Source organism: Stomoxys calcitrans, chromosome 5, assembly GCF_963082655.1.
Source record: "Stomoxys calcitrans chromosome 5, idStoCalc2.1, whole genome shotgun sequence".
Taxonomy (NCBI): domain Eukaryota; kingdom Metazoa; phylum Arthropoda; class Insecta; order Diptera; family Muscidae; genus Stomoxys; species Stomoxys calcitrans.
The window spans coordinates 151791823-151913718 of record NC_081556.1 but is presented as its reverse complement, the minus strand read 5'-3'; the positions used below and the strand labels follow the sequence as shown (position 1 = coordinate 151913718).

The window sequence follows — 121896 nt, the reverse complement described above, 5'->3', positions numbered from 1 at the left end:
GTTACGCCCACCCCTCAAAAACGCCATTAGGCCCTTATGACTATATGATACTTGGCCAAACCGATTTTCTTAAAATTTTCATAGATTGTGTACGTTTGTCTGGAAGGAAACATAGGCTATATAATTTTTAGATATCGGGTGGAGGCGGACCCTACCCCTTACCCCAAAAACGCCACCCATACCCGAAAGTGATCCGATGGCACAATAAGGGTATCCAATGAAAGGTATTGGAGACCGGAAAACGAATATGGTATTCCAATTTGGGTCCAAGTACCCATTTGAGTCGATATGTCTGAGGTGCCATCCCTGGCATTGTACCTCGCAAATGTCGCCAACATTAAGAGGGGATAAAGCTTTGTCCGATGTTCTCGCCAGAAATCGAACGCGTTCTGCGTCATAGGCTACAATGGGACGAATTCGATATCCACATTCAGGGGGAAGTGTCCCCACCCTAAAAAGATATTAGAAAGTTAAAGAAAGCGCAGCGGAGCGGGCCCGGTTCGGCTAGTTTTAATATACCGCTTTGTCCGATGTTCTCGCCAGAAATCGAACGCGTTCAGCGTCATAGGCTACAATGGCACGAATTTGATATCCACATTCAGGGAGAAGTTTCCCCACCCTAAAAAGATATTAGAAAGTTAAAGAAAGCGCAGCGGAGCGGGCCCGGTTCGGCTAGTTTTAATATACAATTGTAATTATTTCAGTGAGGTTTATATCGATTTTTGGCCCACAATTTTTTGTGATCTCAATGTTAAATACAAGCAAGATCAGCTGTACTTATATCAAACAATGAAAGAGTTTGGCCGGAAAAAGAAATGGGACAAAAATAGTTGACTGAACTCGTGAGCTTACTGAACGAACTAGTTCAGTGCGGCGAAATGTATTCCCACTGTAATGAAAGACATTGTCCAACACTATGCTCGACCTCATAAGGGTTCAGTATGGGGTTTGATTTCATCATTTGTTGGCAAAAAAAGTTTTCGACAAATCCTACTAAACAAAGGTTCTGAACTAACTTTTCAAACTTCTTACCTATAAACCTCCATATTGTCATACAAACTTCCAGCTATATTTTAATCTTTCATTTATGCCACACAATCACTAAACATAACTAATACCCATTAGGTTCTTTCCATCGTATTCAAAAACATTTTTACAAAAACAATTTGAATTCTTAAGTAACTCTTATACATTTGCATTTAGCAAAAGTTAAAACACAAATTTCTTAATTAACTTCATTATCGAAACAAAATGCCACAACAGGAATTTCAATTAAACTAATTTAGTAAATCTTATAGAACAAACTAAATTACCTTTTATAAGCACATGTTAACATATACATGTGTGTGTGTATGTGTGTGTGTGTGTTTGTATTTGTTAAGGAATCCTACTTGAGTAAATAAACTTAAAAAAAAATTACACAGACACTTGTCAAACAATCTCAGAAAGAGAAAAACAGGGGGAAAAAATTATAATTACATCCTTTTACTGGTAGGCCATGAGGCAAACATTGCAAGGATAAGTTGATTGCATATCAAAGGAATAGAAAAAAAGCAAAAAAAAAAATAAATGGAATTAAAATTAAAACGACTAAGCTCTAAAATCATCACCACATAAAAAGCTCTGAAGGCTTATCCTTAGCACTAGTCTAGACATGAATCCACCCTGGTGATTTATGATGGCTTGGTGGTGGGTATTTCAATTGGTTGGCATGCAGCATAGGCTTATTATGGTATAGATTTTTCGGAGAGTTTTTAAAAATCTCATCGCAGTCGACATCTGTCGGAATATTTTCAAAGTCTATACCCTGATTGCTGTATATGCCTGCATTTGAAAAGCTTAGAAAGCTTTTTCTTCTTTTTCCAACACACCCATTGAAGCTCAAAAATCGCTCTGGGGAAATCCATAATCAGAAAAGCTTTCAAAGCTTTTCAACAAATTTCAGTAGACCGAATTGTGGTGTTCGTAACTGTTGTGAGCAGCGGCGGCGTGATGCAAATATGTCGGTATTCCTGTGGTGGCATTCAACTCGGAAGCTCTCCGTCGCAGGGCAGCTATACTATGACCTCGCCACACATCATCCTCGGGTGAGCCATCTGTTGGCGACTGCATGGACTGGTGACAATGGGGCAAAAGCTGCTGTTGCTGCTGCTGCTGCTGTTGTTGGTGGCCACCCCCTTGGCTGTTGTTGTTCGAGTCGGAATGCTGAGACTGTTGCTGCTGCTGTTGATGCGGTGGTGGTTGCTGCTGATGATGTTGGGGTTGTTGGTGATTTTGCTGCTGTTGTTGAGGGGGTTGTTGTTGTTGTTGTTGGGGCGGTGGTGGTTGTTGTTGATGATGTGGCTGGGCACTCTGTAAACGAAAAACAAAAACACCAGTTAATAAGGATCCTGATGAAGCTAACCTATGAAGTAGTAACAAAACTCACCATATCACCATTCAGTTCGTTTTGACTAGGATTTGGCTGATTCGAAAGGGGCGGTGTCACCGAAGAACACGAATTCATATTGGGTGGGGTGGTGGCTGTGGGTGAGCCATTGCCACCCCCACCACAGCCTACACCACCAACGCTATGCTGATACATCATTGAGTCACCTGGAATATCAAAAAAAACAAACACAATCAGCACAAGGCAGTCTTAGTTTTTTTTTTTTGTTTATTGGAAAGAGAAAAAATTCGGGAGTCTCTGTGTTTTTCGGATGTGTCTCCGAATTTTTAATTAACAACTTTAAGTCATTTTTGGCATGTTAATAAAAGCAAGCAAAAATTCGTCACCAATATGTTAATTATACGTGTAAATCCACAGGAAAAAAAAGACCACAAACCATTTCATCAGAATGCAGGGCAATCCACAAAAAAGCAATCGATTTTCAAGATTGCCAGTGAAATCGTGCACTACAATTCCAACATTATGACCATAATGATGCCAAGTGTCTTATGGGGAATGGGGGAAAGATTTTTATTTATTTTTTTTTTTAATGAACACATTTATTGCGAATATATTATTTTGCATGTTGGTGATGTTGTTCCAAAATTTTCCAATAAACACGTGATTGATTAATAATGAATCTAATGAAAAATATCACACTTTTGCTTAAATAACAAAACAAAAATTAATTTTTTTTTTTGAGTTGGCGTTGGAGTTGGGGAAGGGTGTCGTACTAAGTTGTTGAATTTTTTCATAACAAAAAAAAACGAAAGCAATTCTCTTAAAATTTTATTAAGGAGCCACGATGGGGCAGATGCTAGCATGTCCGCCTCTGACTCTCCTGTCCTAGTGAGAACATCAGAAAAATAAGTCCGCGGTGGTTATCCTACTAATGGTGACTCTCTACTTAGTGGTTTTGCTCTGTGCCACACCTTTCGGACTCGGCAATTAAAAAGAGTTCCCTTAACATTGAGTTTAAAACTGGAATCAGATAGCACTTACTGAAATGAGAGAATTTTCCCCGCCATCCTCCCTATACCGCAATGGTGTAAAAGTCGTTGCGTATGCTAATAATGTGGTTATTGCAGCTAGGGCAAAGTTTTCCATCACTCTAGGGGTCAATGAAGTGAACTGAGGAAAATGGTCAAGACATATGTCTGTGTAGAACTGCGATGCCCAGCCCTTTACGGTAGCATTGATGGTAAGTTTCATCTATTCTTATTCTCTTTGTTTCAGTTGTTGTTAAGACACCAAGGAATGAACATGCGCAGGGGTATACGCGCGTCGTATACACCACCCCTGTGGTACAGGGTATTATAGATTCGTGCATTTGTTTGCAACGCTAAGAATGAGAAGAGCTAGACCCATTGATAAGTATAGCGATCGACTCAGAATCACTTTCTGATTCAATTTAGCCGTCTGTGAGTCCATGTATTCTTGTAATCAAAGTGCAGGTCGTATTTGTTGTCCAATCATAACGAAATTTTGCACATATCACTCTTTCGGCCCAAGGAAGAACGCTGTTGATTTTGATTAAAATGTAGATATAGCTCCCATATATATGTATCGCCCGATTTGCACTTAAATTGCCGTAGTTAGGACAATTTTCAACCGATCTGCACAAAATTTGCCACGGATTGTTTAGCTACTGATTTTAACATATTTCCAAAATTTCATCAAAATCGGTTCATATTTAGATATAGCTCTCGTATCTACGTATCGTCCGATTTGCACTTAAACAGCTATAGTAGCTACAATTTCAACCGATCTGAACAAAATTTAGCATAGGTTGTTTTGTTACTGACCTTAACATATCTGCAAATTTTCATCAAAATCGGTTCAGATTTGGATATAGCTCCCATATATTTGCACTTAAATTGCCAAATCCCGATTTGCACTTAAATTGCCGTAGTAGGGACAATTTTCAACCGATCTGCACAAAATTGGGCATGATTTTAACATATCTGTAAATTTTCATCCAAATCGGTTCTGATTAAGACATAGCTCCCATGTATATATATCCCCCGATTTGCACTTAAATGGCCGTATTAGCTACAATTTTGAATCGATCTACACTAAATTTGGCACGGATTGTTAAACCCCCCACTATAGGATGAGGGTTTACTAATTTCGTCATTCTGTTTGTAACTACTCGAAATATTCTTCTAAGACCCCCCATACAGTATATATTGGTTGCCCAAAAAGTAATTGCGGATTTTTCATATAGTCGGCGTGGAAAATTTTTTCACAGCTTGTGACTCTGTAATTGCATTCTTTCTTCTGTCAGTTATCAGCTGTTACTTTTAGCTTGCTTTAGAAAAAAAGTGTAAAAAAAGTATATTTGATCAAAGTTCATTTTAAGTGTTATTAAAAATGCATTTACTTTCTTTTAAAAAATCCGCAATTACTTTTTGGGCAACCCATATTGCCCGAATTTAGATTTTTGTAGGGTAGGTGTAGGATATTATATAGTCGGCTCCGCACGACTTATGCCTTTTCTTTGTATTAAAAGTTGATGGCAAAGAACTTGTTGTCACTCAATTCCTTCGCCAATTCATTGAAAATCTCTCATTTTATAAAGGAAATCTGCTGTCTTTAGTGACTTTTCTAACGTATCGAGTGACAATAAGAAAAAAATTAGTGGTCTAGGGTGTTATTCCTCTGTAGTAGACACGTTTTTATATCCTATCTTATTTAGAGGGTATAATATGTTGAGGTTCTAACGTTCTTCTAGTACTACGTCTAGTTCGCGCAGAAGAGCTGATGCGTGTCGCTTACGATTAAAAACCGTTCAACCAGCAACCCATCGGTTCCTGCTGCTTTGTTGTTTCCAGACGAGCAACTGCTCATTCTGCCTAGTAAGTAAACATATAGTAAACAAACTAAACCATCATCTGAGACAGCTTCTGTGGTATCCTCTGTCTGGCGGCTAATTTTAATTTCATCCAGTGGTATAAAAAATCGCATTACAACTCAAACCGGCCCACAAAATATTGGAATGATTTTTAATCTATAGATTGCAATATGCACAGTTTATTTATGATTTCCACAAGATAAAAACATGGAAAAATTTTACAAACAATAATTGAAATAAATATTTTTATAATTTATAGTGAATTGCGATTAAATTATTTGTTGTTAGTCATCACAAAATAATGCATGCATATACTTTTATCTACAAACAATATTCTTAAACATAGTTCGTTATAAATATTTACCTAAAGCATTTAATCCATAATGTTGATAACTACCAGCACCCATGGCAGAGCCTAAATTAATACCAGAATTTAGACCACCATTCAATGAAGATGAAAGCGTTGAAGATTGATTTAGTTGACCAAAGCCTTTGGTTATTTTAATTTAGACAAAAAATGGGTTAATTAAAAATTCAAACAAAATACAAAAGTTAGAAAGAAGAAATATAGAAATTTTTAGAAAATACCCAAACATATTAGTCCATAAATGTATTGAAAACTACTAAGAAATTGTCTTTGCTTACCAGCTGTCATGGGATTCACACCCACACTCCAACGATCTCCGCCAAACATACTGGACCCACATAAGCCCTCACCCATGGCTATATTTGTTATATTGGCCCCAAATGGTGGCAGGCCATGTGAGGGCAAGAGGGCACCTGGGGTACGGAAGACATTGGTGGTCTTCTTGCGTTTCTTCCATTTGGCACGGCGATTCTGAAACCAAACCTGCAAGAAAAAAAAAGGAAATTATTTGCTTTAGTATATTATAAAGAAATATTTGTAAATATTTTAAATGTTATCAAATTATTCTTAAGGCCTTGCCTAATTTTCAAATATGTTAATGAAACATGTTGCAACATGGTTTAGACATGCTCAATTATTGCCACACCACTTCTCGATCTGGCCCTCTTTGACCACCATGACACTACGATTTGTTTATTACCGGTGTGATAGCAGCAACATTTGCCGGAAATCTGCATATTGTCTTGCAGTCATCAGATGAGAAACCAAACTATTCAACGAACAACAGTGGCGGAATACAAAGTGTCAAAGGCCCTTAACTACAACATGTTTCTTCAAAACAATAACCATATGTTATATGATGTGCTGATACTAACAGAGCGCATCTAACTAAGTCATCGAACAAGTCTATTGGACAGTGCTTGTAGTTCGACCTAAGTCGATACTTTTAATCGTCCAACGAATTTTAGACACAAACACAATTCTTCAATAATTCCAGCCTTTTGGGCGGTATGGAATAAGGCCCCAATGCAGTAAAGCCCAAAACGGAAAATGAGAAAAGACCCCAAATTTTTATATTTGCCAAAAAAAAAAAATGCCTTCGACATTCTTTTTCAATTTGGCCCTGATAGGTTCAGGTTTGGATATATCTGCCATATAGACCGATACGGCCAATTAGGGTCCTAGGCATAAAAGCCACATTTATTATCCGATTTTGCCTAAATTTGTGTCAGTGAGTTGTGTTAGACCCTTCGACATCCTTCTTCAATTTGGCTTAGATCGGTCCAGATTTGGATATAGCTGCCATATGGACCGATCACTCGATTCAAGATTTTGGGCATCTAAAAGGCGCGTTTATTGTCCGATGTCGCCGAAATTTAGGACAGTGAGTTGTGTTTCGACAGTCGACATCCTTTTTCAATTTGGCGCAGATCGGTCTAGATTTGGATATAGCTGTCATATAGACCGATCCGCCGATTTAGGTACTTAGGTCCATAAAAGCCACATTTATTATCCGATTGGAAATTGGGAAAGTGAGTTGTGATAGGCCAGTCGACATCTTTTTTCAATTTGGCCCAGTTCGGTCCAGATTTGGATATAGCTGCCATATGGACCGATTTCTCGATTTAAAGTTTTGGGCCCATAAAAGGCACATTTATCGTCCGATTTTGCCAAAATTTGTGGCAGTGAGTTGCGTTAGACCCTTCGACATCCATCTTTAATTTGGCTCACATCGGTCCAGATTTGGATATAGCTGTCATATAGACTTATTTCTCGACTTAAGGTTTTGGGCCCATAAAAGACGCATTAATCGTTCGATGTCGCCGAAATTTGGGACAGTGAGTTAAGTTAATCCCTTCGACATTTTTCTACAACTTGGCCCAAATCGGTCCAGATTTGGATATAGCTGCACTATAGATCGATCTCCCGATTTAAGGTTTAGGGGCCATAAAAGGCGTATTTATTGTGCGATTTAGCCGAAATTTGGGACAGTGAGTTTTATTAGGCTCTTCGACATTTTTCTGCAACTTGGCCCAAATCGATCCAGATTTGGATATAGCTGCAATATAGACCGATATCATGATTTAAAGTCTTGGCTCCATAAAAGGCGCATTTATAATCCGATTTTACTAAAATTTGACACAGTGACTGATGTTAGGTTTTTCGACATCCCTGTCGTATATGGTACATATCGATTTATTTTTAGATATGGCTACTATAAATTCCAATATTTTGTTATACACAATTGAACAATGACTTGTACTTATTAGTGTTTGGTCCAAATCGGATCATATTTCGAAATAGCTGCTATGGGGCATAAGGTATGCATTTTCCCCGGATTTCGACGAAAGGTCGTTTACATATATACCCGAGATGGTGGGTATCCAAAGTTCGGCCCGGCCAAACTTAACGCCTTTTTACTTGATTCATTTCGTTGTGTCCTCATTTCATTTTTAATGTTAGGGTCTTATTTCATTATAAAATAAAGCCCCATTTTGTGGTCTTTATTTCGTTTGGGGCTTTGTTGCATTGGGGTCTTATTTCGTAAGACTCAATCAATATTTGATTGGATTCTTACAAAATAACTCAAATAAAAAGGCTATAGGAACGTTTTTCAAAAAAAGCACACAAAATTCATGAAACCTTTATTTGAGTCGATAGTACCATCCATATAATTTAATATTTGTAGTTTATTTCATGCAAATGTTGACCGTGACAGCGCCTCAAATGTTCCATCTGCATAGTGTAATATTGGCATACTCTTTCCAACATTTCGGATGGTATCTCACGAATAAATGCTTCAATGTTGACTTCCAATGCATCAATTGAAGCGGGCTTGTCGGTGGGCTTTAAAATATCACCCCACAAAAATAGTCTAAAGGCGTTAAATCTCACGATCTAGGAGGACAATTGACCGGTCACGAACGTACAACAAAATGTTCACCGATCTCGCCTCTCAATAAGTCCATTGTATGGCATGTGGCACCGTCTTGTTGAAACTACATATCATGCAGGTCAAGCTCTTCCATTTTGGGCAAAAAAAAGTTTCATATCATCTCACGGTAGCGCTCACCACTCACAGTTATGTTACGATTCGCATCATCTTTGAAGAAGTACGGTCCAATGATGCCACCAGCCCATAAACCGCACCAAACTGTGTCTTTTTCTGCAATATTTCTGGCTGATCCTGATCACTCCAAAATCAACAATTCTGCTTATTTACGTACCCATTGAGCCAAAAATGAGCTTCGTCGCTCAATGGAAGAAGCGCGCGATTAACTCTCTTAACAGAGCACACATCTTGATAATAAAATTCAATAATTTGCAAGCGTTGTTTGGTTGTAAAACGATTCATGTTTAAATTATAGACCAAACTGAAGATGTTTGACAGTGCAACAAAACACGAAACGTGTGTGAGCTGATTAAACCAGTGTTGCCAAAAAGATAAAAGCTTAAAAATCACCCTTCACAAACTGAGTAAAAATGGTACATTTTTTGCAAAGTTCATGGATTTGGTGGAAGCCACCGTAGCGCAGAGGTTAGTATGTCCGTCTATGACGCTGAACGCCGGGGTTTCGAATCTAAGCGAGACCATTAAAAAAATTTGGCAGCGGTGATTTTCCCCTCTTGATGCTGGCAACATTTGTGAGGTACTATTCCATGTAAAACTTCTCTCCAAAGAGTGTCGCAGTGCGGCACGCCGTTCGGACTCGGCTATAAAATGGAGGCCCCTTATCATTGAGCTTAAATTTGAATCGGACTGCACTCATTGAGATGTGAGAAGTTTGCCCCTGTTCCTTAGTGGAATGCTCATGGGCAAAATTTGCATTTTGCATGGATTTGGCGTGATCGAACTTACCCCTTTTTTATTTGTCCAGCATAGGGTGGGGGTATACTAATTTAGTCATTCCGTTTGTAATACATCGAAATATGGATCTGCGACACAACAAAGTCCATATATTCTTGCGTTCCTTGACATGATTAGTTTATTTAGCCATGTCCGTCCGTTTATCGAAAGCATGCTATTTTTCGTAGGAATAAAGCTAGGCACTTGAAATTTTGCACAAATACTTTCTGTTAGTGTAGGTCAGTTGGGAGTCTAAGTGGCCTATTTCGGTCCATGTTTTGATGCCACATATAGAAACCGATCTTGGATCTTGATTTCTTAGGCCGCAATTATAATTCCAATTGACTGAAATTTTGTATGAGGTGTTTTGTTATGCCTTCCAACAACTGTGCTAAGTATGGTTAAAATCGGTTCATAACCTAATATAGCTGACGTATAAACCGATCTCGAATCTGGGCTGCTTGAGCCTCTAGAAGGCGTAATTCTTAACTGATTTGGCTGAAATTATGTATGCGATGTTTTATTGCGACTTTCAATAACTGGACTAATAATGTTCTAAATCGGTTTATAACCTTATATAGCTTCCATGTAAGCCGATCTCCCGTTTATACTTCTTGAGCCTCTAGAGGGCGCAATTCATATCCGCTTTGGCTTAAATTTGGTACAAAGACTTCTACTACGAACTTTATTATATGTGCCAAATATGCTCTCAATCGCTTCATAACCTGAGGTAACTCCCATATAAACTGATCTCCCGATTTTATTTCTTAAGCCCCTATAGGGCGCAATTCTTATCCATTATACTTTGTTTGCATATAAAGATTTACCGGGAAAAGAACTTGAAAAATCTGATCCATGTTGGATGGTATATAAGATTCGGCCTGGCCGAACTTAGCACGCTTTTACTTGTTATTACTTATAACACGTTTTAGTTTCGATTCCCCTATAATACTTTTAAAGGCCCCTTAACATGTCAAACAACCCTGCATTGCTAGACCATATCTTAATTCAAGATACATGTTCCAATATTGTAAAGTTAATGGTCCTAAACCAAAACATCAAACTAACAACTATACACACACACATACACACACGCATAGGCAGGATATTCCGACAACATTTTACAACATTTTCTTGTTCTTCTTCTGTAAAAGGGATATAGTGGTTTGAGTAACAAGTGTAAAATGCCTCCCCCTCTGGTTGGTTTTAGTCTCTTAGCCATATTTCAATATCTTTACCTGGTAGTCAATAACAGAATTCTGCATTGGAGTATGGAGGGTTAACCTCAACATTTGCTTTAAGATTTATGCATTTAGCAAAAGTGAAGTCCAAAATAGGAAGGAAGGAAATAGGCAAATTGATTGAGAGTTTTGAGGTTTTGTGAGGCAAATAAGAGATGCCTGTCATCTAGGCAGAAATCTAGACAGGTACAAGGTAACTTTATGTTTGTGGTAGAGGGGAATCGGTCTAAGGCAGGAGTTAACATCGACATATGACACAAATTGCTGCCGTAGTTTCTTGAGCACAAAAAAGGATATGAAAAACATTTGGAAAGGGGATTGATGTTTATAGAGGGGTGGCTAATGAAAAGAGGTAAATTATTACAAATTTAGAGATTTTTGGTACTGGGTTAAATTTTGTATACCCTCCGCCTTCAGGATTGGGGAATGCTAATATTGTCATTCCGTTTGTAACTTCGAAATATTGTTGTGCGACCCTAGACTAGCAATGTCCGTCCACCTGAAAGTCTATCGCAGTGACGATAGCGGTTAAAAGAAGAGAGCTAGCCACTTGAAATTTTGCACAGATTCTTCTTATTGATGTAAGACGTTATATATCTTCCATATAATCCGATTCATTAATATTACTTCATAAAGCCCAACAGGCCGCAATTATTATCCAATTTGGTTGGAATTTTGCACAATAACTTCTCCTTTAACCTTCAACATACTTGCCAAATATGAATAGGTCCATAACCTGATTCAGCTCCCACGTTAACTTACCTGCCAATTGTTTTTTTAAGCACATAGAGGAAAGAAGGCAACATATTGATGGCACTATCGATATTTCAGTTTTTGGCAGAATATCGATTGATAAATTTACTATCGATTCCATCGACAAAGTTCCACCTTTTGCAAAATTGAACAAGTAAAAAGGTGTTAAGTTTGGCCGGGCCGAGCTTTGGATACCCGCCACCTCGGGTATATATGTAAACCACCTTTCGCCAAAATCCGGTGAAAAATCGAAATATATTCCGATTTGAATCAAATACTAATAAGTACAAGTCATTGTTCAATTGTGCATAAAAATAAATCGATCTGAACCTAATACGGCACGGATGTCGAAACATAAGTCATTGTGACAAATTTCAGTGAAAACGGATTATAAATATGTCTTTTATGGGGCCAAGACTGTAAATCGAGATATCGGTCTATATTGCAGTTATATTCAAATCTGAATCGATCTGGGCTAAATTGAAGAAAGATGTCGAAGGTCCTAACACAACTCATTGTCCAAAATTTCGGCGACATCGGACAATAAATGCGCCTTTTATGGGCTCAAAACTTAAAATCGGGAGATCGGTCTATATTGCAGCTATATCTAATTCTGGACCGATCTGTGCCATATTGCAAATGTATGGCGAGGGGCTTAATTTAACTCACTGTCCCAAATTTTGGCGACATCGGATAATAAATGTGGCTTTTATTGGCCTAAGACCTTCATTCCGCGGATCGGTCTATATGATAGCTATATCCAAATCTGAACCGACCTGAGCCAAATTGACGAAGGATGTTGAAGGGCTTAACACAACTCACTGTCTCAAATTTCAAAAAAATCGGATAATAAATGTGGCTTTTGTGGGCCTAAGACCCTAAATCGGAGGATCGGTCTATATGGCAGCTATATCCAAATCTGAACCGATCGAAGCCAAATTCCTGAAAGATGTCAAAGGGCCTAACACAACTTGCTGTTCTAAATTTCACAAAAATCGGATAATTAATGTGGCTTTTATTGGCCTAAGACCCTAAATCGGTGGATCGGTCTATATGGCAGCTATATCCAAATCTGGACCGATCTGAGCCACATTGACGAAGGATGTCGAAGGGCCTAACACAACTCACTGTCCCAAATTTCAGCAAAATCGAATATTAAATGTGGCTTTTATTGGCCTAAGACCATAAATCTGCGGATCGGTCTATAAGGCAGCTATATCCAAATCTGAACCGACCTGAACTAAATTAACGAAGGATGTCGAAGGGCTTAACACAACTCACTGTCTCAAATTTCAGCAAAATCGGATAATAGATGTGGCTTTTGTGAACCAAAGACCATAAATCGGCGGATCGGTCTATATGGCAGCTATATCCAAATCTGAACCGATCTGGGCCAAATTGAGGAAGGATGTTGAAGGGCCTAACACAACGCACTTTTCCAAATTTTAGCAAAATCGGATAATAAATGTGGCTTTAATGGGCCTAAAACCCTAAATCGGCGGACCGGTCTATATGGGGGCTATATCAAGATATAGTCCGATATAGACCCATCTTCGAACTTAACCTGCTTATGGACAAAAAGTTTCAGCTCAATATCTCTTTCAGCTCAATATCGCTATTTTTAAAGACTGTAGCGTGATTTCAACAGACAGACGGACGGACATGTCTAGATCGACTTTTACTCTGATCAAGAATATATATACTTTGTGGGGTCGGAAATAGATATTATGATGTGTTGCAAATGGAATGACAAAATGAATATACCCCCATTCTTCGGTGGTGGGTATAAAAAGTAAGGCTTCTCCTATGACCTTTATGGTCTGTAGCTCTCGATTTTTCTTTTCAAGCCCCTAGAAGGCGGAATTCCCATTCGATTTTTTTACTTTTAGATGGACCTCTAATATCTGCACCAAGTATGGTGAAGGGTTATAAAAAATGTTAACTATTATCAGGGGGACTTTTTATTATGCAGCTTGTTGCCTACTTTTAGGCACTTTAACACTTCAGACACTTTTTAAAACACCCATATTTCAATACCTTCCAAACTTAAATGACATACTTCTTTTTTTATGCTTTTCAGCATTTTTAAATGAACCATTAAAAATCAGGCTATCCCACGATCAAGCAAAAATTAACAAAAAGAAAAACATTTCTCTTCTTTTACAAGCTTTGCGTAAATCATGGTGAGGCGCAGTCCGAATGCAAGGAAAACAAGTCATTACTCATGACGACGACGACCCCATGATTGCTTTTTCATGTCTTGTTAACTTTTTCACTGACTTTTTGGCATTGTTGTTTCGGTTGTTCGGTTGACTGTGGCATTGTTTTGTTATCATCCATTTTCCATTTATTTATTTTTTTTTTTGTTTTGGTTTTTCATTTCGTTTCGCTTGTGTTGACGTTGACTGGGTTTTTTATTTGTGCCATTTCATCATTATCATTACTTATGCATGAGCGATGCCCCGTCATGAGAGAAAGAAGTGTGAAATCTTCGCTACAAGGACAATGGAACACATTCAAGCCATATAATGTGGCAGGAGCAGAAAATAACAAAAATAACTAGAAAATGTTACAGCCAAAATACTCGTAGAATAACACGAGCCACATGGATAACCACAAAAAACAAACGGAGAATGAAGATGATACAAAGAATAACAATATGTCCAGAGATACAGCGTGCGGGTCTTTGAATTAGAATTCATTTAAAATTTTGGAATTGCATGGGGAAATTCGCAAAATGGAGTTGAATCAAAAGGCAAGGCAATAACCGTGGCCATCGTGAAAAGTAAAACTAAAACCCTGTTTACACTGCTCATTAAATCCGGATTTAAGGCTTTCGTCAGCTGATTTTAAAAAGGGAAACCAGTAAGGAAGGGCAAAATTCGGGCGGTGCCGACTGTATAATACCCTACACCTATCCTATAAGTACAATGTGGGACCTCTATCCAATTCTGAACCAATTTTGATGGAACTCGGCGAGCAAATATGTTCAAACTGTAAAAACTACGGTTGACAAATGACAACATTATTGCAAGTTACCCAAAATCGGACGAACGTATATATGGGAGCTATATCTAATTCTGAATCGATTCCGAGCAAACTTCTCAGATTATGTGGTAGTCATCGAGGAAAGCGTTGTGCATAATTTTGGCAAGATTGGTCAATAAATGCGCTTGCAGTGGCTCTAGGGATGAAAATCTGACGATATACATATACGACAGCTATATCTAAATCTGAGCCGATTTCTATAAAATTCACCAGTAATATTGAGAGCCATAAGAAAATCCTTCCTGCAAAATTTCGACAGGATCGGTTAACTTTTTTACAATATTTCTCAAAATCGGACGAACATAAATATAATTTCTATATCTAAATCTAAACCGATTTCCAGCGAACTCCTCAGATACTGTGGCAGTCGTCGAGGATAGCGTTTGGAAAAATTTTGGCAAGATGGATTAATAGATGCGTCTGCTGTGACTCTAAAAGTTAAAATCGGAAGATATATATATATATGAGAGCTATATCTAAATCTGAACCGATTTCGATGAAATTCACCAGTAATATTGATAGTCAAGAGAAAATCCCTCCTGCCGAATTTCGAGAAAATCGGTTAACAAAAAACCATTTTATTGCAATATTACTGCAAATCGGACGAACATATATATGGGAGCTATATCTAAATCTGAACCGATTTCGAACAAACTCCTCAGATACTGTGGTAGTCGTCGAGGAAAGCGTTTTGCAATATTTTGGCAAGATTGGTCAATAAATGTGCTTGCAGTGGCTCTAGGAGTGAAAATCGGGCGATATATTTATATGAGAGCTATATCTAAATCTGAACCGATTTTGATGAAAACTTGCAGGTAGCTTAAAGTCAGTAACAAAATAATCCGCGCCAAATTTTGTGCAGATCGGTTAAGAATTTTAGTTACTACGGCCATTAAAGTTCATATCGGGCGATACTTATATATGGTAGCTATATCTAAATCTGAACCGATTTTGATGAAATCCTGCAGATATGTTAAGATCAGTAAAAGAACAATTCACGCCAAATTTTGTGTAGTTCTGTTGAAAATTGTAGTTAATAAGGTAATTTAAGTACAAATCGGGCTGTACATACATAGGGGAGCTATATCTAAATTTGAACCGATTTTGATAAAATTTTGCAGATATGTTAAGACCAATAACAAAACAATCCATGTCAAATTTTGTGCAGATCGGTTAAAAATTGTATTACTACAGCCATTAAAGTGCAAATCGGGCTATATATGTATGTGGGAGCTGTATCTAAATCTGAACCGATTTTTACTAGATTTAGATTTTACCGATTTTTTCGCCCTTGAGCCAAAAAAGTGACACATGCAAAATTTAGTGACGATTGGACAACAAATATGACCTGTACCTTGATTACAAGAATACATGGACTCACAGACGGACTTTGCTAAAACGAATCTGAAAGTGATTCTGAGTCAATCGGTAGACTCATCAATGGCCCTATCTCTTCTCCATCTTTGCGTTGCAAACAAATGCACAAACTTATAATATCCTGTACCACAATGGTGGTGTAGGGTATAAAAACGCACGGTACTTTGAAATTATTACTTTCACTACTGAGGGGTAGGTTAGGGTATATTCATTTTCTCATTCCGTTTACAACACATCAAAGATTCGGTTTTCGATCCTTGTATATTTTCTTGCTCCTCGTAAAATTTCATGACGATCAGAAGTTATAACGGATGGCTCAGCGAGTTATGTTTGAACTCTCGACATCCATACCAAATATGGTTCAGATCTGAACATGTTTGAATATAGCTGCCCAATATACCGATCTCCTAACTTAAGGTCTTGGGCCTATAAAAAACTCATTTGGTTCCCGGTTACGCTAAAATTTGGCACCGTGCTTTATGTTAGACCCCTCGACGTCCGTACCGATATCGGTCCATATCTGATATAGCTACCATATAAGCCGATCTGGAATCTTGACTTTTTAAGTCTCTAGAGGGAGTAATTATTATCCGATGTGGCTGAATTTGATTTTGTGCAACGGCTTTTTCCATGACATCCTACATATGTGTCAAATGTGGTCTGAATCGGTATATAGCTTGATACAGCTTCCCTATAAACCGATCTCACCATTTTATTTCTTGAGGCCCTAAAAGGCTCAATGTTTTATTCGATTTGGTTGAAATTTTGCACATAGACTTCTACTGTGGTCTCCAACATTTAATTCAATAAGCATAGCAATTCTTTGCTTTTAACCTTTGTTTTTCTAAAAAGAGATAACGGGAAAGAACTCGACAAATTCGATCCATGGTAGAGGGTATATAAGATTCGGCGCGGCCGAACTTAGCACGTTTTTACTTGTTCAATACTATTTGGTATTGATTACATGCCAGACCAAAGAGACTATTAGGAATTAACGGCGTCACATTTATAGCCATCGCCGCAAAAGTTTAAATCTAATGCCAAATGGTACTTATCTTGTTATTGAAGCTAGCTTGTTCGGCTATGGCGCTAAACACCTGCATTCAAAATCCGACGAGAACATCAAAAAGAGTTTTCAGTATAAGTGAGTCTGGTTGGAAATAGGTAGGTAGAAAGAGTAAGGCGCCCAGTTGTGCGTTCTCCTCGGGGTTAGGCTCGCAAACTCGCCTCTGCTATTGTATTTTCAGTCATCACTTTTCGACGAATTCTCCGATTCACCGATCTGAGCCAAATTGAAGAAGAATCTCGAAGGGGCCAACACAACTCATTGTCCCAAATTTCAGCGACATCGGTCAATAAATGTGCCTTTTATGGCCCAAAACCTTAAATCGAGAGATCGGTCTTTATGGCAGCTATATTCAAATCTTGACCGATCTGGCCCAAATTGAACAAAGATGTCGAAAGGTCTAACACAACTCACTGTCCCAAATTTCGGTGACATAGGACAATAAATGAGCCGTTTATGGGCTTAAAACCTTAAATCGAGAGATCGATCTATTTATATGGCAGCCATATACAAATCTGCACTGATCTGAGCTAAATTGAAAAAGGATGTCGACTGGCCTAACACAATTCACTGTCCCAAATTATGGGCCCAAGACCTTAAATCGAGAGATTAGTCTGTATGGTAACTATATCGAAATCTGGACCAGTGTGGGCTAAAATTGCAGAAAGTTTTTGAAGAGCCTAACACAACTCACTGTCCCAAATTTTTGCGAAATCGTACTATAAGTGCGTCTTTTATGGACCCAATGCCTTAAATCGAGAGATCGGTCTATATGGCGGCTATATTGAAATCTGGACCGATCTGAGACAAATAGAAGAGGTCTCTCGAAGGGCTTAACAAAACTTTCTGTCCCAAATTTCGGCGACATCGGACAATAAATGCGCATTTTATGGGTATAAAACCTTAAATCGATCGGTTTATATGGCAGCTATATTGAAATTTGAACCGATCTGAGCCAAATTGAAGTGGGATGTCGACTAACCCAACACAGCTCACTATCCCAATTTTAACCTAAATCGGATGAAAAATGTGGCTTTTATGGGCCTAGGACCCGAAATCGGCGGAACGGTCTTTATGGGGGCTATATCAAGATATAGTCCGATATAGCCCATCTTCGAACTTAACCAGCTTATGGACAAAAAAAGAATCAATATCTGTTTTTTAAAGACTGTAGCGCGATTTCAACAGGCAGACCGACAGACAGACGGACGGACAGACGGACGGACAGGCGGACGGACGGATAAACGGGCGGACATGGCTAGATCGTCTTAGATTTTTACGCTGATCAAGAATATATATACTTTATAGGGTCGGAAATGGATATTTCGAAGTGTTGTAAACGGAAGAACAAAATGAATATTCCCCCATCCTTCGGTGGTGGGTATAAAAATTAGTCAATAATACATTTGAATCTTAATCACTATACTATAATCTCAACTTGATATACTAAACAGTGATCGGGCAATCTTTTCGACATGTCATGGCCTATACCAAAATCCTCAGCACACTTCGGCGTAGTTCGAAAAGCACTTCTTCTAGGGTATTTTATAGATTTTATCCTAAAATAGTTTTATTTTCCTAGCCTTCTCAATTCATTTCCCGATGCTGTCTATACGCCAGAATCCTTATATGTATCGTTATACCCTCTAAGGCAATGTTAACAGTTGTCTACCAACATTAATAATAAAAAATTAAACATAATTGGGCGCAACGAAAAAAAAAGGCGCGATCCTTGGTATGACACCAATGCCAACAACAAAAATAACACTAGCTTCGCTTTGCTTTGTTAAGAGGGCACAATAACCTTGTGGTGTTGGCATAATCAAAAATCCATTCAGCCATCTCAACCCCTATTAAAAGTGGCTGCCAGCAAAAACAACAAAAAACAAACACACACTCACTTAAGGCAAAACAACTTAAATGTTGTGTAAAACCGCCCTATTTAACGCCTATTTGTATGTATGTCTATGGCATGCCATCATATCTTATGGCGCTTCTTATAAATTGTAGGGCAATTTATATTTTTTGCCTCAACGCCTTAAAGTAGGCATTGGCCCACAAGCGGAAGTACACACCTAAAAGTATGCATGCAAATCACGTTTTTATGACTGCTTATGAATTATAGAAAAATCGATTTTCCCTTCATGAAATGAGCATTAAATCGGGTAAGCGAAGAGACATGAGGGCAACCAAAAGACGCCCCCAACAACAAGGCGCCAGACAAGGCTAAGGAAAATTCTAAAGAAAAATATATTTAGTGCATATCATATTTATTTACTTTTTGCCCCCATACCCCATCAAAAAGGTACATCAAGAGAACAAGTAAAAAAGTTTCTCAATGTCAATTAGATGTGTTAAGCGAAAACGCCAACAAACAAGCAGTGTATAGAAACTGCCACTGTAAACACAACAAATTTTTAATGATTTTGGCAAACAAGTCAAGGTCGTCACATTGCTTTCGTACCTCGTGTTTGCCATACCTATGGGTAGGACACAAACATCAAATATGCGTAACAAACAACAACCCTTAAGGTATGCCATTCGATTTCATATTAAAGAGGAACTTTTGCTTTGTTAAACTTGTAATGGGAAAGACAAGCGAATGAAATCTACAGCAAAATGCACTATTTTGGGGCCTTCTGGCAGCAAAGTTGAAAGACAGGCGGACCGTCGCACGAACAGACAGCTAGACAGCCAAGAAAGGTTATGGAACAGAGCCACGCTACAGATCCCCTACAACAAACGAACGACAATGATGAAGGCATGAAATATAGAGTGCCATGGCTATGCCATTTCGTACATATGACAGTGATAAATACCCCAGGGACCATCGTCATCACCAGCAACAGCATCAGCATCATCATCATGAGCAGCAAAGTACAAGGAAAGTTACTTAACGCTCGAGAAATCAGAAAGCTTTTCTGTTTTAGTTTTATTTTGCTTTTCAAGGGTTTTTTTTTTTTGATATCCTTTTGTTCTTCCTTGAATGCATGAATTCTATGTCACTGAGAACATAGAAAAAAATATTTCCTAAACCCTGGCAGGAATATAAATTTTTCTTTGGTAAATTGATCGATCGAAACACTTTTTGCACAGATTAACTTATTTCTAGTAGAGATACAGACGATATAGGATAGAGTAACTGAGTTTTTCAAGCAAAAAGGTTACCCTTTCTGAAAAAAAGTATGGAGTGGAAAAAGTCGGGACAACCGACTTTTACTCTCAAGCTGAGCTTTGAAATAAAACATAACGGGCAAACTGTTGTCAAAATTGTTGCTAAATTTTGGCTACTACAGCCATAGAAGCGCATATAGGAAGAATATTTTTGGAAGGTACAGAGTAGCTGACACGAAGTGTTACCTAGTTCATACTGATGTACTTGTTAAACTAGAAATGGCAGCTACATGATATTTATTTATTGATATCATACTACAGAGGTTAGCATGTCCGCCTATAACGCTGTACAACTTGGATCGAATTCTGGTAAAAACATCAACAACAAGTAAAAAGGCGTTAAATTCGGCCGTCCGAAAAGCCTACCATAAGTCACTGTGTCAAATTTCAATTAAATTGGATTATAAATGCGCCTTTTATGGGGCCAAGACTTTGAATCGAGATATCGGTCTACATGGCAAATATCGAGGAGCCAAACACAAAGCACTGTCCCGAATTTCAGCAAAATCGGATAATAAATGTGGCTTTTATGGGCCTAAGACCCTAAATCGGAGGATCGGACTATATGGCAGCTATATCCAAATCTGGACCGATCTAGGCCAAACTGAAGAAGGATGTCGAAGGGCCTATCCCAACTTACTGTCCCAAATTTCAGCAATATCGGATAATAAATGTTGCTTTTATGGGCCTAAGACCCTAAATCGGAGGATCGGACTATATGGCAGCTATATCCAAATCTGGACCGAACTGGGCCAAATTGACGAAGGATGTCGGAGGACCTAACACAACTCACTGTTCCAAATTTCAGCAAAATCGGATAATAAATGTGGCTTTTATGGGCCTAAGACCCTTAATCGGCGGATCGGTCTATATGGGGGCTATATCAAGATATAGTCCGATATAGCCCATCTTTGAACTTAACCTGTTTATGGACAAAAAAAAAAAGAATCTGTGAAAAGTTTCAGCTCAATATCTCTATTTTTAAGGACTGTAGCGTGATTTCAACAGACAGACGGACGGACATGTCTAGATCGTCTTAGATTTGTACGCTGTGTTGGATGTAGGATGTGTTGCAAACGGAATGACAAAATGAATATTCCCCCATCCTTCGGTGGTGGGTATAAAAATGTTCAGCGGTGGTTATCCTCTCCTAATAATGCGTGGAAAATATATCGTATTTAAGTTAAGTTCGATGAACCTTAAAGTCGAGTGCGAGGCACTGCTGCCATCGGCACAGTCTTGGATTGACGGATCCCTAGCATTGCCATCTGGAAGATCATGTTACACGGATGCATCAAAGCTAGAGGGCAGAGTGGGCCTGGGGCTTTACATTGAGAACACAGGGACTGACATCTGTTTTAGACTGCCTGACCATAATACGGTCCTGCAGGCGGAGATCCGGGCGATAACGGAATGCATAAAGTGGTGCGGTGCTAACGCTAGGACCTCGAGTGTGAACATCTTTACCGACAGTAAAATTGCCATAAGGACAAAAACAAGCAGGACGGTAAGGTCACGAACAGTCTTGCAGTGTAAAAAGGAGATTAACGCCTTCTCTGAGGATGACAAAATTCGCATCGTTTGGTTGCCGGCCATAACGGAGTAAGGGGAAATGAAAGGGCAGACGATTTGGCGGTGAAGGCCAGAGGACTGCCGTCAATTAACTTGGTTAACCCGAAGCCTTTCGGGTCGACGCAGTCCGAGTAAGGGAGTGGGCGTGCAACATTGTGGAACAGCGAAACGGTGAAAATCCTGTCTGGGGATCCACATCGCGAGAAGACGAGGCTATTACTGAAAGGAAGCAAGAAGTAGGTCAGTATAGCTATTGGTATCATAACGGGACACATAGGACTACGACCTCACTTATGTAAAATCGGTGCGGCAAGTGATAGCATGTGTAGGGCATGCGGGGAAGATGACGAGACGTTGGAGCATTCCTTAGTCATTGCCCGGTTTTCGCGTCCAACAGATACACCGGTACTTAGGTGGAGACCCAATATCAGACATGAACCAACTTAGGGGAGTTGGATTGAAAACAATTAAGAATTTTGTAAGTAGCACGGAATTAATTTAAAATTTTCTTTTTAGAGGTTACTTTATAGTTTTTAGAGCTCACAACAAGCCGATTACTGGTCTAGGTGTATGTTCATAGTGGCATGGGGTGGATCAATATCTGCACCCTCTTTTCAGCCTAACCTAAGTTAAGTTTTCTCATCTTTGGCTTGATTCTTTAAAACAAGGACAAACGATTTCATATCCACCACCGAAGGATGGGGGTATATTAATTTTGTCATTCTGTTTGCAACACACCGAAATATCCATTTCCGATCCTTTAAGGCCATGTCCGTCTATCTGTCCGTCTGTTTGTTGAAATCACCCTACAGTCTTTAAAAATAAAGATATTGAGCTGAAACTTTGCACAGATTCTTTTTTTTTTGTCCATAAGCAGGTTAAGTTCGAAGATGGGCTGTATCAGACTATATTTTGATATAGGCCCCATATAGACCGATCCGCCGATTTAGGGTCTTAGGCCCATAAAAGCCACATTTATTATCCGATTTAGCAGAAATTTGGGACAGTGAATTGTGTAAGGCTCTTCGACATTCTTCCTCAATTTGGCCCACATCAGTCCAGAATTGAATATAGCTGTCATATAGACCGATCCGTCGATTTAGGGTCTTAGGCCCATAAATGCCTTATTTATTACCGATTTACCTGAAATTTAGGGTAGTGAGTTGTGTTAGGCCCTTCGACATTCTTCTTCATTTTGGCTTAGATCGGTTCAGATTGGGATGTAGCTGCCATATAGACCGATCTCTTGATTTAAGGTTTTGGGCCTATAAAAAGCTCATTTATGGCCCGATTTTGACGAAATTTGGGACAGTGAGTTGCGTTAGGCTCTTCAACCACTTTCTGCAATTTGGCTCAGGTCGGTTCAGATTTGTATATAGCTGCCATATAGACCGATCTCTCGATTTAAAGTTTTGGGCCCATAAAAGGCGCATTTATAGTCCGATTTCGCCGAAATTTGGGACAGGGAGATGCGTTGGCCACTTCAATCTTTCTACAATTTGGCCCAGATCGGTCCAGATTTGGATATAGCTGCTATATAGACCGATCTCTCGATTTGAGGTTTTGGGCCCATAAAAGGCGCATTTATGGTCCGATGTCGCCGAAAATTGGGACAGTGAGTTGTGTTAGGCTCTTCAACAACTTTCTGGAGATTGGAACAGATCGCTTCAGATTTGGATATAGCTGTCATATGGACCGATCTCTAGATTTAAGGTCTTGGGCTGATAAAAGGCGCATTTATTGTCCGATTTGCCGAAATTTGGGACAGTGAGTTATGTTAGGCTCTTCAATAACTTTCTGCAATTTGGTTGAGATCGGTATCAGATTTGGATATAGCTGCCATAAAGACCGATCTCTTGATTTAAGGTTTTGTGGCCATAAATGGCGCATTTATTGTCCGATTTTGCCGAAATTTAGGACAGTGAGTTCCGTTAGGCTCTTCAGCCACTTTCTGCAATTTGGCCCAGATCGGTTCAGATTTGGATATAGCTGCCATATAGACCGATCTCTTGATCTAAATTCTTGGTCCCATAAAAAGCACATTTATAATCCGATTTCGCTGAAATTTGACACAGTGACTTATGTTAGGCTTTTTGACGTCCGTGTCGTATATGGTTCAGATCGGTCTATATTTGGGTATGGGTACCAAAAAGACCAATATTTTGTATTGCAAAATTGAACAATAACTTGTATTTATTAGTTCTCTCAATATGCGGGTCGAATTTGGTCCAAATCGGACCATATTTCGATATAGCTGCTACGGGGCATAAGGTATGTAGTTTTCACCGGATTATGACGAAAGATAGTTTACGTATATACCCAAGGTGGTGTGTATCCAAAGTTCGGCCTGGCCGAACTTGACGCCTTTTTACTTGTTTCAGTGAAAATTTTCCCTATTACCAATTTTCAGGTTTAAGAGTTATACCAATTGGATTATTAGACCAACCATCATTGATACAACTTAACTTACTGATTGGTCAAATAATAGCATCCTACGTCGTTTTTACCTATATTCAATTACCAAACACAAAATGTCAGTTGAACTCTTTTGACTTTATTTCCAGATTTGGTTCAACAGAAATCATATTTTAACAGCAAAACCTACTACATTACATATATGAAAAGGAAAACGATTTCATACTTATAAGTTATTATACCTTGGTTTTGGATTGCATATAAAATTGATATAAATCTCCATGCAAATACGCTTTCGCAATATTTATGGAAATTGGCATTTCATAGGGGAAATAAGAGAACCTCAACTTAAAACATAAAATAATGAAAAAGGATTTTGGGCTTTTGCAAATATTTGTTCAAATAATAGAACAAAGCAGAGCAGAGTCCTTCCTTTACCCCCATTTCATTTGAATGTTAATAAAAATAGGAAAACAATAACACTCCACTTACAGTTGAGTGGCAAGAAGTGCAGCACAATACATTTTTCAATCAAATTTCCATTAGTTTTTACAACAAGCATTCCATAAAATTGGAATATTGGCATTATGGAGCATGATAAGGGGTATGTGAACAGGAAGAGCGACTGGGTCGTCACATCACACTGCTATCATAAACAATTGAAAATGTAATAAAAATCAAATACAGATCCAGATTCTGTGGAAAAATTCAATGACAACGTTATTGGCCCTTCGTTGGCTAATAAAAACGTATTCATTGGGAATAATAAAAAAAAAAACGAGGATGAAATTTCCAATCTTCTTTTGTCTAAGTGGGCTAACTGTTAGCTGTTAGGAAGGGAAGAGCAAAAAAAATCAATATGTATTGAATTGTCCATTGACAGTTCCTTTGAAGTGTTTCGATATTCTGTTGGCAATAATGTTTCCACGCTAAGGATATTTTCTTCCAAACAGTCATTCTATGAAAAATTTACCCAATCAAGAATCAATTTCATATGTATCTATGTGTGAAAGGGGAAAATGCACAGTGACAAACCTGGTGTACACGTTGAAAAAATTGATTTTGCAAGGTAGGGTAGATCGTTCAAACAGTGGCTTTCGGGGAAACCAGTAAGGAAGGGCAAAATTCGGGCAGTGCCGACTGTATAATACCCAACACCTACCCTATTAGTACAAAGTGGGAGCCATATCTAATTCTGAACCAATTTTGATGGATCTCGGCGGATGTTTTAAGATGGGTTATTAACCAATCCGTATCAAATTACGAGCAAATATGTAATAACTACGATTGACAAATTCTTTACAACATTATTGCAAATTACCCAAAATCTGACGAAAATATATAAGGAAGCTATATCTAAATCTGAACTGATTTATATAAGGAAGCTATATCTAAATCTGAACCGATTTAGAACAAAATTCTCAAATACTATGGTAGTCGTCGAGGAAAGCGTTGTGCAAAATGATGCACAGATTGGTAAATAAATGCGCTTGCACTGGCTCTTCGAGTGAAAATCGGGCGATATACATGCATGGCAGCTACATACAAATCTGAACCGATTTCTTTGAAATTCACCAGAAATATTAAAAAACATAAGAAAATCCGTTTTGCCAAAATCGAATCAAAAAGTGATTCTGAGTCGATTCGTGTAATTATCAATGGGTCTATCTCTCTTCCTTCTCTGTGTTACAAACAATTTCACTAAGTTATAATACCCTGTACTACAGTAGTGGTGTAGGGTAGAAAGAGTGGAAGACGAATTTCCAAAAACCCAAACCAATATAGTTGGTCAGGAAAAATTATGATTTCATGGGATGAAATAATGGGATGCCAAACAATGATTTTGTTATATCAGGGTGTCGTCTTCGGTGTTGTTGCTCAGCCGGCAACCCTTCGGCTTTAGTTTAGGTTAGCTTGAAACGAGGGTGCGGATATTAATCCGCCCCATGCCACTATGGACATACACTAAAGCCAGTGATTGGCTTGTTGAGCGCTCTTAATACTAAAAAGTAACCTAAGAGGGGTACTAGAACTCGTTGTGCCAAATCGAAATAGAATGAAAAAATGCTCCTTTTATAGGCTCATTACTCTATATCCGGAGTTCGGTCTATATGGCAGCTATATCAAAACATGTACCGACATGGCCCATTTAAAATGCCAACCGACCTACACCAATAAGAAGAATTTGTGCAAATTTTAAGTGGCTAGGTTAGCTTCTTCGAAAGTTAGTGTGCTTTCGACAGACGGAAATGTCGGAAATGAAACATGTCTTTCTTACATTTTTTGCCTCTAAAAAAATTGGGACGACTCTAGCCAAAGTTTTATACCCTACACCTCTACTGTGGTACAGGGTATTAAAACTTTGTGAAATTGTTTGTAACACCCAAAAGGAAGAGAGAAAAAGACATTGATTAGTATACCGATGACTCAGAATCACTTTCTAGAGACGAGGCCCATTGAAATTTGGAAAAAATCGTTTGAGAGTTTGGATATAGCTCCCATATATATGTTCGCCCGATTTGGACTAAAATTGCAATTATATCGTTATTTGTATACCGATTCTCACGAAATTTTGCACCAGCGTTTCTCTTAGAAGTCTCGATATTTTTTGTAAATTTCATAGAAATCGGTTCAGATTTACATATAGCTCTCATATATATATTCGTCCGATTTGGACTAAAATTGCAATAATTTGGTCATTTGTTAACCGATTCATATGAACATTTGTACAAAAGATTCTGCTATGACTTCCCGTATTACTATTGAATTTTATAGAAATCGGTTCAGATTTAGATGTAGCTCCCATATATATTTTCTTCCGATGTTAAATAATACTCAATAATTTTTTAATTTGTTGACTGATCATTACAAACTTTGGCCCGAAGGTTTCTCTTATAACACTTCTGATGACTGATGAATTTTCCCATGCATATAGCATCTCCCGATTTTCACTTTTAAGGCCTTTGCTAACCCATTTATCAATCGAACTTTTCAAAAAATCAAATTTAAGCAAATTTTAAATTCGACGACTTAGCCTGCATATCCAATATGGTATAGGGTATCAAAAGGTTGGCTTCGCCCGACTTTAGCCCGTCCTTACTTCTTTGAATTATGTCAAGATGCACTCGAAGAGCTTATTAAAAAAAAGCGAGGGCTATTTTGGGTTTATTTTTTGTATTTTCCATCAGAATTGAAAAATAGGGAAAAATTGGTACTTTTTAAATAGTGATTTACCTGGAAAAGCTCAAAGAAATCATTATTATTTTAGCGAACAATTCTACACTTATTGAGTATATCCTTCCATAGACAAAATAAAAAATGAGAATCCCTTTACTAGTTTTCGAGATATAACTCTAGAAATTGGACAATTCCTGTACAGTCCCCTTCAATCCCTTCCTCAGATTTTACTGTTTCTAGTTCTATTCCAAAGATTTTTTTCTGTTTTTTGCCACAGTTTAATAAAAGGTTCATTTTCTTACTTACTTTGGCTATTATTGTAAGCCATATTATGAGGCTGACTTTAGCTACCATGGTATGTGGTGTACTGTATTGTCAATAACGTTTATGTTTTTTAACAAGTGCTAAAGACCATCATCAAGCGTTTGTTACTCTTTTGTGTGAGTGTGTCTGTGTTTTGTATTGCAAAAAAACTGGGGGCCAACTAAAACAGCAACAGTGTGTATGTGAAAGGACTCCCCAGCATCAAAAACATCAGAAGAAACGAAAGAAAAAACCAAATGGTTGAGAATACATTGAGTGGTTTATGAAAATCGCTTTTTGGCCAATATCTTTTCATTTTCACAAGGATTTTTATGATTATATTGCAGCATAAAAAAAGGACGCCTAGCCTGTCACATGGCACATGGACGTGTCTATGCCAATAGCAATGTGTGTGGGAGAGTGTGTTTGCTTGAGAGATTTCAAATGTAAATGGGCTATGTGTTGTGTCTGCATTATCATCATTGGAATTCACCCACTCACTTCCTCCTTCTCCTCTTTTGTGCCATTCAGTTTTTTTTCTGTTCTCCAACAGACATAGTAAAAGCCTTACTGTTAAAACGATTTATTTTATGTTATCCTTTAAATCCTATTTTACGACTAAAGGCAATAACAAACAAAAGCAAAACCAGAGACCAATTCCCAACAACAACAAACTGAAAAGAAAAGCCCAATGACTGACCGAGCCAGCTATTGTTGGATGTGCCATTCCTGTGTGTGAGATGCTGGGCAAGCGAGCATCGCGCTATTGTTGTTGACAGCTTTGTTTCGTCTATAATACGCCCTTTCAATAAAATGGAAACCCCACCATTTTCTCTTTGCTTAACGGGGGAGGAGTTTGCTTAAGGGCTTAAGTGCAATATCCCATAGACATTTGAAATTTTTTAATTATTTGAATTTAAATTTTGATTAAATAAATTGTAGAATTGTAGCCGACTTTTATCCCAGAAACCAAAAAAAAAAAAAATATTTTAAAATTCAGTTAGAGAAAACTTGATATGAAGTATCCCCCAGTAATTCCAAACCATAACAATGACCCAACCGAAGACAGGGATGCGGAGCAGAAGAATTATTACACACCAGCGTCTAGAAAGAGCATCACCATTGTCATAAAAAATATTATTGGAGACTTGCTGTGGAATATGGGCACCGCAAAGGCTATCTCCATTACATACACCGAAAAAATAGCTCTAAGAAAAAACCAACTACCAAATTTGTATGTGAAACAGTTAATTCTCAACGAATTTTAGCATTGAATTTATGTAGGTTTGTGGAGACTTGACAGACAAAAAAGTTGAAATTCTTTTCTTGAGTCAGTTGTCAAAATAGTCGCCCTGCCATGTAGCACACCATTCATGCCATTCATTATTTGCATACCCAGGTTCGCGTCATATCGGTCCATGTTTTGATATAGCTGCCATATAAACCGATCTTGGGTCTTGACTTCTTGAGCCTTTAGAGGGCGCAATTCTTAACCGAATGGAATGAAATTTTGCGAGACTTATTTTGTTATAATATCCAACATCTGTGCCTACTATAATTCAAATCGGTTCATAACCTAATATATCTGCCATATAAACCGATCTTGGGTCTTGACTTATTGAGTCTCTAGAGGGTGCAATTCTTATCCGATTGGAATGAAATTTTGCACGACGTGTATTGCTATGACTTCCAACAACTGAGCTAAATTAGGTTCAAATCGGTTCGTAACCTGATATAGCTGCCATATAAACCGATCTTGAATCTTGACTTCTTAAGCCACTAGAGGGCGCAATATCCGATTTGAATAAAATTTTGCACGACGTGTTCTGCTATGACTTCCAACAACTGTGCTAAATTAGGTTCAAATCGGTCAATAGCACACCAGACTCCCATGCCATTCATGATTTGCATACCGAGGTTCGGGTCATATCGGTCCATGTTTTGATATATCTGCCATATAAACCGATCTTAGGTCTTGACTTCTTGAGCCACTAGAGGGCGTAATTCCACTCTTTACTAGGAAATCCGGTTGAAAAAAATATGTATTTCGTATCGAATCAAAATTTTTAAAAGTGTTTTTTTAATTTTTTTTTACCCACCACCGACGGATGCGTGTATATTAATTTTGTCATTCCGTTTGCAACACATCGAAATATCCAATTCCGACTCTATAAAGTATACATATTCTTGATCAGCGTAAAAATCTAAGACGATCTAGCCATGTCTGTCCGTCTGTCTGTTGAAATCATGCTACAGTCTTTAAAAATAGAAATATTGAGCTGAAATTTTGTACAGACATAAGCAGGTTAAGTTCGAAGATGGGCTATATGGGACTATATCTTCATATAACCCCCATATAGACCGATCCGCCGATTTGGAGACTTAGACACATTAAAGCCACATTTATTATCCGATTTTGAAATTTGGGACAGTGAGTTGTTTTAGGCCCTTCGACATCCTTCTGCAATTTGGCCCAGATCGGTAAAGATTTGGATATAGCTGCCATATAGACCGATAAGCCGATTTAGGGTCTTAGGCCCATAAAAGCCACATTTATTATCCGATTTTGCTGAAATCTGAGACAGTGAGTTGTTTTAGGCCCTTCGATATCTTTCTTCAATTTGGCCCAGATCGGTTTAGTTTTGGATATAGCTGGCATATAGGCCGATCTCTTGATTTAAGGTCTTGCGCCCATAATTGGCGCATTTATTGTCCGATGTCGCCTAAACTTGGTACAGTGAGCTGTGTTAGGCCCTTTGACATCCTCCTTCAATTTGGCTCAGATCGGTCCAGATTTGGATAAAGCTGCCATATAGAGCGATGTCTCGATTTAAGGCTTTGGGCCCTTAAAAGGTGCATTTATTGTCCGATGTCGCCGAAATTTGGGAGAGTGAGTTGTCTTAAGCTCTTCGACATCCTTCTTCAATTTGGCTCAGATCCGTCCAGATTTGAATATAGCTGCTATATAGACCGAACTCTCGATTTAAGGTTTTGGGCCAATAAAAGGCGCATTTATTGTCCGATGTCGCCGAAATTTGGTACAGTGAGTTGTGGCTAGCCCATTATAAAATTTTCATCGGTGGTTATCCCATCCTAATGCTGGTGACATTTGTGAGGTGCTATGCCATGTGAAAACTTCTCCTCAAAAGAGGTGTCGCACTGCGGCACGCCCATCCGACTCGGCTATAAAGAGGAGTTCCCTTATCATTGAGCTGAAACTTGAATCGGACTGCACTCATTGATATGTGAGAATTTTGCCCCTGTTCGATAATGGAATGTTCATGGACAAATTTTACAATTAAAAAATTTTTCTATTAAAAAAATTGCATATTCAATTAAAAAATTTAATTTTTTTATTCCAATTACAAAAGAATTCAAATTTTCAATTAATTTGTTAATTGATGCAACTAAACAATTATTACAATTTTTGCAAAATTCGATTAAATTTCTATATTTGGTAGACAGATGTTTACCTCTTGGAACGTGAAATTGAGGTGCGTTGTTGTTCCAAAGGTCCGTGGACAACCGTATAACAAACCTCCCGGGGTTCTCAAACATATTCGGGTCTCGAGTAGGGGTGCCCTATACATATTTTTTGCTGTTGTAGTAGCAGTGTATTGTGCACTGAGGCGGTAGCACTTGGTGGATGAAGAACTCTATTGGGTTAATCTGGCACGTGGAACCGGCTGCCAATGGTATTTCTTGGATTTGTCGAAATGTGGGAGGCATGAGTCTTGGAAATCTCCTTCCCTTTGTATTGTAGGGGCAAAAAATAGACTTTAATTGAATTTACTTAAGCACTATATTGGAAATTTTTTTAAACGATTAAAAAAATGAGTCAATCAATTAATTTTTTAATTGAAAATGGCAAAATTTTCAATCACAGTTGTGATTAAAACAAGTAAGAGCGTGCTAAGTTCGGCCGGGCCGAATCTTATATACCCTTCACCATGAATCGCGATTATCGAATTCTTTGCGCGGTATCTCTTTCTATGCAATCAAAGAATAATGAATAAGAACTGTTATGCTGTTGGAGCTATATCAAGTTGTAGTCCGATTCGGACCATAAATGATTTCAATGCTGAACATTGTAAAAGTCTTTGTGTAATATTTGGGTGCATTCGGATAAGAATTTCCCCTTGTAGGGGCACAAGAAGCAAAATTGGGAGATCGGTTTATATGGGAGCTGTATCAAGCTATAGATTGATTCAGACCATATTGAACTTGCATGTTGAAGGTCATGGGAAAAGCCGTTGTACAAAATTTGTGCCAAATCGGATTAGAATTTCGCCCTCTAGAGGCTCAAGAAGTCAATATCCCAGATCGGTTTATATGGCAGCTATATTAGGTTATGTACCGATTTACGCCATACTTAACCCAGTTGTTGGAACCAGTCATAACAAAACACCTCATGCTAAATTTCAGCCAAATCAGATGGGAACTGCGCCCCCTAGCGGCTCATGAAGTCAAGTTCCAAGATCAGTTTATATGGCAGCTATACCAGGTTATGAATCGATTTGAACCATACTTAGCACAGTTGTTGGAAGTAATACCAAAACACCATGTGTAAAATTACAGCCAAATCGGATAAAAATTATGCCCTCTGACAGCTGAATAAGTCAAGACCCATAGTAGTGGTGTGGGTATAAAAATCATTCAAAGGATGCGATTCAAGGTAGTGGGAATATAAAATTCCGCCCAGCCAAATTTAACGCACTTGTACTTATGAACTTGATAATACTTGGAGTCAGCTAACCTGTGCGTATGAATATACCCCCTCCTCGGATAATGTTATCGGGCGTGAAGTTCAGTAATCACAGAAAAGTTTGAGTTCAAAACTGTCTCAACCTTATATTGCTTCCATATATACCGATCTTCCGTGAAGAGAGATTCTTCTTCGATTTGGCTGATGCTTTGTGTGATGCATGGTTTATTGGCAGCAGACGATATCAGCAAGAACTCTTTAGTATCTAAAAAGAACTAAAATATAGGTCTTTATCCCTCCCCGAAAACCATCACCAATTTTTGGAAATTTGTCACCAAGGTACAATTTACCAATATAGCCACATTCTATTTTCAGCCTTTATTTGAAGTTGCAAAAACTGATGAAGCAACCTTCTACCATCCTCAATTTCAAAAGAAAAAATGACAGGTGTTTAATTTTGTATTTTCATAATGCACAATTAATGTTGTCTAACGGGCCCAATGTCACACAAACAGGCGATTACAGAAAACCATTCAGCCGCAACCAGGCCATTAACACCCACTCCACACTAAGGCCACAGATTACAACACCCGGCGTATCATTGGCAGTGGCAGCGGGATCAGCATCGCATCGCATCATCATCATCACCATTATCGTAGTTGGCGGTGTCATCCTCATCATCAGCAGCAAATGATTCTTTAATAATAACAAAATCAAATGGCAATATTATGCTTCATTTTCAGCTTCAATTGCTAAACACCAGATTGTGGATGAGGCAGACAACAGGTTCAGCAGACTTGGCCTGCGGCCTGCTATTCCCCGGTCAGACATTATTAGGTTTACTGACTTTCTTATAGCGCCCGCCGCCAGCTGTAACTGAGCCTCAAATGCAAAGTCACAAATCACTTCGTCCTTATTTGCTTTTTTTGTGTGTGCGTGTGTGTGTGTGTGGGACTACACCCTTCCCCCCTTCGTTCATTTATTAGAGCATAAGTTTCGTATTATGCGTTATTTGAACAGATTTTTTTGCTGTTGTTGTTGATGTTGACTGGTGCTGCGTGTCCTTTAACACCATAGATGAACAGGAGGAATGGAAGCAATGTGCACCCCTTACGATTATTGTTGTGGGAAATGTGGGTGAACAACAAAAGCAACAAACCTCCCCTTGTCATATAGGACATGTTGGCTGGCTGGCTTGGCTGACTGGCTGGCCTTCAATGTTTGCAATGCTTTGAACATTGCTGGTTTGGTGATTCCTTTATCCTTGGCATAAGAAAGAGCAGCAGCAGGAGCTGCTGTAAACCACAGCGGACACAAATTGTCTTTTCATGAACTGAACTTGACTTTTATTTATTAAAAAGTTACTTTATTATATTTGTCTTCTATTTGTTGGTTGCGTTTGCCATTGTTGTTGTTTTTGTAGTCCTTGTTCTTTTTTTGGCTGTTGTACCTTTGTTTTGCTGTCTCACTGTCTGCCTGTCGGTCTTTGTGTGGTGGCGTTTCTTTTGCTCTGGCAATCAATGGTGCGGTTTAGATATTTTTATTTCTACCACAAATCACAGCAAAACTTCCATCTAACATGAAAAATGTTTTAAGGATCAATTTTTTATTTTGGGTTGTTTGTTTTGTTTGGTTGTTGTTTTCTTTTTTTTGCAAAATATTTGAAATTTGATACCTAAGGGGGTTATGGTAAAGAAATTTGGAAATTTCAGCTTATATTGAAATTAAAGCATATATTTAGGCTGATCATAAAAAAATATATTTTAAAGCATGTTTTTGGAGGGCTAGGAGTGAGAAATTCTTTGGTATACCTTAAGGTGAATTTCTATACAAAAAAAAAAAACTATTCTGTTCTTCATTCAAATTTCATTCAAAATTTGTACATAGGTACGGGTAATATTTGAATATGATCCTTGCTTGGGGCACCTTAACATATTAAAGTTTGACCCTCGATTTTCTTGTCCGATTTTGATGAAATTTCATATATTAAATATTTAAATAATTTATATGCAGGTATTAATTATTACGTCCGATATTAGTTCGATTTGGACTAATATTGCAATAATGTGGTCATTTGTTAACTGATTCTCTCAAAATTTGTCGGAAACACATTGACTCTAGACATTGCTGGTAAATTTCATATAAATCGGTTCAAATTTTGATGAAGCTCCAATACATACATATATCGCCCGATTTTCACTTTTAGAGCTACTACAAGCGCATTTATTGACCAATCTTCCCAAAATTTTGTACAACACTTTCCTCGAAGACTATTACAATATCAATGAAATTTGGTCGACATTAAATATATAAATTACATATATTCCTAATAGTCTCGCCGTTCTGAGTCAATGTCCATGTCCGTCCGTCCGTCTGTCGAAATCACGATAGCGGTCGAACGCGTAAATCTAGCAGCTTGAAATTTTGCACGGATACGGATATGGATATATAGATGTGGGTCATTGGGGAATGCAAATGGGCTATATCGGTTCACATTTGGATATAGCTCCTATATAAACCGATCTCCCTATTTGATGTCTTGAGCCCCTGGAAGCCTCAATTTTAATCCGATTGTGCTGAAATTTTGCATTTGGTATTCAGTTACGACTTCCAACATCTGTCCCAAGTGCGGTCAAAATCGGTCGATAACCTGATATAGCTTCTATATAAACCGATCTCCCGATTTGAATTTTTGAGCTCCTGGAGCTCCAACAACTGTGCTAAGTGAGGTCAAAATCGGTCTATAACCAGATATAGCTTCCATATAAACCGATCTCCCGATTTGAATTCTTGAGCTCCTGGAACCTTAAATTTTTGTCCGATTTAACTGAAATTTAGCATGCGGTGTTCTGTAACGACTTCTAACATCTGTGCCAAGTGCGGTGGAAATAGATTGATAATCTGATATTGCTTCCATATAAACCGATCTCTTGATTTGACATCTTGAGTCCTTTCAAGGCGATTTTTTTTATCCGATTTGGCTGAAATTTTGTATGATGTATACAGTTACAACTTCCAACAGCTGTCCCAAGTGCGGTCAATATCGGTCTATAACCTGATATAGCTCCCATATAAACCGATCTCACGATTTGAATTCTTGAGCTCCTGCAAGATGAAATTTTTGGCCGATTTGTCTGAAATTTTGCACGCAGTGTTCTGTTACAACTTACAACAACTGTGCCAAGAACTGTTGAAATCGGTCTATAACCTAATATAGCTCCCATATAAACCGATCTCACGATTTGAATTCTTGAGCTCCTGCAAGATGAAATTTTTGGCCGATTTGTCTGAAATTTTGCACGCAGTGTTCTGTTACAACAACTGTGCCAAGAACTGTTGAAATCGGTCTATAACCTAATATAGCTCCCATATAAACCGATCTCACGATTTGAATTCTTGAGCTCCTGCAAGATGAAATTTTTGGGCGATTTGTCTGAAATTTCGCACATAGTTCGGTTATGACTCCCAATAACGGTGCTAAGTACGGTCCAAATCGGTCTATAAACTTATATAGCTCCCATATAAACCGATCTCCCGATTTGTCTTCTTGAGCAATTTTTGTCCGATTTAGATAAATCGCACGTGGTGTTCTGTTGTGATTTTCAACAACTGAGCTGAGTACGGTCTGAATAGCTCTATAACCTGATACAGCTCCCATATAAACCGTTCTCCCGATTTGATTTCTTGAGCCCTTACGAGCCCAGTTTTTGTTCAATTTGGCTGAAATTTCGCACATAGTGTCCTGTTACAATATAACTTCCAATAACGGTGCTAAATACGTTCCAATTTGGTCTATAACATTATATAGCTCCCATATAAACCGATCTCCAGATTTGAGTTCTTGAGCCCTTACAAGCCGCAATTTTTGTCCGCAATTTTTTTCGCACATAGAGTTCTGTTATGACTTCCAATAAGGGTGCTTAGTATGGTCCAAATTTGTCTATAACCTTATAATGCTCCGATATAAACCGATCTCCCGATTTGAGTTCTTGAGCCCTTACAGACCAAAATTTTTGTCCGATTTGGATGACATTTTGCAAGTAGTGTTCTGTTGTGACTTTCAACAACTAAGCTGCGTACGGTCTGAATCGGTCTATAACCTGATACAGCTCCCATATAAACCTTTCTCCCGATTTGACTTCTTGAGCCCTTACAAGCCGCAATTTTTTCCGATGTGAATGAAATTTTGCACGCGGTGTTCTGTTACGACTTCTAACAATTGTGCCAAGTACTGTTGAAATGGGTTTATAGCCTGATATAGCCCATATAAACCGAACTGCCGATTTGACTTCTCGAGTCCTTACAAGCCGCAATTTGTGTCCGATTTGGCTGTATTTTTACATGTAGTGATCTATTATGACTTCCCACAACTTTGACTTCCAAATCAATCTATAACCTGATATAATAGCTTCCATGTAAACCAGTCAATCATATTTGTTCGGTTCCTAGAAGAATTAAATTTTGTTTATTTCACAGAAGTTCGGTATGTAGACTAAAATTATGCCCTTTAGCAGCAATTTTTAGCAGAATCCATGGTGGTGGGTTCCCAAGTTTTGGCCCGGCCATTCTACGCTTTTACTTGTTCATATTCTAGTTTTATAAAACAGAATATCTGGACAGAAAATTCTTTTAATATTAAAAATGTAGTCTTAAATTTTCCCAATAAAAAACAATTCTGCTGCTCTCATCTCCTATTCCATTTTTAGTCAATTCATAACATTTCATTGGTTTATTTAGCTATAAAGGCCATAAAAGCGAAGTGGGAGTACTAAACGGCCATTTCATGATACGCGAGATGAAAGCCAAAGTAGCAACCCTCTAGCAAGGATATGCTTAACAACTACTCTGCTCTCCCCCTATAACCAAAAAACACACTTTGGCATTCAAAGGATGCCAGGATAGCTGATAGCACAAAGTATAAGGGCTTGGGAAGAAAACAAAAAATAAAAAAGAATCCATGACATCGTATTTTAATTTAATTTTAAATTAAATGTCAACATAAAAGATAATGTTATGCTCTGTCTCTCTAACGCTCTAAAACTCTATCACCCAGGGTTGGGGTAAAAAGAAAGACAAACCAAGGAAACCAGATTGTAAACAAAATAAAAGTTTATGAGCTTAGAAGAAGGAAAAAAATTTAATGTATTTCTCCTTACAAAACAAAAACATAGTTTTAAAGGATGTCAAGGATACACATGCATGATTTTCTTAAAGAACGAAAAATCTTTGGTTAAAACTCTTACACTATTCTTCCCTATATTTGATTTTTTATAAAAAAAATACTACACCACAATTTTCGTAGGTTATATATAAAAAAAAACTTTTCAAAGCAAAATATTTCGACTTATTTCATTACAAAATATCTTGGAGCAGCATTATTGCATGCTCACAACACAAAGGCATAACTCAGAGTTTAATATAAAACGAAAATAAAATGCAAACAATAAAACAAAAAAACCTCTGGCACAGAAACCCCTAGACTCCCCGATTTTGTTGGTAACACAAAGCGCTAGTATTGCAAAAAATTCCTGAACACATTTTTGCTCAATTGCCAATGAGTCTTCGCAAAGCGCAGGTCTCTCATTTTGTAACTCCATTTAAGCGAGACGGTGGTTGAAAATCTCCCCAGCATGAACAGCTATTGATGCTATTGTGAATGGTTTCTGAGAGCTAACTAAGGCTGTTACTCTCTTTTCGAAATACTCGTGCAGGTTACTCCTCCCATTGTAAAAACGAAATTTCATGAAATCAACAAACAAGAGATGTCAGGGCACAGTGAAGCCAGAAAAATGTCTCAAAGTGAAACAACAGCAGCAGCAGCGGGAGTATCAAATGTCTACCCACACACACAAACAACCCCCCAAACACAATAAGGGTCCAACATTCAGGCAAAAAGGAAAATCCCCAACGAACCGTGTGTGGGTGCACTTTTACAAATATTTCACTTCCGGTTGCCACTGACAATGCACACCATAGACTTGAGCTTTATGCCCGCCCCCTGCTTACCATCATGCGAGCATGTGGAACACAATTTTCGTAGCTTAGGGAGATTGAAATTGAAAATTCCAAATATCAAAACGACAACAGCAACAGTAACGGCAAATACAACAACTTTTCAAGATGGATGAATGAAAGTATGTGTGTAACAAAGAGGAATGTTTTTGTTACAGATCTAAACATTGCCAATAACAACAACAACAACAATTATAAAGGTTTATGCAACAGCATCAAAAACAACAACAACAACTTTTCAAATACCAGTAACAATTCAATTGGAATTTTGCCTCCCATTACACACACCAACTCGACAAAATTTCTGCACTTGCTATTCTCGATTTAAGGGCCTTGGTGATGGGGTCCATAATTTTTGGGTATGGTATTTTATATGTTCGCATGTTTCATGATTCTTTTAGCGTAGTCAAGGTGATCATTGGCATCATCACCATCATCATCATCGTGGGAGTCCTTTTGAAAACAACCAAAGACAATAACATTTTTGAAATTCATAAAAATTCCTTTTATATGGAATTCTTGTTGCCAAAAATGTTACATTAAGTACAGAGAGGGAAGGCATTTCATAAAAGGTAGAGACTTCAAGAGAATGGTTTGACTTAAAAACAACAAAAGTAAATGGAACTTTAAAGTTGGCACAGCATATATTTTGCGGAAAAATGGAAATAGTTCATTTAAATTTTGGAAAATTTTGCTAAAAATATTTAGAAAAGTAAATGTAATGGTGCAGAATCGAAATAATAAAGCCAAGAGTTCACTATTTTACTTCCAAATGAAATTCGTAAGCCATTTTTGAGCCACCAAAGAAGTGGGACTTCAGGCACTGTAGAATATGTATAAAACGAGTAAAAACGTATAAAGTTCACATTTGTCGCTGGTTGCACGGTTTCTCTTCAAAGACAGAAACTAAACTAGTAAGGAAGGGCAAAAGTCGGGCGGTGCCGACTATACCCTACACCTACCCTATAAGTACAATGTGGGACCTCTATCCAATTCTGAACCAATTTTGATGGACCTCGGCGAACAAATATGTTCAAACTGTACTAACTACGGTTGACAAATGACAACATTATGCAAATTGCCAATAATCTGACGAACATATATATGGGAGCTATATCTAATTCTGAATCGATTCCGAGCAAACTTCTCAGATTATGTGGTAGTCATCGAGGAAAGCGTTGTGCAACATTTTGGCAAGATTGGTCAAACAATGCCATGGCAGTGGCTCTTAAAGTCAAAATCGGGCGATATACATATATGACAGCTATATCTAAATTTGGGGCGATTTCTAAGAAATTCACCAGTAATATTGAGAGTCACAAGAAAATCCTTCCTGCAAAATTTCGACAGATTCGGATAACAAATGATACATTTTTTGCAATTTCTCCCAAAATCGGATTAACATATATATGAGAGCTACATCTAAATCTTAACCGATTTCGAGCAAACTCCTCAGATACTGTGGCAGTCGTCGAGGAAAGCGTTTTGCAAAATTTTGGCAAGATTGGTCAAACAATACCCTTGCAGTGGTTCTAGGAGTGAAAATCGGGCGATATACATATATGACAGCTATATCTAAATCTGAACCGATTTCCATTATATTCAACAGTAAAGTCGAGAGTCGTAAAAAAATCCTTCCTGGCAAATTTCGACGGAATCGGTTAACAAATAACCATTTTATTGCATTATTACTGAAAATCGGACGAACATATATATGGAAACTATATCTAAACCTAAACCGATTTTGACCAAACTCTATGTATATTGTGGTAGTCATCGGGGAAAGCGTTGTGCAAGATTGGTCAATAAATGTGCTTGCAGTGGCTCTAGGAGTGAAAATCGGGCGATATATATATATATATATATATATATATATATATGAGAGCTATATCTAAATCTGAACCGATTTCTATGATATTAATCAAGAATGTCGAGAGTCGTAAAAAAATTCTTCGAGCCAAATTTCAAAAGAATCGGTTAACAAATGACCATATTATTACATTATTACTGAAAATCGAAAGAAAATATATATGGGAGCTATATCCAGATCTGAACCGATTTTTTCCAATTTCAATAAGCTTCGTCTCTAGGTCAAAAAACATGCCTGTACTAAATTGGAAGACGATCGGATGAAAACTGCGACCTGTAGTTTGTACACAAATTAACATGGTCAGACTGACAGACAGACAGACAGACGGACAAACGGACATAGCTAAATCGAATCAGAAAGTGATTCTGAGTCGATCGGTATACTTATCAATAAGTCTATCTCTCTACCTTTTGGATGTTACAAACAAATTCACTTAGTTTTATTACCCTGTACCACAGTAGTGGTGTAGGGTATAAATACTGTAGTGGAAGCGGCCATTACACTAATGCCGATACATTTTCTTTATATACTTCGATAAGAAGTCAAATCGAGAGATCAAAGCCGAAATCATCATTGACAATTTCAGTCAAATAAAATAAAAATTGCGTCCTCTGAGCTCAAGAAGTAACATCAGGAAATCGGTTCACTTGGGAAACAAACAAGCTTAAGCTTAAATTCCGATTTGGACAAACTTGACACCATTATTGGAAGTCATATCAAAACACCACATGCCAAAATTCTGCCAAATTGGATAAGAATGGGAGATTTGGAGACCGATTTGGTATATTCTAATCCCCACCGACCGTCTTTGTTAACAAGCATGTGTACAAATTTCAATCGGCTATCTTACGGATGGGCAGACAGATAGACGGATAGGAAGTCAAGAATAATAAGTAAGAGCATGCTATGTTCAGCCGAGCCGAATTTTATATACCCTCCACCATAGATAGCATTTGTCGAGATTTTTGCGCTGCACCTCTTTTTAGGCAAACAAAGAATAATGAATAAGAACTCTTTTACTATTGAAGTTATATTATGTTATAGCCCGAATTGAATGCTGAACATTGTAGAAGATTTTATAATATTTCAGTCCATTCGGATAAGAATAGCGCCTTGTAGGGGCTCAAGAAGCAAAATCGGGAGATCGGATTATATGGGAGCTGTATCAAGCTATAGATCGATTCAGACCATATTTGAAACGAATGTCATGAGAGAAGTCATTGTACAAAATTTCTGTCTAATCAGATTAGAATTGCGCCCTCCAGAGGCTCAAGAAGTTTAGATCCCAGATCGATTTATATGGCAGCTATAACAGGTTATGTACCGATTTGAACCATACTTGGCAAATTTTTGGAAGTCATATCAAAACACATCATGCTAAATTCACAACAAAACACGTCATGCTAAATTTCAGCCAAATCGGATAAGAATTGCGACCTCTAAAAGCTGAAGATCGGTCGGATCGGATCATAACTAAACACGCCATGCAAAATGTCAACAAAATCGGATAAGAATTGCGACCTCTAAAAGCTGAAGAAGTCAAGACTAAAGATCGGTTTATATGGCAGCTATGACAGGTTATGAACCGATTTGAACCATTTGTACAGTTGTTGAAATTGATACCAAATTCAATGCTTAATTTCAGCCAAATCGAATAAGAAATGTGACCTCTAAAAGCTGAAGAAGTCAAGACCCAAGATCGGTTTATATGGAAGCTATATCAGGTTATGAACTGATTGGAAGCATAGCACAGTTGATGGAAGTGATACCGAAACACCATGTTCAAAATTTCAGTCAAATCGGACGAGAATTGCGCCCTCTAGAGGCTCAAGAAGTCAAGACCCAATATCGGTTTATATGGCAGCTATATCAAAACATGGACCAGTATAGCCCATTTACAATCCCAACCGACCTACACTAATAAAAAGTATTTGTGCAAAATTTCAAGCGGCTAGCTTTACTCCTTCGAAAGTTAGTGGGCTTTCGACGACAAACGGACGGTCATGGCAAGATCGACTTAAATGACATGACGATCAAGAATATATATACTTTATGGGTTCTTAGACGCATATTTCGAGGTGTTACAAACAGAATGACGAAATTAGTATACCCCCATCCTATGGTGGAGGGTATAAAAAATCCCCCCTACATTTTTATACAGCAAATCGGGATATCCTAAGATTTGGCCAAAGGTGTAAAGTTTTCATATCTAATATCAATGTTAGTTATGATCAAAATCGGTTCCAGCCTGATATAGCTCCCATATTAACAGAACTCTTGATTTAGCTTTTTTTGGCGAACACAGGCCACAATGCCTATCCAAATTAAACAAAATTTAATGGTACTGCCTTTTTAAGTTTGATGGCGAATGCGATTTTTGTTTCACGGTTCGTCCCAATTCGGCCTTCACTAATTTCTATTTGATTTCTCGTATACTTGCATTTCTTCCATTCAAAATTGCAAATTGTATTAAAGAATAAATGATGGTAATACAACAATCCCAACACCCAATCCTGCTAATTTGAAAGTCATTTATATAATTCCAATACATACAGATTAAATATTTGCTATACAAACCAAAGTTGTATAGCTGGGGATTACTTTTCGCCACCCCAGGAGTAAACCTTTCAGATGGTGCGAAGGGGGTTATAAATCTATCATTGATTTATGGTGGTGTTCAAATAGACACTGTTCTAATGTTACATTAGGACAACAATGACTGCAAACAATTCATCATTCCAACACCAAGCACATCGCCAGACAGCGAAGGGTAAACCAAACAAGGAAAGGAAGGAAAAATCTGTGATAAATGTCTCCTTGGACACAGTTCATATGAAGAAGGGCAGAAGGGGGAAAGCAAGTTTATCAAAACCAACTAAAGACTGTGATGTGAAAGAAGTTGCCTAAACAAAATAGTTTGGTAATAGCTAAGGGAATTCTAATCTCTTGGCTTTAACTAGGAAACCGAGAAAATAAAATGAAAAAGTAACTTTGGTTTTATAAGGCTAAGAGAGAGAGAAGAAAAAATACAAACAAATTTAGCCTACTTCTCTGTCTAACTACAATAACATATGGCACAGGTAAGTTTTCATATACTTTTGCAAACAGGACATGGTAATAAAGTGAAGCATATGCATAGGCGTAGTAAAGAAATTCAGTAATAATTTAAATCGTTTAAAGAAAATTTCAATGAAATTTTTCTTGAGACAAAATTATTATAAAATTTTCCCTGAAGACAAAATTTCAATGAAAATTTTACTAAAAACAAAACTTCTATAAAATGATGTCTGAGGTATACATTTTAAGAAATTATCTCTAAAAACAAAATTTTAATGAAAATTTTTCTTGAGAGAAAATTTTCATAAAATTTTCTCTTACCAACAATTTCAAGAAATGTTCTCTAAAAAAAGGTTAGTGAAATTTTTTCAAAAAAAAAAACTGTTTTAAAAAGTGAACTTTATTTTGCTTTCTATTCTAAATAGACACAAAAACAAGCTCTATATTGGTTTCACCCGGTCTGATAAATCCAACAACAAAATGAAACAACCAAAAAAAAGGTAGCGCAAATACAGATGAATGAACGGAAGGCACGCCGATAAATGTCTATAAACACATTAAAAGATTACGCTTTGGCAAACGAAAATTGCTGGGTAATAGGTTTTTAGCATTTTATGTGTTGCTTATGAGTTAGAGATATTGGCGGTTGGTGGATTACCTTTCTTACTGCGCTCGAGGAAAGGTGCCCATATACGATCCAATGTTTGTCTCAAAAAGCCATGGTTCTACCATTGCACAGCTCACTAATTAATGAGTGGTGGAACCATGTTATCTTTTTGGGGCAAAGCAGACTGATGATGGAGCTTGGTAGCTTTGAAATCGCGATCTCTGTAGCCTGCCACATGCATTAATCGCAACCACATTTTGCCCAAAACTTGTTAAATAAGGCAGAATATTAAGAAATTTTTTGAAGATAATTTTTTTATGAAAATTTTGTATTTGAAGATATTTTTCCTTTAAAAAGTACAATTTTTCGAAAAAACAACTAAAAAGGCGTTAAGTTCGGCCGGGCCGAACTTTGGATATCCACCACCTCGGGTATATATGTACACCACCTTTCGTCAAAATCCGATGCAAAATAAATACCTTATGCCCCATAACAGCTATATCGAAATATGTTCCGATTTGGACCAAATACTAATAGGTAAAAGTCATTGTTCAATTATGTAGAACAAAATATTGGTCTTTTTAGCAGCTATATCCTGAAAATAAAAGTGTCTAAGAGCCTAACACAACTCACTGTGACATATTTCAGTGAAATCGGAATGTAAATGCGCCTTTCATGGACCCAAAATCTTAAATCGAGAGATCGGTCTATATCGCAGCTATATCCAAATCTGGACCGATCTGTGCCATATTGCAAAAGTATATTGAGGGGCTTAACATAACTCACTGTCCCAAATTTCGGCGACATCGGACAATAAATACGCCTTTTATGTCCCCAAAACCTTAAATCGAGAGATCGGTCTATATGGCAGCTATATCCAAATCTGGACCGATCTTTGCCAAATTGAAGAAGGATGTCGAAGGGCACAACACAACTAGCTGTCTCAAATTTTGGCAAAATCGGACAATAAATGCGTCTTTTATAGGTGCAAGACCTTAAATCGAGAGATCGGGCTATATGGCAGCTATATCCAAATCTGGACCGATCTGGACCAAATTAACGAAGGATATTGAAGGGCCTATTACAACTCACTGTCCCAAATTTCAGCAAAATTGGATAATAAATGTGGCTTTTAGGGGCCTATGACCTAAAATCGGCGGATCGGTCTTCATGAGGGCTATATCACGATATAGCCCATTTTCGAACTTATCCTGCTAATAGACAAAAAAAATATCTGTGCAATATTTCAGCTGAATATCTCTATTTTTGAAGACTATAGCGTGATTTCAACAGTCAGACGGATGGACATGGCTAGATGGTCTTAGATTTTTACGCTGATCAAGAATATATATTCTTTATAGGGTCGGAAATGGATATTTCGATGTGTTACAAACGGAATGACAAAATGAATATACCCCCATCCTTCGGTGGTGGGTATAAAGATATTTTTCAAAAAACAAGTAAAAGCGTGCTAAGTTCGGCCGGGCCGAATCTTATATACCCTCCACCATGGATCGCATTTGTCGAGTTCTTTTCCCGGCATCTCTTCTTAGGCAAAAAAGGATATAAGAAAAGAGTTGCTCTGCTATTAAAACGATATCAAGATATGGTCCGGTTCGGACCACAATTAAATTATATGTTGGAGACTTGTGTAAAATTTCAGCCAATTCGTATAAGAATTGGGCCAATTGGGGCTCACAAAGTAAAATAGAGAGAACGATTTATATGGAATCTGTATCGGGCTATAGACCGATTCAGACCATAATAAACACGTTTGTTGATGGTCATGAGAGGATCCGTCGTACAAAATTTCAGGCATATCGGATAATAATTGCCACCTCTAGGGGTCAATAAGTCAAGATCCCAGATCGGTTTATTGGCAGCTATATCAGGTTATGAACCGATTTGAACCTTATTTGACACAGTTGTTGAAAGTAAAAATAAAATACGTCATGCAAAATTTCAGCCAAATCGGATAGGAATTGCGCCCTCTAAAAGATCAAGAAGTCAAATCCCCAGATCTGTTTATATGACAGCTATATAGCTGTCATTATGGTCCGATTTCAACCATACTTGGCACAGTTGTTGGATATCATAACGAAATACTTCGTGCAAAAATTTATTCAAATCGGATAAGAATTGTGCCCTCTAGAGGCTCAAAAAGTCAAGACCCAAGATCGGTTTATATGGCAGCTATATCAGGTTATGAACCGATTTAAACCATACTTGGCACAGTTGTTGGGTATCATAACAAAACACGTCGTGCGAAATTCCATTCCATTCGGATAAGAATTGCGCCCTCTAGAGGGTCAAGAAGTCAAGACCCAAGATCGGTTTATATGGCAGCTATATCAGGTTATGGGCCGATTTGAACCATACTTGGCACAGTTGTTGGATATAATAACAAAACACGTCGTGCAAAATTTCATTTCAATCGGATAAGAATTGCGCACTCTAGAGGCTCAAGAAGTCAAGAGCCAAGATCGGTTTATATGGCAGCTATATCAGATTATGAACCGATTTGAACTTTACTTGGCGCAGTTGTTGGATATCATAACAAAACACGTCGTGCAAAATTTCGTTCTGATCGGATAAGAATTGCGCACGCTAGAGGCTCAAGAAGTCAAGACCCAAGATCGGTTTATATGGCAGCTATATCAGGTTATAGACCGATTTGAACTATACTTGGCGCAGTTGTTGGATATCATAACAAAACACGTCGTGCAAAATTTCATTCCAATCGGATAAGAATTGCGCACTCTAGAGGCTCAAGAAGTCAAGACCCAAGATCGGTTTATATGGCAGCTATATCAAAACATGGACCGATATGGCCCATTTACAATACCAACCGACCTACACTAATAAGAAGTATTTGTGCAAAATTTCAAGCGGCTAGCTTTACTCCTTCGGAAGCGTGCTTTCGACAGACAGATGGACGGACGGACGGACGGACAGACGGACGGACATGGCTAGATCGACATAAAATGTCACGACGATCAAGAATATATATACTTTATGGGGTCTCAGACGAATATTTCGAGTAGTTACAAACAGAATGACGAAATTAGTATACCCCCCATCTTATGGTGGAGGGTATAACAATAAATGGCCAGACATCTGAGTAGTAAAATAAGTATCAATCAGCGATTGAGTCTTGAAACGGATGGTCGTGTTGGTAAACGGGAAATTAAATTTAAAGATAGTATCTCAATTTTAAAGTTTAGGTTCTTTGGCTCGTCTTCTTTGCTAAAGACCTACAAATAAAGGAAAATCTTAAAATTTGGCTCAACTTTTTTTCATGTGTAAAAAAAATTTTTCAACGAACTTTGAGCTCTAGAGAAACTTTTATCTAGAATGTATCTTTAGGAAAAAAAAATTAAATGTTTGCTTCAGAGCGAATATTGCATTGAAATTTTTTATTAGAAAAAATGTAATCGAAATTTGTCTTTGGAAGAATTTTTGGTTAATTTTTGTTTAATAACATTATTGAAATTTTAGTTCCCTAATTTCTACGCTCATGTTCCATTTCAAACCTGCAGTTACAATGGCAACCACAGTCACTGAGCAATAAAAAAAAACTCCAAATCTAAATTAATCATGAAAAATTCATAAAGTTGTCGACACATTCCAGGAGGCTGGTTGGCCAACCATTCGGCCATATGGAGCACACGCAACGGCTGGTCGGCACGTGACACTGCAAACTCGTCGCTGAGCAACATGTTGCAAAGTCACAAGGAACTGAGCTGAACTGAACCGAACAACGCCTTCAACACCAAGGAAATTAATAAACAAACCAATAAATATAAAAACAGGACACAGATTTCAATCTTAAATGATCCGTCAGCATTATAAACTACATCACAGGAATCCAAGTAAGGAAGAGGAATGTTAAGGGGGCAACAGAAACTTTTTTTTTTTTTTTGCTGTGGAATCATGATAAGTTAATTTACACACAAGTCTAATATGGGCATGTGTTTGCAGCAACACAACAAATAAAAGTCGTAGCTTTCATGGCACGAATTGGCATTAGCTGAGCCGTATCCCACTGTGGTAGAAGGGGGTGTTGCCCATGCATTTAAATTCTAACTCACGTGTCAACATTAACTCCTCTTTAAGGTCTTGTACTCCGCATGGGTTTCCTTTGCTTGGGAAATGACTAAAGGATTCGTCAGCCTCTGTATGCCTGCTATTTTATTGTAAAATTGGAATTTAGTTCGTTTTGTTAATGTCATGCCAGTTTATTGTTGTCTTTGCTTTTCTTGTGGCTTCTAAATGGCCCATGGCAGACAAGAATGACATGAAATTGAACAAATTAAATATTTGTAATATTTGGTCATGTTAATGTTGCTACCACCCTAGCTCCCCGTCCTCATATATCCCGCTGAGTGTTTATTGTCTATTGTGGGTGTTCAATGTTGTAGACAGGCGGGAGGTCTTGCTGGCAGGCAGTTGGATAGTCAGTTAAATTTTAAATGCTATTTTTAAGCATTATAAGATCGAGCATTTTTATATTCAATGCAAATGGGAATGGGGTATACCCTCCCCAATATGCTGGGTCAAACAAGTGGTTGTGATAATCGAAATCTACTATGAATTCTAATAAAAATTGGCCTAAGTTATGGAAGAAGTTACAATCCTTGGATTTTAGATAAGAGTCAATATTGGTGCGAAGTTGCGAATTAAGGCGAAAATCGTTCATTTGTTCCTTATAGACTCAGAAACGGCTAAACCGATTTCCTTTCATTTTCACTGATAGTGCATAATGATCCCGTGGTGAAAATAGGGTACTAAATTTTTTTGATATCTGAAGGGGGAGCGGACCCTCCCCCTTACCCTAAATTTCAGAAACGCCAGATCTCAGAGATAGGTGGTGCGATTTAAGCGAAAGTTTGTGTGCTCTCTTATAGTAACCTACAAACAAAAATTTGGTATTCAAATTTCGGAAGGGGTATCTAGGGGGGGCGCCCCACCCAACAACCTACGAAATATATATATACACCAATCACGACAATATGGGACTCAAATGAAAGGTATTTAAGATTAGAAAACGTATCTGATATCCAATTGTCGGACCAAGTGTTTGGGGGAGCACCCCAAACCCCCAAAAGACCCCTAAATCGGACATATTTACCGACCATGGCAATATGGGACTCAAATGAAAGGTATTTGAGAGTAAAATACGAATCTGATATCCAAATTTGGGACAAAGTTTCTGGGGGTCCACCCCTTCCCCAAACATGACTTTTTTATTGACCACGGCAATATGGAGCTTAAATAAAAGGTATTTGAGTGTAGAATACGAATCTCTATCCAGATGTGGGGCCATACCCGAGAACATAACTACAAATTTACGACCATAGCAATATGGGACTCATATGAAAGGTCTTTGGGAGTAAAGCACGAATCTGATATCAATGTTGGGGAAAAGTGCTTATGGGGCCACTCCACCCCCATAAAACCACCCAAATAGGAGGTATTTGCTGACCATTGCAATAGGAGACTCAATAAGAGGTATTTTAGAGTAGAACATGAATCTGATATATATTTTCAAAGCCAAGTCACTGAACGTCGGCCCCATCCCCTAGAACACCCCCAAACCGGTCATGTTTGCCGACTATGGAAAAATGAAGCTCAAATGAAGGGTATTTGGGAGTAGACCATGAATCTGACATCAACATTCGGGTTCAACTGTCTGGGGGACGTCCCACCTCCATAAAAACCCTCAAGTAGGATGTATTTGCTCACCAAGACAATTTGGGTCTTCATAGTATTCATAGTTTTTAGGGCCCAAACCCTTAACCGGACATATTTGCTGGCTTTTCGAATTAAGGGTTTAAGTGAATGGTATTTGAGATTAGACAACGAATTTAATATCCATTTTCCATATTGCCAATGGCAAATATATGAGAATATAGCACGTTGCTGATATATTTTCAGGGCTTTGTGATTGGGGGCCCACCGCACTCCCCAAAACATCCCTAAATAGGGCATATTTACCGACCAAGTCAATGTGGGGCTTAAATAAAGGAATTGGTACCACAAACTATTTAGATATTCGGTACTATTCCCATGAACACTCCATTAAGGAACAGGGAATATATCTCTCATATCAGTGAGCGCAGCGCGATTAAAGTTTAAGCTCAAATATACGGGACTACCCTTTTATGCCTAGTCTGAATGGAGTGCCGCTTAGCGAAAACCCTTAGTAGTGAAGTTTTAACATGACAGGATACCTCGCAAAAGTAATCAGCATTTGTAAGGGGATAACCACCGCTGAAAGTTTTTCTTTTATTCACGCCGGGATCTGAAACCAGGCGTTTATCGTCAAGGAAAGACATGCTTTCCTCTGCGGCACGGTGGCCTTCAAGTCGAAAATCAACTTTCGAAGGAGTAAAGCTAGCCGCTTGAAATTTTACACAAATACCTCTGATTAGTGTAGGTCAGATGGTATTGTAAATGGGCCAAATCGGTCCATGTTTTGATATAGCTGCCATATAAATCGATATTGGGTCTTGACTTTTTGAGACTCTAGAGGGCGAAATTCTAGACCGCTTTGACTGAAATTTAGCACGTTGTGTTTGAGTGGTGACATGTACCTAGGGCCAAATTTAAACATGTGAGTTGTGCTTTTGGGTTACCATTGAGATGCAAACAAACATCAAAAAATGAGAACCCATTATCTTCTTTTCTACATCAAATAAAAGGGCCTCTAAAGTCGTGTGGCCCAAAAATTCTATACCCTTATGTGGTATTGTTATGCTGACCTCATACCATCACCTAGATTTGGAATTTTCCACACTCTTACCCTTAAAACTGTTCTACAGACTTGCTATTCTTGAATCTGCGGCTGGAAGTAACGTTGTAAAGATAGACACTAGACCGAACACAATAAAGCCAATTGTGACAACCAAAAACTATTGACTAAACAAAAACTAAGAGAAAACCACAGATTTGCATGACAACATTGTCGAATGTCACAAAAGAACAGTAAAATATACCTGTGTTACATGTTACAACATAACAACATTACATGTGCCCCCGTCTAAATTATTGAAAGGTACACTGCCATTTTGCCAAAGTTAGCCGCAACTAAAAGGCAGACAGATTTTTTTCTAGACACCAACAACATGTTTTAACATTTAGCTGGTGCATGGATAGCTTCCTTCCTCATTCCTATTTAAAAATTTTATAAATGTTGATTTTGTACACTTTTTTGCAAAATGCAATAAAATAAGCTTTTATTATACTTTACAGTTAAAGCCTAAAAGTATACTTTATGCAGCACTCATAAACTCAAATTTAAGCTGGCTGGCAACAAGCGACAGAAACCCCCAAAATTACTATCCAGGGTAAAGGAAAAGAAAAAACAAACACACACACACTCGCAAAGTTTATAGTCAGTGTTTTTTCACCATATTCTTGCAGAATAATTCCTCCCAAAAGTGTGAAAGAGAGCACCAAAACGCAAGTCATTGGAAGCTGGAAGCTATTTGGGGGGTGATATTGCCCTTTTTTGTATGTATGGTTATTTTGGGGGGTAACCTTTGTTTATGCGACAATCAAATTTACTGCTTCATTAAATTTGTTTTTCCTTTCTCATGAAGCCATTTCAACACAACTTTTGTAACGAAAAGACCAGCGGGAACAGAGTTGCCGCTTTTAATAGTTGCTACCCAAAGGTGGTAGTTTAGATATTTGGCATTAACTTAAAGGCAGTTTTCATATAGTATTGCCAAGTAGCCAGCGAATTTTTTAGTTCACGGCATCTCTGGCTTCTGCAACGGTTTCCCTGATCTTTAAGGTTTTGTTACTGTTGCTGCTGACTTTAGCAAGGATACCAAACACTTTCCTGTTTGAGTGTATAAAGGAAGCCGTGCATGTTTGTCTACTCGTACGTGTTTTTATGTCATACTTAATGTGCACACCACTGTGACCGTTGAACTAAAGTGTGAAAGTGGGAGTTTTAATGCTGCTTTTTCTTGTGGTTTAAATAAATGTCCAAAGTTTTTTAGGTAAATAGTTTTTCCCCTGTACCCTAAGGACTTGTGTGTGTGTGTGTGTAAGAGCAAGAGGTTGTCGGATATTTATCTGCACGGTTATTGAGCCTAGCAGCAAACAGGTGGCTAATTTTGCCAGACTTGCAAAATGTGTTTCCATAGAACCGCTTTGTTTTAAGAAATCAAATGTAGCATTTATAGCTTAAAGGCTGTAATGTTGGCATACAATTTAAAATCGTCCAGAATTTTTTTCTATTGGGATAAGAATTTCGCCCTCTAGACGCTTAAGATCTATAATCGAGAAATTGGTTTGTATGGGAACTATATCAGGCTATAACCCAATTCGGATCATACCTGACCAAAATCTAAAATCGTGCAAAATTTCAGCCAAATCGAAAAATTCGAGGACATTGTTTTACAATAAAATGGCGACAATAAAGCGATTTTAATAAAAAGATATAGTCCGATTCGGACCATAAATCAATTGAATGCTGAACAACGTAGAAGTCATTGTGTAATATTTCAGTCCATTCGGATAAGAATTGCGCCTTTTAGGGGCTCAACAAGCAAAATCGATAGATCGGTTTATATGTCAGCTGTATCAAGCTACAGATCGATTCAGACCATATCGATATTGCTGCCATACAATCCGATCTTGGGTCTGACTTCTTCAGTATGGTTCCAAGTATGCTTTAAATCGGTCCATAACCTGATATAGCTGCCATATAAACCGATATTGGGTCTTGACTTCTTGAGCCTCTAGAGTGCGCAATTCTTATCCGATTGGAATGAAATCTTGCACGACGTGTTCCGTTATGATATCCAACAACTGTGCCAAGTATGGTTCAAATCGGTCCATAACCTGATATAGCTCCCATATAAACCGATCTTGGGTCTTGACTTCTTGAGCCTCTAGAGTGCGCAATTCTTATCCGATTGGAATTAAATCATGCACGATGTGTTTTGTTGTGATATCCAACAACTGTGCCAAGTATGGTTCAAATCGGTCCATAACCTGATATAGCTGCCATGTAAACCGATCTTGGATCTTGACTTCTTGAGCCTCTAGAGGACGCAATTCTTATCCGATTGGAATGAAATTCTGCACGACATGTTTTGTTGTGATATCCAACAACTGCGCCAAGTATGGTTCAAATCGGTCCATAACCTGATATAGCTGCCATATATACCGATCATGGGTCTTGATTTCTTGAGCCTCTAGAGTGCGCAATTCTTATCCGATTTGGCGGAAATTTTGCATCGTATTTTATTATGACTTTCAACAACTGTGTCAAATAAGGTTCAAATCGGTTCATAACCCGAAATAGCTGTTATATAAACCGATCTGGGATCTTGACTCCTATAGCCTCTAGAGGTCGCAATTCCTATCCGATTTGGCGGAAATTTTGTACCACGGATCCTCTCATGACCATCAACATACGTGTTTATTATGGTCTGAATCGGTCTATAGCCCGATACAGCTCCCATATAAATCAATCTATCTATTTTACTTCTTGAGCCTCCAAAGGGCGCAATTTTTATTCGAATTGGCTGACATTTTACACAGGTCTCCAACATATAATTCAATTGTGGTCCAAACGGGACCATATCGTGATAGCGCTCTAATGGCAGAGCAAATCTTTTCTTATATGCTGTTTTACCTAAGATGAGATGCTGGGAAAAGAACTCGACTTATGCGATCCATTGTGGAGGCCCGGCCAAACTTAGCACGCTTTTACTTGTTATATATAAGAAGATATGAAAACATGGACCGATATGGTTCATTTACAATCCCAACCGATTTATACCCATAAGAGGTATTTGTGCAAAATTTCAAGCAGCTGGCTTTACTCCTTCTGACGTCAGCGTGCTTTCGACAGACAGATGGACGGACGGACGGACAGACGGACGGACAGACGGACGGACGGACAGACGGACGCACGGACAGGCGGACGGACGGACGGGCGAAGAGACAGACGGACGGACGGACAGGCGGACAGACAGACGGACAGACAAACGGACGGACAGGCGGACAGACGGACGGACGCACGGACAGACGGACGGAAGGACAGACGGACTGAAGGACAGACGGACGGAAGGACAGACGGACGGAAGGACAGAAGGACAGACGGACGGACATGACTAGATCAACATAAAATGTCATTGATTAAGAATTTATATACTTTATGGGGTCTGAGACGAATATTTCGAGATTGACGAAATTAGTATACCCCCATCCTATGGTGGAGGGTATAAAAAAACTATTCTTTTCGAGGCTTTTAAGCAATATAATGGTCTGTCAATAAACCAAATATCATATAGCTCTCATAACTAGTTCGACAGATATATCACCGTAAATTCATTAAACTTCATGTGAGCCACCCTGTGTGTAGGCCTGATTTAAAATTACAATCGGATTTGTGTTCTAGAGGAGATAGAAAAACCTCTCCAAGGACTTTGTAACTGCGTTGCATGACAATGGCTATGTAATTTTCCGCCGAGACGAACTTTTAACAAACTTTCCTTTGGTCTTTTTTAATATATGGAAATTTTAATATTTTACTTGACCTCCAACAATTCAAAGTCCATTAATCTCCAGAATGTTCAAAAACTCTCAAGCAAAAATAATTGCCACAAAAATCGCCTTAAATCCAAGTTTCATTGACTTTGGCAATTTGATAAATTGTTGTTAATAATTGTAAATCAATGTTAATTTTCGATGTTGTTACAATCTTCTAATCGCCATTGTCTCCAGCAACAAGAAAGCGGGTAACCACCCCTCCAAGCCCACTACTGCAAACGAAATCCACACAGCTTCCATTCCCCCCTCAACAATTGGTAAATTTTGCAGGATAAGCTGAGAAAATGACAGGGTGTTTACTACAATGCACATAAAGGGTCACATAGAGTGGGGTGGGGGGTAGAAGACAGACTACACTGAATTTGGGTGTTGTTCGGCTTGTGAGTCACGGTGCGTGTGTGTGTGTGTGTTACGTTTATTAGCACTATTATAGACAAAAAATATGTTTGATTTTAGGCTTAAAATGTCATTCCAAAGGCTTTACACGTATTATCCTGATGGCAGCAGGGTGTCCCTTTTGTCTAACGTTATGCTTGCTGTTATTGGTGTTTGGGTGTTTCTATTGCTGTTGCATTGTTAATAAAATTAGCATATAAATTAACTCGACTATAGCATATTATGCGGTCAGGTTATATTAATGCCTTTATCATTGCCGCTGTCTATGCTGATTTTGCCTAGCTATTGTGGCCACAATGTAATAACAAAAAAAAAAGGCTTGCTTCCAGCAGCAACACAAATTATTGACATATTTGTGAAACACATTAAGGCCATTTCATTTCGTTTAGTGGCCTCATCACTTTTTTTTTCTATTTTTTGATTTTTGTCTATGACATTAAACCCTGTTTGCCAGCAGCGTTGATGTCTATGAAATGATTTTAGTTGAGTTCTGATTTAAATAAAATTTTATTTGCAATTTAATCCCAGGATTCCCCTGGCAGTCTTCTAGCCTTTGTTGCTCCTGACTCATTAGTATGCCTATGCACGTTTGTCGGTAAATCAATCTGTAAGGATTTGTGGCTAATGACAGGCTTCCCAACGCCTGGAATAGCAAATAAAAACATGTGTTTTCGTATTTTCTTCTCCGTTTTCCTATCTTTAACACACATATTAGAATAGAAGTTTAACCCAAGAGCTCTTCTGGGCGTATATGCTTGGAATTATAAGTAGTTTAAGAACTTTTTGAAAGGATGTCCTTTTAGTGTCCTGGTTTCTTTTCTACTACACTACACCACTAACCTGTACTCGGGATTCGGTTAATCCTATACGCATAGCAATCTCTTCACGCATAAATATATCCGGATAATGGGTCTTTGAGAAACATCGTTCCAGTTCATTTAGCTGGGCCGGTGTAAATCTTGTCCGATGCCGTTTCTGTTTGTTTTTATCCAAAATCTGTAAAAGAAAAATATTGAAGGAAAATTGATGTTGTATTACTTAGCTTTGAAAACTGGTGATTTTTTAAAAACAATTTGAATTGCAACTAAAAAACTTAGTCATGTTAAAAAGTTAAAAATCACATGCATACATTTGTTATTTTTTTTTTTGAAATTTTAATATGAGTGCAAAAGTTAAAGTATTTTTTTTAAACTATTAACAATTTACATGTGTATTCTGGGGATCTAAGGTATGATGAAGGGTAAACAAGACATGAAAAAAGCCAATATTGCAATTACAAATTTGCCTATAATCATTCTATTGAGGAACAGGGGCAAACTCCTAACATATCAATGAGTGCAGTCCGATTCAAGTTTATAGCTCAATAATAAGATACCTCCTTTTTAAGCCGAGTTCGAAAGGAGTGCCGCAATGCGACACCTCTTTGGTGAGAAGCTTTTACATGGCATAGTATCTCACACATGTTGCCAGCATTGGAAGAAGATAACCACCGCTGAATATTTTTTTTAATGTTCCCGCCAGGATTCGAACCCAGGCGGATATGCTGACCTCTGAGCTACGATGGGTTGCCAGCTGAACTTAAATAGGCTGATGCCTCATCTTGTCTGAGGCATATGGCTAAAACAAAAAGCATACCCGATATTTTGAAATCTGAACGCCTCGTGCAGACACTACACTCGCATTCATCTCTAGTGTAGTGTATGAAAGATAAAATTTTAAGTCAACGAGATGTGGTATGGATTGCGACCATGTCGTTTAGTTTGGACATGTGATTTTGAAGGTACCCGTATATTCATTTTGTCATTCCGTTTGCAACACACCGAAATATCAATATAAAGTATATATAATCTTGATCAGCGTAAGAACCTAAGCCGATCTAGCTATGTCCGTCCGTCTGTCAGTTTGTCCAATGAAATTACGCTACAGTCTTTAAAAATAGAGATATTGAGCTGAAACTTTGCACAGATTCTTTTTTTGTTCAGGTAAGCAGGTAAAGTTCGCAGATGCGTCTATATCGGACTATATCTTGATATAGCCCACATACAGACCGATCTGCCGATTTAGGGTCTTAGGCCCATAAAAGCCACATAAATTATGCGATTTTGCTGAAATCGGGAACTAACACTTAATTTGGCCCAGATCGGTCTAGATTTGGATATGGCTGTTATATAGACCGATCTCTTGATTTAAGGATTTGTGTTCATAAAAGGCGCATTTATAGTCTGATGTCGCCGAAATTTGGGACAGTGAGTTAAATTAAGCCCCTCGACATACATTTGCAATATGGCACAGATCGGTCCAGATTTAGATATAGCTGCTATATAGACCAATCTCTCGATTTAGGGTCTTAGGCCCATAAAACCCACATTTATAATCCAATTTTGCGGAAATTTGAAACAGTGAGTTGCGTTAGGCCCTTCAACATCCTTCTTCAATTTTTCCCACATCGGTCTAGATTTGGATATAGCTGCATATACACCGATCTCTCGATTTAAGGATTTGGGTCCATAAAAGGCGCATTTATTGTCTGATGTTGCGGAAATTTGGGACAGTGATTTGAACTAAGCACCTCGACATACTCCTGCAATATGGCACAGATCGTTCCAGATTTTGGATATAGCAGTATACAGACCGATCTCTTGATTTAAGATCTTGCGACCATAAAAGGCGCATTTATTGTCCGATGTCGCTGAAGTTTGGGACAGTGAGTTGTATTGGGCCCTTCGACATCCCCCTTAAATTTGGACCAGATCGGCTTAGATTTGAATTTAGTTTCCATATAGACCGATCACAGTTTTAGGTTTTGGACCCATAAAACACCCATTTATTGTCCGATGTCGCCGAAATTTGGGAGAGTGAGTTAAATTAAGCCCCTCGACATATTTCTGCAAATTGGCCCAGATTAATCAAGATTTGCTGCCATATATACCGATCTTTCGATTTAAGGCCTTGGGCCCATAAAAGGCGCATTTTCTGTCCGATTTTGCCGAAATTTGGGACAGTAAGTTGTGTTAGGTTCTTCGAGATTTCTCGGCGACTTGGCCCTAATCGGTCCAGATTTTGATATAGCTGCCATATAGACCGATATCCCGATTTAAAGTCTTGTTCCCATCAAAGGCACATTTATTGTCGGATTTCACTGAAATTTGACACAGTGACTTCTGTTAGGGTTTTGGACATCCGTGTCATATCTGGTTCAGATCGGTCTATATTGGGATATGGCTACCAAAAAAACCAATAATTTGTTATACAAAATTAAACAATGACTTGTACTTATTAGTATTTGGTCCAAATCGTAATATATTTCGATATATCTGCTATGTGGTATAAGATATGCATTTTTCACCGGATTTTGACGAAGGGTGGTTTGCATATATACCCGTGGTGGTGGGTATCCAAAGTTCGGCCCGGCTGAACTTAACTGCTGGTTACTTGTTAAATCAAACTAACCATGTCCGTCCGTCCGTCCGTCTTTCTGTCGAAAGCACGCTAACATCAGAAGAAGAAGTAAAGCTATCCGCTTGAAATGTTGCACAAATACTTCTAATTAGGGTAGGTCGGTTGGGATTGTAAATGGGCTATATTGGTTCACGGTTTGATATAGCTGCCATATAAACCGATCCGGGATCTTAACTTCTTGAGCCGCTAGAGGGCACAATTCCTATCCGATTTGGCTGAAATTTTGCATGAGGTGTTTTGTTATGACTTTGGGCAACTGTGCTGAGAATAGTTCAAATCGGTCCATAATCTGATATAGCTGCCATATAAACCGATCTGGGGCCTTGACTTCTTAAGCCACTAGAGGACGCAATTGTTATCCGATTTGTTTGAAATATTGCATGACGTGTTTTGTTATGACTTCCAACAACTGTGCTAAGAATAGATCAAATCGGTCTATAATCTGATATAGCTGTCATATAAACCTATCAGGGGTCTTGACTTCTTGAGCCACTAGAGGACGCACTTATTATCCGATTTGGGTGACATTTTGCATGAGGTGTTTTGTTATGACCTTCAACAACTGTGCTCAGAATAGTTTAAATCGGTCCATAATCTGATATATCTGCCATATAACCCGATTTGGGGTCTTGACTTCTTGGGCCACTAGAAGGCGCAATTATTATCCAATTTGGCTGAAATTTTGCATGAGGTGTTTTGTTATGACCTTCAACAACTGTGCTCAGAATAGTTTAAATCGGTCCATAATCTGATATATCTGTCATATAACCCGATCTGGGGTTTTGACTTCTTGGGCAACTATTATTATCCGATTTGGCTGAAATTTTTAACGACGTGTTTTGTTATGACTTCCAACAACTGTATTAAGAATAGTTCAAATCGGTCCATAACCTTATATAGCTGCCATATAACCCGATTTGGGGTCTTGACTTCTTGGGCCACTAGAGGGCGCAATTATTATCCGATTTAGCTGATGTTTGGCATGACATGTTTTGTTATGATTTCCAACAACTGTGCTAAGAATGGTTCAAATCGGTCCATAACCTGATATAGCTACCATATAAACCGATATGAGATCTTAACTTCTTGAGCCTCTAAAGGGCGCAAGTATTATCCGATTTGTCTGAAATTTTGTACAACGGCTTCTCTTATGAACTTTAACATACATGTCGGATATGGCATGAATGAAACCGATCTCTCCTATAAACCGATCTCCCTATTTTACTTCTTCAGACCCTAAAATGGACAATTCTTACTAGATTTGGCTGAAATTTTACACAATGACTTCTGCTATGGTCTCCAATATTCAGTTCAATTATGGTATGAAATGAACCATAACTTGATATTGTTCCAATAACATAGCAATTCTTTTCGTTTATCCTTTGTTCGACTAAAAAGAGATACCGTGGAAAGAGCTCGATAAATGCGATCCATGGTGGAGGGTATATAAGATTCGGCCAGCCCGAACTTAGCACGCTTTTACTTGTTTTTCCTAGATTTAAAATGACACCTCAGCTCTAACCATTTCAAATTTCAATGAGCTGTCCCTATCCGTTTTCAAATGGTTGGTTTTACTGGATTTTTTTCGATTCTATTTCACTGTGGGACGTGCTTAGGAGCTATTTTGATGTTAATAAATATGACCCAATTGAACACTTGGTGTCTGAGGATTCGGAACCTCTCCGATCAAGTTAACCTTAACAAGGTATCTATCATTGGCCTTCTCAAACCTATCGGCAGAACGTTCCGAAGGGTTCCGATGCAAAAAACACCAAAAATGCAAATTGTTAATAGTTTATAATATTTTTTTTTAAGTTAACTAAAAATACTGTGCAAATTCCAATTTTCTACATACATAACATTTTAACTATTTTTATGAGGAAAAAACACATAAATATGAATATAAACAAAATCACACTTACTTTTTTTGGTTAATGATTGATTGTATGTTTCATTTGATTTTGATTGATTTGGAAAGAGTATTTGTTTACAAAAAAAGGTTCGTTTAGTAATTCGGTTTTCCGTAATAATCGATTTGAAATATGCAATCAAATGTAAAATATTGTTTTTTTTAATATTTGGTTTGATTTGTTGCATAGAAATCCACATCACACATCATAGTACATAGATCATCATATTTATGTATGGGATGCATAGTTTATTTAATATTGTTGTATTAAGATTTATTCGATTTTTGTTTTGTTTTTGTATTAAAAGTAGAAAAATACACCGAGGAAGAAAAAACGAAAAAAGGAACATTGATTAATATGGATTGTAGATTTCTTTTTTTTTCTTTTTGTTTAATTTAGCAAAAATTTTCTATTCCAAACCTCAAGCTTTCCCACGTAATGTAGAGTCTGCGAATTATGGTAAAGAATGTCTTATAGACACGTGTTCTCAAGAAGACCTTCAGTTTAGAATATAAAATTTTGCCTCGAGTATATTTGGACTACATATAGCCTATATGTACTTACCTGATCCTGTTGTTGCATACTGTTGTTGTTATTGTTGGTGTTATTATTATTGTTATTGACCAAAGGATTTTGGTTATCGCATAAATTATTGGAGACATGCAGGCGAGGACCACCGCCACCGCCTCCTCCTCCTCCCCCAACACCGTTTAGCGAAATATCGCTAGGGTTGGGTGGACCGTTTGTTAATTGGCCGAAACTATTGACGCCGGCATGTAAGGCCGACAACGCCGCCTTGGGTATATCACAATCTTTGGGACCTGCAAAAAAGAGAAAGAGATTTTTTTTTGGATTTGTTATTTTAGTAAAAATATAAATAAAATATAATAAAAATAGGAAAAATTATGAAAATACGAATATATAAAACATTTAAATTTGGTACATAGCACAAACACAAATATTCCATTTTAAATGTACATATTTGGGTGAATATCAAAACTCACCAGTACCAACTTCAATAAAACCTGTCAATTAAATCCCATTTTGGCTTGAAATGCAAAGAAGACAGATCAGTCTACTCGTTTTTCAAAGAAAATCGTTTTTTTTTTAATTTGAATCTTGACCAATGTAGTTTATATAAAGGACTATCCGAACCGGGCCCGCTCTGCTGCGTCTTCTTTAACTCTCTAATGTCTTTTTAGCGTGAGGACACTTCGTCCGGAATGCGGATATCGAATCGTGTCATTTTATGCTAAGACGCTGAACGCGTTTGAATCCTGGCGAGAACATCGGACAAAGCGGTGTTTTGCGACATTTGCGAGGTAATACAACACCATGCATTGTCATTTAAAACATTTTCTCCAAAGAGGTGTCGCAATGCGGGACGCCATTTGGATTCGCCTATGAAAAAGGTCACTTATCATTGAGTTTAAACTTGTATCGGAAAGCACTCATTGATGTGTGAGAAGATTGCCCCTGCTCGGCTCTTGGTGTTTTTAAAAATTAGGGTAATGAGAAGTGCTTTTTTGGTGCCTCAGACATTTCGACACAAATATGGATATCAAATTCGTGCTGGACTTCCAAATCCCTTTAATTTGAGCCCCATATTGGCATGGCCGGTAAATATGAACCGTTTGGAGGGTGTTTTGGGGCTGGGCGGCCACCGGCACTTTCATTCTTTATTCCCAACGGAAATGAAGTTCAGCTTAGGGGGCGCTTTAGGGCGCACCCCAAAACACTTGGCTCCAAAATTGGGTATCAAATTCGTTTTCTACTCTCAAATACCTTTCATTTGATTCCCATATTGTCATAATGGGTCAATAACCCATTTGGCGAATTGTTAGGGGGAAAAGCGTCACCTAGACTTGAACACAAATTTTAATGTCATATTCGTAATTTACTCCCAAATACCTTTCATTTCAGTCCCATATAACCATGGTAGGCTAATATGCCCATTTGGGGGTATTTAAGGGGGGGGGGGGGGGGGCGACCTCCCATTATTTGGACCTAATATTTTATGCCATATTTGTAATCTACTGCTTAATACTTTTCATTTGAGTCTCATATTGACATGAGCTTCGAATATATCTGTTTGGAGAAGTTTTGGCGTTGGGGTGAGTGGAGGGGGGTAAACCTGCTGGATACTTGGACCCAAATTTAGTACCACATTCGTTTTCTGGTCTCCAATAACTTTCATTTGATACCCTTATTGAACCCATCGGACCACTTTCGGATATGGTTGGCGTTTTTGGGGTACGGGGGAGGGTCCGCCTCCACCCGATATCTTAATATTATATAGCCTATGTTTCCTTCAAGACAAACGCTCAATCTATGAAAATTTTAAGAAAATCGGTTTAACCAATTATCATGTAGTCATAATGAGCCTAATGGCGTTTTAGAGGGTTGGCGTTGGGGTGGTCGGAGGGGGGTAAGCCTGCTGGGTACTTGGACTCAAATTTACTTCCACGTTCGTTTTCTGGTCTCCAATAACTTTCATTTGATACCCTTATTGAGCCCATCGGACCACTTTCGGATATGGGTGGCGTTTTTGGGGTACGGGGGAGGGTCCGCCTCCACCCGATATCTTAATATTATATCTTAATATTATATAGCCGATATCTTAATATTATATAGCCTATGTTTCCTTCAAGACAAACTCTTAATCTATGAAAATTTTAAGAAAATCGGTTCAACCAATTATCATGTAGTCATAATGGGCCTAATGGCGTTTTAGAGGGTTGGCGTGACCCCCTATACTTCGATCTGATTTTGTATGCCAGATTCGAAATCTACTCCCGAATACCTTTCATTTGTGCTCCATATTGAATTGAACGTCCAATATGTCTGTTTGGGGAGTTTTGGGGGTGGGGCAGCCCGATGGGTACTTAGACTCAAATTTTAATGCAATATTCGTATTCTACTCTCTAATACCTTTCATTTGATACCTATATTGTCCCGATCAGTCCACTTTTATTTTTGGGTGGTACTTTTAGGGTAAGGGGGAGGGTCCGCCCCCCTGACGATACCGAAAAATTATATAGCCTATGTTTCCTTCCAGACCAACCTACATAATATGCGAAAATTTCGAGAAAATCGGTTCTGCCGTTTTGCTATTATTTTTGGGTAGTACTTTTGGGGTAAGGGGGAGGAGGATACAATTTTTATCCAATTTGGTTGAAATTTTGTATATGTTGTTTTGGTATGACTTCCAACAACTGATTCCAGTAAGGTCTACATCTTACACCAAAGTAGTGAAAAGTTTGATTTGAAAAAGCTTACACATACATGGTAAATTACCGAACATCTTCAATTGGACAGATGACAATCCGAAGGTCTTTTCTACTTGAACCATTTAGATCCCGTATGAAAGCGCTGAAGAAAGTAATTGCACGGTAAGGGTCCAAAATACCAGCAGCTTACCTATTCGTGTAGCTTGTAATTCGTTTTTTGACAGACTCAGAGCAGAAGCCGAATTACCGCATAGGTAATCGAGTACGCTTTTGAATCGAATAAGACTTCGTCACGTATCGAATGGATGTATTACCGCACTTGAAAGCTGTTGCATCGAAATTTTTCAAACGGCTACCGATGGTCTTTTGAACATATCTTTGAGCTCAGGCAGGCTCAGGTTTTAGTCCTTACCTCGCTCTCAAAAGTGGTCCAATTAGAAAAGTCCCTCGGATTGCCATCTGGCGAATTGGACAGTAATTATAGACAAATGCAGTGCGGAACTTGACTTTTTAGCCATTTTTGGTCACGTCCATGGTCTACGACCGAAACATTTACTTGTTCCGATAATAAATTGCATTTACTTTGACTGATTTGACTTGGTTTGGCCTAAACATCAAAGGGCTTATGTCGACCGTGGTACTGCCAAAACTGCAATTAGCTGCTTCTTACATTTCTCCAAGATTAGGTATTATTTATTCTTGGCACAAAGTAATTTAACTGGGGTAATATTCCTTCCATAGCCTTTAAGATGTTGCCTTCCCTTGGCCACAATTTGGCAACATGGTTTTGCTAAATTCGGATGGTCATTAAATAAGCCATATCAACCTTTTGTCTCGCTTTTATTATACCCACCACCGTAGGAGAGGGGGTATATTCATTTAGTCATTCCGTTTGCAACACATCGAAGTATCATTTTCCGACCCTACAGAGTATATATAATTCGTATCATCATTCTAAGACGATTTAACGATGTCCGTGTGTCTGTTCGTCTGTCCGTCCGTCTGTTTTAATCAATCTACAGCCTTCGAAACTTGAGATCTTAAATTTGGCACAGATACGTTTTTTTGAACGGGCCAAATCAGAGCATATTTGGATATAGCTGCTATATAGACCGATTTTCTGATAAAGGGTCTAATGCCTATAAATGCTTCATTTTTTATCCGATTTCGCTGAAATTTTAAACAGTGAGTAGTTTAAAGCTTCACGACAACTGACCCAAATATGGTTCAGATCGGACTATATTTGGATATAGCTGCCCTATAGACCGATCTCATGATAAAAGGTCTGAAGCCCATAAAAGCTTTATTTATTACCCGATTTCGCTGAAATTTAAGATCATGGGTTAATTTAAGCCTCCTGATATCTGACCTTAATATAATCCAGATCGGACTATAAACAGATATAGCTACCATATAGACCGATCGCCCGATAAAGGGTGTGAAGCCCATAAAAGCTTTATTTATTACCCGATTTCGCTGAAATTTAAAACCGTGGGTTATTTTAAGCCTCCTAACATCTGGCTTAAATATGGTTCAGATCGGGCCAGCTGCCATATAGACCGATCTCCAGATAAAGGGTCTGAGGCCATAAAACCTTTATTTTTTATCCGATTTCGCTGACATTTGGTACAGTGAGTAGATTAAGAGCTCCCAACATCCGAGCTAAATACGGTTCTGATCGGACTATGTTTAGATATAACTGCCATATAGACCAATCTGCCGATAAGGGGGATTGAAACCCATATTTATTTATTACCCGATTTCGCTGAAATTTGAAACAGTGAGTTTTTCTGAGCCTCCCGATATCCGACCTTAATATGGTTCAGATCGGTTTATAATTGTATATATCTGCTAAAAAGATCAATATTTTGTTCTGCAAAATTGAATAGTGACATATATATTAGACCACTTAATGTCAGTGTCGAATTTGGGTGCTTAAGTTATCCAATTTTCACCGGATCCTGACGAAAGGGGTTTTCATATATACCCAAGGTGGTGGGTAACCAACATTCGGCCGGCCGAACTTAATGCCTTTTTACTTGTTTTGTGTAAATTAGTCATAAATGCAAAAAAAGTGTTTATTTTTTTTTCTCATATTATAATAACACTTAAATTCCTTAATTTTAACTTTTTTAAACTATTTATTTCAAGTAACAATTCTACTCGATTGCTCTTGCGGTCACGAGTGGATTTCGAACAGCCGGTAATCGATTTAGAGCTGGCAAACTATTGATAATCGCAACATTCGATATTTTCGATATTTCCTACAATAAATATGCATATATCGATACTATCGTTAATTTTCCGCCACCAATATTTCAAACCAAAATGAGAAGTCATTCAGTGTCGGAAGATTAATTTTGTGAAATTTTGCAAAAAATTTAACTTTAGCAAATAGTATTGATAGGAAAAATATCAATCGATATTCAGATAAAAAATAAAATATCGATAGTATCGTTAGTGCCATCGATATTTTGCCAGCTCTAACTGGATTATGCACTCGTCAGCGAATGCGGTAAGGCCAAAACAAAAATTTTCGGACAATTTAACTCATTTACGTATGCGGTAATTCGGCCCCAGTAGTAAAGGCAAAAGGTGGTTATATTGAGCAAAAGTGAAGGGACACATTTTTGTAATTTAAGTAAATAAAAGATACCTATTTTCATAAAAAAATGGTATTTTTAATTGGTAATGCTTCATCTACCCTGGGATACAGAAACTTTAATGATCTGCAATCGGATTGGTCAACCATTGCCAGAGGGCTAAGCTTACCGAGGGCTACTCATTAGTACCATAGTTTTGTTCTATAACCTCCCGTTTGTCGGGCCCATAGTTAATAGCATCTTAATTGGTAGCGTTTTAATTTAAATCCAAACAAATATGGTGTATGGAAATAAAATTTTTGCCGCCACCGCAAACTAATTCCTACAGCCGTTGGTCAATATCAGCTTTTTAAATAATTTTTTCATACATATTCATTGGTACCTTTTAAACGTGGCAAAAATTGTTTTCAAATCCTTTGGTTCACCAATTTAAGAATATTTGTCTACAAAGATGATTTCCGTCGGCTACTTTTATCTGTTAAAGCTGAGATTGCAACTCTTAAGAATGCACTTTTCACTTTCAATATTTTCTAATAATATTTTTTTTTTTCTCAAAGTAATTATTAATTGATTCAATTATCACTCTTGCACTTTCTTTTTGTTTACTTTTTATCACTGAAATCCTTGAATTGCATTGCAATAAACTTAATTTGCATGAATTATTTAACTCTGCAATACACACTCCTCCTCCAACTAACACACACACGCACTCACAAATATTAAGCCCACACAAACAAATTGCAAAGGCCGAATGGAAATTGAAAACAGTTACGACAAATCCGAAACAATTTTGTTTTTGATATTTCGAAATCCGTCACTTGCTGCAGCCCATCAATGAAGTCGGGAGAGTAAGGCAAAGCTAAACCGTGGCGAAAAAAAAAAACGAAACGGCAGAAAAAAAGTATCGAAGAAGTGGAGAAGTTTGATGCCGTCGCGCGTATGTATCTCACTTAACTGAAATGTTCAAGTAAATTGAATTTTTCAACAACCTGTCATTCAAAAGATGCCAAAAACACCAACAGTAGTGGAAACAGACAGACAGACATACAGACAGAGCAGAGGATACCAAAAAAAAAAAAAAACGATAACAATTCACACACCAATACCATAAAACGCGCGCTCAAAACACTGAACCGAACCCTTGCCACCTCATGACACCATCACCGGGACGTAAGTCGTATCATGAAAAAAAAACACTCTCTCACCTATGAAATTGAAATAGAGGGGAAGGGTAAAATATCATCATCTCGCTATAAAACAAATGTAAAATTTCAAACAGAGCAACGAAAAGACACTGTAGTCTACAACAACAACAATGACAATTGTAACATTAGCAACAATAGCAGTTACAAACAAATACAATAACAAACAAACAAACAAACAGAAAGAGCCATTACGAGTCTCAGCCGAGGTAAAGGAGTGAGGGCTGCCGAGCTGTATTTGTTGAGATTTACAGTCAACAACAAAAAATTGAGAACTGAGAGTTCAACCCGATGTGAGTGAATGGTTAAGAAATGGTTGTGCTTAGAAAATTTGGGGTGGTAGTGCCGTGTTATGGCATTTGTCAAGCGTGCACAATAATATTTTTATACCCTCCACCATAGGATGGGGTATACTAATTTCGTCATTCTGTTTGTATCATCTCGAAATATGCCTCTGAGACCCCATAAAGGATATATATTCTTGATCGTCATGACATTTTAATTCGATTTAGCCATGTCCATCCATCTATCTGTCGAAAGCACACTAACTTTCGAAGGTGTAAAGCTAGGCACTTGAAATTTTGCACAAATACTTTTTATTAGTGTAGGTAGGTTGGTATTGTAAATGGGCCAAATCGGTCCATGTTTTGATATAGCTGTCATATAAACCGATCTTCGGTCTTGATTTCTTGAGCCAATTCTTGTCCGATTTTACTGAAATTTTCCACGCGGTGTTGTGGTATCACTTTCACCAACTGCGCCAAGTAGGGTTAAAATCGGTCCATGTTTTGATATAACTGTCATATAAACCGATCTTGGGTCTTGGCCTCTAGAAGGGGCAATTCTTATCCGATTGGAATGAAATTTTTCACGAAATGTTTCGCAATGACTTCCAACAACTGTGCTGAGTATGGTTCAAATCGGTCAATAACCTGATATAGCTGCCATATAAACCGATCTTGGCTCTCGACTTTTTGAGCCTCTAGAGGGCGCAATTCGTATCCGATTGGAATGAAAGTTTGCGCGACGTGGTTTGCCATGATGTCCAACAACTGTGGCAAGTACGGTTTAAATGGGTCCATAACCTGATATAGCTGCCATATAAACCGATCTTGGGTCTTGACTTCTTGAGCCTCTAGAGTGCGCAATTCTTATCCGATTGGAATTATATCATGCACGATGTGTTTTGTTGTGATATCCAACAACTGTGCCAAGTATGGTTCAAATCGGTCAATAACCTGATATAGCTGCTATATAAACCGATCTTGAAACTTGACTTCTTGAGTCACTTATCCGATTGGAATGAAATTTTGCACGAAGTATTTTGTTATGGCTTTCAACCACTGTGCCAAGTATGGTTAAAATCGGTCCATAACGTGATATAGTTGTCAGATAACTCGATCTGTGGACTTGACTTCTTGAGCTTCTAAAGAGCACAATTCCTATCCGATTTGGCTTAAATTTTGCATGACGTATTTTATTATGGTTTTCAACAACTGTGCCAAATAAGGTTCAAATCGGTTCATAACCTGATACAGCTGCCATATAAACCGATCCCTCTTGACTTCTTGAGCCTCTAGAGGTCGCAATTATTATCCGATTTGTCTGAAATTTTGTACGACGGATCCCCTCTTGACCATCAACATACGTGTTTATTATGGTCTGAATCGGTCTATAGCCTGTTACAGTTTCCATATAAACCGATCTCTCTGTTTTACTTCTTGAGCCCCCAAAGGGCCCAATTCTTATTTGAATTGGCCGAAATTTTACACAGGTCTCCAACATATAATTTAATTGTGGTCCGAAACGGACCATATCTTGATATCGTTCAAAAAGCAGAGCAATTTTTTTCTTTTATCCTCTTTTTGCCTAAGAAGAGATGCCGGGAAAAGAACTCGACAAATGCGATCCATGGTGGAGGGTATATAAGATTCGGCCCGGCCGAACTTAGCACGCTTTTACTTGTTTGTTTTTGTCATGGTTTTTAAAGTTAGCTGCATAAGGTCAGATTAAGGCCTCTTGCCCTATACTCCTGTAAGAGGTCTGTAAAAACAGTAAGAGGAATTAAACCGCAAGGCACCCCTGTAGCCGTGTTCGGATCACCACAGCGGGGGCCGTCGGCTCGATTCCCACAAGAGGGCTTGGTCTATCGCTACAGTGGCATCACAATTAACTTAAAATTGTCTAAGTGAATCTGTAAAGGACTGCCACTCTTACCTAACCTAAACCGCATGTCATGCAGTGCCTGTATACTGAAGTTGCCAAATCAATAATTCAATATGATTTTGTGGTCTGGTGGACAGCGCTTCGAAACGCTATCCACTGTTCAGTATTGAGCCGGGCCCAAAGATGGCGTGCTCATTACAGGCGCACTAAAGATGAATCCTTTCTAATGCAATGGACAGGAGACTCACTCATCATGGTCGTCATGACAGGCAGATCTGCCAGGCGAAATGATTTTACATCATTTTGACAATGTTTTGTCCAAATTTGGTACTTTGACGCTTGACGATTTTCGCTTTAAATCCCTTTATAAGTTTTTTCGGGATCTATTTGTTTTGAAATTGACCTCAAATTAGAAAAAAAGTTTAGAATAATGGTTTATTGTTGACTTTGTAAAGTTTGTAAAGGGTAGTAAAATTTTAAGATCCGATGTTGATTTTGAATAATTTTAACGCGTTGCTCAATTGTGGATCTATACATAATTAAAATAATTAAAATTGTGGATCTATACATAATTAAAATTTGAGAAATGTCAGATAAAATAAAATAAAAATTTTGACATTTAGGCGTGGTTTACATTCAACAACGGTCCTTCCAATTTAACACCCCTTTATATAATAAATCATTTAAATGTTATTAACTCTGCTTTCATATTAAAGTCACAACCAACTACCAAATTTGTATATGAAATTGTAAATTCGCAAAAAGTTTTAGCATTAGATCGAAGACATTATTTGTGGAAGTACGTAAGTAAGTCCCTACAAGAGACTTGACAGACGAACCTTTTAACATTTTGTGGACTTTCAACAAATTCTTTAATTGAGGTAGTTGTTAAAATAGGCGAACAACCATGTAGGGCACAAAACTCCCATGCAATTCATGACTTGCAAACCCAGGTTCGAGTCCCCCGGTAGGCTAGTGGATGCGTGCAAGACTACCAAACATGAGTTCAATCCTCTGCGGCACCAAAATAATTGAAATTTGTTTTTAAGGGTAATAGTAGAGAGAGTGACAGAGAAAAATCAAAATCGGTTCGTATTTGGATGTAGCTCCCTTATAAATATAATGCCCGATTAACACTTATAACGCCGTAGTAACCACAATTTTGGTCCGATCTACAAAATTTTGTGTTCTGTTTGACGTCCTAATATGCTTGCAGTTCCATACGAATCTGTCCAGATTATTATGTAGTTCCCATATATATATGAAGCCCATATTTGCCTTTAAAACTGCGGTAGCTACAATTTGGGTCCTATTGTTAAAACATATTGCTGTTCTATTCGATACTTCAGTAAGTCAACATAGCTAAAGTCGGACAAGATTTAGACATAGATTCAATTTATTAGAAGTAGTAGGTAGACTTGGTGGTGTAGGGTTTTTTATAGTCTGCAGCGCACGACTTTAGCCTTTCCTTACTGGAAGTTTCTTCTCATTTTCGTTTTAAATATAGGTGATAGAAAATAAACGATGGTATCGATACTATCGATCGATAAGAAATATCAAAAATATCGAATGTTGCGAATATCGATAGTTTGCCAGTTTTACTACAGATTGCAGATTGGAAGTAACTAACGATTTCTGCAGCTGTGAGGATGTCGGAGAACATGACAAATTAAAAGCATTTTTAAAGCGATCTGGTTGGTTCAACTAAAGGAACATGAAAATATCTTCCATCTTCCGGTCCTGTGTTATCATAATGGACTAAAATCTCTGAGTCTGATGCAGACTGTATTAAAACCTAATGGTTTATCTGTCGATACATATGAAAGTAATATCGAATCCTGAACCAATATCTTCTAATTATAATAGGCTCCGTCTTTAAGTGGGAAAATGATCCGAAGAACTTATATCTACTTTTTATATAAATTAAGATGGACGGACAGAGGAACTTGATTAAATCGAATCAGAAAGTGATTCTGAGTTCGTCGCTACACTGAACACGAAATGATATACAAATATTTGCTAGTGGCAACTCTGGTCATTATGGTCCACGCATCATGCTCTCTTGCCTAGAGTGTAGATCTCACATGAATACAATGGCCTCATTTGCTCATGTCGCGACTACTACCACTACCGCTTCGGCTGATGTTGTTGTTACTAAATCAACAAATAGCAATCGTTGGCGAGCGAGTAACATAGAGAATCCATATAATGTTGTTGCTTTTTCTCAATAACAAATCATAGACAAACAACAACAACAAATAAAGCATCTTCAAATGAAAAAAAAAATATCGAAGCAAAAAGGCATCTCAAAAGAAGGACAAACAAGAAACCATTCAAGTGTCATGTGTGAGAGTATATCTACAAGCAGGTTAAGTTTCGATGGAGCCTATGTTTAAAACAGGGGATAGATAATTGAAAAGCCTATTTGCAAAACTATGCCTCCCACGACATTTATGTCACAATAGTGTGCGTGATTTCCATATATGATATGATTTACTTAAATTACATGCTGGGTGTAGATCATGTTGGTAATAGTGAGCATCAGGTTCCCACCAGCTTCTGGTGGTTAGGTTAGGTTAGATTGGTGAAGAAAGTTGCCAAATCCTTAGTCGTCTCAACATCCACCTTGGCCGGATTAAGGCCCATTGTGATCCTTTTCAAAAAACTAACCGTCAGTTAACTTACATTCTGGTGCTCCTGAATGAAGAGGCAAACGCCCTGGTCCTGCACAGATTTAGACTTTCAGTTCCCCGAGTGCCTGTAAGAAAAAAAGAACCCAGTACCCTGTTTCTAACTTGACATAAAGCACGGCATTGACAAAGATAGTGAAAGCTGTACTCCGAGTCGTCGAACTCATGATACTTCAGACATATGTTGACTTATCTCAGCATGTCCTATGTTACTATAATTCCCATAACCATATTCAGAAGTGTCTTCTCCATTGACAACAGACTATTTTCGTTCGATTTCGAGCGTTTGTCTCTCAAAAACTTTGTTTGCTCACGTCCGGCTGTTGTTTTCCAGCGGTTTTACCATATATACTTACAATGCTTCTTAATTGGTATACATCCAGTATTAACACATAACCAGGGTTTACACCCGGTCTCGCAAACATGTCCGCTTTCTTATTTCCTAAAATATCCGTAAGAACCCAGCATAAGGTCAGGTTATGATAACTCTGTAGACAATTTAAAACCTCTCGAAAACGACCCAACACTTTAGATCACATACTAGATACAGCTGTCAGATTGATCCATTCCTCTGGGTATTACAATATTCGTTGCCCTAGTTATCCTCTGGTGGGAATAGAGGTGCTAAATATCATTTCTCTTTAGGATTGTCAGGTCCTCAGAGCAGGAAGTCGAGAAACTTAATCTTTTAAATCAGTCTTAGTCGCGATTCTCAAAAAAAGTCATAATTCTGTTTTTATTAAAAACAAGTAAGAGCGTGCTAAGTTCGGCCGGGACGAATCTTATATACCCTCCACCATGGATCGCATCTGTCGAATTCTTTGCGCAGTATCTCTATTTAGGCAAACAAAAAATAATGAATAAGGACGGCGCAGGAGGACGAGGAGGAGCTATATCAAGTTATAGTCCAATTCGCGGCTCAAGAAGCAAAATCGGGAGATCGGTTTATATGGGAGGTGATCAAGCTATAGATCGATTCCGACCATATTGCACACGTATGTTGAAGGCCATGGAAGAAGCCGTTGTACAAAATTTTAGCCAAATCGTCATAGGAAAATCCTTCCAGCCAAATTTGGAGAGAATCAGTTAACAAATGACCATTTTATTGCATTATTACTGCAAATTGGACGAACATATATATGTGGGAGCTATATCCAAATCTTAACCGATTTCTATGAAATTCACCTGCAATGTCAAGAGTCATAAGAGTCATTTCGAGAAAATCGGTTTACAAATGATTATTTTATTGCTGTATTACTGAACATCGGACGAACATATATATAGGAGCTATAAAAATCTGAACCGATTTTATCCAATTTCAATAGGCTTCGTCTCTAGGCCCAAAAACACTCCCATACCAAATTTGAAGACGATCGGATAAAAATTGCGACCTGTACTTTGTACACAAACTAACATGGACAGACGGACAGACAGACGGACGGACAGACAGACAGATAGACGGACATAGCTAGATCGAATCAGAAAGTGATTCTGAGTCGATCGATATACTTATCAATGGGTTTATCTCTCTTCCTTTTGGGTGTTACCCTGTACCACAGTAGTGGTGTAGGGTATAAAAATAAAACTACTTGGTCGCAGAGACACTGATGTTGCAAGCACCTTACACATCTCACTCTATATTATATAATGTTTCAAAAATCCCCCGAGGACTCCTTTTTAGGTATGCCGCCAAATATTCAACTCTTTTACGATTTCTTTTGTGAACCTGTTCCTGTTGAAAAACACTGTACCTAAGTTAGTCAGCCAGTGCGAGAATTTTTAACACATACATGTGATTGGCATTCTCTGGATGGCTATTTACTTGAATTTCGTTCCACAAAAAGCCCACGTCAACAAACAGAAATCGTTTCGTTCGGCAGAGAAACTGACCAGCGGAAACACTGACAATATCAATGTTGAAGAAGTCGGCTAAGGAAAATATCATGGATGTTGTTTCTATTTGTATTTCAAGCCGTTCAAGCCGTTTGCAGAGTTAGGACTTGTGTAATACACAACAAGAACAAAAACAAATGGATGTGTTCGTGAGTGTAGAAAATCAAACATTTACTCATCGCTGGTAGTTGTGAACTCACGCCTGTATGACGACAAATGTTGAAAACTTACCTTTTGTCGAGGTTTGCGAGACTTTTGAAAACGAAAAGCAATACCTCTTTCCTTCGGCATGGTCGGACGGTCAGTCAGTCATGAGTCAATAATTTCACATCTTTCTCTACTGGAGTCCCTTGAGTGGACTTTTGTTTGCAGTTACAGAACTTGTATATGAAAATCGTTGCCGCCTGAGATTCGAAATCTCAAAAGAGTTTACAAAGAAAATGCATTATTTATGAACTTTTTTGTAATGTTTTTGTTTGCCTGTGAGTGTAGGTGCAAAATGCGTGAACTCGAATCCATCCTCTGGGGAATAGTTGGCGTTTCCATGCTTAAGCCGAGTTCAGTGGGAATCTTTACATTTGGGAAAATGTATGGAAGTAGTGAAAGATGTATAAGGCAAATGCAACAGTAGCTCTTTTTTGCTGCTGATAATTTGAAGTGTAAATACTGAGTTGATTTCATTTATGCATATACTGGTACTTGTATATTTTTTAGGGAATTTTTATTAACCTAATTTAAATTGAACAGACCTTGGACCTAGTGAGGACCTACAATCCTGTACACCTATAGAAAGAGGTGTTAACTTTTTGCCAAAGAAAGTGGATTGTCCTGCCCTTTTATCAGGAATTTTCCGTTCTTTATCATTCATTGGGCAACATTTCTCGGAATATGTGGAAAATTACGATTTTGATAAATGCTTATTGAATATAATTCGGCCCTTGAGTGATTTTTGGAAATTGATCCATTCTACAGTGGATTAAGTGGTCGAGCGCAAAATATGTCCTTGCTATATTTGTCGATTTCAAAGATCTGTTCAATTACCTTTCATGACAAATTTAATTAATTAATTTAGGTTGTCTGGAACTTTTTCTGTGGCGAAGTTTTTTTTTTTGTCAGCCAACACGCAGGGGATGTCCCCTTTGAATGCAGTGCATTGAGTTGGCGAGAGGAAATTAGGAATTGGAGGGGGAGGGGGGGGATCTTTGGATGTCAAAGTGGGTGGGAAAAACATTACCCGGAAGTCGATTCCACATACGAACGGTTCGGGCGAAATAAGAATTCTCTCTGTAATGCATTGTGCGGTCCGCTGGCCAATCATTCGTGGAATGTCTAGTATCCCGGACATACATCCTTACATCAGGAATAAGAAGACGAATATCAGACGAATTCACACCATGAAAGTACCGATAGAACAGCGCCAAACAACCCACATTGCGACGATGATGAAGGGAGGCAATAGAGTTGGATACCCCACTGTCCCCAATCAACGCCATCGGTCTCCTCTGTACACGGTCCAGCAGCTCCAGGGATGATTTTGAAGCTCCAGCCCATACATGTGAGTTGTACTCCATTTTCGGCCTTATGAAAGTGGTGTAGATGTTAAGAAGATCAGACGGAGTGAAGTAATTCCTACACCGTTTAAGGAAGCCTAAACACTTGAATGCTTCTTTCGACGCTTCAAATACATGTTTGAATTTTCATGCCCAGAACATCTCCGTATCTCCGTAATAGAAGAGCTTGCGTGCTAGCGATATGGTTTGGAAGGATATTGACCTAGGCTATTTTCAGGGATCCATCTGATCTCCACACAATAGGAACTTCATCGTGTATCCCCTCCTAAGGCGCTTGGCTAAGTCCTTTATGATCAGTGCCCATACGTTTCCCTTAATCATTCTAGTTGAAGGAGATTCCTGATTTGCACTTGAAACTCGGAGTGAACAGGCAATGAATATTGTGTTCATTGACATTGTCACGGAATAGTCCACCTACAATTCGATCTGGAATTCAAGTATCGAAGTTAGGACGCTCGTGAAATATCTTGGATGAACTGTTTCTGAGAAAATGGTTTTCCTAGTCCATTTGGATCGAAGTTTCAGAAAAGAAGCGAATGTAAAATATCACGGAGTGGGCGGTTTAGAGAGATTGGGTTTCCAGGTTCACTTGAATCGGATGAAATTCCAACTTTCATCCGTATGGATGATCGTAGAAGTAATAGATTCGAGACATGAGTTATAAACTCGGGATGGTTTTCCTAGTCCACTTGGATCGAATGAAGGGGAGAATGGCCGAAGTATCAGAAAAGAAGCGAAAGTAAAATATCACGGGGTGGCTGTTTTAGAGAGAATGGGTTTCCAAGTTCACTTGAATCGGATGAAATGGGATCCCCCGATAGGATTTTCGACGTCCTACCGATCGTTTCAACGTTCCACAGTGTTGCATGCGCATACATCACCCGCGCCCTTACCACGAACTGCGTCGACCCGAAGGGCCTCAGGTTAACTAAGTTTATTGACGGCAGTCCTCTGGTCTTCACCGCCAAACCGTCCGTTCTTTCATTCCACCTTACTCCGTCATGGCCCGGTACCCAAACGAAGCAGATTTTGCTATCCTCAGAGCAGGCATTAATCTCCTTCTTACACTGCAAGACAGTTCGTGACCTTGCCCTCCTGGTTGTTATTGCCCTTATGGCAATTTTACTGTCCATAAAGATGTTCACACTTGACATCCTTCCATGAAAACCACACCACATCACGCTTTCCGTGATAGCCCCGATCTCTGCCTGCAAGACCGTGTTATGGTCAGGCAGTCTAAAACAGATCTAAGTCTCTGGGTTCTGAATGTACACCCCCAGGCCCAACCTGTCCTCTAGCTTATATCCATCCGCGTAACATGATCTTCCAGATGGCAATACTAGGGTTCCGTCAATCCCAATGTGTGCCGCTTGCAGCAGCGCCTCGCACTCGACCTCAAGGCTCATTTCAGGTATCCGATCGGAAACCTCTTCTCTTCTTTTCAGGTTTCCTATCGTCTTCCCGATTATACAGCGATGGTATGAGCTGCTCCCATCCTCAATCCATTCTCCCATTGTCCTAAGTCTCATAGCCGCAGTGGCTGGCTTACACTTAATCTGTATGTTAATGGGTCGGATATCTAGAATAGTCTTCAGTGCCCTAGTGCGCGTGGTCCTCATTGGTCAGAAACTAAAGTGGAACTCCTTCTGACTACCAGTGCGGGACACCCAGCAGATGTTCTATAGTCTTTTCTTCTTCAACGTCCTCACAGCTTCTGCAAAAGTCGTTACTTGCAACCTTCAGACTGTCAGTACGTTTTCCCATTAGACAGTGAATGTCGTGACGGACACAACACAATGGGACGTCTTTCCTAGCCAGCAATTCTACAGAGGGCGCACTTTTTGTCTTGATTTGGTTGAAGTTTCGCACAATCACTTCTAATATGACCTTCAGAACATACATAGCAAGATTGGTTCATATCGCTTTATAGCCTAATTTATCTCCCATTGGCTAGAGGGCGCCAGCCTTATCCGATATTGGTGAACATTTTTGCCATTACTTTTGCTGAGATCTCCAACAACTGTACTAAGTACCAGTTGCGGATTTTTTTATTTCTTTCTCCTAAATGTGCAGACAAGCAGCAACAAAAATGTTCTTCAAACTTCGTTTGGTTGCTAATGCGTCTGCAAGTTTTTTTTGAGCTAAACCAATGTCAATGGAAACAAATGTCTACTAATGCCCGGTTGATTTCCTTTCACAAGTTCGCACCTTCTCAGGCAGTCGAATATGTTAACAAAAATAACGCATTAAATGACGTTATAAATGCTGATGATGTTGATTTAAAACGGCGTTAGTTTTGCATGATGAACACAAACAGAGAATCCGCAACTAATGGCAAAATTCTTTGGAACACCATTTCCGAGAACAAAGACTTTGTAAAACACATATCATTGTTTATGACCATCATAATCGCTATGACATTGCCTGAAGCTTAAAAAATAATGTTTACTTCAAAGGAGTACATGCATGGAACCACTGAGTTTTTAGTCCATTGCGATAATGTTCTTTATTTTTGACCTCAGAGGAATCGGACCCATGGCACTAGTAATCCGAGTATGCTATCAAATATTTTGTTTAATGATACTTTGCTAAGTTCATTTCAATATGGATAAGTGCGAAAACAATCCTTACCAACATACACAATGCGAGACTTGGTGGTCATGGTAGCTCAGAGGTAAGAATGAATGCCTGGGTTCGAATCCTGGCGAGAATATCAGAAAACATTTTTCATCCGTGGTTATCACCTCCTATTGCTGATGATATTTGTGAGGCACTTTGACATGTCAAAACTTCTCTCCAATAAGGTGTCATTCGGAATCGGCTATTGAAAGAAGGCCCATATAATAGATCTGGCGAAATCAATAAATCCATACAGATATTCTGGTGCCTGCGTGTAGATCAGTTTATGCAGGAAAGTAAGCGATCTCAGGTACAACAAGTGCTATAAGGAGAGGCCATACAGGGATAAAAAGTATTCAGAGATAGAATCGCGCAGTCTCAAGCCAAATACATAACGAGTAACGCTATTAAAAAAGGTGTTTAGCTTACGTCTACTTACCGAGTCGCAATTAGCAAACAGCTCACAGCCGTAGAGAATGTCGAGGAACACGATAAGTCTTTGTCAAGAGAGACCTAACCCAAAGCGGAGTAACCGACTGAGTGGATCAGAGAGCACTCAATTTTGAATATCCCTGACCAACGACAGAGTCGATATGATTACTCCAAGTCAGAGTGCTGTTAAAAACCACGCCCAAGTTCTTTGCATGAGGAACGATTTCCAATCTAGAGTCGTTAGTGAATATATCGACATCACATGAAAAAAAAACAAGACAGCCTGTTTCTGATAACCACACCACTTGGACTTTACAGGGTTGAGACACAGGCCATTGGCTTTCGCCCACGTGCTGACTCTTGACAGATCATGATTAAGCAAACGTATGTTTTCAGCAATCTCATCCCTCGGACTGCCGATATATATTTGAACATCGTCAGCGTACATATGTAACTCACAATAAGACAATTGACTCGCCAAGTCGTTACGGTACAATAAAAAGAGAAGAGGGCCCAGAATTGATCATTAAGGAACAGCTTTTCAAACAAGCAGAGGCGATGTTACAGGAGACTTACGGACTGAGTGCGGTGTGACAGGTACGACAAAATAAAACGAACGGACGTAGAAGAAAAGTTGTAAAGATGTCTCATCTTATCACATAACAAGGAATGATCCACAGTGTCAAATGCCTTAGAATGGTCAAGAAGAACAAGGACATTTTTCTTGTCATTCTCCAAATTGACCCTGATCCTCTCAGTGACCTCTGCCAAGGCAGTTACGCAGCTGTGGTTAAGGCGAAACCCGGACTGTCTCACATATGACAAAGAGTTTTCGTTGCCAAAGGACGACATTTGCAAATACAACAATTTCTCAAAGACCTTTGACAAGTAACAAACCTTGAAATTTTTAGGCAGTGGGATGACTTTGGCATGTTTCCACGCTAATGGAAAGTAACTCGTGGTCAAAATTCTATTGAAAACATAGGTTACATGAGGAATAATAAGGGGGAGCAAGAGTCTTACAAATCTAAGATCAATGCCATCAGATCCGACAACGTTAGACTTTAAAGTCGCGACACACTCAAGGACATCGGTGGGACTCATACAGCTGAAGCCAAAACCAAAGTCGTCATAGAGAAAGGGGGAGATATTGAAGGGATCTGTGGGACATTAACAAAGGCATCATTAAGCCCATTGATGTCCCAGTTTGTTGAACATCTATTAGTATCTTTTCCAATTCCTATGTCTCGAATAACCATCCACGTTCTCTTGGAGTCTTTTTTGCAGAAGTAAAGCGTCTGTAGTGGTAGTATTTCTTGGCTATCTTAAACAACTTATTGACGTGGTCTCTTGCTGAGCGAAAGGCATTATTAAACTCAGGCGTCCTGAAACGTCTTCACCTGACACCCAAAATTGATTTAATTTTTGGGTAAAAATTTTGCTTAGAAATGGTGTTGACTATTTCTATCTTCGACCGAGGTGTAAAAATGCATACTTCAAATCAAACAAAACTAATGGACAAAAGTGTTTGTTTAACATTAGGTAAACTAAATAAAACTTGGAGACTAACTACAGTATTTAAGACTTGTTAGATTTGGATTAACAGCTATGTATATGACACATGGATTGACGGACATTCAACGCCAATGCAATGAATGTTGCAAGTACCTGTAATTGCAATATACGATACATTGCAGTACAAACAGCTTCTAACACTTTGGGAGTTGCATAAGGTCATTTGAATTCACTTTGCAACAATCGTGGGGTCTACATAACCAAAAACCAGTCCATATACATTTCATGTTATCTTCAATTATTCTACGGTAGCTGATGTTGTGTAACCTTCTGAGATTTTTTTTTTTGGAATCATCTCTCTTCGAACAATAAAACTCATTGAATGTCCAACACTTTACTTTTTGGCGGCAACTTCAAAACCGTGTCCGCCTTTCAAGAACACGTCCGATTTTCGGTGTTTTTCTTTTCTTTTGATAACTTGCACAGAGTTCTGAAAATGGCTGCCATAAAAGAGACAATTGACTCGTTTATGACAGCCAACAATAAAACGGTAGTCAATATTGAAGCGGCACCTTCACAGGAGCATTGAATTTGGGATTAATGAAATGGATAACTGGCAGTTTTTGAACTTGACACATTTGCCCATGCGACTAACAAGTGTTGAAGATTGGGAAGATCCAGAAAAGATTTCACTCATTGATGAATTTAGATATTCAAGGTATGGATGTCTAATAAGAAGCTTCTTTTCAACGAATATAGTGCTCAAAGAATTGATACCAAGTAATAAAGGCCTTCACGGCCTTCAATTGTCACCAGCACGTGTTCTACTGAAAGTGAAGCCACTAACCCTTGACCTTTATATGATTTTGATGAAATTTCACGTATTCACTATTCAAAGCATGTATAAATTTTCTAACCAAAAACCAGTAAAAAGACATTAAGTTCGGCCAGGCCTAACTTTGGATACGCACCACCTGGAGTATATATGTAAACTCCACATCGTCAAATCCGGTGAAAATTGGATAACTTAAGCAACCAAATTCGACACGGACATTGAGTGGTCTTATGTATATGTCACTATTCAATTTTGTAGAACAAAACAAAATATTGGTCTTTTTGGTAGATATTGGGTTGCCCAAAAAGTAATTGCGAATTTCTCATATAGTCGGCGTTGACAAATTTTTTCACAGCTTGTACTCTGTAATTGCATTCTTTCTTCTGTCAGTTATCAGCTGTTACTTTTAGCTTGCTTTAGAAAAAAGTGTAAAAAAAGTATATTTGAATAAAGTTCATTCTAAGTTTTAGTATAAATGCATTCACTTTCTTTTAAAAAATCCGCAATTACTTTTTGGGCAACCCAATATATCCAATTATAAACCGATCTGAACCATATTAAGGTCGGATATCGTGAGGCTCAGAAAAACTTACTGTTTCAAATTTCAGCAAAATCGGGTAATAAATAAAGCTTTTATGGGCTTCAGTCTCCTTATCGGCAGATCGGTCCATATGGCAGCTATATCAAAATATAGTCCGATCTGAACCATAATAAGTTCAGGTGTCAGGAGGCAAAAAATAGCTCAAGGTTTCAAATTTTAGCGAAATCGGTTAAAAAATAAAGCTTTTATGGGCATCAGACCCTTTATCGGCAGATCGGTCTATATGGCAGCTATATCTAAATATAGTCTGATCTATATCATATTTGGGTCGGATATTGGGAGGCTTAAAATAACTCACAGTTTCAAATTTTAGCGAAATTGGTTAAAAAATAAAGCTTTTATGGCCTTCAGACCCTTTATCGGGAAATCGGTCTATATGGCAGCTATATCTAAATATGGACCGATCTAATCCATATCAAGGCCAGATGTCGGAAGGTTTAAAATAACCCACTGTTCCAAATTTCAGCTATTTAGCCAAACGTAGCTATACCCGGCCCGCCCTGCTGCGCCTTTATAAGTACCATGCGAAAAATAAGTTTCTTACTCACTACCATATGTATCTCCCCACTACACCAAATAGCTTTTATTGATCCCCATTTAACTCCAAAATAGCTTTCATTTGAGTCCAATATTGTCGCAATCGGTAAATATGTCCTGCTGGGGATTTTTGGGGGATGAGAAGGCCCCTCAGACACCAAGGAATAAATTTTTATGTTAAATTTGTACTCTACTTTTAAATACCATTCATTTGATACCCATATTGCCCAAAGCGGTGAAAGTGTCGTATTTGGTGAAGTTTTTGGGGGTTGGGGACCCTCCGATACTTAGGGTGACATCTTTATGCCAAGATCGTACTTTACTTTTCAATACCTTTCATTTGATACCCATATTGCCCCAATCGGTACACATATCCGCTCGGGTGGGGCGTCCCCCTCGGGTTATTTCACTCTAAAGTTTTATTCCAATTTCTTGTTTTCGGGTTACCATAAGCGATCTGCCGATTAAGGGTCTTGAGCCTATGTAAACTTTATTTATAACCCGATTTAGGTGAAATTTTAAATAGTGAATTGATTAAAGCCTCCCGATTTCCGACTCAAATACGGTTCAGATCAGACAATATTTAGATATAGCTGCCATATAAAGCGATCTGCCGATTAAGGGTCTTCAGCCCATAAAAGCTGCATTTAAAGCGCGATTTCGCTGAAACTTGAAAAAAAATTACGTGTTTTTAGCCTTTCGTCATCACACGTAAATATGGTCCAGATCAGACAATATATAAAAATAGCTGCCATATAGTCCGATCTGCCGATGTAGGGTCTTAAGCCCATAACAGACACAATTATTATCCGATTTCCCGACTCAAATACGGTTCAGATCAAACTATATTTATATACAGCTGCCATATAGACCCATCTGCCGATTAAAGGTCTTGGGCCCATAAAATCTACATTTATAACTCGATTTCGCTGAAACTTGAAAAAAATTACTTGTTTTAAGCCATTGTTGCACACCTAAATATGGTCCAGATCGGACAATGTTAAGAAGTAGCTGCCATATAGACTGATCTACCGATTTAGGGTCTTAAGTCCGTAAAAGTCACAAATAGTATCTGATTTCGCCGTTTCGCTGGTTCAGATCGGACTATATTTAGATGTAGCTGCCATATAGACCGAACTTCCGATTAAGGATCTTGAGCCCATCAAAACTGCATTTATTACCCGATTTCGATGGGATTTGACACAGTGACTTGTATTAAGCCTCCCGTTATCCGACCAGAATATGGTTCAGATCCACTATAGGGTCTTAAACCCAAAGAAAGCGGATTTGTTGCCCTATTTCGCTGAAACTTTAACTTGTATAAAGAATTCTCGGGACCTGAGTCAAATATGGTCCAGTTGTTATAAAAAACGATGGTTAATTTAAAATAACACCTTTTTACTGTTATACAATAGATTTTATACTGTTTGTACCTAAATGTACGAATTGTAAAAGAGTCATTTAGTCACCCTATTAAGGTTACCATAGTGTACACTCATAGAAAATAGTCTGCTGAAAATAACAAACACAGCTTGCTGACTGTGAGTAGTTAATTTTGCTGCTATTACAGCTGTTGTTCTGCTATTACAGCTGTAGTTCTGCAATTACAACAGTAGTTCTGCAATGTCAGAACAGCAGGCTTAATGCTGAAAAGTCTGTTGTTTGCTGAAATTGACTGCTACTTAATTATGATGGAGAAATGTAAAATGTAAATGTGAGTCTCAGTGAATGTTTATAATCACCACTGAATGTATACTTCACATATTAATTTTTCATAAATTAAGAAACAAAAGGCCATGCATGTACACATTGCTGGAAGAATAAAGAAATGCCTAAAGTAATCAAAACAAGTAACAGGCAATCATAAAATAGAATACAAATTTTTTTTCACCAGACTTGCGTATTTAATTTGTTTCAATTTTGTTTGCTGGCCGATATGTTTGCTAATACAACAGCCCCATGTTTGCTGAAACAGCAATAATATCTACTTTCCCATTTTCAGCAGACAAAAACTGCTGTTTTAGCAAACTTTTTTACTGTTTCGAATAACAAATATGGTTAAGTGTATTTAAGTGCCAAAACTAAGAGCCCAGCTATTTTTTTTATCCAATTTTATTTTTTTTATACCCACCACCGAAGGATGGGGGTATATTCAATTTGTCAATTCGTTTGCTACACATCGAAATATCCGTTTCCGACCCTATAAAGTATACATATATATTCTTGATCAGCGTAAAAATCTAAGACGATCTAGACATGTCCGTCCGTCTGTCTGTTGAAATCACGCTACAGTCTTCGAAAAATAGAGATATAGAGCTGGAACTTAGCACAGATTATTTTTTTTTTTTGTTCATAAGCAGGTTAAGTTCGAAGATGGGCTATATCGGCCTATATCTTGATATAGCCCCCATATAGACCGATCGGCCGATTTTGGGTCTTAGGCCCATAAAAGCCACATTTATTATCCGATTTTGCTGAAATTTAGGACAGTGAGTTGTGTTAGGTCCTTCGACATCCTTCGTCAATTTGGCACAGATCGGTTCAGATTTAGATATAGCTGCCATATAGACCGATCCTCCGATTTAGGGTCTTAGGCCCATAAAAGCCACATTTATTATCCGATTTTGCTGAAATTTGGGATAGTTATTTGTATTAGGCCCTTCGACATCCTTCGTCAATTTGGTTTGGATCGGTACCGATTTGGATATAGCTGCCATATAGACCGATCCTCCGATTTAGGGTCTTAGGTCCATAAAAAGCGCATTTATTGCAAGATGTCTCCAAAATTTAGGACAGTGAGTTAAGTTAAGCCCCTTGGTATACTTCTGTATTATGGCACAGATCGGTCCAGATTTGGATATAGCTCCAATATAGACCGATCTCTAGGTTTTAGGTTTTGGTCCATACAAAGCGCATTCATTGTCCGATGTCGCCGCAATTTGGGACAGCGAGTTGTGTTAGGCCCTTCGACATCCTTCTTCAATTTCACTCAGATCAGTCCAGATATAGCTGCCATACAGATCGATCTCTCGATTTAATGTTTTGGGCCCATGTTTTTACCGGATTTTGATGAACGGTGGTTTACATATACACCCGAGGAGATGGGTATCCAAAGTTCGGCCCGGCCGAACTTAACGCCTTTTTACTTGTTGATTCTACTTAAGCTGTTTGGGCTGCGCAGTGATTAGTCTGTCATTCAGCCTACCAGTCAAGCACAATTTTTTATATAGAGACGAGCTGTGTGAGTTGTACGCCTACTCTCACTTAGGGAAATGATTAAACTACACTAAATTTGCCTAGGATAATCTTTGGCGAATGAAAGAAGGTGTTCTAGGCATATTTCTTTAAATCGGTACTCTTTAATGGTTAATGCAATCAGGCTATACTCAAAATTGAATGCAACTATTAATAGGAAGAAACCATCTGGGCTCTTGGTATTAGAAAATTGAGAAATAGTGCACAAGACTGGAAAATTCTTGGAAATTCGGCCTTGAAATCACCTCATGTAGGTAAGAAAGATCTGTAGTTGTTCACCATTATCTTCTTCTTTGACGCGGCTACTGACCAGCATTCATTGATTAGATTTTTGTCATGTGCAAATTCATCTCGACAAAATGTATGAATCAATAAGGGAAGATATTTCTGGGAACACTGATGTAATCTGTGGTCTCTTTTATGTGGCTGGCGGCGTAAATTCAAACTCGTGCATTATGAAAGAACGCGGGAGAAGCCTCCTTAGTTCACGATGCCAACAGAGCCACGATAGAAGCCGAGAAAGGCGATTTATATGGATTGAAGTTACCAGACAAGTGCTAATTTTTACACATACACCAAGCTTGGCTACTGTTAATTAGCGTTTTTACCAAGCAACAGTTATGGACAGAAATCACCATGAAGAAGAAGAAGAAGAAATGATAAGAAATATGTATTTTTATGGCACTCCATTCACTCAACCATTCCGGTGACACACACAAATCGCAGCAGTGTAAAATCAACAGTCAGGCAGGAAACAAATGTCATTTAAATTGCACCATTATAGAAATTTCCGTCTCACTGTCCATAGGATGATCAATGTTGAATGTCGGGCTAAAGAAAAAAAAAATATGTTTGCCATTCCTTTTGAAGGGAAATGAAGAAGTTGGGTCTAGCGCCTTAGAGTCCGCGCTCAGTCATGGTGTTAGATTTTTATATTTTTCTTCCTTATGCTGAGCTTTCGTAGCAGTTGTAATCTGCTGTGAGTGTAACTCTGTCTCCAGGGAGTTTGGAATTTAACATCCACTTATGCTGGAAAATTCTAAGACTAAAATTTGTTAATGAACCAACCAAAGTGATGGGTTTATCATGTGTCGTGATGAGGCGTAAGCGTTTGTTCATTGCTATGTATGTTGTTTTTGTTGTAGTGCTGTATTTATTTTAAAGCTGCTGTTCGAAGTCGTGATTAACAAATTTTAGGTGCGGTGTTAGGTGTGATAAATTTTTGGCGGGCTCTTTTCCACCGCTACTTCAACGTTCGCTGGGTTTTGTAGCTTTTTGTTTGAAATCAAGCATATCGCTATGTACAATGCGAGCATGTGAACACTTTGAATTGGGGAAAAACTTTTTATTCATGAACTGGTTTGAGAATGTCCCAAGTCGTCGCTATATACTACGATCTAGATTTCGAATTATATCTTGAAATTATATTTTAAATGCGTAATATGCCTATGTTTCATACACAAAATATTTGTGATTTTTAGTATACAACTGTGATCAGGTTATTTTTAGCAGGTAAATATGACTTCTTGAAATGGGGACAATACAAAAACACACAAATCGTCTTTGAGAGAACTCTTTTTTAAAGTGGGTTTTTTTAAATATTTTGCAAAAAAATGTCTACATTTTGTTTGTTTGGTCAAGGATCAACCCAATGTTGCAATGAAGCGTCTAAAGGCTGATTTCTTGGCTATTAACTTTTTGGCAACACTGGTTAAAACTGGTTTTGTTTCACTGCCAAACATCTTCAGTTTGGTCTATAATTTAACCATGAATGGTCTTACAAACGAAGAACGCTTGCAAATTATTGAACTTTACTATAAAAATGCGTGCTCCGTCAAGAAAGTTCCCAAGTTCGAAAAATTATGTTTAGCGACGAAGCGCATTTTTGGCTCAATGGGTACGTAAATAAGCACAATTGTCGATTTTGGAGTGAAGATCAGCCAGAAGCATCCCGAAAAAGCCACAGTTTGGTGCGGTTTATGGGCTGGTGGCATCATTGGACCGTACTTTTTCACAGATGATGCGAATCGTAACGTAACTGTGAATGGTGAGCGCTACCGTGAGATGATATTCAACTTTTTTTTTGCCCAAAATGCAAGAGCTTGACTTGCATGACATGTGGTTTCAACAAGACGGTGCCACATGCTACACAGCATACGTAACAATGGACTTATATATGGCAGCTATATCCAAATCTGGACCGCTCTGGGCCAAATTAAAAAATAATGTTTAAGGCCCTATCGCAACCCCATGCCACAAATTTCGGCAAAATTGGACAATAAATGCTCCTTTTATGGGCCCAAGACCTTAAATCGAAAGATCGGTCCATATGGCAGCTATATCCAAATCTGATCCGATCTGGGCCAAATTGCTAAAAGATATCAAGGGGCCTAACACAACTCGCTGTCCAAAGTTTTGGACAGGAAGTTTTCGTCGCCTTTTATGGGGCCGAAGCCTTCAATCGAGAGATTGGTCTATATGGCAGCTATATCCAAATCTGAACCGATCTGGGCCAAATTAAAGTGGGATGTCGACTGGCTTAACGCAACTCACTGTCACACATTTCAGCAAAAACGGACAATAAATGCGTTTTTATGGGCCCAAGACTTTAAATCGAGTGTTCGGTCTATATGACAGCTATATCCGAATCTGTAGCGATCTGAGCCAAATTGAAGTGGGATATCGGGTGGCCTAACACAACTCACTATCCCAAATTTCAGCAAAATCGGATAATAAATGTGGCTTTTATGGGCCTAAGACCCTAAATCGGAGGATAGGTCTATATGGCAGCTATATCCAAATCTTGGCCGATCTGAGCCAAATTGCCGAAGAATGTCGAAAGGCCTAGCCCAAGTCACTGTCCCAAATTTCAGCAAAAACGGACTATAACTTCGCTTTTTATGGGCCCAAGACTTTAAATCGAGTGTTCGGTCTATATGGCAGCTATATCCAAATCTAGACCGATCTGAGCCAAATTGAAGTGGGATATCGAGTGACCTAACACAACTCACTATCCCAAATTTCAGCAAAATCGGATAATAAATGTGGCTTTTATGGACCTAAGACCCAAAATCGGCGGTTCGGTCTATATGGGGGCTATATCAAGATATAGTCCAATATAGCCCATCTTTGAACTTAACCTGCTTATGGACAAAAAAAAATCTGTTCAAAGTTTCAGCTCAATATCCCTATTTTTTAAAAACTGTAACGTGATTTCAAAAGACAGACGGACAGACATGGCTAGATCGTCTTAGATTTTTACGCTGATCAAGAATATGTCACTTAGGAACATGGGCAAATTGTTTAAACCCTACAAGTTAACGGGACCGGAAGGTGAAGGTAGAACAGTTTGCCCTATGACAGCTTCTAGCGATTTTTGGAGATGCATTTTGCTGTGCCGACTGGGGAAAGGAGATAAGGACGATAGCCGGCGAAACCGAACCACTCCCTGTCCAAGGAACACAGGTTTATAAATCTCTTATCCTTCGACTTAAACACACTGGAGACACTACATGTCATGCGTATTAAGAACAGTCTCTACACATCATTGGTGTACGGCTATCAGTATGCTTATACTAAGGGTCCTTCTGTTGACCGTGTCCTTCATGACGTTGTTTGCTATATCGACCACAAATTGGAGCAATTGAGTGGGCAACTCCACTTTGGCTGTCTTCTTGGACATAGAAGAGGCTTTTAATATGCTGCAGTTAAACCCATACGTAGGGCTCTGGTGGACATGAGCATACTCCCTATTAGTGAATTGGATTGGTGTTAAAACACCGAACTAATGCATCACTGTTGATGGACTCGATGCGAAAAAATGTGATTATCAGATCATTTTAGAGGAGGGGGTGAAGATCGCGGTTGATGTCGTTGCCATGTTGGGTGACCGATTCCTCTCTATATTACAGCTTGGGATGACTATGAAGTCATCACGGGTTGGAATTTTGAGTTTAGGATGATGTCGTTGTCATGATGAGTGACCGATTCCTCTCTATATTACAGCACAGGAGGACTATGAAGACAACACGGGTTGGAACGTTGAGTTTAGGATGATGTCGTTGTCATGTTGAGTAACTTATTCCTCCCTACTATTAGTGTTGCGTTCATCGCCATTATAAGAAACTCAGCCGAGGGCTACCGCGTCCATAGGTAGCGGATAGTGAAATGCTCCGTATACGGAGTAGCTACAACAGCAGTCGTGGCCAATCAGCAGAATCGAGTGGAGAGTCTCAGTAAGAGGTCGACCGGCACCGGCACCTGCACCGGCTTAAGTACTTGTAGTGTTCGTGTGCAAAATTTCAAGGCCCTATGTTATCCGAGCTCCTATGGTAGGTCCCTCATTGGTAGGTCACCCCGGTATTTCGAAAAATTATTCGGGCTGCCACATCTTCAGATGTGGAGATATCACACCCCGTTCTCAAACGGCATATTTTTTACCAGTTTTTTTTTTCGATTTTCTGCCACTAGGCGTAGGCTTTATCACCTTAAAAAAACAGAATTTGTACCAGTAAGTTCCAGCATCGAAGCGACTTTTAACAAAATTCTTATTTTATGTCTTTGATTACAAAGCCAGTAAGGAGGGGCAAAATTCGGTCGGTGCCGACTGTATAATACCCTACACCTACCCTATAAGTACAATATGGGAGCTATATCCAATTCTGAACCAATTTTGATGGAGCTCGGCGGATCTACAGTTGACAAATGACAACATTATTGCAATATTTCTCAAAATCGGACGAACATATATATGGGAGCTATATCCAAATCTGAACCAATTTCGACCAAACTTGTGCAAAATTTGACAAGATTGGTCAATAAGGCCAATAGGAGATCACCATAGCGCAGAGGTTAGCATGTCCGCTGAACGCCTGGGTTCTGGGGAGTGGTTTTCCCCTCCTAATGCTGCCAACATTTGTGAGATACTATGCCATGTAAAACTTCTCTCCAAAGAGGTGTCGCTCTGTGACCCGCCGTTCGGTCTCGACTATAAAAAGGAGGCCCCTTGTCATTGTGCTTAAACTTGAATCGGACTGTACTCATTGATATGTGAGAAGTTTCCCCCTTTGTTCCTTAGTGGAATGTTCATGGGCAAAATGTATTTATTTGGTCAATAAATGCGTTTGCCTGTGACTCTAGAAGTTCAAATCGGGCGATATATATATAGGAGAGCTATATCTAGATCTGAACCGGTTTTCATGAAATTCACCACTAATGTCAAGAAAGAGTAAAATTTTCCTACCAAATTTCGAGAGAATCGGTCAACAAATTACCATTTGATTGCATTATTTCTGCAAATCGGACGAACAAATGTGTGGAAGCTATATCCAAATCTGAATCGATTTTTCCAAAGTTTAATTGGCTTCGTCTCTGGGCCGAAAAACATGCATGTACCAAATTTTAAACCGATCGGATGAAAAGTGCGGCCTTAACATGGACAGACAGACAGACGGATAGACGGACAGACAGACGGACAGAAAGACAGGCGGACGGACAGACAGATGGACAGACAGACAGACAGACGGACAGATGGACAGACAGACGGACAGACAGACAGACACACAGACAGACGGACAGACAGACAGACGGACAGACAGACAGCCGGAAAGACAGACGGACAGGCAGACGGACAGACAGACGGACAAACAGACGGACAGACAGACGGACAGACGGACGGACAGACAGACGGACATAGCTTATTCGAATCAGAAAGTGATTCTGAGTCGGTCGGTATACTTATCAATGGGTCTATCTCCTTCTGAGTGTTAATACCCTATGCTACAGCAGTGGTGTAGGGTATAAAAAAGGATAGACGAGCAAATGATATGGAATGGAAAGATGGACAGGCGGCCGCAGCTAAACCAATCCCCCATTTGCTTTCTTGACCTCAAAAAAACCTTTCTTATATACCGATTTACTTTCTGCAAAATTCTAGGAATATGAGTATCCCAGTTTCGGACCTGTCATATTAAGCCTATCTTAGCATGTTGATTTTCCAAAAATTTCAGACCATACCAATATCGTGTTATTCTGCAGCAATTCTTTTTATACCCACCACCGAAGGATGGGGGTATATTCATTTTGTCATTCCGTTTGCAACACATCAAAATATCCATTTCCGACCCTATAAAGTAAATATATTCTTGATCAGCGTAAAAATCTAAGACGATCTAGACATGTCCGTCCGTCTGTCTGTTGAAATCACGCTACAGTCTTTTAAAAAAGAGATATTGAGCTGAAATTTTGCACAGATTCTTTTTTTGTCCATAAGTAGGTTCAGTTCGAAGATGGGCTATATCGCACTATATCTTGATATAGCCCCCATATAGACCGATCCGCAGATTTAGGGTCTTAGGCCCATAAAAGCCACACTTATTATCCGATTTTGCTGAAATTTGGGGCAGTGAGTTGTGTTAGGCCCTTCGATATCCTTCGTCAATTTGGCTCAGATCGGTCTAGATTTGGATATAGCTGCCATATAGACCGATCCTCCGATTTAGGGTCTAAGGCCCATAAAAGCCACATTTATTATCTGATTTCGCTGAAATTGGGGACAGTAAGTTGTGCTAGGCCCTTCGACATCCTTCGTCAATTTGGTTCAGATCGGTTCAGATTTGGATAAAGCTGCCATATAGACCGATCCTCCGATTTAGGGTCTAAGGCTCATAAAAGCCACATTTATTATCCGATTTCGCTGAAATTGGGGACAGTAAGTTGTGCTAGGCCCTTCGACATCCTCCGTTAATATGGTTCAGATCGGTTCAGATTTGAATATAGCTGCCATATAGACCGATTTCTTGATTTATGGTTTTGGGCCCATAAAATGCTCATTTATTGTCCGATGTCGCCGAAATTTGGGACCGTATGTTAAGTTAAGCCCCTTGACATACTTCTGCAATATCGCACAGATCGGTCCAGATTTGGATATAGCTGCCATATAGACCGATATCTAGGTTTTAGGTTTTGGGGCCATAAAAGACGCATTTATAGTCCGATGTCGCTGAAATTTGAGACAGTGAAATTGGTTATGTTCTTCGACGTCCTTCTTCAATTTTGCCCAGATCGGTCCAGATTTGAATATAACTGCCATATATTCCGATCTCTCGATTTAAGGTTTTGGGCCCATAAAAGAGGTATTTATTATCCGATTTCGCCAAAATTTGGGACAGTGCTTTGTGTTAGGCTCTTTGACATTTTTATGCAACTTGGCCCAAATCGGTCCAGGTTTGGATATAGCTTCCGTGTAGACCGATATCCCTATTTAAAGTCTTGGTTCCATAAAGGGCGCATTTATAATCCGATTTCACTGAAATTTGACACTGTGACTTATGTAAGGCTTTTCGACATCCGTGTCGTATATAGTTGAGATCGGTTTTTTTTAGATATAGCTACTGTACTTAGTAGTATTTGGTCGAAATCGGAACATATTTGGATATAACTGATATGGGACATAGGGTATGAAATTTTCACCGAATTTTGATGAAAGGTGGTTTACATATATACCCGAGGTGGTGGGTATCCAAAGTTCGACCCGGCCGAACTTAACGCCTTTTTACTTGTTTTAAATGTTAATAACCTTATTCAAGTTTTTTTCGTAACAATTGCCTATTTTTACAAATTAGCAACCATATAAAACATTTGCAAATATTTTCAAATCTCTACATTGAGTACAAATACCTGGCAAATGTCATAAAAATGACTGTTCATATTAAAGATAATACGAATTTATTTTCTTGCACTAATCTCAGGTATCCTTGTGTTGTGTCGTTTGTTTTATGGTCAATTTGGTTGGTAGACCAATCAAAAGAAGCAAAATGAAAAACGAAAATACCACAAAGCACTAAACGTATTTTATCTACGAAACTGCATTTGATTATTGTGCATGGCAGAAATGCAGGCAAGCACACACACGCACATACACACTGACATACATACAGGTATGTTTATGCAACATATCCTGGAATGGCATATGCAATTCCATTGTTATGTATAAGTGTTGCTCTGTGTATGTGAGTCCAAAACACATTATGCATTGTCGCGGCTTAGTATCGTGGTCAACCACTAAAGCCGCAAATTTAGTTGTTGCAGTTGCAGTTGCCTATGCCAATGGCTATGGCAAAATGCAATTGCAGTTATTGCATTTTGGCAAAAACTTGTGCGAATATTCTGCAGTTGGCCAATACACGCACACATTCACCCATATATATATATATATATGTACATGCATAGTTATGCCTTTGGATGTATGCAAAGACAAAACCACAAATAACATATGGCCGTTAGTTAGAAGCAATAGGTTTGTGTGATTTGAGGCTTTTATTTCAGCCTGCCTGCCACTGATGCTATTTTTGGTTGGCTGATTGGTTGGTCGGTTCGTGGCTTTGGTTTGCACTGCTGTTGCAGTTGTATATCTATCGCGTTTTCAAAAGCCATTTGAAAAACGCATAACAAAAACATGCAACGATTAATTAATTAAAATTTGCGCATAAACGTAAATTTATAGCACACAATTTTAGGCAATTTCCCTTAAAAACATAGCCACAAACACATAGACACTACTTGATAGGATTTATGTTTATGTCAGGGTAGCTTACGACTATAGGGGGATGAGTAACACTCAACTAGAACGCATTACAAGAGAAACCACCAATTGTCGAATCTAAATTTAGTTAATAGTTTACTCCAAATCATCGTTGTGGTCAAAATATTATTGTAGTCCAAGAAGTCCTCTTGACGCTGGAACACTTTGTAATTTTCAAAATGGCAGACCATCTTGTATCATTCAGAAATACATTAAATGATAGATAACATCGAAACAGTCAAGCAATAACATCGCTCTGGGACAGACCGTATAAATAAAGAGATAATTCAAACATGCAAAAAGGCGTTAAGTTCGACCGTGCCGAACTTTGGATACCCACCACCTCGGGGATATAGGTCAAATCCGGTGCTATGCCCCATAGCAGATATATCGAAATATGTTCCGATTTGGACCAAATACTAATAAGTAGCGCAGAGGTTAGCATGTCCGCCTATGACGCTGAACATCTAGGTTCGAATCCTGGCGAGACCATCAGAAAAAATTTTCAACGGTGGTTTTCCCCTCCTAAAGCTGGCAACATTTGTGAGGTACATTGCCATGTAAAAACTGCTCTCTCAAAATAGGTGTCGCACTGCGGCACGACGTTCGGACTCGGCTATAAAAAGGAGGCCCCTTATCATTGAGCTTAAAATGAAATCGGACTGCACTTATTGATATGTGAGAAGTTCGCCCCTGTTCCTTAGTGGAATGTTCATGGGCAAAATTTGCATTTTTACAAACAGAATGACGAAATTAGTATACCTCCATCCTATGGTGAACTTGTATACCCATAGAGGGTAAAAATTTGCATTTTTACAAACAGAATGACGAAATTAGTAGACCTCCATCCTATGGTGAACGTGTATACCCATAAAGGGTATACACATATATTTCGGATCGTGGTACAATTCTAAGACGATTTAACGATGTCCGTCTGTCTGTTGTAATCACTCTACAGGCTTCAAAAAATGTGATATTGAGCTTAAATTTGGCACAGATACGTCGTCTTTTTGATGCACGCTGGTTAAGTTTTTGAACGGGCCAAATAGGACCATATTTGGATATGCTATATAGACCGATTTTCCGAAAAAGGGTCTAATGCCATTAAAAACTCTATTTTTCATCCGATTTTGCTGAAATTTGAAACAGTGAGTGGTTTAAGGCTTCCCGACAACTGATCCAAATATGGTTCAGATCGTACTATATTTAGATATAGCTGCCATATAGACCGATCTCCCGATAAAGGGTCTGAAGACCATAAAAGCTTTATTTATTATCCGATTTCGTTGAAATTTGCAACAATGGGTTGATTTAAGCCTTCCGACATCTGACCTAAATATGGTTCAGGTCGGTCCATATTTGGATATAGCTGCTATATAGACCGATCTCCCGATAAAGGGTCTGAAGACCATAAAAGCTTTATTTATTATCCGATTTCGCTGAAATTTGCAACAGTGGGTTATTCTAACATCTTTCAACATCTGATGTAAATATGGTTCAGATCGGACTATATTTAGATATAGCTGTCATATAGACCGATCTCCCGATAAAGGGTCTGAAGACCATAAAAGCTTTATTTATTATCCGATTTCGCTGAAATTTGCAACAGTGGGTTATTTTAACATCTTTCAACATCTGATGTAAATATGGTTCAGGTCGGACCATATTTAGATATAGCTGCCATATAGACCGATCTCCCGATAAAGGGTCTGACGACCATAAAAGCTTTATTTATTATCCGATTTCGCTGAAATTTGCAACAGTGGGTTATTTTAAGCCTTCTGATATTTGACCTAAATATGGTTTAGGTCGGTCCATATTTAGACATAGCTGCCATATAGATCGATCTCCCGATAAAGGGTCTGAAGACCATAAAAGCTTTATTTATTACCCGATTTCAGTGAAATTTGCAATAGTGGGTTATTTTAAACCTCCTGACATCTGATTTAAATATGGTTCAGGTCGGTCCATATTTAGATATAGCTGCCATATAGACCGATCTCCCGATAAAGGTTCTGAAGACCATAAAAGCTTTATTTATTATCCGATTTCGCTGAAATTTGCAACAGTGGGTTATTTTAACATCTTTCAACATCTGATGTAAATATGGTTCAGATCGGACTATATTTAGATATAGCTGTCATATAGACCGATCTCCCGATAAAGGGTCTGAAGACCATAAAAGCTTTATTTATTATCCGATTTCGCTGAAATATGCAACAGTGGGTTATTTTAACATCTTTCAACATCTGATGTAAATATGGTTCAGATCGGACTATATTTAGATATAGCTGTCATATAGACCGATCTCCCGATAAAGGGTCTGAAGACCATAAAAGCTTTATTTATTATCCGATTTCGCTGAAATTTGGAATAGTGCGCAGTTTTAAGCCTCTCAACATCTGACTTTAATATGGTTAAGATCAGACTATATTAAGATATAGCTGCCATATAGACCTATCACCCGATAAAGGGTCTGAAGGCCATAAAAGCTTTATTTTTTAACCGATTTCGCTGAAATTTGGAATAGTGCGCAGTATTAAGCCTCTCAACATCTGATATGGTTCAGATCAGACTATATTAAGATATAGCTGCCATATAGACCGATCTGCCGATAAAGGGTCTGAAGCCAATAAAAGCTTTAATTATTACCCGATTTCGCTGAAATTTGAAACAGTGAGTTTTTCTGAGCCTCACGATATCCGACCTTAAAATGGTTCAGATCGGTTTTTAATTGGATATATCTACAAAATTGAATAGTGACATATATATTAGACCATGCCGAATTTGGGTGGTTAAGTTATCCAATTTTTAGCGGATTTTGACGAAATGGGGTAGTGGGTATCCAAAGTTCGGCCCGGCCGTACTTAATGCCTTTTTACTTGTTTTCGATTGTGTCCCACAGTGCGTGGTGTGTTTCATTAATAGTTTTTTAAGTACAATTATTGCCTTAAAACGAAAATGTTACGGTACACCCCAATACATTGCTGATTGTATATGAATATGTATGTGGGCGAATTTTTAAGTTGTTAATGGCTGGTTGTACTTTGAAAATCTACGCTGGCATTAAATTACAAATGCAATCGTTAAATTAATTTAATTAATCCTTACAACGAGAGAACAACAATCGTAACAGAGACCGGCAGACAACCTACCAACCAGTCTGTCTGTCCTTGAGCCTACTTGGTGTAAGTGCGTTGTAAAAACTTGTTAAGCGCAACACGCACAAATTTTTTTTTGAAAGTAGAAATGGAACAAAGGTAGTATGAATACTACATCTAACCGCCATCTCTTTCTCCACAGAGCTCTCTGGCCCAATAGCCGTCAACATTACCATGCATACAAGCAAGCACAGACACTTTTATTTGGCCGTTAGTTTTTGGCTTGAAGTGAATTTGAATTTGTAATATTTTGGCAATTTTGCTGCAAAATGTTGTAAATTGTTTGATAATTGCCACCGCAAACAAATGGAAAACAGCGCACAGCATGGCAAGCCACCATACCCCTACGGGCAATTTTCTACCGAGCTCCTTGCTTCTCCACTTTTCACATTTTGAATTAAAAATAATGTTGGAAAAATGCAAATTCACTTGTTGTGGTTTTCATTTTGCGATGCTGCTGCTGCTGTTGCTGCTGCCACACGCCTGCCAACCTCAAACAAATGCTTTGTGCAAAAAGGATTAGGAAATTTATTATTTTACCGCTTTGCAGTCGAAATAAATTTGTTTGGGTTTCTTGCCACACTAGTCGTCATCATCATCATCATCATCGTCGTCGCCATGATCATCGGGACATGGCACCATACCCAGGACTCTAAAGGATTTCATTTTACAATAAACTTTTTTGGCTTGGATTAAAATGTTTTGTGTTTCACTTGTGCTACGTGCGGTCTTTTGTTGGCTTTGAAAACAAATTTAAAATTTCATTTAAATTCATTTATTGAAAACATTGAAGGACGACACTTGGCAGTTTAATTGCTTGATGTGTGATAGCTGATTGTTAAGTGTTTTTCGCGGCAATGATGTGCATGTGCCATCATTGTCTGTCTCTTAAATAAAGGTTTAAAAGACTTTTCTGGTCTATGAAATTTTCTCCAAAGGCTAAGTTTCAATAAAAGTTTCTCAAAGAAAGTCAAAGCAAAATTATGTTTAATTTTCAAAGAATTTTTTTCGTTGATACCGCTTGGATACGTCAAAACTAAGCTCAAATAGGAAAAGCAATTCTACATGTACACTGGATACCAGGGTACGCACAAAAAAATTAAAACGTTTGAGACATTTTCATGACAAACAAAATACTTTTATGACAAAGTTTTTCTTTTTTTATTGTGACCGTGTAACGTTTCGCCTTAATATATCAAATGTTAGTCATAAACTTAGCATTATTGATAGTAGGTTAGGTTAGGTTAAAAAGATGGTCCAGATATTAATCCGGAACCTGGCGTATGGTCTTTATATTGCACTTTTTATCCATAGCAATCCACCAAAGTACTGAGGGGTAAGTAAGTATTGTTCTAATCGAGCTCCTGTAGAGCCAGTGAACTATTCTCGGGTTTAGGCCCCATTTCGAGTCTACGGGCCGTCTACATATATATTTCTAAACATCTGTGCGCCTTCTCAATACACTCCTGAATGTGACACTTCAATTCCAGTTTCTTTCCTGTCCAAGATCACACCTAAGTATTTGACCTCATCAGATATCGAAATCGTCTTATTGAGGAAACGTGGTGCATTAAATTGGCCTACCTTCGTCTTCCTCGTGAACAGGCATATTTTAGTCTTCTCTAGGTTAACATTGGGACCTCTGGGTCTAGCCCAGTCATATGCCATATGCTAGACCCTTTTTGCCCTACTGCATAGCTCGTTCGAATCCTTACTCCTTAGAAGTATTATAACTTAGTCTGCGTAGCAGACGGAGTCAAATCCCTCCTCAATCAGCATAAGTTCCATGGTTTTGAGTAGAAAGGATTTAGGGCTTATGGGTCTGTAGGCTATAGGAGTCGCATAACTTGCCTTCTGCCAGTCTTTCGAAGTATATGCAAGTCGTAGGCACGCTGTGAAAATTTTGGCCAGACAAGGCGCCAGATAGTCCGCCTCTTTCTGTAGTAACGCCACAAATATTCCATCAGGTCCGGGTGACTTAAATGGTTTGAAGCTCCTCAAGGATTCCTTCACCATATAAACCTTTGATCAACGTCAGGATTGCAAGATTCCGGTGTCTCCGTGAGTCCCTTCGTATCCTGTGGAAAATGGGTTTTCATCAAAAACCTTAACATGTCCTCCGTTGTCTCTGCTCTCGCTCCCATGTCGTCTACTAAAGTTTCAGTTTGGACATGGTTTTTTGAGAGAAATTTTTATCTTGGCGGCGTCATTAACTCTATCGACCTGTTCGCAGAAAAGCTTCCAGGAGGCACGTTTTGCCGCTCTGGTAATCCAAAGACTAAGTTTCAGTAAAAGTTTCTCTAGAGAGTCGAAGCAAAATTATTTCTCGTTTGAAAATAATTTTTTTCCTGGATACCGCCTGAATGCGTCAATACTGAGTTTGAATAGAAGAAGAAGTCATGGGCTTTACTTTAATTTTAACGCAAAGGTGGGAATATAATTGTACATGGAAATAAAATCGTGCAGGCACAGAAATAAAATTCAAAATTTAAAGTTGCTCACTTCCCATAATTATGATTACATTTATTTTTTTTTATACCCTCCACCATAGGATGGGGGTAAACTAATTTCGTCATTCCGTTTGTAACATCTCGAAATATGCGTCTAAGACCCCATAAAGTGTATATATTTTTGATCGTCATGACATTTTAAGTCGAACTAGCCATGTCCGTCCATCTTTCTGTTTGTCTGTCCGTCCGTCCGTCTGTCTGTCGAAAGCACGCTAACTTTCGAAGGAGTAAAGCTAGCCGCTTGAAATTTTGAACAAATACATCTTATTAGTGTAGGTCGGTTGGTATTGTAAATGGGCCATATCGGTCCATGTTTTGATATAGCTGTCATATAAACCGATCTTGGGTCTTGACTTCTTGAGCATGTAGAAGGCGCAATTCTCATCCGATTTGAATGAAATTTTGCACGACGTGTTTTGTTATGATATTCAATAACTGTGCAAAGTATGGTTCAAATCGGTCCATAACCTGATATAGCTTCCATATAAACCGATCTTGAATCTTGACTTCTTGAGCCTCTAGAGGGCACAATTCTCGTTCGATTTGACTGAAATTTTGCACATAGTGTTTTGATATCACTTCCAACAACTAAGCGAAGTGGGATCTTGACTTCTTGAGCCTCTAGAGCGCGCAATTCTCATCCGATTTGACTGAAATTTTGCACATAGTATCATTCCGATTTGATTGAAATTTCTTTTGGTATCACTTCCAATAACTGCGCTTAGTATGGTTCAAATCGGTCCATGTTTTGATATAGCTGCCATATAAACCGATCTGGGGTCTCGACTTCTTCAGCCTCTAGAGGGCGCAATTCTCATCCGATTTTACTAAAATTTTGCGTGAGGTGTTTTGTTGTGTCTTCCAATAACCGTGCTAAGTATGACGCAAATCGGTACATAACCTGATAAAGCTGTAATATAAACCGATCTAGTATCTTGACATCTTGAGCCTCTAGAGGGCGCAATTATGATTCGATTTGGCTGAAATTTTGTACAACGGCTTCTCTAATGGCCTTCAACATACGTGTCTAATACGGTCTGAATCGATCAATAGCTTGATACAGCTCCTATATGAACCTATCTCCCGATTTTGCTTCTTGAGCCCCTACAAGGCGCAATTCTTATCTGAATGAACTGGAATATTACACAATGATTTCTACAATGTTCAGCATTCATTTGCCGTCCGATTCGGACTATAACTTGATATAGCTCTAATAGCATAACAGTTCTTATTCAATTCAAGATACCGCGCATAGAACTCGACAAATGCGATCCATGGTGGAGGGTATATAAGATTCGGCCTGGCCGAACTTAGCACGCTCTTAATTTGAGACAGTGAGTTGCGTAAGGCTTTTCGACAACTTTCTGCAATTTGGCCCAGATCGGTACAGATTTGGATTTAGCTGTCATATAGACCGATCTCCCGATATAAGGTTTTGGGCCCATAAAATACGCACTTATTGTCCGATTTCGCCGAAATTTTGGACAGTGAATTGTGTTGGGCCCTTCGACATTCTTCTTCAATTTGGCTCAGATCGGTAAAGATTTGGATATAGCTGCCATATAGACCGATCTCTTGATTTAAGGTCTTGGGCCCATAAAAGGCGCATTTATTGTCCGATTTCGCCGAAATTTGGGACAGTGAGTTGAGTTAGCCTCTTCAACCATTTTCTGCTATTTAGCCCAGATCGGTTCAGATTTGGATATAGCTGTCATATCGATCGATCTCTCGATATAAGGTTTTGGTCCCATAAAAAGGCGCATTTATTGTCCGAGTTCGCCGAAATTTGGGACAGTGAGTTCCGTAAGGCTTTTCGACAACTTTCTGCAATTTGGCCCAGATCGGTCCAGTTTTGGATATAGCTGCAATATAAGCCGATCTCTTGATTTAAGGTCTTGGGCCCATAAAAGGCGCATTTATTGTCCGATTTCGCCGAAATTTCGGACAGTGAGTTGAGTTAGCCTCTTCAACCATTTTCTGCTATTTGGCCCAGATCGGTTCAGATTTGGATATAGCTGTCATATCGATCGATCTCTCGATATAAGGTTTTGGTTCCATAAAAGGCGCATTTATTGTCCGAGTTCGCCGAAATTTGGGACAGTGAGTTCCGTAAGGCTTTTCGACAACTTTCTGCAATTTGGCCTAGATCGGTTCAGATTTGGATAAAGCTGCAGTATAGACCGATATCTCGATTTAAGGTTTTAAGCCATAAAAGGCGCATTTATTATCCGATGTCGCCGAAATTTGGGACAATGAGTTATGTTAAGCCCATCGGCATCCGTGTCGTATGTGGTTCAGATCGGTCTATATTTGGATATGGCTACCAAAAAGACCAATATTTTGTTCTACAAAATTGAACAATGGCTTGTATTTATTAGACCACCCAATATCCGAGTCAAATGTGGTACAAATCAGACCATATTTCGATAAATCTGCTATGGGGGCATAAATTGTGCATTTTTCACCGCAATATGATGAAAGGTGGTTTAAATATATATTCGAGGTGATGGGTATCCAAAGGTCGGCCCGACCGAACTTAACATCTTTTTACTTGTTTTGAGTGTATATGATCCATACCTGTACAGAATTAAAATTCAAAATTTAATGTTGCTCACTTCCCATAATTATGATTGCATTTATTTTTTTTTATTTCCCATTTAAGTACATTTCACCGATGCTAATTAACATTTTCCAAGGTTAATTAATAACTAGAAGAATTGTGAATTAGTTGAACTCTATTACGATTACCCAATACAAAAGAACAAAAAAAATCGAAAGCCATAATGAATTAACCATTTGAAAAAAAAAACATAAATAAACAACAATTGCAATTTTAGTTGTTTATGCACTCTCTCTCCTTCGTCAATTTTTTATTCGTAGTGCTATTGAAAAGTGTGAAATATTGCCATAAATTAATAATCGATTAAATTAAAATAATTAATTACCGAAACAATATGAGCGGCAAGAGCGGCAAGGACATGGCTATCCTTGCTACCAATGAACGCTTTTGCAACGTTTTAACGTTTCTGCAGCAGGCAAATAAAGTCAATGCAAAGTCATTATTCATAACTGCCAATGATGTTAAATGCCTGGCAAAAGGGCAATCAATGATGATGCATTGAACGGCCATGCAGCTCAGAATATTCGCCACCGCCAAAAACAAAAGCGGCTGCTGGAATTTTTAAGGGAGAAATGTTTCAATAAATCTTTTTGCAAAAATATGCAAGGCATTTGCAAAAGGCGAAATCTGCTTGCACGGATGAATTACATGTCTGCATACGTTTTGGTGTAATGTATTGTTCAAATGGTCAGCGGTCCATGGTTAACATTACAGTGAAAATGTTGAGAAATTTAATGTAAAATTTAATATCTTGGCAAATTTTTATTGTATAGTTGCACAGTGGCTAGTAACAAATACAGGATATTGTTCAATCACTTCTGTTTTTCAAAGGACGAAGTGCAAGACAGCATTTAATGTGCCCACCAATATTATGAATACTATAAAATTTATTTCTAGCCACGGTGGAACCTATCTCCTTGGGAGGGGAGATTGTTTTACTAACTGAAAATTTATTTCCACTCACGGTGGAACCTATCTCCTTGGGAGGGGAGATTGTTTTACTAACTGAAAGAGTAAATTACTTAAGTGTGCTGGTGCTCAGAAATGATATTGGAACATGGGGAAAATGGGGAAAATGCCAACTCTTGCTCTATACTTCTGTTCTATGGCAATCATCTCACAAGCAGGCTACAATCTGTTAAAATTGCCATTTACTCCACGGGACGGGAGAATTCGGATTTCGTTTAAATTGACTATTTTTATACACATCTCCATAGGATGGGGGTATACTAACCTAGTCACACCGTTTGTAATACCTCGAAATATTGATCTAGGAACCCATAAAGTATATATTGGGTTGCCCAAAAAGTAATTGCGGATTTTTCATATAGTCGGCGTTGAAAAATTTTTTCACAGCTTGTGACTCTGTAATTGCATTCTTTCTTCTGTCAGTTATCAGCTGTTACTTTTAGCTTGCTTTAGAAAAAAAGTATAAAAAAAGTATATTTGATAAAAGTTCATTCTAAGTTTTATTAAAAATGCATTTACTTTCTTTTAAAAAATCCGCATTTACGTTTTGGGCAACCCAATATATTCTTAATCGCCTCGACATTCCGAGTCGATCTAGCCATGTCCGTCCGTCCGTCCATCCGTCTGTCGAAATCACAATAGCGGTCGAACGCAGGCCCCTTGAAATTTAGCACAGATACTTAGTATAGATGTAGGTCATTGCGGAGGCTACCGCAGCGCAGAGGTTAGCATGTCCGCCTATGACGCTGAACGTCTGGGTTCGAATCCTGGCGAGACCATCAGTAAAGATTATCAGCGTTGGTTTTCCCCTCCTAATGCTGGCAACATTTGTGAGGTACATTGCCATGTAAAAACTTCTCCCCAAAGAGGTGTCGCACTGCGGCACGCCGTTCGGACTCGGCTATAAAAAGGAGGCCCCTTATCATTGAGGACTGCACTTGAATCGGGCTGCACTCATTGATATGTGAGAAGTTTGCCCCTGTTCCTTAGTGGAATGTTCATGGGCAAAATTTGCAATTTTTTCGAGATTTCAATAGACAGACGGACGGACGGACATGGCTAGATTGTCTTGGATTTTTACGCTGATCAAGAATATATATACGTTATAGGGTCGGAAATGGGTATTTCGATGTGTTGCAAAGGGAATGACAAAACGAATATACCCCGTCTTTCGGTAGTGGGTATAAAAATTAAAGTGGAACCTCAAGTGCCTTTGTAAAGTGCAACATACCAAACCAATATCGGTCAAAATTTCAATAAATAACAAGTTAAAGCGTGCTAAATTCGGCCGGGCCGAATCATATACACCCTCCACCATGGGTCGCATTTGTCGAGTTTTTTCCCGGCACCCCTTCATAGGCAAAACAGGATATAAGAAAAGATTTGCTCTGCCATTAGAGTGATATCAAGATATGGTCCGGTTTGGACCACATTTAAATTTTTAAATTATTGTATATGATGGAGACCTGTGCAAAATGTCAGTCAATTCGAATAAGAATTGCGCCCTTTGGCGGCACAAGAAGTAAAATAGGTTGATCGATTTATATGGGAGCTGTATCAGGCTAAAGTCCGATTCAGGCCATAATAAACACGTATGTTGAGTGTGAGTTGAGTCATGAGTGGATCCGTCGTGCAAAATTTCAGGCAAATCGGATAATAAATGCGACCTCTAGGGACTCAAGAAGTCAAGATCCCAGATCGGTTTATATGGCATCTATATCAGGTTATGAACCGATTTTGACCATACTTGGCACAGTTGTTGGATATCATAACAAAACATTTTATTCCAATCGGATAAGAATTGCGCCCTCTAGAAGCTCAAGAAGTCAAGTCCCTAGATCTGTTTATATGACAGCTATATCAGGTTATGAACCGAACCTTATTTGATACAGTTGTTGATTGTAAGAATAAAATATTTACGTCATGCAAAATTTCAGTCAAATCGGACCAGAATTGCGCCCTCTAGAGGCTCAAAAATCAACGCCCAAGATCGGTTTATATGGTAGCTATAGCAAAACATGGACCGATTTAAATTATACCTAGCGCAGTTGTCGGAAGTAGTACCAAAACACCACGTGCAAAATTTCAGTCAAATCGGACGAGAATTCCGCCCTCTAGAGAATCAAGAATTCAAGACCCAAGATCGGTTTATATGGCAGCTTTATCAAAACATGGACCGATTTGAACCATATTTAGCGCAATTTTTTGGATATGGTACCAAAACACCACGTGCGAAATTTCAGTCAAATCGGACAAGAATTGCTCCTTCTAGAGGCTCAAGAAGTCAAGACCCAAGATCGGTTTATATGGCAGCTATATCAAAACATGGACCGATATGGCCCATTTACAATTCCAACTGACCTACACTAATAAAAAGTATTTGTGCAAAATTTCAAGGGGCTAGCTGTACTCCTTCGAAAATTAGCGTGCTTTCGACAGCCAGACGGATGGACCGACGGACGGACGGACAGACGGACGGACAGACGGACGGACAGACGGACGGACAGACGGACGGACAGACGGACGGACAGACGGACGGACAGACGGACGGACAGACGGACGGACAGACGGACGGACGGACAGACGGACGGACAGACGGACGGACAGACGGACGGACAGACGGACGGACAGACGGACGGACAGACGGACGGACAGACAGACAGACGGACGGACAGACGGACAGGCAGACGGACGGACAGACAGACAGACAGACAGACGGACGAACGGACGGACAGATGAACAGACGGACGGATATGGCTAGATCAACATAAAATGTCACGACGATCTAGAATATATATACTTTATGGGTCTAAGACGAATATTGCGAGTAGTTACAAACAGAATGACGAAATTAGTATACCCCCATCCAACGGTAGAGGGCAGGATTCACCAATAGAAGGTTAGGTCACATTCGAAAACATAAAGTGAATAGGCCCCATAACATCATTGAGGATGTCAAATGTGCCGATTGGAAATGTCATCAAATGTCAGTAGATTTTTGTTTTCTTTCATTCTCTCCTTCTTTCTCTCCTTATTTCTTTAATATTCTTTTAATAAAACGCGAAATTTTTTGTAGTTTTTCAAATCTTTTATTTTGAAAATTTCAAACGTTTCAAAATTCAAATTTAAATAAATGACATATGCAAACCATCAACGAATGTGAGAATGTAAGCAAAGAGCAAGTTGACATCCTCAATGCCGACTACTGTCAAAAATTCAAAAAATTGTATGTCGGCTGATTGCTTGGCCTAACCTTATTCAGTGAATCCTGGGTAGAGGGTATAAAAATTATAACTCGTTTATCCTCGAAACCAGTCAAGCAAACTTTTTTTGTTAGAATTTATGAGCTCTATCCAAAATGACGAACCATTTTTCGAAATACCGAGGTGACCAACCTAAGGGGCCTGCCAAGAGGCGCCTGGACCATTTAGGGCCTTGAAATTTTGCACACGATCTCCCTAACACCTCAGCTGCAACTACTTCAAATTTCAATGAGATTTCTCTACCCGTTCTAATACGGCATATTTATAACCATTTTTTTCGATTTTCTCCCCCTGTGCGGAACCCCCACTCTAGCAAGCTACCAGGCGGCTTTCCTCCAGTTACTTGACCCAAAGTGTTACATCTACAATACACACTCGGATTTCTCCGACTGTTCTTGCTTATTAACTTTAAATTTGGCTTATAATTGAACTTATTAACCCCACTGTTCTGCTCCTTCTCACATTAAATAATTACAAGTGACGACTATCGTAAAAAAAAATTTCCAAACACCTAAAGGGCAGCGATGTATTGATGCAATTATTATCATTATTTTTATTTAAAAGAGCAATTATAACAATTATCACTACATACTATTGCACTTGAGTAGCACACTTTTGTGACGCCACATCGCAGCCATGCCACAATCCTGCATTATAGACAGGCCCAAAATTCATGATGCGCTTTTTACATTTTTCTTGCCTGCCATTTTCAAGTGCCTGCCGCTGCATCGGTGCGGTGGGAGTGCTCCAACAATTGGTATTTTCATTGGTAATTATGGTTAATCAAGAGATAATTATTGCTAAAAACAAAAACAGCCAGGCAGGCCGACTGGCTGGCAGGTAGGCGAATATGTAATAATTATTATTTTTTTATTTGTTCACTTATTTTACGCTTCTTGTTAATCACATTTTCAAATTTCACTTTCAGTGGACTAAACCACTGAAAATCACTGAGCAAACCGCCAATCCATATGGGCCACCTAAAACTCCCACAGATAATTATCACTGCAAGCGTCAATAATCGTTTAGCATTGATTGTCGCCTGCATTGGGAAGGCAGGGAGCTTGAATCGGAACTCTAAGCTAGTCCAGACCCCATCCATTTAGAATTGGTTGGTGGTGGCTATGTCTTATTTGAAATGATTAACTCTAATTGCAAATCGGAAGTATATTTAAGAAATTAGTTTAATTATGGCCATTGTTACCAATGCTGAGAGGCTCATCCCCCCTTCCCATGCCAGTCATCCCCCCCAATCGTGGAGAGGAAAACAAACTTATTTAGCGATTAACATTAATTTACTGCATCGTTATAATTGTACAAAATAATGTGGCAAATATGATGGAAAACAGAAGACCAAGAATCAGAGAATAAAAACACTGCTATTACTTACCCAAAACATTGGCCCCCAGATTGTTCAGCATATTTGCCGAAAAATTTCTTATCGATAATGTCGACAGTTTGTCGTTCTTGTTGTTACTTCTTGGAGAGTATGTGGACGCAGGTGATTTCTCTAGCACGAACAAGTTTTACTTTCGTTGAGAAAACCCTTTTGTAAAAATCGTATACCTTTCTATCACAGAACGGAAATTTATGTTTAGCTTTTAAAAAGTCATTTCATTTAGTGGTCAGGTTGCAGCATGTGTACAGGGTGGCCATATCTGAAAAAATTAAAAAAAAATAATAATTCTGATTTAATATATGAATGAATTTAATATAGAACAAACAAGTAAAAAGGCTTTAAAATCGGCCTGGTCGAACTTTGGATACCCACCACCTTTCGTTAAAATCATGTGAAAAATGCATACCTTATGTCCCATAGCAGCTATATCAAAATATGTTCCAAATACTAATAAGACTTAAAATCGAGATATCAGTCTATATGACAGCTATATCCAAATCTGGACCGATCTGAGCCAAATTGAAGAACGATGTCGAAAGTCTTAACACAACTCCCTGTCCCAAATTTCGGCGACATCGGACAATAAATGCGCCTTTTATTGGCCCAAAACCTTAAATCGAGAGATCGGTCTATATGACAGCTATATCCAAATCTAGACCGATCTGGGTCAAATTGACGAAGGATGTCGAAGGGCCTAACACAACTCACTGTCCAAAACTTCGGCGACATCGGACAATAAATGCGCCTTTTATGACCTCAAAACCTTAAATCGAAAGATCGGACCGATCTGAGCCGAATAGAAGAAGGCTATCGAAGGGCCAAACACAACTCACTGTCCCAAATTTCAGCAAAATCTGATAATAAATGTGGCTTTTATGGGCCTAAGACCCTAAATCGGCAGATAGGTCTATACGGCAGCTATATCCAAATCTAGACCGATCTCGGCCAAATTGGTAAAGGATATTAAAGGCCCAATACAACTTACTGTCCCAAATTTCAGCAAAATCGGATAATTAATGTGACTTATGGGCCTAAGACCCTAAATCAGCAGATCGGTCTATATGGCAGGTATATCAAAATCTGAACCGATCTCGGCCAAATTGGTAAAGGATATCGAAGGGCTTAACACAACTCACTGTCCCAAATTTCGGCGAAATCGGACTATAAATGCTCCGTTTAGGGGACCCTGACATTAATTCGAGAGATCGGTCTATATGGCAGCTATATCCAAATCTAGACCGATCTGGGCTAAATAGAAGAAGGATATCGATGGGCCTAACACAACTCACTGTCCCAAATTTCAGCAAAATCGGAAAATAAATGTGGCTTTTATGGGCCTAAGACCCTAAATCGGCAGATCTGTCTATATGGCAGCTATATCCAAATCTGGACCGATCTCAACCAAATTGGTAAAGGATGTTGAAGTTCAGTCCCAAATTTAAGCGAAATCGAATAATAAATGTGGCTTTTATGGGCCTAAGACCCTAAATCGGCAGATGGGTCTATATGGCAGCTATATCCACATCTGGACCGATATCGGCCAAATTGGTAAAGGATATCGGAGGGCCTTACATAACTGACTGTCGCAAATTTGAGCGAAATCGGATAATAAATGTGGCTTTTATGGGCTTAAGACCCTAAATCGGCGGATCGGTCTATATGGGGGCAATATTAAGATATATTCCGATTTAGCCCATCTTCGAACTTAATCTGGTTATGGACAAAAAAACACTCTGTGCAAAATTTCAGCTCAATATCTGTATTTTTGAAGACTGTATCGTGATTTCAACGGACAGACGGACGGACATGTCTAGATCGTCTTAGATTTTTACGCTGATCTAGAATATATATACTCTATAGGGTCGGAAATGGAAATTTCGATGTGTTGCAATTGGAATGACAAATTGAATATACCCCCATCCTTCGGTGGTGGGAATAAAAAGTAATGTAAGGTAAAAGATAGAGATTGAGAATTCGAAACTTCGGATTAATGCCGTCAGCTTCAAATTGGTATAGATTTGGATATAGCTGGATAAGGCTTTGGGGCCATAAAGGGCGCATTTATGGCGCCTTGTTATTGAACAAGCTTAAAATATTGTTGAAAGTTATGAAATTGACCTTGGGATAAGATAACAATGAACTGTAGTTAAAGACGCAAAACAGTATTACAAACAAGTAAAAGCGTGCAAAGTTCGGCCGAGCCGAATCTTGGGAACCCATCACCATGGATTCTGCACAAAATGTATACAAAATAAATTTAGTTGAAGGGCATAATTTTATTCTACATACCAAACTTATGCCAAACCAGCAAAAATTAAAGCTTCTAGGAACCGAACACGGCTGATCGAGGAACCGCTTTACATGGGAGCTATGGCAGGTTATAGACTGATTTGGACCGTATTTGGCACAGTTGTTGGAAATCATAGCAGAACACTACATGCAAAATTTCATCCAAATCAAACAAAAATTGCGGCTTGTAAGGGCTCAAGAAGAATAAAATAGGGAGATCGGTTTATATGGGGACAATATCAGGTTATTGACCGATTTGGACCATACTTGACAAACTTGTTTGAAGTCATAACAGAACACTACATGAGAAATTCCAAATCGGAGAATGATTGCGGTTTCCAGGGGCTTAAGAAGTCTAATCGGGAGTTCGGTTTATATGGGAGCTATATCTAAATCTAAACAAATATGGCCAATTTGTAATCCCCAATGACCTACATCAATATTTGTATGTATTTGTGTAAATTTTTAAACGGCTAGCTTTACGCGTTCGAACGCTATCGTGATTTCGACAGACAGACGGACATGGCTAGATTTACTGCCCCTTATACAGACACAATTTATAATTTTAAACTGTGTTAGTGTCCTCATCACTGTCCTAAACTAATCATCGAAATCGAAGTATACCCTCAAAAACCTTTCATTTGTGCTCTATATTATTTAGCTACATATAGCTATAGCTATATTATATACATAAAAGTTCCGTCAAGTAGTAATTTAGCGCTCACATACTTGACTTTATATTGAAATTTCAGGTGTAAAGTACAATAAGTACCTCTTTGGGATTATTGTAGGTGGACAGAACAAAATTGTACCCTGTTGCCATAAACCCTATATTTGAGTCCCATATTGCCTCACGGATTACATGTCTACTTGGGGAAGAGGACGGGCTTTCATGTTTGAGTGATTGTTTGAGGCCTAGATTGGCATACACATGCTTCATTTCCCATTGAGGAGGTTTGCCGGCCCTTAAGATACCTAAGGCCCGTCGAAACTTAAATCCATATTTTAATGTAAGGTTCATTGGGAGAGGTTGGGATGACCCCCTGTCAGTCACATCACACTTAAAGCCATATTAATAGATCAGATACCTTTCATCTGAGACATCGTTTTGCCGTGATCGCATTACACATCCCAAAGTGGACCACTACTCTTTGGGGTTGTTATGGTAAAGGAAACCTCTCACAGATCCCTTTATTCATCACGGATTCTTTCTTCACTGCTAACATTTCAAGGAAATTGGTTTGCGTTTTTGTAGTTTCTTTATGGACAAAAAAAAAACAAAACGAAATTGAGAGATAGAAGAAGGAAGAGACATAGACCCATTGATAAGTAAAGGGTGATTTTTTTGAGGTTAGGATTTTCATGCATTAGTATTTGACAGATCACGTGGGATTTCAGACATGGTGTCAAAGAGAAAGATGCTCAGTATGCTTTGACATTTCATCATGAATAGACTTACTAACGAGCAACGCTTGCAAATCATTGAATTTTATTACCAAAATCAGTGTTCGGTTCGAAATGTGTTCATTCACCGTTCAGCGATGAGGCTCATTTCTGGTTGAATGGCTACGTAAATAAGCAAAATTGCCGCATTTGGAGTGAAGAGCAACCAGAAGCCGTTCAAGAACTGCCCATGCATCCCGAAAAATGCACTGTTTGGTGTGGTTTGTACGCTGGTGGAATCATTGGACCGTATTTTTTCAAAGATGCTGTTGGACGCAACGTTACGGTGAATGAACACATTTCGAACCGAACACTGATTTTGGTAATAAAACTCAATGATTTGCAAGCGTTGCTCGTTAGTAAGTCTATTCATGATGAAATGTCAAAGCATACTGAGCATCTTTCTCTTTGACACCATGTCTGAAATCCCACGTGATCTGTCAAATACTAATGCATGAAAATCCTAACCTCAAAAAAATCACCCTTTATAACGATAGACTCAGAAACACTTTCTGTCCATGTTACAAAGTGCAAGACGAAATTTTTGTCCGATCGTCTTAAAATTTGGTATAGGCATGTTTTTCAACCTAGAGCTGAAGTCTACTGAATTTGGAAAAAATCGGTTCAGATTTGGATACAGCTCGTATATTTATGTTCGTCCGATTTGCACTAATATTGCAATAATGAGGTGATTTGTTAACCGATTCTCCCGAAATTTGGCAGGAAGAATTTTCTTTTAACTCTCAACATTACTGGTGAATATCATAGAAATCGGTTAAGATTTAGATATAGCTCTCATATACATATATAGCCCGATTTTCACTCAAAGAGTCACTGCAAGCACATTTATTGACCAAAACTTGCCAAAACTCTTTCCAAAATACTTAACTCGACAACTACCACAATAAAGTTTGGTCGAATTCGGTTTAGATTTAGTTATAGCTCTTATATTGGGTTGCCCAAAAAGTAATTGCGGATTTTTCATATAGTCGGCGTTGACAAATTTTTTCACAGCTTGTGACTCTTTAATTGCATTCTTTCTTCTGTCAGTTATCAGCTGTTACTTTTAGCTTGCTTTAGGAAAAAAGTATATTTGATTAAAGTTCATTCTAAGTTTTATTAAAAATGCATTTACTTTCTTTTAAAAAATCCGCAATTACTTTTTGGGCAACCCAATATATATGTTCGTCCGATTTTGAGAAATGTTGCAATTAAGTGCTCATCTGTTAACAGATTTCCTCGAAATTTGGCAGGAATGATTTTCTTATGACTTTAAACATTACTGTTGGATTCCATAGAAATCGGTTCAGATTTAGATATATCTGCCATATATGCATATAGCCCAAATTTCACTTCTAGACCCACTGCAAGCGCATTTATTGGCCAACCTTGCCAAATTTTTGCACAACACTTTCCTCGACAACTTCCACAATATCTTAGGAGTTTGGTCGAAATCGGTTTGGATTTAGATATAGCTCCCATATATATGTTCGTCCGATTTTGAGAAATATTGCAATAAAGTACTTATCTGCTATCAAATTCTCTCGAAATTTTACAGGAATGATTTTCTTGTGACTCTTAACATAACTGTTGGATTTCATAGAAATCGGTTTAGATTTAGATATAGCTGCCATATATGCATATCAACCGATTTTAACAGCTAGACCCACTGCAAGCTCATTTATTGGCCAATCTTGCCAAACTTTTGCAAAACACTTTTCTCGACAACTACCACAATATCTTAGGAGTTTGGTCGAAATCGGTTTAGATTTAGATATAGCTCCCATATATATGTTCCTCCGATTTTGAGAAATTTTGCAATTAAGTGCTCATCTGTTAACAGATTCCCTCGAAATTTGCCAGGAATTTTTTCTTATGACTTTTAACATAACTGTTGGATTTCATAGAAATCGGTTCAGATTTAGATATAGCTGCCATATATGCATATAGTCCGATTTTTACTTCTAGACCCACTGCAGGCGCTTTTATTGACCATTCTTGCCAACATTTTGCACAACGCTTTCCTTTACGACTACTACAATATGGGAGAAGTTTACTCGAAATCGGTTCAGATTTAGATATAGCTCCCATGTTCAGATTTTGTTCGTCAGATTTTGGGTCATTTGTAATAATGTTGTCATTTGTCAACATGGCTATGACAGAACATTTGTTCCACTAGCCGAAGGTAAAATAGCGTTCCAAGCGCAGCGATTTTCTGCGCTCATTCTAAAATCTCTGACACTAAGTTTCGAGGTGTCTCCCACCACTTGATCTTTCATTTGGGCTTTTGGTCTTCCCGGTTTGCGTGTACCATCGTGTTTGCTTTCAACAGACTTCTTTGCTGGAGCTTCTTTGTCCATTCTGACAACATGACCTAGCCAACGCAGCCGTTGTATTTTGATGGGTGTAACTATGCTATCGTTGTCATGCAGCTCATACAGCTCGTGGTTCATACATCGCCTATATTCTCCATTAACGCAAACTGGTCCACATATATTTAACGAAGAATCTTTCTCTCAAATACTCCAAGTACTGCTTCATCTACTTTCACAAGTACCCATGCTTCAGAACCATATAACAACACGGGTAGTATCAGTGTCTTGTATAGTGCAATCTTGGTCTGTCGAGAGGTGGCCTGCTTACTTAGTCCAAAGTAGCATCTGTTTGCCAGGATTATTCTTTGCTTTATCACAAATCTGGTGTCATTCGTTTCGGTTACAACGGTGCCGAGGTAGATAAAGTTACCGACTATCTCAAAGTTGTGGTTCCCAACTTTCTCCATTTTCTTTATCTGCTCGGTTGTACAAGGCGTTTTGAGAGTTGAAACCATCCATTTCGTCTTATCTCCATTTGCTGCCAGACCCATTTTCACTGACTCTCTTTCGATTCTTTCAAAGGCAGCAGTTTGAATATATTTGCTAAAAATTTGGTATGGACTGTTTAATAACCCATCTGAAAACATCCGAGGAGGTCCATCAAAATTGGTTCATAATTGGATTTAGCTCCCACATAGCACTTGTAGGCAGTCGGCACAGCCCGACTTTTGCCCTTCCTTACTGGTTGTTATATGTCAATGTTAGGCCTATTAAAATACCCACATAATATGACTTGATTGATTTGCTTTTAAATGTTGCCCAAAACCTTAAGCAAGGCATTGGCAAATGAAATTCGAAATTCCAGTTTATTAATACCAACGGTAAATGCAACATGATGCATGACTTTAAATTCCTCTTCCTTCAGCGCCATCTGACTTTCCGCAAAGATATTTTGATTTTCATTCACAAAATATTTGAACTACTTTACTCATGGTTAGGTTAGGTTAAAGTGGCAGACTTATTCCTAAACAGACTCACACAGACTATTTTAGTAAATTGTGATACCACTGTAGCGAAAGACCAGGCATTTGGTCCATGAGCTCCTCACTGGCACGCTACCAACTCGGATGCCGGGCGACCTACTATACTCATACCCCACTATTGTCAAATTTTTTCAACTTTCAAAAAACCTCCGACGGCATATGTTTTTGAAGTTTCTCTTTTTCTTTCTACTCTTCAATGTGCCAACACTTATGATGGGCCTCCAAAAAAGAATACAAACAAAATATTTTTGGGTCATTAAAACTTACCTTTTGCATTGATGAGAAACGTTTAAGCCATATTGAAGAAAATCCATAAAAAGTAACAGCCAAATAAATAGAAATAGTGGCTGTGGCAGCAGTAATGGTGCCAAAGATATCTGAGTTGTGTAAACACCAGCAGCAGTCGTTATGGTAGGCTGGAGGACAGGCAGGTAGTTTAAGAAAAGTGCCGACAGTAGAATAAGAAGCACGAAGAATTAATTAAATCAAATGTTCTCGTTTTTATGGCCCAAAGACCAATTCAAAGTCCATAAAGGGACATTAAAGTCCAGAAATGAAAATACTTTGGAGTTCACCAAGCAGTGGCAGAAGTAGCAGTCATAGAAAAAGTAGACTTTCTGTCTGTCTGTCTGCTTGTTGGCCGTTTTGCACACCTACACTTAACTGCACACACACACACTCGCTCACACACAAGCTGACATGCATAGACACTTGCAGTAAGTTATGCTATTTTAGAGCAGCAAAGGACGAGGCGCTTCCAGTCGAGTCATTCAGCTATACACACTCACACACACACACACATAGGGATAATGGTTTGTATAGATATCTACACCCACTTTGGGATTATTCCAGCCGATTGAAGAAATGGAGAAGTGTGGCTTTTTTGTTGTTTGTGTTGGGGTGTTTTTTAAATGTTATACACTCACACTCTGCTTGGGCGCAAACACACACACACAACACTTATGGTCTATGCTAGACAATAACAGGTATTCTTGCACATAATTACATCAGTTTTCTGCTAATTATCAGAACCAAGGAATATGGTGAGAAAAACTATAACAAAACACTTGATTTGTATGTAAAAGAGGTTTTTATTCGTTATTGAGCTTTATTTTTTCAATTTTAGCACATTTTATTCTTTTCGTTTTTCCTTAGTATTTTCTTATGCTTTTGCTAGAAGAAAAATTTCTTAATTTTTGCTTTGTTTATTTTGGCGGCGACTGCCTAGCCCTGGGGATTTTATGTGGTGTTATCATAGTTTAAGCTGTTATTATTTTGTTTTTTTTTTCGTTCGCTTATTAAGCTCACTTCCGTTTTATTACTATTTTCGCTTTGGTATTTATTTTTTTAGATAGCATATTCTTGATGTTGGCATTGGTGTGTGTTAGACAATGTTCTTGGCTTTCGTGGCGGCCGTGGTGCGTTAAAACCGCGCGTTATGCTCGCAATGCAGACAATTCGCATTTGACAGTGAAGCCTTCGAAAAGATATCGCAACGACAACGCAATGCCCCTTCAATAAAATCGTCTAGGTCGCAGTCACAGCAGAAGCTAACCCACAACAACAAAAGCTACACCAACGAAAACAAGCAAATAGTCAATCGTTTTTGCAACCCCCTCACAAAAGCACTCATCCCATGCCTAACACAGCCACCCACTTCCCTCCCCAAGCGCACAGGTTATAGTTTCTTCGTTGAACCCACCCCATTTTTATGGTCCAGGACTAGGTGGCGGCATCTCTGGGCAATCGGAAATACGCGAAAATAATCTTTTTATGGCTTTTGGATAAGCTGCTCGCAAAGAGTATCTACAATAAAAACAACAATAACACAGTCAAGAAAAGCAGTGACTCGTTTGGCTTGTTTTTTGTTATTTTTGCACTTGATGCTGACTTCAGTCCGTTTCTGTCTAAAACATTTGCCCCAGCATAGAGCAGGCCTCAACTCTAATCATTGTCTGTCGCCTCTAAGGCAAGCCTTCTCCCCCATTAGTAAGAAAAAGACAAAACATAAAGCCAGACAACAGTAACTCCATTGAATTTCCCACCCAAATTGGCTTTGTCCCATCATCATCATCAACAGAGGGTGGGGCTCACTCTGTTTACACAAAAGCAGAGTTACTGAGATTTTATCTCATTTTCAGTTGACAACGCCATCAAAGTACCAGACACCCGCAGCAGCAGCAACAGCATGAGCAGGTTGTGTGTGCTTTGGCCATCTTAGTCTGACCGTGTTGTCACTCTCTGGCATGCATTATTAATGATGCTGCTCACTCACTCATATCAATAGAAGAGGCGTGGCCTAATACATTTTTCTTCTTGAGTTGTTTTGTTGATTCTCTCATTGTTTTGCGACTTACGCTCTCTCTCTTTGAACAAGTGTATTATAGCTATTGTGAATGATTTGGCTATTGTTCCTTCCTTTACACCTGTTCACTTGTTTGTTTTGAATGTTTTGTGATTTGCTATCGACCTGGTCATGCATACCTTAACATTATTCGCATATTCTCTAATATTTTCACAGTAAACAGAATTGTCGGGAATTGTGAATCATTTATTTGCCATGTGTAGTGAATAAATTGTTCACTTCATTGATGAGTATGTCCACCATTTTCATGTGAATAATAATATAAATAAAAAGCATGACCAGTAAGCCTAAAATTCTTTAATTAAAGCAAATGCTATGTAACCGTTGAGAACCAAAGATTTGAACTATTAACAGAGTATGAATGAGAGATTTTACCTGATTTGGCAGAAATTTGGTACGAAAAGTGTCACCAAATTTGCCCATGAACATTCCATTAAGGAACTGGGGCAAACTTCTCACAAATCAATAAGTGCTGTCCGATTCAATTTTAAACTTTTTATAACCGAGTTCGAACGGCGTACCGCAGAGCGACACCTTTTTGGGGAGAAGTTTTTACATGGCAAAGTACCTCACAAATGTCGCCAGCATTAGGAGGGGATAACCACCGATTTAAAGTTTTCTGATGTTCCTGCCAGGATTCGAACCCAGGCGATCAGCGTCATAGGCGGACATTCTAATCTCTGCGCTACGGTGGCCCCCACTTAAAGTATATGTAAAGTATACATTCACACATATGTCCTTCAACTTAGTCCATTTATGAACATTTTTAGTAGAATCCACTGTGGTGGGTTCCCAAGATACGGCCCTCCCGAATATATAACGTTTTTACTTGTTTTAAAATAGGAGATAGGTTCTATGGTAGCAATTTCCGGTTATAGATCGCTTTCGACCAGATTGAAGTCATAAAAAAGTATCACAAGCAAACTGAGATGATAATTGCTGATGCTGTCCATTCCTGACAAAGACGTTGGAGGTGATTGTAAAAGTCAGGGTAAACAGTTCGGACTTTTGATTTCCTTGGGGTTTGAGGAGGAGGAAATTTCTTAAACATTTGTTCGCAATTCAGTTTCTTTGGAAAATCCCATCAGTATTTTTGTTATCGAAAATTTTTATCAAATTTTTGTCTTAATGGAAAAAATTTTAATCAAAACTTTTTGCGAAAGATACATTTCATCCAGGAAGGGATTTGAACCCGTCTGCTATGTAGACGATGTTGTAATACTTCTTAGGGGTAAGGATCAGAATCAGCTATGCAGAAGGGCCGATAAGGTCTTGCATATGGCATATAACTGGGCTAGACCCCGGGGTCTCAATGTTAACCCAGAGAAGACTGAATTATGCCTGTTCACGAGGAAGACGAAGGTGGGTCAATTTGATGCACCACGTTTTCTCTACAAAACTTTTTCGATATCTGACAAGGTCAAATGCTTAGGAGTGATCTTGGATAGCAAACTGAATTGAAAGTGTCACATTCAGGAGCGTACTGAGAAGACTCACAGATGTTGGATAGTCCACTAGGTCTACAGGATCGTGATTAGACCAATTAGTTTGGTGGACTGCTATGGAGATAAAGTACAACATAAGGTCCATACAACAGGTTCAGAGAACATGTTGTCTTAGCATAGGCGGAGTGATGAGGACCATGCCCACTAGCGCACTGGAGACTAATCTAGATATCAGATCCATAGACATACAGATTAAGTGCGAGGCAGTCACTGCGGCCTGGAGACTTAAGGCAATGGGAGAATGGATTGAGGATGGGAGCAGCTCATACCATCGTGGTATAATCGAGGCGACGATAGGAAACCTGGAAGGAGGGTAGGGGTTTCCGATTGGATACTTGGGACGACACTTGAGGTGGAGTGTGAGACACTGCTGCCAGCGGCACAGTCGTGGATTAATGGAACCCTTATATTGACATCTGGAAGATCATGTTACACAGATGGATCAAAGTTAGGGGACAGAGTGAGTCTGGGGGTCTACACTGATAGTAAAAAATATGTTCCAAAATCATGCACCAACGTTATCATTATCATACACGGGAGTTGTTGGAAATATTGTCAACAAGCATGGATGATTTTGTGAACACGCGTTGTTGTTTCATGCACTCACTGTTGTGAACATCATCCGTATTAAATGTGTATGCATACTAGCCTTAAGTTTAAATGACTCTTAAACATTGTATGTGTATAGCCGGCCGTGGTGTAATGTGGTAAGGCGTTTGTAAACAAACAATGGGATTGATGAAACCCTCATCGCAACACAAAATCATTTTCCAATCTTTGAAAAACTGTGCACTAGGGGTTGTCAGAATGTGAACGGCTGTTGACAGTTTTGTTCAACATAATTGTTGTTGGTTTAGAAATATTTGTGGTTGATCTAATAACATCTGCGTGTTGATTCACTTTTATGAACGAATGTGGTCACTTTGTCAACGCCGTGTTTGATTTTTTCTATGGGTGTACAATGAGAACCCAGGTACTGATATCTGTTTTAGACTGCCTGACCATAATACGGTCTTGCAGGCGGAGATCCGGGCGATCACGGAATGCGTGAGGTAGTGTGGTGCTAGCGCGAGGTCGTCGAGTGTGAACAACTTTACAGTAAAATTACTATAAGGACAATAACAACCAGGACGGTAAGGTCACAATCAATCTTGCAGTGTAAGAAGGAGATTAACGCCTTCTCTGAGGATGGCAAAAACCATATCGTTTGGGTAGCAGGCCATAACGGAGTAAGGGGGAATAAAAGTGGAGACCATTTGGCAGTGAAGGCGAGAGAACTGCCGTCGATAAACTTGGTTAACCCGAAGCCTTTCGGGTCGATGCAGTCCGATTTAAGGGAGTGGGCGACAAACGCGCATGTACTACTGTGGAACAGCGAAGCAGTCGGTAGGACGGCGGACGGATGATGACCCGGATTGTGAAAGGACGAGTCTATTACTGAAAGGAAGTAAGAGGGAGGACAGTATAGCTTTTGCTATCATAACGGGATACATAGGACTACCTGCTCACTTTTGCAAAATCGGTGCGTCAAGTAATAACATGTGTAGGGCAAATGGGGAAGATGACGAGGCGTTGGAGCATTTCCTATGCCATTGCCAGGCTTTCGGGGCTAAAAGACATAGGGGAGTGGTCTGGAAAACAATTAAGGATTTTGTAAGTCACATGTAAATCCTAACTTAAAATTTACTTTTTCGAGGTTACTTTGTAGTTTTTAGAGCGCATACCAATCCGATTACTGGGTTAGGTGTCTATCCATAGTGGCATGGGGCGGATTAATATCCTCACCCTCTTTTTAACCTTACCTAACCTAATCTACAATTCATATTTTTTGTGATACTCATTATTTGGTTTTTTTATTTTGTCGTTGGATTTTTTTCTTTTTTCCAGCTGAAATTGACTGATGATGAAGCTTGATTAGCTTCGAAACCCCGGTCTGCATAACCTGCTTTATGCATTAATAGAAATCACATTTTGCCTACAACTTTTTAAAAAATGGGTTTTATTTGGCTTTCTGTTGTAAATAGAAAGAAAAACGAACCCCACTGGTTTCAGCTGGAGAAAAGAAAGATAAATTAAAAAAAAAATGGGCCAAATCGGTCCATGGTTTGATATAGCTGCCATATTAACCGATCTTGGGTCTTGACTTTTTGAGCCACTAGAGGGCGCAATTCTTTTCCAATTGCATCCACATTGGATAAGAATTGCATTCACATTGTATAAGAATTGGATTGCATCGAAATAGGTGTTTCGTTTTGACTTCCAACAACTCTGCCAAGTATGGTTCAAATCTGTTTAGAATCTAATATAGCTCCCATATAAACCGATCTTGGATCTTGACTTCTTCAGCAGCTAGAGGTCGCAATTATTATCCGATTTGGCTGAAATTCCCATGAAATATTTTGTTTTATCTTCCAGCAACTGTGCTGAGTACGGTCCAAATCGGTTCATGGCCTGATATAGCTCTCATATTATAATTCGATCTCGGAGCTTGACTACTTGAGCCGCTAGAGGGCGCAATTCTTATCGGATTTGGCTGAAATTTAGCATGTAGCGTTTTGTTATGACTTTTAACAACTGTGCTAAGTATGGCTTAAATCTGTTTATAACCTGATATATCTCCCATATAAATCGATCTCGGATCTTGACTTCTTGAGACGTTAGGGGTCGCAATTATTATCCGATATGGCTGAAATTCCCATGAAATGTTTTGTTATAACTTCCAACAACTGTGCTGAGTATGGTCCTAATCGATTCATTACCTGATATAGCGGCCATATAAATCGATCTCGGAAATTGATTTCTTGAGCCGCTAGAGGGCGCAATTCTTATCGAATTTGGCTGAAATTTAGCATGTAGTGTTTTGTTATAACTTTTAACAACTGTTTTAAGTATGGCTCAAATCTCTTTATAACTTGATATAAACCGATCTTGGATCTTGACTCCTTGAGCCACTAGAGGGCGCAGTTCTCATACGATTTGGCTGAAATTTTGTATAAAGTGTTTTGTTATAATTTCGAACAACTTTGTCATGTATGGGTTAAATCTGTTTATAACCTGATAAAGCTCCC

General features: G+C 38.6%; 1 protein-coding gene across 4 annotated transcripts; it reads right to left on the bottom strand.

Moving 5' to 3' along the window:
- Window positions 1-1400: 1400 nt before the first annotated feature.
- On the bottom strand, window positions 1401-116055 carry LOC106087882 (homeobox protein orthopedia). Of its 4 annotated transcripts, none has more exons than XM_059370452.1 (8): window positions 115226-116055; window positions 107860-108127; window positions 60781-61037; window positions 55688-55843; window positions 5928-6132; window positions 5647-5772; window positions 2429-2595; window positions 1401-2352 (listed from the first exon to the last, which is right to left on the bottom strand). In XM_059370452.1, the coding sequence occupies exons 2-8, from the start codon at window positions 107888-107890 to the stop codon at window positions 1942-1944; spliced, it is 1353 nt and encodes a 450-aa protein (XP_059226435.1). In that variant the 5' UTR covers window positions 107891-108127; window positions 115226-116055; the 3' UTR covers window positions 1401-1941. The 4 variants fall into 4 exon arrangements, with proteins under 4 accessions (XP_059226435.1, XP_059226436.1, XP_059226437.1 ...); XM_059370453.1 differs by having other exon boundaries at window positions 55688-55822; XM_059370454.1 differs by lacking the exon at window positions 5647-5772.
- Window positions 116056-121896: the final 5841 nt, after the last annotated feature.

What these genes read in the sequence shown, in the direction of transcription:
- LOC106087882 (XM_059370452.1), bottom strand. Translation starts at nt 107,890, where the DNA reads ATGCTGAACAATCTGGGGGCCAATGTTTTGG. An exon ending in TAACCGAATCCCGAGTACAG is followed by an intron (nt 6,133 to 55,687) that starts GTTAGTGGTGTA and finishes TTTTTCTTGCAG; the next exon opens with GTTTGGTTTCAGAATCGCCG. An exon ending in TTATGGATTAAATGCTTTAG is followed by an intron (nt 2,596 to 5,646) that starts GTAAATATTTAT and finishes TTGATATTCCAG; the next exon opens with GTGACTCAATGATGTATCAG.